The sequence below is a fragment of the Arvicola amphibius genome, chromosome 11 (genome assembly GCF_903992535.2).
Source record: "Arvicola amphibius chromosome 11, mArvAmp1.2, whole genome shotgun sequence".
In the NCBI taxonomy this organism is placed as follows: Eukaryota; Metazoa; Chordata; class Mammalia; order Rodentia; family Cricetidae; genus Arvicola; species Arvicola amphibius.
The window spans coordinates 16,555,772-16,677,667 of NC_052057.2; the positions used below are offsets into that span (position 1 = coordinate 16,555,772).

The 121,896-nt window shown below is 41.9% G+C and overlaps 3 protein-coding genes across 8 annotated transcripts; 2 read left to right on the forward strand and 1 right to left on the reverse strand.

The window, feature by feature from the left end:
• Nucleotides 1-16,751: 16,751 nt before the first annotated feature.
• Gmps (guanine monophosphate synthase) lies at nucleotides 16,752-73,379 on the reverse strand. 3 transcript variants are annotated; one of them, XM_038347707.1, is made up of 17 exons: nucleotides 73,260-73,379; nucleotides 69,267-69,468; nucleotides 48,532-48,713; nucleotides 42,782-42,896; nucleotides 38,618-38,715; nucleotides 36,290-36,393; nucleotides 32,567-32,760; nucleotides 32,157-32,322; nucleotides 30,410-30,561; nucleotides 29,673-29,846; nucleotides 28,065-28,170; nucleotides 25,789-25,904; nucleotides 24,037-24,162; nucleotides 20,965-21,080; nucleotides 19,504-19,634; nucleotides 17,898-18,070; nucleotides 16,752-16,874 (listed from the first exon to the last, which is right to left on the reverse strand). In XM_038347707.1, exons 1-17 carry the CDS (start codon nucleotides 73,343-73,345, stop codon nucleotides 16,773-16,775), a joined length of 2,343 nt encoding a protein of 780 aa, XP_038203635.1. In that variant the 5' UTR covers nucleotides 73,346-73,379; the 3' UTR covers nucleotides 16,752-16,772. The 3 variants fall into 3 exon arrangements, with proteins under 3 accessions (XP_038203635.1, XP_038203636.1, XP_038203637.1); XM_038347708.1 differs by lacking the exon at nucleotides 73,260-73,379 and adding an exon at nucleotides 73,070-73,223; XM_038347709.1 differs by lacking the exons at nucleotides 69,267-69,468; nucleotides 73,260-73,379 and adding an exon at nucleotides 58,796-59,026.
• Nucleotides 73,380-73,511: 132 nt separating this feature from the next.
• Slc33a1 (solute carrier family 33 member 1) lies at nucleotides 73,512-90,704 on the forward strand. 4 transcript variants are annotated; one of them, XM_038347285.1, is made up of 7 exons: nucleotides 73,512-74,718; nucleotides 81,475-81,665; nucleotides 86,465-86,649; nucleotides 87,050-87,167; nucleotides 89,024-89,239; nucleotides 89,717-89,911; nucleotides 90,590-90,704. In XM_038347285.1, exons 1-6 carry the CDS (start codon nucleotides 73,944-73,946, stop codon nucleotides 89,882-89,884), a joined length of 1,653 nt encoding a protein of 550 aa, XP_038203213.1. In that variant the 5' UTR covers nucleotides 73,512-73,943; the 3' UTR covers nucleotides 89,885-89,911; nucleotides 90,590-90,704. The 4 variants fall into 4 exon arrangements, with proteins under 4 accessions (XP_038203213.1, XP_038203212.1, XP_038203214.1 ...); XM_038347284.1 differs by having other exon boundaries at nucleotides 89,717-90,704; XM_038347287.1 differs by lacking the exon at nucleotides 81,475-81,665 and having other exon boundaries at nucleotides 74,578-74,718; nucleotides 89,717-90,704.
• Nucleotides 90,705-90,852: 148 nt separating this feature from the next.
• On the forward strand, nucleotides 90,853-105,626 carry C11H3orf33 (chromosome 11 C3orf33 homolog). Its single transcript, XM_038347288.2, has 5 exons — nucleotides 90,853-95,811; nucleotides 96,940-96,999; nucleotides 99,299-99,446; nucleotides 101,197-101,357; nucleotides 104,765-105,626. Exons 1-5 carry the CDS (start codon nucleotides 95,587-95,589, stop codon nucleotides 105,164-105,166), a joined length of 996 nt encoding a protein of 331 aa, XP_038203216.1. The 5' UTR covers nucleotides 90,853-95,586; the 3' UTR covers nucleotides 105,167-105,626.
• Nucleotides 105,627-121,896: the final 16,270 nt, after the last annotated feature.

Here is a 121,896-nt window from a genome sequence, read left to right on the forward strand (position 1 = left end):
TAATTTCAGACTAATGTGGTTTGATGGACCAAGAACCCCTGAAAGAATGTTGTAAACACCCCCCAAAAAATACTTCCTCCAACAAAAAGCAGGAAGCAGTTTGGAGAGAACTACACCCAATTTCCTTAGTGATTGTTTATAAATGTTTATTTATATTTAAAGGGGATATGATATAGATATGAATAACTTGCATTGGTATGGATCTTGGTCTATTAATGTAGGTTTTGGGTCATGTTTCTGCTCTTGATTAGGGTATTGTGATTGTGCAGTTCATTTGAAAATATAATGTATAATTAATAAATATAGGTTAATAGATAATCATCTATAAAAGTCAAGTGTGTAGTCATGTTACTTAGGTTTTCTAGATGCACAGAGATATATTTCAGTTAGATAGGTATTCTTCAAACCTTTCAGAGACCTTCAAAGTACAGCATTAAAATGTTTTAAGAATTTAGGACTTTTCATGACAGTGAGACACATCTGCTCCTAGCAGCACCAATTACCTCAAGAGGATGATGGGCACCAAAGAGGCTCCTTATGGAGTTTGTTAGCCATTTGGGAAAGAAACTGCTCTTGCCTGGATTTCTTGATGTTATCCTGTATGACCTGGACATGCAGGATCCACAGAAAATGACTGATAAATTTACCTAAAGGTGAGATGGTCCTTTGGGGTTCCTGCTTCATGAAAGAGTCTGTCAGACGTTCTACAGAACACAGAAAAAAGTAACTGACAACTGTTAATACAGGTAGATTTGTCTTTAAAATTTCCTGTTTCATGAAAAAGTCTGCTGGATACTATGGGCCTGTAGGCTAAAGATGAGTGTCCCAAAAATACAAAAAAAAAAAAAAAAAAAAAAAAAAAAAAAAAAAAAAAAAAAAAAAAACAACTTTGGGTGACTGTCCAGGTAGCAAAATGTCCCTGTCAATTATAGAGTTTTAAAAGTTGCTTACAATGCACTTCCTGCTTACTTAGGTAACATTATCTCCTTCTAAAGTCTTTGATGGGGTTAAAAATAAATAGTTATAAGTATAATTTTCCTTAGTTATAAAAAAGATAAAATAAATATAAATATTATAACTATAATTCTTACTTAATACCTGTTTTGTTATATGTGATTTTATTAAGTTAAAGTTAAAACCTTCCTTTTTATTTAAACAGAAAATGAGAAATGGTGTGGGACATTCTTCTCTCTATGTTTTGCTTTTTGGTTAATGAATGAAGCAGTTTTGGCCAGTGGCTTAGCAGAATAGGGCAAGGAATGGATTCCAAGCAAATAGAGGAGGAGAGAGTAGGTAGAGTCAGTGAGAAGCCATGGAGCTGCTGTCGGGGACAGATGCCAGCCACCAGCCAAAACCTTGCTGGTAGGCCACGAACCTCATGGTAATATAGAGAATAATGGAAATGGATTAATTCAAGATATGAGAGCTAGCTAGCAATACACTTAAGTGACTGTCCAGTGATTTAATTAATACAGTTCCTATGTGGTTATTCTGGGGCTGAGCAGTCAGGAACAAACAACAGGTTTTGATCAGTATTTTATCAGAGTACCAGAGGCCTTGAACTGGACCAACAACTCACTGCCCAGCAGCTCCCAGTGCCGTGAAGATGAATGAAGAGTTGATGGAGAGGCAGGAAAAGATGGAGGAACAAAACAGGGTTTTGCTTGCTTCTTTGTTTGTTTGCTTACTTCCTTTTGCATTTTTTGTTTCCATTTTCTGTGTTCGGGGATTTGGGGGGGGGGGGTTTGGGTTGTTTGCACTTTAATTAGTACTTTTATTTTTTTAAAATATTTATTTATTTATTATGTATACAATATTCTGTCTGCGTGTATGTCTGCAGGCCAGAAGAGGGCACCAGACCTCATTACAGATGGTTGTGAGCCACCATGTGGTTGCTGGGAATTGAACTCAGGACCTTTGGAAGAGCAGGCAGTGCTCTTAACCGCTGAGCCATCTCTCCAGCCCCAGTACTTTTATTTTTTTATGTTTTTATTTTTTATTGATTATTGTGGAATTTCACATCATGCACCCCGACTGAATCCATTTACCATTTCCTCCATATCTGCCCTTCACGCTGTACCGTTCTCTCCTCAAAGAAAAACTTAAGAAGAAATAATAAGAATAAAATAAAAATAAGAAATAAAAAATAAAAATACTATTAATTTTTAATAATATTAATTTTAACATAAAAAAGCAACACTTTGCTCCTCCATCTTTCCCACTTCTCCATCTCCTCTTCATTCATCTTAGAGGCACTGGGAGCCGCTATGTATCCTACAGTCTACCCTCTTGTCCAAACAGCTTTCCTTGCAAATGTTCAGTGTGTAATGTGTTGTTGGTCAAGTTTAAGGCCTCTGGCTTCTGATACTATGATAAAACATAGACCCAAACCAACTGGGGAGGGAAGGATTTATTTCATCAAACATCTCTCGGGTTACACTTAATAGATGAAGGAACCAAAGCAGGAACTCAAAGTTTGGAACTGGAGGCAGGAGCTGAAGGGCCAAAGCAGAGAGCAGAGAAGAATGCTGCTTACTGGCTTGTTCTCTGTGGCTTGTTCATCTTGTTTCCTTAAACAACACCTCAGGACAATGTGACCAGAGGTGCCACTGCCCACAGGGGACTGGGCCCTCCCACAAAAGCCATTAATCTAGAAAATGTTCCGTATAGATGTTTACAGGCAATATGATGGAGGCAATCCCTCAGTTGAGGCTTCCTCTTCCTATATGATTGTAGTATGTGACAAGTTGACAAAAACTAACCAGAACAAGGTGGTTAGCATTCATTCTCTCTCTCTCTCTCTCTCTCTCTCTCTCTCTCTCTCTCTCTCTCTCTCTCTCTCTCTCTCTCTCTCTCTCTCTCTCTCTGTGTGTGTGTGTGTGTGTGTATGACAGCGAGAAATTTGAGAAATAATTGGTTAAAACATTAGTTTGTGTTTAAGGGAATTTGTTATAGTGCAAAACTTCCATTTCAAATACTTCACTTTAAACATCAGAATTCAAAGAGCATTTTGTACCTTAACCTTATTTGGCTACGGCAATGAACATGAAGTATGAATCAAGATGGGACTGTAAAGACAGCTTAGTTGTTAAACAGAACATTTGCTTCTCTTTGCATGGATCCTTGTTTGGATCCCAACACTCACACATGTTGCCTAACAATGACCCTTAATTCCATTCTAAAAGCTCTGACACTCACCTCTGACCTCTAAGGACACTGCATGCATACAGCGCTCATACATGCCTACAAGCAAAGAAATCATGCCCATAAAGTAGAGTAAGTAGATAAATCTTTTACAAAGTATGAACCAAGTTATCCATAGAGCTCTTGAATTATTAACCCTCCTCCCAGAATATGTAACTGTTAGAATGAGCAACTCACAGACAGACTTGACAGATGTCACTGACTATCCAAATAACAGTTGTTTAATAAAATATTGCTTAAACCTGTTTGAAATATTTTATATTACACATGGTGAATTATCCAAAGAAAATGTCAAAAGGTGTAATATTTAGTGTGTTTCTAAAGCATTCCGTTTTCCCCACAATAATATTTATATTAATTATTGGGGAACTACATATAATGCACTTCTATTACACTTGTTCCCATGCCTCACAGGTTCACCCTCCCACCCTTGCACCCGCCTCTCAAAAAGAAAAATATATACCAAGTCCAGTTTGTGTTTCTCATATAACTCCCTGGAGCATGGTCAAACTCTAAGTGGTCATTTAAAGATAACTGAGTCCTTTCTCAAACCAGGAGGAGAAAAAGGGTCCCAAAAGCAGGTATAAGCATCAGAGATACCCCGACTCCCACTGATAGGAATCTCACAAAACCCCCAAACTGACCTAGTGCAGACCCATGCAGGCTCTGTGCTGGCTGCTTCAGTCTCCATGAGCCCCTGTGAGCCCCTGCTTAGTTGATTCTGTATTTTCCAGGCGTCCTGGACCCCTCCGACTGCTACAATCCCTCCTCCCTCTCTTCTGCAAGGTTACTTGAGCTGCTTTTACTTGGTTACTTGGCTGTGGTCTCTGTATCTGTTCCCATCAACTGTGCCAGCAGAAGCCTCTGTGATGACCACTGGGCTAGGCTCCGGCCTATGGGTATAGCAGAATATCATTAGGAATCATTTCATTGCCGTTTTTCCTTTTATCATCTGTTTGGTTCCACCCTAGAGCTTCGCAGGCTCCTGGCCAATCAGGCAGTGTAAGCACGGGCTCCCTCTCTCAAGTTGTGCCTCAGGTCAGACCAGTCATTGGTTGGTCACTCCCACAAGCTCTGAACCACCACTGCCCCCAGACCATCTTGCGGGAAGGACAGCTTGTGGGTGAAAGGTTTTGTGGCTGGGTTGGTGTCCCAGCGCCACCACTGGGAGCCTATGCTGGTTACAGAAGATGGACGGTTCATGCTCCACGTCCTCCATTACTAGGGAGTCCTCGCTAGGGTCGCCTCATAGGTTCCAGGAAGTTTTCACTGTACTAGGTTTCCACATCATGCCCTAAAGGCCCCATTCCAATTGTCTGTCCCTGTGCTCCCTCCTTCCCTCCCTCCCTCCCTCCCTCCTTCCCTCCCTCCCTCCCTCCTTCCTTTCCTCACCTGATCCTTCCCGCTCTCAAATTCGCCTGTCCCCTGTCCACCCACAAAATCTACTCTATATCCCCTTCCCAAGAAAATTCATTTGTCCTCTCTAAGACCTCTCCTCTCTGTCTAACCTCTCTGGGTCCTTGGACTGGAGTATCATTTAATAACAGTTAATTACTTCCCCTTGTGAGTGAGTATATATCATGTTTGTCTTTCTGGCTCTGGGTTGCCGCTTAGCCTGTTTTACTCGTCTGTGGGTTATTAGGCTCACTGCTGCTCTTTGCTCTTTCACAGAACGAGTGTTCAATTCCAAACACCCAGAGGGCAGCGCACAACTGTCTTTAACTCCAATTCCAGGGGATCCAACGTCCCCTTCCTACCTCCACAGGTACTGCATAGAGTATACAGCCATCCATAAATGTAAAACACACAGGGAAAAGGCCTATAAAAATATCTGTAGAAGGTACTAATCTAATTTTTGAAATAAGTGAGTCCATGAAGTTTAAATTATATGTAAGTGTATAAAAATGGTGAGTTGTAGCACAATTTCTAATTGGTCTTTATAACAACCCAGAGTCAGATATAGGGGTTAATGGTGAAAGATCCCAGAAGTAGAACAGTCAGCCATTAGTTCTTACCTCTACCGACTCCTCAGACCAAAGGGGCGATCCTGTCCCAAAGAATCCTCAGACTGGATGCTCTCTACGGAAGCTCAGACAGAATCCTGAGCTCCTGTATCCACCCTGCTTTATATTCCTCTTTGCCCAGCCATTTCACTTCCTGTCTCTGCCTCCCTAGTGCTGGGATTAAAGGCGTGAGCCAACACCGCTTGACTGTTTCTCTTTTAGACAGATTCAATTTTGTGTGGTCCAGGGTGGCCTTGAACTCACAGAGATCCATCGGCCTCTTTCTCCCGAGATCTGGGATTAGAGGTGTGCGCCATCACTGCCTGGCCTCTATGACTAACTAGTGTGGCTAGCTCCACACTCTGATCTTCAGGCAAGCTTTATTTGTTAAAGCACAAACAAATACCACCACAGTTAATGACAAACTTGCCCTAAACTCACTTACCAGAAGTAACCAGGGCCAATAGTTATCCTCCACATTGTTGTCTACATGAGAACTGGGTTCTGGACATCAGCATCTATGTTAAAAGCTGGATATGCCAGGACTTGTCTGGTACTCCCAGAACTTGGGAAACAGAGACAGGAGTATCGTTGGGGCTTGTTTGCAAGCACTATAGCTGAATCACCTAGGTCCAGGTTCAGTGAGTGTTCCTGTCTGAAAGACTGGTAGAGAGAAGAAATCTGATGTGCGTGCGTGCACATCACACACACACACACACAAACACACAACGATGTACATACATACATTACACATTTTTAAAAAGCATGTACAGAGAAGTCCTAGGAAGATAATCAGGGGCCTTCATGACCGAGAGCAACTCTGGTTACAGGATTTGAAGTCAGGAAATAGGGATTCTCTTCGCCCTCCATGGCCTCCAAGTGCAAACTCATGCACATGGGAAGAGCAGCACACAGCCTATAGAATGGCTACAGGCACACCATCCATTCCTACACCTTTCTTTGGAGATTCTATTCTTGTCTTGTTGTGTGTTTATGTTTGTGGTTTCCTATTTTGGCCGTGCATCTTAACTCTTGTTCTTTACAAAGTCGCTAAAACCCAGTTAGAGCCCTCTATCTATCCTAATGTTCTTTTCATGATTCCTTATTGCTTCCAGAAAATAGAATAAAGAAAGATACCTAAGACCAGATAAGAAAGTGTAACAGCCCTTAAGGCAGCCAAAGCCAGAGGTTCCCAAAGGAATCAAGCCATTCTCACAGAATAGAAACCACTGAAGGCTCATTCTACTCTGTGCCCTCATTTAGACAAAGACACAGGGGCAAGGATACTGCATGACCCAAGAACAATGAAATAGTCCTCTCTTCTGTCTAAGATGAGTGATTTCTGCTCAGTTATGTCACCAAAAAATCCTCTCTCTTACCAAGAGGGTTGAGATATACAAACACGGAGCCAGCACTTGCTTTCTGAAACAAACAATCTAATAATGGCTCCTCAAGTCCTTAGTGTCTAGCACTCACCCAAATTCTCAATTTCCTTGTGGAGCTGGAAAGGGGATTGGTCTCATTGGTAGAATACTTCTTTAATAGGCAGGCATGACTTGACTCTGGGTTGATCTCCAGCAACATAAGAATAAACAGATGAAAGAACGCAAGCATGAATAAAAATTTTCATCCAATTTTTTGGGTATCATTCGTTTTGCTGAAACAAGAAAAAGTCTAATATATTTTTGTGCTGCAGAGTGTTGCCAATGCTCTTCCCTGATGCATCCTGTTGATCAGCACGGGAAAACAAACTTACTTCCTAGGAAGGATATTAAATGTTACTCTGATCTTCCAGAAATCATTAAAAATGCTTGTCGTAGCCGGGCGGTGGTGGCGCATGCCTTTAATCCCAGCACTGGGGAGGCAGAGGCAGGCGGATCTCTGTGAGTTTGAGACCAGCCTGGTCTACAAGAGCTAGCACCAGGACAGGCTCTAAAGCTGCAGAGAAACCCTGTCTCGAAAAAAAAAAAAAAAAAAAAAAAAAAAAAAAAAAAAAAATGCTTGCTGTGACCTATGACTTGCTTTGTATTCTTCTATCCCCAATAAAGAATTTCACTGCGGTATATTTACTTCTGTATATCTTTTCTCACTTTATCATAAAATTTATAAAAACTAACATTTTTGCATCCAAGACTCGCTGAAGTTGAAACTTGTCTAAGCTTATTTTTTAAAAAAAATGTTTAAGGAGATGTACCGAGGTCTTCAATTTCACCCCAAGAACACCCTGCCACAGGGAAAATGACCAAGGAAAGGTCCAAAAGCTTACAGCTATAAATACTAGAGGACTTGGGAGCTCCAGGAAATGTACGTTACTTGAGCCGTGCATCCCCAGTCTGGCTCAATGGCTAAGGGTATCACTCTTCAGAAGGCCTGAGTCCAATTCCAAGTACCCATGACAGGTGGCTCACAAGCACCTGTAACTCCAGCTCCAAAGGGACCTAACAGCGCTGGACTCACACTGACACCCACACTCAAGTGCACCTATCACAAACATACACATAATTAACCCTGCATCAAGCGAAGGCCTACCCGAATCAGCTGTCTGTCTCTTTGTTAAAGCCCGTCCATACAGGTTCTCACCAGAGACGAGAGTGAGAGTGAGCAAAACCTGTGTTCAAGTCCCAACGCAGCTATTAATTTCTTAGTTGCTTCTCCACAGCAAAGGACTGCAGGTCCTCAGGCCCTGACTCTTAAACACACCATCAGTCCCCTTCTCCGGCTGTCACCACGCTTGAGTTCACCGTATTTACTATTCCATAATCCCTGGCTCAGTTGCACAACAAGATTCAAGTTTACGGCACCACCTCAAGGCTTAACAGCACCTGCATGTCCTAGAAGGCAGTCTCCCCAAACCTGCGGCTACCGAACTGGGAGATGGCCCAGTGGTTAAGAGCACCTGCTGCAGAGGAGCTCAGTTTAGTTCCCAGCACAGACATCAGGGAGCTCACACCGACTGAAACACCTCTATAAGTACTGCTAACCTGAGTGCAAAAACGTAAGCACACACGTGCGCATGCATAAACACACACACACATACACATAAAACATAAAACACCCAGAGCTACACTGCCCTGATGTGACTTTGATTTAAACACACACAAGAGGTCATTGTTAAACCCTACAGCATTATTTAACTCACCACCAAAGCATAAAGTTTAAGGTTCCAGCTAAGATTAAGTGTATTTCTATCAGATGTCCAGAGCCATCTCCTTCCCAAGATTACTAAGGCCTGGACCTGCAGTCCCAGCAACTGCCCCTTTCTTATGCTGCTCCTCCATTTGAGGATAATTTCTATCACCAGAGACAAGGGAGCTGGAATTGTTGCTGTTCCTTGTTTTGAGGGCAGGTTTCAGGTCACATTTGTGTAGTTTAAACTACAATGGCCTCAAATTCATGCTCCTACTCCTTCAGCCTCCATAGTTCAAGGATTACAGATGTGGACTACTACATCCAACTTCAAAGATACTCTAATAACACTTAACCCAAGAAGAAAAAGTTTTCAGACTCTTACCTCAGAGGATTCTGTATCCAATACTGTAAAGAACTTAGACATCGCTTAAAAACCATCCTGTGTAGCTTAGAAACCATTCAATGTGACTTGGAATAAGGTAATGAATGTGAGATGTCTGTTTGCCACCAGGCAGCTCTGATGTTTGCTAGGCCTCAGAAGCAAGCTGCTAGCAGGTCACCTGGCAGCTCAGATTGACTGGCCTTGATATGCTAATGAACCCCAGGGTGTTGCTGAAGTGTCAGAGAACCATTCATAACCTGAGAGCAAGCTACAGGCCCAAATGAAATACAAAAATTGAAAACTTGGGAATGGTCCCTTAGGTTTGATTGCATAGTTATTTTCTCAAGACACAGTTTCTCTGATCTCTGTGTTTATGCCCACCAGTGAGAGAACTAGAGACTTCATGCATGGGTGGCCCTGGCCTCAGAATATACTGTGACTGGACCCACACAGGTCTGCCTGTCATTGTCAGCCGCTGGCCTATGCTGTCAAGGATCTCCAGGTCCTCCCTCTACTAAGGAGGCCACAGCTGAAGGGCTTCACATCCGGCATGGATCCCACCTGCAGGCTTCAGAAGCGTCCTCACCAGAGAAAATCCTGCAGCGTAACCCTGCAGTAGCCTTTCTGCACAAACAGCTGTGCCCCACTTGGTGAGGAGCCTGTTTAACTTATATATTAACATGGTTTGTGTGAATACACAAGAGTATATTCAAACAACAAATCTTGTATGGATATCCTAATTGCTGAGTCTCTTATAACCCACAGGCCCTTGCTCCCTCTGAAACTTGCAAATGTCACCCACCACTACCTTGGTAAATTTTAAACAACTCATTCCAAGGTCTATGGATTAAAGCCTGTTACAGTAGCTCAGAGCCTTTGCTTTTTCCACTGAGCCTGCTCATGTAAAACAAACAAACAAACAAAAAATTTAAATGACTGCTTCAAAAAAGAGGCCACTACAAGAGACCATACATACAGGTTTTAACTGAGCACTATCAGGTGAGTTGCATAAACACAGTTACCAGTGTGTGTAAGCAAGGTTTTCAGTTCTTTTAATTCTGAATATTTGCTTTTTAGGGTATACTCATTATGAGTATCTTTAAGCAGATTTCCATTTGGGGCATCACTTGCAAACACTGTAATTAGTCCGTGCTATCAGCTGTCACTAGAAGGATCAAACATTTCCACAACTTCCAGAGGAAAGCATAAAGGGAGCCCCTCGGTCACTGGATGTGCCTATGCACTTGACCCTGACTTAAAGCTCACACATCTCATTTCCCCCAGGAGAAAGAAGGGTTCCTGGCCATAGAAAGTCTTCTGTACATTGAATGCAAACATGTTAACGCTGACCTATAATCAAGGTTTTTGCGTGGTGAAAAAAAGTCTATATCCCCACAATTGATGTGGGTATAGCTACTTGGCTGCTCAATGGCATCTTCTCTGTTTTTTTAGGCTGTTTCTTCTAAGTTCACTGTGTTCCTGATGACGATGCCAACGTCTTCATCATCTTAATACGGTTCTAACAAGGAGAGGCCATGCTTTAAGGAGCATCTATGTCCCAATTAACTTTGCTCAGCAGCTCCAAACACAAACATTCCAGGACTACAAAAGTCAGCATGAGATGGCAATGGCTTGATGAGCTGCGCACCCCATTAGTAATCAACCCTGGCTGAGAACACAAAGACGAACCCTCTTACTTTTTCTGTCCATGAAACCTTCTCCAAAGAGCTGCAGTGAGAATGCATACCCCAAGTTCACACAGGAACATCCAGGTCCTGGGGAAACCCAACACTGTTCTCTACTCCCCCACTCCGCCCCAAATGAGATAAAAACAGAAATGTCATTTAGTAAGCAGAATTCCTACCCATCTAGAGCTTGAGTATCTGGAAACCGCCCTACAACATATTGGCAGAGTAGGGAGAGCCTAATCAGAAAGGGGAAAGCCATGAAATCAGTCAAAATGTTTCACGTGTGAGGCGCACGGGCCTATAATTCCAGTACTGGGGAAATGCAGGCACAAAGAAGGATCAGGAACTCAAGGGTAGCCTGAGGCTTCAGAGCCAGTTCAAAGCCAGTCTAGGTTACAGGGAAACCTTGTCTCACAAGACATGTCTTACTCAATAATGAATTAATAGTTCATAGTTTTAAGTAGAAACTGGAGTGAAATTAGGTTAGGAAGCAGCAGAGCCATTGTTTAACACAAAACTACTCAACGCCACTGTGTCAACGTAAAACTCTGAGAGCTGACTGCCGACTCCGGGGAACAACGGGTTGTGCCTCCCATGGCTGCACAGAACTAGGAGACTGACCGGAACTGTGCTGCTGCATGTTTTCTGCCTACAAACTTCCAAATGTGTAAAGAAGCTTGAACACACACGCATGTGTGACTTCTGGCACTTCCCCAATAAGACGCTATAAAAATCTAGTTCAGTTCATTTGAATTCATCACTCACAACTAACCGAAGGTGCACTGGAAAGAATCACAAGATGGAACTTTCTTGCACTTAAAACTTTTTTATTCCATAAACACTCTTCTTAGAGTAAATGACAGCTGTTGTAATGTAATTGGGCAAAGACACTGACAAAGGGATCTTGTGTTTTCCAGCACTTCACAAAATCACTTGAGCTGGGAACTCGGTTTTCATGAACACTGTAAAGAAGTTGGCAGTGATGCGTGTCACACAGGCACAGTGCTCTGAAGATTTAACACAGTATCAAGGCTGGATTAGGATCCCTGGATTCTTTCCTTAGGACCTAATCTACAAAAACTCTTCAATATAAATCACAAGTAATTCACATAACGAACAAAAAAAAGAAAAAACAGCGCTGAAATACCACAGTATTTCTGAAATGGAGAGTGACGATTTTGACTTATAAAATCTTCACATTTAAACTCAGAAGCGATCTTCATTTTAAGCTGTGGTAAAATAGCAAAACTACTCAAAACAAATTTTCTGAGACAGCAGGAGCACTAACAAGGCAGAGTCCAGCGTCAGCACCACTAGTTCAACTGTGTTTCTGCCCATGGTTTCCTCTGATCTTCTCTAACAGGAGATGGGTGTGTGCCGCTCATAACAGTTCCAAGAGCGCAGCAGCGTTTGTGGTATAGCTATGAACAAACACAGTCCAAACACACTGGGTGTGACTCCCAGCATTACAAAACACAACACATTAGTAAGGGTAATCTATATTTAGAGAGACTAAATACTTACATAAGATGAATATTCAGAACATCGTGCTTGTGGCTAATTTTAGAAGCACACATGCATATACGCATCTTTAGCTGACCATTTAACTACAAAGCTACCCAGAGTTGTGTGCTGTTAACGGGACAAGATGTCGACATTCCTGCACATAAGGGAAGTTGATTACGATTATTGTCCAGAACCCTGAAATGCATGCAATTTCTTGACAACCTTAATATGTCCTGTCCTCTTTGCTCTTGTTTCTTTTTTATAAACACCAAGACTTAAAGACAAATTATGAAATCATTTCCTCCTTTATGAAGATTACAGAAGACAGAAGAGATGTCATTTCACATTAACTCAGCACACTGATTTTCAGTGAAACCATCGCAACAAAGACATGGCAGCAAGTCACTAACAATTACACAGGGACTACAAATGCTGTTTATTTCAGTTTACAAAATAGCACTTTATCAAAAACATGTTCAGGTGCTTACACTCATTTACATGTGAAGGTTGTAATGAAGTCACAGCTGATGTAAAGACAAAATAACAAGAGTATGCTATGTTCTTCAAAGGTGTGTGACTCCACTCGATACTTGGGGTTCGGGTTTCTCAACAACTCATACTTTGGTGCTTCTGAATGTGACATAACCAAAAAAAGAAAGAAAGAGAGAAAGAGAGAGAGAGAGAGAGAGAGAGAGAGAGAGAGAGAGAGAGAGAGAGAGAGAGAGAGAGAAAGAGAAAGAAAGAAAGAAAGAAAGAAATAACCAGCCTCCCTAAAGTCTTGTGAGGCTCAAGGCCCAAGGCTGCCACAAAGCTCAGAGGAAACAAGCGCCTTGCTAGGTAAGTTACAACCGTGCTGTTAAATGACTGACGTAAAGCAGTCTCTAGCTCTAACAGCTAAGGACCATTTGGCACAGCTCCTAAAACTTTTTCAGTTGGTACAGGAATAGCTTAGTTCAGGCAGGAGTCTCGGGACTCAGGATGGTTACAACACAGGGGTAGAGAAAAGTAAAAGGAGTAGGAAGAGGGTGACTAAGCCCGTGCGGGTATTCAGCTGGCATATGGGTAACTGCCGGTTGTCCGACAGATTCCCCACACAGGCTGGTATTTCTGAGTTCTGGAGCATGGATGCAATTAGATCCAAATGTGACCCCACAATCCAAACCTAGCTAATGAGGATCTCACAAGACTGTGCAGTCTTTATTCCTCACCAGTGTGCCTAGGACTTAAACTCTAACAGTTGAGCAGGTGTAGCCCTTAATAATGATTTCTTCCCGCTGAGAAACAACCTAGGGGTGGGCTCCACATCTGAGTTTTCATTTTTTTAATTCCTCAAGCAACAGCAATCAAGGTTGGGATCAGTTAAGGTTAAGGCTTCTATGGGATATGACTCTTCTGCATACATACGGCATGTCTACTGTTCAAAGGGTGCCATCTTGACTTTCTGGGGACTCCTTGTCTAGCTGTTAAATGTTCATCAAGCCACTACTGCAGTGAGAGTCTCATGTGGTAAGAGTTTTCCTCTGCCATCTGGTACAGCTACTTCAGTCAAGACAAGAGACAATTCCCAATCCGAACATATAACCTGTACTCAGTTTCCAGTTAACTCCAGACTGGGGCCAATTAAAGGAATTACCACTGAGGGAACTGTGAAGGCTTGCCTTCCAACAGCACTCTGAAGATCTTAGAGAAAGCAGGTAGGGGGACAGGCTCACGCGAGAGAGCAATGCCAAAGGCACCAGGTCAGAACACTGCAAGTGAGAAATGTCCAGAACTCCTAGAAGAGACAACACTGTGACCGTCATTTATCCCTGATTAGCTGTACAGAGATAAACTCACCAAGTCCGAATTCCAGCTCCTGCTCTGCCAACAGCTCAGAGTTACACACACTATTTGTTGTCAAAGCTGAGACATACTCTGGCAGCTCTTCCAAAACAGTGAAGAGATCGTCCTGCTAACACTGAGCATTCTCAAGAATCTGACGTGACCAAATGGTATGTTCTTTAGCTGGTGGTGGCAGGTGAATACTTGGGTTTTGTGTTTTATATTTTTAACAAATGTGGTAGAACTATATCCAGCTTCTCCACTGTCTCCTGTTATGTTTTTCTTGCTTATAAAACTAAGAATGCAACTAGCATGTGGTTCAGTTGGTACAGTGCTTGCCAAGCACACACATGGTTCTGGGTTCAATGACCGGAAAAGCATAAATTGGGTACAAGAGCACATTCCTCTAATTCCAGCACTAGGGAGGTGGTCAGATGGAAGTGGTGACCTTGAGGCTGAGCTACTTATATTCTGCCTCTGGGAGACAGAGAAAATGAGAATAAATATTCAGGGTTAGGCGTGTTGCTGGAACTTCGTAAGATGAGATAAATGGGTCCGCACGTCTAGTTAACAGCAGGGCAAGCAAACCAGACGGACACTGCTGTCTGCTCCACACGAACACCCTCATACTCTACTCTGTATGGAGAGTTCAATTATTCAGTGAGACTGGCCACCAGTAGCGAAATCCAAACAGAGCGAAGAAAGAACTCTTATGATTTATGTTTACATGTAGTTACACCAAGATAAAGAGAGAAAACAGTACAATACGGTCACTGAGATGCATCTAAAAACTTGTCCTCAAAAATTATGCCAGGTTATTATGTTTAACAGAATTGACCATCACTGATAGGCCCATTAAGACAGGAGTGGGATTTAGTTAGTTAGTTCTTGATATTTCCTGAAATAAATTACATGCTCTCACTTTCTGTAATAGTTACAAAAAACCAAAATACAATTATGTAGAGAAGTGTCCCAAGTAAGTAATGGAACAATGTCCAACAGCCCAGGCTACCAAGTGATAACTGAGACTGTGCACTAGGCCCGAGTACAAAGTGACCAACCTGTGAGTTTGGACCTGAGGGCTGGAACACACTTAATGCAAAGATGGCTACGTCCAAGAAAACCAGGCACTTGGTTCTTAAAGTCACTGGTAACCACCTCCCAGATGAGCTTGTCTCCTTGACTGTAACTATTTTCAGTAGCTCAGAGGAACTACTGTGACTTTAGCAAGTAAGCTACACAGTACAAGGCAAAAGTGACCACACTAAAAGATGGTAAACATGAAAACAATCTTTCAGTCCCAGAATTCTTCTGGATCATGTGCGGGTATGTTTTGGAGCGACTTATTTTTTTCCAGAGTAAGGACTGCATAAAGACATTGGAGCAACTGTGCGAGGAAAACATTACATACTTTAACTCCAGTCTGCCTGGGATCTGAGCATAGTATATTTCACCAATGTCTGGAAAGCAAAGATTACAAAGGAGCAGCACTTCTAAATGAACTGATCACCTGACCAGTTTTACACAGACCACAGCAGTAAGCCATGTGCCACAAAACAAAAGCTCAGGAAAAAAATATTCAGTTTTCCAAATTCCAACTGTTTCTACCACAAACAGTTTTCTACAACAGGAATATTTTTTATGTAACCAAACATGTATTGACACCTGGCTAAGCATTTTATACTGGTTAGTTCCCATTGAGAAATAACACAACTCTCAATCTGCTTAAACCTATGAAATCCACCAAAAGAGCTTCCTCACCAGGACCATGAACACTCGACCTTCTGTAAAGAAAAATGCTCTCTGTTCAGTCTGGGTGTCTGTTGTTACTGAGGGGCCTCTCCAGCAGCAGTTTCTGGCTATCCTCTGGACTAGCCAGGAAAGATAACCTCTGCTCTATCTCCTCTTAACACTGAATCCCAAATAGAAACTGGTACTTAGAAATAGGTACAGTAACCTGAGGTAAGCTAAGCAGGTGAGGAAAACATGGTAATATTCTAGAATTTAACTCTTTCTACTGCCTTTTTCGGGTTTGTATGACTGTTATAAAGAACCTGTAGGAACTGTTGGCAATGGCACCGAGTCCAGCACTGGCCTTGAACCCTCTCCACAAGTTAATAGGTAGAAAAGGGGCTGACAAATACCTTACACCAGTCACGACTCCTGAACAGGAAGTGGTAAGCCTGTGCACAATTCAGACCTACGTGTCTTCTGACAGCTCTTTCCTAAGAAATAGAAACATTTCCTCTCCCACTTGTGGGAGATGGGAGAAGGGGAATCGCGGCTTCTGTGACCTTGTCCTCTGACCAGGTAAACAAAAAGAACACGTTCTCATCTTAACCTTTTCTGAGACATCCTCTTTTGGGGAGAGAGTAGGAACTCTTTCTCACAGGAGCCAGTGACACAGGCTGGGAGGATGAAGCCCCTTGCTCATATTAATAAGACGACAGCCAAAGCACAGCGTCTGGATGAACATGATTTGGAACACTGACAGCACCCCCTTCCTACCTGCCACGCTGTGACCTCATTAAACTCTACGTACCTCTGATAAATTCCTGTTGCTCGACATCTGTGAAGCATCTAACATTTTACTTCCCTAATATCCTGCCTAAAAGTTTCTAAACAGCTTTCTTATACCTTTCTATGATACGTACAGCTCTTCCTCACACTTTGGAGAAATAAAATTACATACAAGAAAATTCAGATTCTCCAAAGGCATACCGTTACACTGGTAATTAAAGGGTGTTTCTAACAGCAAGTGGGCAGAAGCCACAGCCGCCTACCGTCATAGACAGACTTCACACATAAAAGTGAGGCAGCAGCAAGAGCATCTGTCCACATGTGGGCAATGGTGCCTTGATTACCTCCCCATACATGCAAACTCTTCACCCCCAGCTCCATGTTTAGACCATGTAGTGTTGCTATGAGAACTCAGATATGAAACAGCTGCTTCGGGAACATTTTCCACAGTACTGCGTCATTAACAAATGGTTTCTAATGAGCCTCAAGTGCACACAGTTCGTAACAACAATGTATTTATTACTCCCACTCAGTGGTTCCCGGGGGCTTTGATGTTAGGTCATACATAATCCTAGAAATTCCAGGAATCTTCTTTATCTCAGTGACCATCTTTAGCACGACCTGTTTACATAACAAAGATTACAAAAAAGAATGAGAATCCACCGCATATTCAACAATCCTTAAGGGCTTATACTTGCCCCTCAAAATTAAAACAGAACTATTTTGCTATTTTTCTTTACATAAGACAGATGGCTCTGATTAAACTTAGAAAATATTTCTCTGTGGGTACAGTGACTTAAAGTCAGCACTCCTCAAAGTGTTCGACACTGCAATAGCATCCAAACGTGTCACTTTATGTGTTAATACTTCATAAATTATGAGCTCAACTGTTCACCTGCTGTTGTGTAAATAACTCCTTTGGAACACTTTGGTGAAAACATGGAACTGTAGGGTTCGATTGCTACAGTGGTTTCCTAGCATGCACAAGACTCTGGGTTCAATGCCCAGCAAGGTGTTACATGCCTAGAATCCCAGTGCCTGGGAGGCCAAGGCAAGAGAATAAGAAGTTCAAGATCATCCTCAGCTGGAGGTTCAAGTACAGCCTAAGAAAAATAAGACTCTATCTCTAAATAAAAAATATAATTGTTAATAGTATCAAATCTCATTTTTATTTCTTAAAAAGTCCAACTTTTCTCCACTCCTGGATTGTGATCCTGAACAATTTTTAATTTTTTTAAATATTTATTTATTTATTATGTATACAACATTCCTTCCATGTATGCTTGCATGCCAGAAGAGGACACCAGATCTCATTATAGATGGCTGTGAGCCACCATGTGATTGCTGGGAATTGAACTCAGGACCTCTGGAAGAACAGTCAGTGCTCTTAACCTCTGAGCCATCTCTCCAGCCCATGAGAACACTTTTTACAGCAGTAAACTCAGCAGGACTAGGTTACTTTCTATGTAGCCATCAGAACAAGCAGACATCTGGAAGTTGTATTAAAGTCCCTTTCAGCTACACTGTACTAAATATTAGGTGGAGACAGGAAGAATGAGAGCATCTACCACAGCCTATTTGTGCCACTGTACTATGTAAGAAGTGAGGACTGACGTGTGCGTTAGAAAAGGGAACATAAATTACCTCTACGGGAATCTCATTGCCAGGTGTTGCAGGTACCCCAGTCATGAAGTCACTAGTAATAAAGGTCCGAATAACCACAGATCTCTGGCATGAGGGCTGCTTCTGAAGTGGATCTCGATCGAAATGTAATGGGGTCAAAATCACAGGCATCTGGCTGATTTTCCCAGCATACCCTAGAGAAAGAAACATGTAGTGCTTATCATCCTTACACTATGGAGAAATACTCTAACCTTACTCAAGGAAACCCTACAAAGCATCTCCAGCATCCCTCCGCCTTTCTCTTCCCTACAAAGCGTCTCCAGCATCCCTCCACCTTTCTCTTCCCTACAAAGCATCTCCAGCATCTCTCCGCCTTTCTCTTCCCTACAAAGCATCTCCAGCATCTCTCCGCCTTTCTCTTCCCTACAAAGCATCTCCAGCATCTCTCCGCCTTTCTCTTCCCTACAAAGCGTCTCCAGCATCTCTCTGCCTTTCTCTTTCCTACAAAGCATCTCCAGCATCCCTCTGCCTTTGTCTTCCCTACAAAGCGTCTCCAGCATCTGCCTTTCTCTTTCCTACAAAGCATCTCCAGCATCCCTCCGCCTTTGTCTTCCCTACAAAGCGTCTCCAGCATCTGCCTTTCTCTTTCCACCACTTCCACACACTGGGACACTCACCACACACTTATTCAAATACTCTACAGCACTGAAAGTGGATATAGCAGAATTTTATGTAGATGTGGTAGGTCACATATGTACTCTAAGCTCATGGGAGGTTGAGACACAAGACCTCCAATGTCAAACTATACTGAGAGCTCATCACAAAAAAAATAAATAAGAAGCCGGGCGGTGGTGGAGCATGCCTTTAATCACACTCAGGAGGAAGAGGCAGGTGGATCTCTGTGAGTTCAAGGCCAGCCTGGTCTAGAAGAGCTAGTTCCAGGACAGCCAGGACTATTACACAGAGAAACCCTGTCTCTGAAAAAAAAAAAAAAAAAAAAAAAGTGAGGACATACATTGAGGGAGAGTCCGTTTTTGTTATTTCAGGTAGTCCTGCATTCTATACTGCAAATGCCAATTTAGTTAACACTAGCCCAATCTTCCCAGGGGAAATATAAGGATCAGTTCCTATAAACCTCTGATCAAATTTTACTCTCTGTAAATCCAAGTTTTAAGTGCATTTCTGTTTAAAGACATCTAATTTAAGATGTGTAAAGACCATCAACACTGAACTGGCCCCTGCCTTGACTTCACCTTCAGATGAGGCACACCACAGCTTTCTTATGTTTGGGCCCAGCTAGCTCTTCGGTGCCACACTTTTGCTATTTTTCAACAGCAAAATCATCAACCACAAAAACCCTGAAAATGTTCAAAGCAGAGCAGCAAGCAGACAACGACAACAAACTGTTTGCAAGCTGAGACACGAAGACAGCTGTGTGGGCCACCTTAACACCTGCAACACAAGCATGGCGAGCACACCATTTGGCCACAAAGATAAATTCATTTTATTTGAAAGGCAATATTATAGAACCTCCCATAATTGAAAAGCAAGAGTTACATCCTACTGCTAGTAACATCTAAAAACCTTAAATTGCAGTGTACAGTGATAAACAGAAAGAGCTACTTACCAGACTCCCTGAGAATGTTATGAGCCTCAAAATCAGCTTGGCGTAAAGTACTGAGCACCCCCGTTGTCAAGAAAGTGGGAGTGACATCTGTAGGAGGTTCTTTAACTGGTGGGCCAAAGATATAGACAACTCTAGATGGAAACACACCAGAGAAAAGACACTACTGTCAGAGACTGTACTTGGGACTTTGGTTCACCTCAGAGCAGTTCAACGTGGCATGTTCCTGTGGATTTGGAAGTCTGGCTTTCCCAACTCTCTCCTTAACACACCCTTCCAGGTTAATACTAAAAGGAACGTTTCAAGTTTCTGTAGCAAACTGAAGAAGACAAAAGTCTCAAGCAACTCTTGTTGGTAAAGCAAATATGAAAAAAAAAACTGGAAAGAAAAAGCTATAAAATAATATTTAATCAGCACTTCTGGCTCTAAACTGAGGCTTTGGTAAGAAGTGGTAAATATCCTTTATTTGATATTATATACAAATCACACTTAACCGCCTTTCTGTAAGAGGAAGTACTTTGAATTCAGGGGATTCCAATTAAATTGACACAGTCAAGAGTAACACAGATGGATGATACCCCTTGTTTTAACCATTTTCTGTGATAGGCTAATGATCACAAATGAAGACACAGGAGAGTCCTGCTAGATTTGGAGACTTCCCTAGGGGTTAGGAAGCATATTGACATAACCCATGACATAATCTCTGTGGCTGCATCCTCTCTCTTTGTGTTAAGTCCAGTCTTATCTTGCAAAGATAAGCAATGACAGTATTTATGGAAATAGGATTGCTACTTTGAGAGATCACATTCACTTCGCTGTAAGTCAATTTTACTTCAGTCTGGACATCAATCACTAATTAAGAAAGATCTATACAAGCTTGCCTCCAGGTCAATCATATGGAGGCAAGTTCTCAGTTGAGGGTCACTCTTCCCAAATGACAATAGTTTGTGTCAAGTTGATATAAAACTATCCAGCACAGCTGTCTTTAAAAAGAATTATTGGTTTTTTTTTCAGATGCATATGTGCCATATCATGTGTGAAGTCAGAGGACAACCTGAGAAAGTTCTTCTCTCCTTTTACCATGAGGGTCCCAGGGATCAAACTCAGGGCAGCAGGCCTAGTGGCAAGTACCTTTTCCCATTGAGCCATCTAGTTAGTGCTCAAAATTGTTTATTCTTTAAATGTTTTTCTTAAAGAAGCAAAATAATTATATTGTGATGAAGGACCAAAATACAGAATAATAAATATTTCCCTAACTATAACCAAAGCATTAGAAAAAGACGAGTTATCCAAAGAACATAATTACAAACAGCTGTGACTACAGAATCATCTTCTTCTCATCTACTATCTCTTACATACAATTAAGCCTTTTAATCTCTCATTAACCAAAGACCTTAAGATATATATCTTCTCATTATACTTCATCCACACACACACATCTCCCCGGCCATCTGCAGAACGTACCTGTTAATGTTATGACACATTCGGGGTATAAGTTTGGCAAGGAAAATAAGGGATTCCCAGTCAGGTTCATCTTTACTGGAAATTCCACACACATAACTGTAGGAACGACAGTCACCCTGAAAAAAAGAAATGTAATCAATTTTCAGCAGTTAAGTCAAAAGATGGGTTGGAAAATATTTTTCTACAGTGGTACTATTAGTAGTAATTTCTCTTTTGTTTTTTTAAAACATACCTGAAAAAGTATATTCTAGATATTTGTCGAGTAATATAAGTAAGTTTCAAATTAAAACATCCTTTATTAAAACCCAAGTGGGTTGCAAACTCATCCTATGAAAGTGGCTACAGGCACAGGCAAGAGCTTTCTGAAAAAGACTCTAACTCGTGAGCAATAATCCCCAAGAACTGACAAATAGGGCTGCATTAAAATTAAAACAATAAGTGTGAATAAACAGCTTATGGAATGGGATAGATCCTTTTGGATGGAGGGGGATTCAAGACAGGGTTTCTCTGTGGCTTTGGAGCCTGTCCTGGAACTAGCTCTTATAGACCAGGCTGGCCCCAAACTCTCAGAGATCCGCCTGCCTCTGCTAGGATTAAAGGCGTGCACCACCACCACCACCAAGCCAAGAAGTTTTTTCTAATGTATTTATGTTTTCACAAGGACAGTTTATTTTGGCATTTAGGGAAAAATTAGGCCTATATCAGAATAATTATGACTTTTACCTGGGCCTGTAAGGTTATTTAAAACAATAAAACTGAACAGCTAACAGCTAAGGCAACTAAACTTTGTTAAGAACATTAGAGGTCCCTGAGTAAAGTTTATTTCTTTTTTCAGAGAGGGGGATGCTAAAATAATCTTACGTTGTAGCCCAAGCCAAGTTCAAATTCATGGCGATTTTCCCACCTCGGCTTCTCAGCTGCTAGAATGTCAGCTTTAGTCATCACGCCCAGTACGTTTCATTTCAAAAAGGAAGTAAGGACTGGAGAGATGATTCAGTGGTTGAAGAGCACTGGCTGCTACTGCACAGAACCCAAATTCAATTCCAACAGCCACATGTAGCTCCAGTTCCAGGGGGATCCACCTCCCTCTACTGGCCTTTGAGGATACTGCATTCATGTGGTACAAACATACATGCAAGCAAAACACCCATTCATACAAAGTAGCATTTTTTTAAAAAAAGAAATCAGTCATCAAGCAAATGCCACAAATGAATATTTATCTTTTTTGGGTTTTTTTTTTTTTTTTTTTTTGGTTTTTTTTGAGACAGGGTTTCTCTGTGGCTTTAGAGCCTGTCTTGGAACTAGCTCTTGTAGACCAGGCTGTCCTCAAACTCACAGAGATCTGCCTGCCTATGCCTCACAAGTGCTGGGATTAAGGGTGTGCGCCGCCGCCACCACCACCAGGCCAGATACAGCTCTTTAAAAGGAAAGAAAATTAGACAAGTGTTCACAACCAAAACCAGTTTATCAACTCTAATGTGTCAAGCTTTGTTTGAGTTTATCTGCATGTGACCATATGCTAAGGCACACTTTCCAGTTCAGAGGCAGCTTTCAGGAGTTGGTTGGTTCTCCTTTCCACCATCTAGGTTGCACAGTTTGAATTCAGGTCACCAGGCTTGGCAGCATGGCTTTACTACCTGTGCCACCTTGCTGGCCTGTTTTAGTTGAATTTAAAAATTATGAAGTGTCTTTTTAATATGAAAACAACTATATACATGATTTCAATAAAGGAAGGATGTAAAATTCAGTCTAATGCATTAAGATAAGGTATGCTTCAACATTAGACAAAAATAGTAAAATAATCTGTTCCTATAAATAATTCTACTATAAAAGGACACTACTAAATGCTTGGTCAGCATAATGACAACCATCTTTGATGCAACTGTAGCCACTGCTGTGACTCCTACTGATGAGGATGACCGGCTGCACACAATGGAAAACGAGAAGGGGGAAGTACCATTTTGAGCTACGGCTACTTTTCTAGTTTTTACTGAACAACAAAGTAACAGTAAAGACGGCTTCTTTAGCTTCTTATGACCAGAAACTCCCTGAAGGGTCACGATGTCAAACTAAATGTGGTCACTTCATGAACAGCATTCCAAAACCCAATGATTGCTATCCTCACGTGCTTTTATAACTAGAAAGGCAGAATAAGAACTTAAAAGATTATGTGTCACAGCTATGAAAAAAATAATATTGGGCCTATATAATCTTCAAGCACGGCCTTAGGACATTCAGGCATATCCAGCCTTTGACACTGTAGCACAATAGTGGTCATCGACAAAGTTAATGTTCAAATTACAATTAAATTACAACAAAAGCACAGGTAAAGCGGTTGGCCATGCAAACCTAACCATCTCAGTTCAATCCCCGGGATGCAAATTATATGAAGAAATTATAAATAAATACAGTGGTAGGCATGTGTGATCTAAGCACTCTTACAAGAAATGGGAGGCGGAGACAGGAGAACCACACAGTTCACAGCCCCGCTGTTCTGAAGCACAGAAGAATGTGGCAGAAACAAGAGACCTAGCTCCACATCATGAAAAGAGAAAAATGACGGCCAAAAGTTGATAATTTTAAAATTGATAGTAAAATCTCAGCATTTAAAGTAAGCTTACGTTTTCGTGTTGCGCTACATTCAATCCTCAGTCACATATGCCTGCAGACAACAAGCTAATCATGTACATATCCACCTGACGTCTTCTTGCAGCTAAAAAAGGCTTCAAGCCACAGTATAACTTGTAAGTGTACAAAGTGTACAGATAAATACGAACCTGACCTTTTCATCTTGTTTTTCAAGGAGAAATAAACTAGCCAACCGTCAAGTAAATGGTTCTCTGAAAGTTTCACTTTTGACTACAGGTAAACGAAACAACGACAAAAAAAAATCGTTCATTCAGAACTGAAAAGCTCGTCTACTCCATAACCACCAAAAAAAAAAAAAAGTTTTTATCTTTTTAAACTTGGAATATAATTTCACATTTGAATTCCCAAAGTAATTCCAAATTGAACTTTGTGAAAGCAAGCAGCAGGACATTCCATGGTGGGGAGCCCACTCCCTGAACTCACCTGCACACCCACAGTTTTAATTGGCAGCAGGAAAGCATTCAGTGAATGCTGACTTGTAATCTGCATGAGCTTCTCCTGGTCCTCTTCTGTCGTGCAGGCCTTGACTCTCTGTAATAGTGTATGGGGCTGGGAAACCAAACAGACATGTTTTTCATGTTGTAAGAAAGAAGGCCTCCATGATCTTATGTTCTTGTACCAATTAGTTTTGAACAGCAGATCATATACTATGTGCTATGTGCTACACAGTACACCAGGAATTTCTACACTGAAATTTTTACTTTTCTATCATCTATTTTTTCTCATTTTATATTTCTCCCTTTGCTCCCTTTTGAACTGGTGATTCTCCCAGTTCATTTATTTCTCCTTTATTGATTTGAATTAAACCCTTAATTTCTATTTATACAGTTCCTTTTAAGTATTAACATGAACACTGAAAAAGAATCAACCTTTCTAACCTTATGTTAATACAAGCATTGTTAATGTTTTATATTTTGTTAGTTTTTAAACACTAATAAATACACTGAAGTATTTAACTATTTTATGAAGCCCATGTTTGTGTCCATTTTACTCATTTATAGCTTTATTTGCTCGCCAACCCCTCTTGTACGTAGAAGATCTTCCATCACACTGCTTCGCCTACAGCCAGTGCCTCAGCCGTGTTCCTCAAGCTCAGCTACACATCCCAGACTAATGGCACGGGAAATTCTAGGGATGGCCAAGTACAGACTTCAAAGATCCCTTAGTCCTGGAGTCCTAGCACTCAGGAAAATCAGGTAGAGGAACACAACTAAGTCTGATAAAAACAAACCCAGCATTTATAGTTAGCCTTTCTTGTTCTCTGATCCTAGGAGATGAGGAAAGACTGGTGCAGGAAACGGACATGAGCAACGAAAGAAGAGAGGAAGTTAACTCTTTTTCCAGTTGTCGTGGACTTCACTTTTGATGTTGGGTCAGTGGATAAAATATATTCAATACTCAAAGTGTAAAATGCAATGTGAAGCTCCACAACCCTACAATGGCTGTTCTAATTACACAGTTAACTGACTAGGTGTACAGACATTGGGTTGACTAATTTCAGTGGGCGATGTTCATTATTTGCAAGGTTTTAAAATAAAATTTATTAGAAGAGAAGAAGAGGAGAAGGAGGAGGAGGAGAACGAGAACAACAACAACATCAACATCAACAACAAAAAAAATCTCATCTCCTTCAAATTACTTCAAAACATTAGGAAAAGCCACCGGCTTAAATGTCTCCAGTCAGGGGCTGTTGGTACTAAGTGCTCTTTCTATAAACGGCTTTATTTGCTCTAGTTCTTAAGGCAGCTAGGCATACAACATAGTTACCCTCTAAGCACTAAGCACCTGATTTTAGTTTTTATTCTTCTCGCACAGTACATCCCAACCAATGCTGCCTCCCTCCGCTTCTCCCTGTACCCCACCACCTTCCCCCTCCTCCCAGCGATAAACTGTAAAGAGCAGAACAGGTTCCAGTACACCCAGGCACAAACCCTCATATGAGGGCTGGACAAGCAGAAGGAAAGGGGTCCCAACAACTCTGAAGGACAGGAGATGCAGTCTTATTTGGTCAGACACATCTACCTAGCAGTCTCTGTGCCATGGCTTCTACAGTCACTGACTAAAAGTACGTACTGTTTTCAATTTTCAAACAAATAAATTATTTTAAAATAAAAATATGAACAGCCATCTACTTAGTTCTTTGTATTGACTAGCTATATCAAAATCAGTCATTACCTTCTTAACACTTGCAGAAAAATCAGCTACTATTTTCAAAATATTGTTGGTTTCAGGAAAGTCTTTACAAATATAAGGTTCTTCAGCACATATTACTCTGATTGCAAGGCCAGGACCTATAGAATAACAACAATTTGGAACATAAAATGTGTAATTACAATGTAACAGAAGACTGGCACTAATGCTAGAACATAAGACCCTTTACATAGACAAACACAAGGCATTTAGTTTTAACTGACTCCCAGCACTAAATTTCAAGACTCAGAGTGTAGTTCTTTGGTGGAGCCAATGTTTATCATGTACAAGGACTTAGGATTCAACCTCAAACTAAACCAAACAAAAAAAAAAAACACAAGGCATTTAGTTTTAAGTGTTGGTATTAATTTCCTAACCTATATATTCTCACAAAAAATTTCCCCGGGATATATTTTAATTAACACTATATATGCCAATTTACTAAAAAATCTCTTTATTAGGGGAATTTCCCATCATATACAAATGTAAACAAAAATAATGAACCACCTTAATTCACATGCTGTTTAAATTTTGAAGAAAAAAAGTGAAAATACTGCTAAATGCCAAGGTGTGAGCTACCACTTCTAGTTACAAATAAGCAAGCTGTTGAATGAATGAATGAATGAATGAATGAGTGGTAGGGAGGAGAGATTGTTTAGCAGTTAAGAGCACTGTTGCTCTTTAGCGGACCACGTTCAGTTCTCAGCATCACACATCCAGGGGCTCTGATGCCTTTTCTGACTTCTTTGGCACCTGGCACACCCATGGTACGCACATATACATGCAGACAAAACACATGAGAACAAAATAAACCTTACAAAAAACTAAAGAATAAATAAAACACACGCACAGATTCTGTTGCTTTGCTACAACATGAAGAAAAATCACTTGAGATGTCTATAAGCAAAATAAAAGCCATATTCCATTAGTGTCCTCAGCTTCATTCCTAGTTTTAGAATAAACATCAAGATTAGCTTTTAAAGCAACTAAAATGGTGGGGTTTTTTGTACAACTTCTGGAACTGCCCTCATTGGTAAGTTTTCTCATCTGTAAAACACAAAGCAAGATTATTTTCGTGTGTGATGTGTGTCACACCACAGAGTACTTCCAAAATGCTTGCCCTCATTTTTTTTTTTTTTTTTTTTTTTTTTTTTTGAGATGGGGTCTTTACTACATAGCCCTAGCTAGCCTACAACTTGGTATGTACCACCATGCTCGGGTATTAGTATGTTTTTAATTAACTGGGCCATTCCTCCATCACTTATTATAGAGAGCTAAACCAGGTTTGCATCTTAAACCATCTCAGCATAAAACAGATCAAGTGTCATGATTCTATCTTTAAATATCACTATTTTTTGTTGCAGCAAATAACTATTTAAAATTTCCTTGGTGCCTGTGAATTAGTTACATAAAACAAACACAGTGCAAAGGTGCTTTGCATGTGAATAATGAAGTAGTTCTTCCGTTCGAGCAAGATGCTGCCTAAAAAAACTTGAGAGAGGCTGGAGAGATGGCTCAGAGGTTAAGAGCATTGCCTGGTCTTCCAAAGGTCCTGAGTTCAATTCCCAGCAACAACATGGTGGCTCACAACCATCTGTAATGGGGTCTGGTGCCCTCCTCTGGCCTGCAGGCATACATGCAGACAGAATATTGTATACGTAATAAATAAATAAATATTTAAAAAAAAAGAAAAGAAAACTTAGGAGACAGGAATTGGCAGTGGCTACATGAGACGCTGAGGTAGGAAGTCCAAGGGAACCTGGAGAGGTGAGGGTGGTCTTTTTCTCTTTCTTTCTTTCTTTCTTTCTTTCTTTCTTTCTTTCTTTCTTTCTTTCTGCCTTTTTTCAAGACAGGGTTTCTCTGCAGCTTTTTTTAGACACCGTTTAACAAGAAAGAGAGGGACACAAGTTTTAATTCTCTCTTCTTTCCATGGAATACATAATATATGTACACACAGTATTTATGGTCTAAAAACCCTAGATCTACAACTAAGAATTATATAGAAATGTTATTAAATATCTCTATGCTCCATCTCCTTATCTGGCAGAGTTACATACCAGACTCTCAGGAATCATACGGCACCTACATACAAAGAGGAGAATGAGACATGTAATAGCATAAATACAGTAGGCACTTTGTAGAATTTGTTCCTTGCCGTCGCTTCCCCTTTGTCAGGTCATGGTCCCTAAAGACAAGTGGCTCAGACAGGTCTGGACTGAGCCAACAAGGTCTCCAGCAGACAAGACCTAATGTGTCTGTACCTGGAAAAGGATGCCTGGAAACCAACTCTTCTGGCAGGTCAAGCTCCCTGCCTAGAATCCTCACTTCATCTTTATGAAAATCTTTCAGAGGTTCTATCACTTTTCCCTGCAAGGAGAAAAAGGGACCAATTAGAAAACTAGACTTTATCATTTAAAGTAGTTTCTCCTATGAGGCTTAGAAGGAATTAGATGAGTATTTTAGTGGCATTCAAGCATAAGTGTTGAAAGTCTTATAAATAAAAACAGATTCAGAGGCTAGAGAGATGTCTCACTGATACACAGACATACATGCAGACAAAATACCCAAACACATAAAATAAAGAAAATCTTTAAAAAAAATAAAAAAGTCTGGGCAACCAAACCCACCAGCTCTCATATATTTCTCCTATGACACAAGACGACAACTGGGAAAGTTAATGTTAGTGCTTAGTTTTTCCAAATGAGCTGGGTATGGTGGTGCACGCCTAATCTGTGAGTTCTAGGCCAGCCTGATCTACAACAAAAAAATGTAGCTGAAGATGACCATGCAACTCTAGATCCTCCCGCTTAGACTTCCTGAGTAGTAGGTACAGGACTATACCACCACACTGTGCTATTCCAATAATTCTATACCTAGGTATCCATTAGAAAAAAATGCATGTTTATAAGAATTTATAATAATACTTATAACATCATTTCTAACACTCAAAATGGGCAATGTCCACCAACTAAAAAAGATAGACAAATAGACGCAATGGAATATTTGGTTATAAAAGGAATAAATTACATTACACCATAGATGACCTTCAAAATATATGTTGGGGCTGGAGAGATGGCTCAGTGGTTAAGAGCACTGCCTGCTCTTCCAAAGGTCCTGAGTTCAATTCCCGGCAACCACATGGTGGCTCACAACCATCTGTAATGAGGTCTGGTGCCCTCTTCTGGCCTTCAGGCATATACACAGACAAAATATTGTATATATAATAAAAATAAATAAAAAAACTAAAGAATCTTAAAAAAAAAAAAAGAAAAAGAAAATATATGTTAAAATACTATCTGGGCATGGTAGACAATGGCACTCGGGGTGGAGGACGGAGGGTCACCAAAGACAGCCTCAGCTATATAACAAATTAGAGGAAGGAGATACATGAGACCATCTTTTAAAAAACAAAGCAAGAAGCCAATCATAAAAGGCCACAAGGTGTCTAAAACGAGAAAAACTACAGAAGTAGAAATTAGTGGTTTGAGGGCATAATGGCCTTCAATCCCAGCATGTGGGAGGCAGAGGCAGGTAGATCTCTGAGATTCAGGCCCACCTGATCTACAAAGCAAGTTCCAGGCCAGCCAGGGCTACATACAGAAACTATATCTCCAAAAATAAATAAACAAAACAAAAACTAGTGGACACTGGTTGTCTGGCATCTACAGGAGGAGATGGGTGGGTACCATCAGACTGAAGCGTGACTGCTTATGAGCACAAGATGCACAGGGTTGCTTTTGAGGGAAAGGTAAATATTAGTGTGGTGATGTTTAGTCAACTTTGCAAGTACTGGGAACGAGAAAGAAAGGATGAAGGGAAGGGATATGCTCTGAGTATATATATTAGGAAAAGTTCTCACAAGCCTTTACCTCTTCCCTTAACTTTCTGATGAGTTCCGTGTCATTGTGGTGGGTTTTGATGAGCTCAGCTTTGCCACTAGCAACAAGGGATGCACTTTCGATTAGATCAGGTCGTAAGGTGCCTTGAGCAAGGAAAACCTCCTCTGGCTTCAAACTCATTTCTCCAATTACTTCATTAGCAATCTGTTACCAACAAAAGCAGAACAGAACAGTCTTCTAAGAAATGAATCTTTTCAAAGTTAATGACATTTGAGTCTTTGCAAACTAACTAGGAAATCAGAATCATTAAACTACAAAAAATAAATTTCTGAAAATATGTACATTATATGTGATTCAAAAATATATGTGAACATCCCCTTCAGCATTCCCTGAAATCTGGCCTCTGGTAAACCCAACAGAAGTGCAGTGCCAGCAGAAAGGTCCATTCTTAAATGCCTGAAACACCAGCCCAGCAATATGCATGCTTTTTAAACTAAAACAGTTTCTACCTATCAATAGGTATGGACATATGCATATACTACACACACACACATCTTAAACAAAATAAGCCAATTTTGTTGATATAATGATAATACATTAAAATCGACATTAAACAGTAAACATTGCACACACTAAAAGAAAAGTACCTTAACCAGGAGGGGTAGTACACTACTTTAACCCCAGTGGAGGCAGGAGGATCTCTGTGAGTTCAACTGAGGACATCCTGGTCTACAAGGCAAGTTAAAAGGAGAAGAAAAGAAAGGTACCTTAACAAAAGTATCACCAATGATTTTTCTTTTTTCCTCAGGACTTGTGGTCATATTTAACGTTTTGCTAATTCTTTTTCGTGGGGTCCTGTCTTCATCTGAGATTGGTAGAGTAGTCGTTCCATTGTAGAAAGAATGGGCAGCATTTATCACTGGGAGAGATGGGAGAATTATTTTAAACAATTATATTTCTTTCTTTTAAAAAATATTTATTTATTTATTTATTTGTTCATTCATTCATTCATTCATTCATTCATTCATTATGTATGCAGTATTCTGTCTGCATGTATGCCTGAAGACCAGAAGAGCTGGGAATTGAACTCAGGACCATCAGAAGAGCAGGCAATGCTCTTAACCACTGAGCCATCTCTTCAGCCCCACAATTATATTTCTTTACACCTTAAGTATGTCAAGGCTTAGAAAGAAAACAGAGATATCCCTTTAATATGCCTTACACTGCACATATACTCAAAAACCAGCAATAAACCAGCAGTTAGAGTTCCGGTCTGGGAATCCACTAAGAGAACTCTGTAGCATTGGACATGACATCACAGCACTGCTAATGGTGCTGGTTGCTTTGCCTCTGCTCAGTGTTCCACTGGAACAAGTCAATGCCATAGCAATACAGAGAGCCCCAAGATAGTCAAAAGCAGTAGCTCCTCCACAGCAAACAAGTCCTCAGAACAGCACACTAACCAGCTTCTTCAAAACTGCTATCTGTACATTTACAATTACCTGGATATCCCTTTATCTATTATTATATAAAAGCAAGAAATCTTGCTAGTTCGGTGGCAAAGTATTTGACTAATGTGTCCAAAGCCCTGGGTATAAATCCCAGCACTGTCAAATGGGAAACAGGTAAAGAATAAAAAACTATGAGCACTATCTGGCAGTAGAGAATAAGCAGCAATGAAGAAGCCAGCTGTTTGAATCAGGGTCCATCAAATACCTGTAGGTCCTTCTCTTAACCTAGCCCATTACCCTCGAGTTCCTGCCTATCAACACTGGCACGGGTAAACAGCACAGGATGGAAGGAGGGAATCACCCTGTTCCTACTGCAGAGTCGTACCTCTGACCTCAACTACGCCTGGTGCCAGTGGTGCAAGTCCAAGCTCGTGCTTAGTAAGCCCTCACCTTTCTTACGGTTAAGACAGCAGTAGCAAGCTCTGCATTAAGGAAAACTATCTGCTTCCCATGTTTTCAAATTGTTCCTGGTGTAGGCACACGCAGAGACCCATTCCTCCTACAATTCAACATTCCCTAAGCCTCCTCCAGAACTCTGCAGTCTAAGGCAGCTTGTTTCTTCTTGGCTTCCTTCCCACTTTAGCTCCAAGACTTTGAATTCTAGTGCAACAGTCAATATTACCTAAGTTTTATATTGGACACTTCTGCTTTTTTTTTTAAAGATTTATTTATTGTGTATACAGTATTCTGCCTTCAAGCCAGAAGAGGGCACCAGATTTCATTACAGATGGTTGTGAGCCACCATGTGGTTGCTGGGAATTGAACTCAGGACCTTTAGAAAAGCAGGCAGTGCTCTTAACCACTGAGCATCTCTCCAGCCTGGGATACTTCTTGATACTACACCTTATCTTAGACAGAAGGCCAAGAAGCAACTGGATGTTTCTTGAAACAGAGAAAATTACACATATGAAGTAAATGGTATTGTCAGCCTGAGTTTATAGGGGAAACTAGGCTTGAAGAAATAACTGCTGGTGTAAATTAACTTCTCATGATAAACTAATACCTTTGACCTGAATTCCAAGCTTTTTGAGGGCCTCTTCAACAGACTGGCTTTCTCGTTTTCTCATAAAGCCATTATCAATATGCACAGCAATAACTTGATCTTGGTTCAAAGCACGATTCAGCAAAGCTGTACAAACAGTAGAATCTACACCGCCACTAAGCAAAACCTGTAAATAAAATGAAGAGAAAAAATTCAAATCAGAAAAACAAACAAGAAATAAACACTATCACCTTATATAATTAAAATGCTATATACAGTAAAGATATGTACAATAACTAAAAAAGACTCTAAGGTGATACAACATACACATTATATATGTATCCTGTCAGTTGTCAAGGCAAAGCAATCCAGCCCTGGATTCCAACATTTCTGACCTAAGTTTGCAGACCACCGGGTGATCAACTGCTTACCAATACTTTTGATGTGCCTACTCTCTCTTTGATCTCTCGAATGCATTCAAGTTCTCGGTTCTGCACAGTAAAGGTCCCACTGCAGCCAGCAACTTCATATAGGAAATTCTTCAGTATTATTTTCCCATTCTCTGTAAGGCCAACTTCAGGGTGGAACTGCACACCATATAGCTTTTTAGATTCATTGGCTATACCTTCATGGAGAAAACAGTCACAGAACAATTTTATGTTGAAGATACAACAATAGTCACAATTCATTCAAAATCTTTTTCTTATGTTAAATGTATATGCCTTATTCAACTTTAAATTACAGAGAAAGAAAATGCCTAAGTAAAGTCATGCTGCTGTAATCTTTATAAAGCGGATTGGTGTGGGAGAATGGTCTGTATTCTGTCAATTATATTTTAAATAAACGTTGACTGGCCAGTAGCCAGGCAAGAAGTATAGGCGGGACAACCAGACAGGAAGTAGAGACGGGTCAATGAAAACAGGAGAATTCTGAAAAGAAGCGCAAGTTCTTCCCGCAGTCCTGAACCCATCCACAGAAGAAGTAAAGATGTGACTGCCTCGCTGAAAAAGGTACCGAGCCATGACATATACTAGAATAATGGGCTAATATAAGTTATAAGAGTTAATAAGAAGCCTGAGCTAATGGGCCAATCAGTTTATAGTTAATGTAGACCTCTGTGTGATTTCTTTGGGACTTAACAGCTACAGGAACAGGCCAGGACAGAAACATTGATCAACAGCAGATAGAAAAAAAAAAGAAGTGTAGGACAGGGCAGAGATTATTTTACTAGATTCTGCTTCTCTACAGTTACATCAGTTTTCTTGTTTATTAAATATAGAAAACAACTCATTTTGGTTCTCAGTCCTACGTGGCTTCCAAACACTCAGCAATCCCCAATTTCCAATATTAAAAAAAGAAAAAAATCTGGCCGGGCGGTGGTGGCGCACGCCTTTAATCCCAGCACTCGGAAGGCAGAGGTAGGTGGATCTCTGTGAGTTCGAGGCCAGCCTGGTCTACAAGAGCTAGTCCCAGGACAGGCTCCAAAGCCACAGAGAAACCCCGTCTCAAAAAACCAAAAAGAAAAAAAAAGAAAAGAAAAAAGAAAAAAATCTTTCATATAAACTTTTCAGTATTTTCCAATATTTCCTTTTTGAGTTCTATTAACTACAAATACAGAATGAATAAACCTACTTAGAAAAGTGTGGTTCAAGAGTGTTTAAGATGTCATGGTGTAACAGTTTCCAGGACTGAAACATTCCACCATGCAGGAAGATCCTTAGGCAGGAAGGTAAACAGCCCAAAACAGCTTCAGAAAGTCCCTGAAATTGTTCTTCAGATTCCTAAACCCACCAGAGAAAGCAAAGAAAAAAAAAAAAAAAAAGCAGTCCCTCCAGTATGATAGAAAATGAGCAGCAAAGAAGACTGCTACCAGACCAGACCAGCTCCCTGGAAAAAACAACACCAGACGAGCGGGCTAGACAGACGTTTAGAACAATTAAGGAGCTGCCCCCGCTGGGGCAGGGTGTGCTGGTGCGGCTGTCTAAGTCGGTTCTGTTCTGTGAGCAACCTCTCACTCCTGTTACTGCAGGAACCCCAGTGCAGTGAGACGCACGAGGTCACTAAACTGGGCACTGACGGTATCCAACTTCGGTCAGTCGTGGAGTCCCTATCTGGGGTGAGTAGAAGGGCCTGTTGTGTCTCCTCAGAAACAGGTTAGCTGCACACAAATATTCTGTTGTTTCCTTTCCTATGAGACCCAAGTAGAAACATAAAATTCACTGATATTAGACAAGCAGTCTAAAATTACACAGTATTTTAAGTGTGCTTGCATTTTGATTGCAACTTTACAATTTGTGGCACTCAAAAAACCTGCAACTTGTGAACTCAAGCTATCGAACAAATAGTTTTGGATTATGGACAATTTCAGATATTCAGATTGGGGATTTTTACTATATTGTTTCACTTTCTTGACTACAGTGCTTAACAAATCATCTGCCAAGCAACAGGTGCTGGGCTAGGGGCTTTACATGGGCATCATTATCCTCACTTAGGATTCATGTGTCAAGAAATTCCCCTCGTCTCTTAAGTATAACTCACCCACGCCTGGCAGCCTCAAGATCCAAAGCACTTTATACTTTATTTGGCATCAGAATACCACTCTTGGTTTATTTATCTCACTGTTTGCTGCTTCTTACTCTTCATGGCTGGCCCCTCTTCTCCTGTCCTCTCTCTCTCTACATACGAAACTTGTCAATAGTCAGACCTTAAATGTCTTTCTCCTAAACTCTTAAGTGATCCTAATCACTCTTAGGCTCATTTGTATCCTGCTAGCCGAGGTTTCCCTCTGAAATCAAGATGTCTAACTGCCTACTAGACGCCATCTTGAGTGTCATGTGCAAACTCAAACCCCTGAGTTCTTTGCCATTGGTTAATAGAAATTCTATTACATTCTACCCACCTATCACTCAGAAAAGAAGAAAATCCAATATTTAAAACTTGATAGTCGGGGCTGGAGAGATGGCTCAGAGGTTAAGAGCATTGCCTGCTCTTCCAAAGGTCCTGAGTTCAATTCCCAGCAACCACATGGTGGCTTACAACCATCTGTAATGGGGTCTGGCGCCCTCTTCTGGCCTGCAGGCATACACGCAGACAGAATATTGTATACATAATAAATAAATAAATAAATAAATATTTAAAAAAAAAAAAAACTTGATAGTCCATACTCAATCTAGTAAGAAATCTTTTGTCTGTCTGCTGAGAGGATTGTCACAATCCAGATGTTTTCTAGTTCACTTCTGCCTTCCTGCTGCAAACTTCACTTTCTCCCCTAATCACCAGCATACATGGCCTTCCTACTTCTACTCTACCAAGTCTATTTTCTACTCATGGTAACATAATCCTGAAATCAGATCATGCCTAGCCTGTATTCACAACACCGCCTACCTAGAAATAAAGTTTTACAATTACTCAAAGCCCCCACACCCTTGCTCTCACGCCTAACTTACTCTTGCCTAAATCTGTGTATTCTCCTTGCCTTTCTCACCACAGTCCCAGGACCTCTGTCTGCCATTACCTCTTCCCTCAACATCTGGATAAAACAGCAACATCAGTAACCACAGTAAGACTCACTACTTCTGCTTGCTTTTTCAATGTAAACAATATCTGACATCTAATATATATTATTGAACAGTGGGGGCTTCCTCCTAAACCCCGGATTACGCACAAACCACAGCCAAAGCTTGTTTCACCTTTAAGGTCAATGGCTGCTGTTTTTCTGCCTGACTCTCCCACTTTAACTCCTCTCTCCCACCATTCATTCCTTCTGGGGCACATACACACATACATTATATGAATAAATTGTTTTTCATTTAAGTATTTTAAAGCATTATGTGACTTCTGAATAATTCCCTTGGTTAATAATGGATCCTACCACACTGACAACAGCTATCAAAAAATAAGAAAGAGTCCACAAGCTGGCTCAATGGGTAAAGGCACTTGATGCCAGAGACCTGTCAACTAAGTTTGATCAAGGGGATCCAAATAGGAGCAGGAAAGAGCCCTTAAGTGGTCCTCTGACCCTAAGACACAATAAATGGAAAATAAACAAATAAATATACACTTTAAAAGAAGACTTATTTAAAAGTATCTCAAACAGACTCATGATTACTCTGAAATTTTTTAAAAGTGAAATCTGCAAAATTTAGAACTTTTACCTGCCACAATGTTCCCAGAACGTGCTACAACCTTGAATCCATCAGCTACTTTGTCTACACTGTCTCCATGTGTAAGTAAAACAATTTCTTCCTTCTGAAGGCCCCTAAACATAGGGAAAAAAAGAAAGATTTTTAAAATTAAACAATAGCTGGGCGGTGGTGGCACACGCCTTTAATACCATCACTTGTGAGTTCAAGGCCAGCCTGGTCTACAAGAGCTAGTTCCAGGACAGGCTCCAAAGCTACAGCAAAACTCTGCCTTGAAAAACCAGACAGACAGACAGACAGACAGACAGACAGACAGACAGACAGACAGACAGACAGAATGGAAATATCTTAGTAAGGACCAGATTAATACCCTGCATTAACATTAATACCAATGTTACATAAGTTAGAGTCATCAAAGAGGAGGGACCCTCAATTACAAAAATGCCTCCATAAGACTGTAGCTAATCTTGTAAGCCATTGTCTTAACTAGAAAGTAATAGGGGAGGGCCCAGACCATTGTGGATGGTGCCATCCCTGGGCTGTTTGTCCTGGGTTCTATAAGAAAGCAGGGTGCACAAGACATAAGGAGTAAGCCAGTACGTAGCACTCCTTCATGGCTTCAGCATCAGCTTCTGGCTCTAGGTCCCTGATCTGCTTGAGTTCCTGTATGATTTCCTGTATGATTTCCTTTGATCATGAACAGTGATGTGGGAGGCTAAGCTAAATAAACCCTTTTCTCCCCAAGTTTCTTTGCTCACATTTTCATCACAGCAATAGTAACCCTAAGATAGTCATTTTTCTTAGAAATATGTTTGCTATATGGTAGATTAGAATTAGTAAATATAAATATACATGATTATTTACATAATAATATTAAATTATAAATAAATAAAGGGTATTAAATCTCAAAAAGGGCAACTAAGAAAAATTAAAAACTAGAAACTGTACAGATGATTTGGTGGCTTAAAACAATTACGAGATTCCAAGTTCAAATCCCTAGTATCCATATAAAAAGTCAGTTGCAGCCACATGTGGGTCAGGAACCCCAACCCTGTGGGTTAATAAACAGGAAACGTCACGGGTATTTCCTGGCTACTAGTCCAGTTCCAAGTTCGGAGAACTTAAATCAAAGGAATGCAGCAGAGAGCATAAAACAGGGTATCTAACATTCTCCTGTGGCTTCTATGTATATGCACACGTGTACATGAACCCCCCTACACAACACCATAAACAGTGTGCTCGCGCGCGCACACAAACACACACACCTAAAAATGTAATCTTTAAACTTGAAAACTAAAACTAATAAATATATATATATGAAGCTGGTACTCAAATTAAACCAAAAAAATTAGAGTAATAAAACTGTGATTTCAACATTTAAATTCTGAGGTTTTATCTTTACAGCAGATATTTCAATGACTTAACAATTCACTGTCATATCAGTAATAATGATACCAATACTGTTACTCTGCAGCTATATGTGCAACAGAGATATATGTAAAATGCAGGTTATTATGAAACCAGTAGACCAGCTTTTCAGAGTAAGAGAGGGGGCTGGAGTGACAGGACTGTGGGCAGAGCACTTACTTCTCTCCCAGGACCCACATCACTTATTGCTCCAGCTCCAGCAGATCCAACACCCTCTTCTGGTCTCAACAATCAAACACATACAAGGAACACAGTCAAACAAACACACAAGTACACACACACACACACACACACACACACACACACTAAGTAAATAAATAAAGCTAAAGAGGCATTAAAATCAAAGAAGTTGGATAGTTGGATAAAAATTCTATAACCTCTTATATTCATTAAGAAATAATTATATATGACTGTATCTTTCTAAAAAATACACATTGCCTAACTGTTCACAAAACACTCAAACATAAGCGCAATTAAGATGGAGCTCTGGGCAAAAACAAAAACAATGGGTGAGGGGAAGTATTTGACCCCTGTGACCCACACAGTGGAAGCAGAAACCAACTCCCAGTTATCCTCTGACACACGTGCACACACATACACACACCCCAAATAAAAATAACAGAAAGTTTAATATATACAGATATAAATAAAATACATGCAATTGGCAAGATAGCTAGGCTGATAAAGGCATCTGCACCAAGCCTAATGAAGGTGAAAACCAATTCCCACAGGCTGTTCTCTAACACACAAACACGCACGCACGCACGCACACACACACACACACACACACACACACACACACACACACACACACACACGCACGCACGCACGCGCGCACACATGCACGCGTGCACCCTGGAATACATGTATGAGTGCACACAAAATTAAATAAATGTAAGTAAAAAGTAATACCTGAATAGTGAGCATGTATTGTCCATAGTAATACTGAAAACTCCATCTTCTCTTACACTTTTTTTATGCACAGTGCCTCCAAAAACCTTATTCATCATCTGTTGAAGAAAAGAGTGTTAATGAATCAAAAGAAATTTTTTTATGCTAAAAGTAATTATCTATATCCTTTGCTTTCAAAATTTCTTGTCTGTACCATAAATATATAAGTAAAGAAGTGTTTAATAAGTGTAGATAACTATAATTACTATATAAAATTATTAAGAGGCTGCCGGGCGGTGGTGGCGCACGCCTTTAATCCCAGCACTCGGGAGGCAGAGGCAGGCGGATCTCTGTGAGTTCGAGGCCAGCCTGGTCTACAAGAGCTAGTTCCAGGACAGGCTCTAAAAAAGCTGCAGAGAAACCCTGTCTCGAAAAACCAAAAAAAAGAAAAAAGAAAAAAAAAATTATTAAGAGGCATGAATTCGTAACAGAATTTGACCTGAGGCTAATCTCTATTAAACACTGACAGACCTTCCATCTGCTCTACTTTAATTCACATTAAAAAGAGGAATTTCAGCCAGGTGTAACAGCACATCTTCAATCCCAGTACTCAGGAGGCGGTGACAGGTGAAGCTTGTGGGCTCAACCCGTGCCTGGTCTACATAGTGAGACCCTGTCTCAGGAAGAAAAAAGACAAAGATCTCCCTTAAGTCACAATTAATGTAAAACCACCTGCAAAGGTACTTTGAGATTTAAAAGGTCATAACAGGTAAAAACTATAGCACCAACACAGGAGTTCTATAAAGACGCCAAACAAACATGAGGGAAAAATATGTGACCCATTTTGATAAAACAAGTTAGAACGGTTGAATTAGAGAATTACATATGAGAGGCAAAACCAGATAAGGGCAATGCAATGAAGTCTCATGTTTAAAGAGCCTTTAGGCATGGTGGAACACACCTTTAAAACCAGCACTCTGAAAACAGAGGCAGGCGAAGTTTGAGGCCACAACACAAGTTCCAGGAAGGCCAGGGCTGTTGTTATGCAGAGAAACCATGGGGGAGGGTGTGTGTGTGTGTGTGTGTGTGTGTGCGCGCGCGCGCACCAGGTAGTAGTAGTAGATTAATAATAATAATAATAATAATAATAATAATAATAATAATAATAATAATAATGGACATCATATTATATTACGTATTAATGTATCTATTACATTATATACATTATATACATATAATGTATATATTATATACATTATATTATCTGTAAACCACAAAACTGGCCAGCTATAATATGTATACTTAATTTATTTTAACTTCACCTATAATTAAAGTATAATTTTAACCCTTTCAATAGCTGGAAAAAAATAAATTCAAAAAAACCAAGAGTTCAAGAGCCTCTTGACCACAAAGAGTTTGAGGCCAGAATGACCTATTAATAACTATTTTGTGCCTTTGCTGTAAAAATATCTTTTCCTTCATTACAGTTAAAGGCAAAAGACAGCCAAAAGGGAAAATAATGTATAGCCAGGCAGTGGTGCAGCTTTTAACTTCAGCACTCAGGAGGCAGAAGCAGGCCGTTATCTGTGAGTTCAAGGCCAGCCTGGTCTACAGAGTGAGTTCTAGAACAGCAAGGACTGTTACACAGATAAACCCTGTCTCAAACAAACAAACAACAACAACAAAAAAAAAAACCCTGACATTTTATACGTAAACTGAACATGTTAATCGGTGGTCATATATATTAACTTGACTTTTTCAAAAACCTTTTCTTTAAAATGTATTAGTATTTTGCCTGCATGTGCATCCTTGTGTCCTGGAGGTCAGAAGAGGGAGTGGACCCCCTGGAACTGCAGTTACTGATGGTTGTAAACCATGCTGTGGGTGCTGGAAACCAAACCCAGGTGCTCTGCTTTTAACCACTGAACCATCTCTCCAGCCTCTTGGCTATTTTTAGGGGGAAAAACAAAACAAAACAAAACAACTAATGAACTTCTTGGTTTTAAAAAAAATTGCTTTTAAAAGCAAATGGAGGTATGGCAATTATTCTTGTCTGTCAACTTGACAACAACTAGAATGAACTGAAAACCAAGTTGCTGGGCATGCCTATGAGGACTTTTGAGTTAATTGAATCATTTGACATAGAAGACCCACCTTAAACCCAGGCCAACTGAGGTTGAAGAACCCTGCACACACACAGAAATTCTGGGCCCCACTTTCTCCAGGCAGCCCATATAAAGGACAAGGGAGAAAGAAACTTTTGACTTTCTGATCACCTCTGCTATTAGTTCACTGGCATTAGAGCCTACTCCTTTGGAATTCTGGTATATACTGATGTCCAGCTACAACATCCAGCCTCATGGACTGAACAACTACTGGATTCTCAGACTTTCCATTCGGAGACAGTCATTGTTGGATTAGCTGGACCATAGCCTATAAGCCACTCTAATAAATCCCTTTTCTTTCTTTCTAGACAGACAGACAGACAGAATATATATATACTCATTCTATCAGTTCTGTCCCTCTAGAGAACCCTAATATGGGAAAAGAGGGTGAGAGGATTATTTTTTTAAGTGAAAATATTACAGTACAGAGGCTTTGGCAGGAGGATTACCCATCTGTGAGTAGTTTGGACTACAAAGCAAAAAGTTCTGTACCCAGGCAAGATAAGAGAGAGGAAAAGGGAACAGAGTGGGGAAAAGGAAGAGGGGAGGGAGAAGGGCGGGAAAAAAGAGAGGAATGAGAGGGAGCTCCATAGGTAATACATTATTCAGGGACGCTTTCTAGCTGTTTCCAGGTGATCCAATCAAGGAAGACAATGTTTAAATGTTATAATGTGATCATCTTTTCACTTACAACCATAAAGGGGAACTTTTAAAATTTTATTGGCTTTATGTTTCTTTTCCCTTCAATTTTGATACGTAAAACTGCTTTTCTGATAAATAAGATCTCAGCAGCCGGGCGGTGGTGGCGCACGCCTTTAATCCCAGCACTCGGGAGGCAGAGGCAGGCGGATCTCTGTGAGTTCGAGGCCAGCCTGGTCTACAAGAGCTAGTTCCAGGACAGGCTCTAAAAAAAGCTGCAGAGAAACCCTGTCTCGAAAAACCAAAAAAAAAAAAAAAAAAAAAAAAAAAAAAAAAAAAAAAAAAAAAAAAAAATCTCATATTATCTGTTATCATATTCAGTGATGACAGTGTACTTCTCTGGCAAATGGCTGAAATGGCCACAATGGAGAACACAAGATCAAATGAAAGTGGCTAGGAGAAACAACAAAAAATCAACATGGTGATTTTTCAGATAATTAGGAAACAACCTTCCAAGACCCAGCAATACCACTTTTGGGTATATACCCAAAGGATGCTCAATCATAACACAAGAACATGTGCTCAACTATGTTCATAGCAGCTTTGTTTGTCATGGCCAGAACCTGAAAACAACCTAAAGCCCCTTGACCAAAGAATGTGTAAATGTGGTACATTTACACAATGGAGTACTGCATAGTGGAGAAAAATAATGCCATCTCAAAATTTGCAAAATGGATGGATCTAGAAAGCATTATATTGAGTAAGGTAACCCACACCCAGAAAGACAAATATAATCTGTACTTACTCATAAGTGGCTGGCTTTTAGACATAAACCAAAGAAAAACTAGCCTACAATTCACAACCCCAGAGAACCTAAACAATGAGAACTCTAAGAGAGATATACATGGATCTAATCTACATGGGAAGTAGAAAAAGACAAGATCTCCTGAGTAAATCGGGAGCGTGGGGATCATGGGAGATGGTAGAAGGGGAAGGGGGAGGAAGGGAGGGGAGCAGAGAAAAATACATAACTTAATAAAAACAGCAAAATGGACAGTGGTAGGACACTCGGGAAGACAGAGGCAGAGAGAGATATCTCTGAGGTCAGATTAACCCGGTTGACATAACATGTTCTAGGCCAGCCAGGACTACATTGTGAGACCCTGTCTCAGACAGACAGACAGACAGACATATGGATGGTGGTTTCTTAACTAATCTAGCTTCTTAAAAACAGATTTCCTTATAAGGTCAACTCCACCATAGTATAGTGATCAACAGAGAGCAGTAAATAATATGCCCTGATCATCTTAAAGAGACGAAGAGTGTTTAAGTCACAAGAATAAAACGTTTAGTCAACTTTTAAACTCAACTGCAACTGTACCTGCATGCCATAGCAAATTCCAAGAACGGGCTTGCCAATGGTAAATATTGCTGGATCAAACCAGGGAGCATCCTCTGCATAGACAGAATTAGGTCCTCCAGATATGATAATAGCCCTGTGGATTCAAAGAAGAGTCAGTACAGAATGTGACTGCCAGTCTTTAATTAACATCCTCAACATCTGTCCGATTTTGTCCCATATGCCCAGGTCTTAAAGGTTAGCTCAGTACTGTCATCTGATTTAGCTAAGTTACAATTTGCAACAAAGCACTGTGTCTATTGATTTAGGAGCAGTATTAGTAGTGAAAGCACACATCTCTCACTGACCAATGGCGTCCTGTCAGCCTTCAGTGTTCACTCTAAACATTTAAGAATGTTTCAGGCATGGGATTATCGTAAGAAATTCATGTTTACATGTCTTTCCTTGGGGGAAGAGTAAAAAACTAAATTTGACTTTTTAATTATTATTTGGTTTGTTTTGATTTGGATTTTTTTGGGACAGTTTCACTATGTTGCCAAGACTAGCATGAAATTCACCATCTCCCAGCTTCATGAGTGCTGGGATAATAGGCACACACTGCCACGAGTAGCTAGCCGTTAAGCATTTACTCCTGCAGGACTCTGAAAGGAAGGCTACAATCAGAGATAAGCAGGCACGGTGGTGCTCGTCTGTAATCTCGGCACCTGAGAAGCTAATGCAGGAAGGTCGTGGTTGGATGCCAAAGAGGCCTACACAGGAGTATCTATCTAACAAGAAGCAGGGGAAAACAAAACAAAATCTGTAAACTAGGGCATTAGGAAAGAAATATATAAAATAATCTTAGTAACTGAGTATATAATGATATTTGGTACTATAACATATAAAGATTGGAGGGGGAAAAAGGTTGGTATAGCACTAAAATCTATAACCTAATTCTATAATCCTCTAAGATACACCTACAGCCTAGAGCTATGCCTTAATGGTAGTGCTTGCTCAGTGGTAGAGCACTTGCCCAGCTTATAAAAGGTCCTGGCCCCGCCAGAGGAGAAGGGGCAGGGGAAGCAAGCTTACTTAATAATCAGGCACTCGAGGATCTCAACCATGTTTAGATTTTTGTTTTCTAGTTTTTGAATTTTGTGCATGTACATGATGGGTGGTAGTTGGAGATCCCACAGCGCTTGTGCAAATCAGAAGCTAACCCTACAGAGAAGTCAGGTCAACTCGACTGAAAAGCAAGCAAGGCACCTTTACCTGCTGAGTCATCTTGCCAGCCCCATATTTAGTTCTATTAGGTAATCACTAGAGCTGCAGAGCGAGACCTGTCAACAAAACAATAACCACGGTGCCCAAGATCCTTCATTAGTCTATTTTAGTCTATTAAGTAACTTCAGGCTGTAAGAATCTTAGTAGTTTTAAATAGAAAATAAATGAGGAAAAAAAACAGATTCAATAAAGGATAAAACCCCAGGAGTAGTTAAGCCAATTAATGAAAAGTCTCAGTAACTTTAGTTAACCACATTTTCTGAGTTTGATACTACCCTTGTTATTTTACTTGCTTGTTATGAGGTTCAACAAGTTACATGCATCATGCAAGTGAAGGTTATAAACAGAAAGCGGTCAACATGTTTCTCATGAGACAAAACTTAGAACAGTCAAGCTGAGTGTGGTGGCACAGGCCTTTAATCCCAGCAGTGAGAGGCAAGTGGATCCTTGTGATTCAAAATCATCGTGGTTTATATACTGAGTTCCAGGATAGGATAGTCATAGCTACGTAGTGATATAAGTCACAATGATAAAATAACTATGCTACAGAACAAAAGGAAAACAAGGAAGAAAAGAAATTCAGCTTTATTCTAAACTGGATGTCTCCATCAGATCCCTCCCCGGGCTCAGGGAGCTATGCAGAAAGATGCCAGTGAGGAAACAATACCTTCCAGACACAGGACCCACTCGAGCAGGGAGAAGTGAACCTTATCTCCCATCCCCGGTCAAGAAGTTGCCTCCAACAGACAACTGCTTACAAAGGAAAACTTAATGGAGTCTCATCAGGTATTCAAACCACACATAAGGACAGGCTCTGAGCCCAGCAGCATATGGCCAGCACAAATGAACTCAGTGGTAATTTTGGTGATTTTTTTTTAAAGTCTCATATTGCTTTGGTTGGGCTTTTTTAACCTTACTGTCTTTTGCTTATATATCATAGTTTCCACCTTTGTTTTTATGGGTTCTGAGCCTTTTTGTGTCTGTGTATCTCTGCACTTCTCATGCTTTTTCTTTCTTTTTTTTTAAATTGTTTTTGTTTGTTTTATTTTTCCTAAAAAGAGAGAAGAGGAAAGTATGAAGTTGGATGAATGGGGAGGATTTGGAAGAGCTGAAGAAGAGGAGGAACTGTGATCAGAATTTATTATGTGAAATAATTATTTTAAATACAAAAAAGAAAGCAGCTCTGAGGGTTGAGAGTTGGCTCAACAGTTAAAAAGCACTGGTTGCTCTTCTAGGGACCAGGGCACGGTTCCCAGCACCCACATTATGGCTCACAACCATCTGGAACTCCAGGTCCAAGGGATCATCTGATCCAGGAGCACCAGGAATGTACATGGGTGCACATATGTAGCGTAAACACCCATACATATAAAATAAATAAAAGGGTATTAACGGGTAAACAAAGATAAGATGGTATATACTTGAATCCCCAACACTTAAGAAAGAGGCAGGAGGGTCATGACTTAAAGGCCACTGGGTTAAAGTACTGAGTTTTCTCCTGTCAAAAATTTGATTACTGGGCTAGCCCAGTGGTGGTGGTGCACGCCTTTAATCCCAGCACTCAGGAGGCAGAGGCAGGCAGGATATCTAAGTTCAGGGTCAGCCTGGTCTACAAAGGGAGTTCCAGGACAACCAGGGCTTCATAGAGAAACCTGTATTGGTGGGGGGAGGCGGGAACTACTAGGAAAGCCTAAGAACTTGCCTGGTAACCTGAATTCCCTCGATGATAGCCTAGCCCAAGGAAAGAACCAACTACCTTTAAGACTTGTCCTGACCTCCACACACACTGTGGTAAGCATGTGCCAGAACTCACACACACAATAAATAATTGAGTACACAAATGAATAAGTAACTGACCTAGACTGGGAAACTGGGATAAGTAAACACCTACAGGTCAGGAAGCTTCAGTCTGACTTGCCACAAGCCCTGTCTGAGAGAAGACCCAGAGAGGCAATTGTCAGGAGCAGACTCCCTAACTGAGAGTAACTCTGAAGTTGAATAACTCTGCAGACACCTGTTATTCACCGCTGTTGAGTCCTAACAACGCCCTAGGTGTCTGGTACCCTCAGCAGCAGGCCTCCAGCAGGGCGATTAATATACAGGAGGTCTGGAAAGCACACGGATCCTTTGTCTCTACAGATCTCAATAGTGTAGTTGTTCACCACACTCAACACACTGGAAGACAGCCCTACATTGGCTACCCTGAAAATATGATGAAAGGAATCTGCCTCGAGCAAAGACCGAAAAGCCGAGTGTGCAGCAGAGGCCTCTGGTGTACAGAAGGAAAACCTGTATGGAGGAGAGAGAAGGGGCAGTGAAAGGGAAACGAAGTAAACAACTATAATGACACACACACACACGTTTGATGAGGATGCTCATCAGGACAGGTATAGTGGGGTACATGCCCACAGTCCTAGCACACGGAGGTCGAGACAGGCACATTTCCACATATCTGGAGACCAACCCAGCCTACAGAATGAGACTGTCTCAATGCACACAAACATGCATAGCTCTATGGAAGAGCAATTGCCTTACACGTATACATCCTGAATCAATGCCAGCACCATAAACAGGTCAACAAACTGCATTTCATCTGTACTATAAGACTAGAATGCAGTTAAATTTAAAGCTGCCTTTTGTAAGCAGCAATTTCCTCTACTTCAGAAAACAAGAACTCTCAAAATATACTAAATATGTCTAAGAAACCTTTAAGAATTCTTTTAACCATTTTTTAATTAAAAGAAAAAACTTTTTAAGAAAACTGAAACAGACTGCTGATATGGCTCAGTAGTTTAAAACACTTGATGTTCTTCCAGAAGACATGGATTCAGTTGCCAGCACCCACATTGTGGTTTACAACCATCTCTAACTCCAGTTTGAGGAGACCCATCTCCCTCTTCTGGCCTCTGCAAGTTATCAGGCATGCATGCAGTGCACTTACATACATGAAGTCAGAACACTCATGAAACATAAAATTAAAATAAGAAATAAAACAGTGTATTTTCAACTCAGAGAACAGCAAAGCTTCAACTAAAATTTTAGGGGAATAGAAAAGAAGAAAAGAGCTGGGCAGTAATGGCATATTTAATCCCAGCACTTGGGAGGTAGAGGCAGGTAGATCTCTGTGAGTTCGAGGCCAGCATGGTCTACAAGAGCTAGTTCCAGAACAGGCTCCAAATCTAAACAGCGAAGCCCTGTCTCAAAAAACAAACAAAAAAAAAAAACAAAAAACAAAACAATAAAAGGAAGCAAGGGGAAATACACTCAGTGGCCAGCAATATGCTCATTGAGCACAGGCACTTGCTACCAAGCCTGACCTGAGTTTGATCCCTCAGACTCATGGTGGAAGGGGACCCAGCTCCCACAAACTACCTTCCGAGTTCCCCAAGTGCACATTTACACACACACAAAATATAATTTTGAAAATAAAACATATTTGAAGAGAAATACAGCACATCTAATGTGAGGTTTCAAACCCCAGACAAATGGCTTGAGTGCCTACTTAACACCAAAGCAGACACTGGCGCCAGGTTCTCCCTGGACCCCTCCATCCCTACCTGTTACAGGATATGACTGGCATACCTGGCCCCCTACCCTAAACTCTTCCAGCTCTGTCCTTCCCTAGATAATCCAAGCCAGTTTGGTTATCTGCCCTCTGATCTATCCTTTACACTCTAGACCAGCCTCTTGGCCCAGGCTGCCCCTCTTGGTTGGAGGCTCCTCCTTTCTCTCCCTCCGCACTCTCCTCAATTGGCTCAGGCTCAAGTCCACTCTGGACTCTCCCAGAGTCCCTGTCTCTATGTCCTCCCTTTGGTCTATAACAGTTTCTCTTCCACTATATCGAGCAGCAGTCATGCCCTTCCTTTTATATTTGTTTTCATTCACCAGCTGAGAGACAAGTGATGGACACCGCAGTCACTTCTGGGAAAAATCTACCCAGCCACAGACAGCTGCTGAAACAAACAGTCTCACATGACTTGGCTGTTCAGACTGTTAGGGGTGTGAGCCACTAGAACTAGCCCTATCTGCCTTAGCAATATTTTTGTCCTTTAACAACTAGTTTTTCAGGGTTAGAAACAAAAGAGACTTCCTAAAGAAATACTTCCTCCCTTTCAGCTCCTCTATCCAACTACTTGTACATTTGTCTTTTGATTATGCTATAGGGACAATGAACAAATTGACCACTAGAATCACATCTAACTCTGACCCACAAATCATATAAAATATAAACTACTCAAACAGCACGGTTAGCTATATAATGAAAATCAAGGTAAACTCCCCAGCATCACTGAAACAAAAAATTAAGGCATCAAGGCAATCTTTTCAATCAAAAGTACAAGTTATTCCTTTCAAATTCCAAATCAAAGCTATAAGAAATTTCTTAAAAGACTATGTTGAGTTTTTATTTAAAAAGAAAGAAAGAAAGAAATCCACAACGTCCAAGTAAGCTAATCATAAAATACCAAAAATCTAAACTCAATCTTCTAGACACATTGGTCAAAGGCTACCGGAATCCTTGTTCCTTTATGGCGAAGGCTGGTGTTTCCAAGGGGAAGATTTCGGACTGCACAAAGAGCTCCCGCACTCTCCGGTCGATGACTTTCCCATACTGAGCCCCAGCATCCAGAATGACAACAGCTCCTTCATACTGGTGAGAGCCATCCTTAAGGTCTCCTCCAGCGTTCTCTGGCTACAAGTAAAACAAACAGAGACTCTTATTTACAGAAATTGTATTACTTAGAACTAGTAAGTTGCTCAGCAGGAAAAGAATTGCAGCTAAGCCTGAGGACCTGAATTTGATCCTGAGGCCTACACAGCAGCAGAGAAGTAATTCCTAAAAATTTTCCTCTGGGCTGGGAGGTGGTGGTGGTGTACACCCTTACTCCAAGCATTTGGGAGGCAGAGGCAGGAGGATCTCTATGAGTTCAAGGCCAGCCTGGTCTACAAAGTGAGTTCCAGGACAGCTAGAGCTGCTACACAGAGAAATCCTGTCTCAAAAAAAAAAAAAACCAAGTTGTTCTCTGACCCCTGACATGCACGCTGTGGCACGCTGTGACTTCACATATACAAAATAATTCTTTTTTAATTACACCATTTTACAAAATAGGGGGGTAGGGGGCTGGAGAGATGGCTCAGCGGTTAAGAGCACTGCCTGCTCTTCCAAAGGTCCTGAGTTCAATTCCCAGCAACCACATGGTGGCTCACAACCATCTGTAATGAGGTCTGGTGCCCTCTTCTGACCTGCAGGCACATACACAGACAGAATATTGTATACATAATAAATAAATATTTAAAAAAAAACAAAATAGGGGGGTCATTGTTAGTTCCAAAACCACACAGAAATGTTACCTTACGCTGCATTTTTAAGCTATGGATTCAGAAATTCTTTTTGGTGGAAGATGTTAATACGCAACCAGAGGTGGACACATGTTAGAGCTTACTCCTGCCAATGGCTTTATGTAGTGATGCAGACAGTCGTTTATGCACAGACAGGCAGACAGTCCTGTTCTGCTAGCAGTCCTGACCTCTGCCTCTTAAACCAGCATTCATACTTGTGCTTCCTCTGACAGTAAGCCATGATTGCCAACAGACACAGCATTGCTCTGAGAAACATATTAATAAGGTGGTTAAAGCCTTCTGCTACAGCGCAAGGATGGCCAATTTCCCTTTAATTAAAATCTTTTGTAATAGACATATCTAACTCAGAACACTAACTTTTTTCTGTTTTTCACTTTTATCCCTGTTAAGCATAAATTTTTAACACTTCTAGAAGGCAGTTTAGCAAAACAGAGATACTGTTTGGTTTTTACACCCAAGTTAGCATAAGCCTGAGTCCCTCCCCTGGGAAGAGAGACCCGCAACTGCCTATATGTGATGGCTGTCACTTCTCTATTGGAGTACCATCTGAGGACGAATTCATACAGGACGGCCCAGTCCACAATAAGGACACCATTCATAACTAGGCAGGAGGCTCTTGCCTTGGCAACACTCAAGGATAGACTACAACCTGGAATGTAAACCAAACAACCCCCTTTCCTTACCACATTGCCTGTCATCAGAATGTCTTATGACAGCAAGAGAAGGAAATAAATGTGCTATGAAATATCTACCTGGAAAATAATGCAAAAGTAGGTGGCGTAGACATGGATGCAACAAAATTTCCCACGTCCTAACTCCAAGCTGGATGATAATCCAGTGCACTATTTTAGTCTGGTCTTTTATCTTGGTTTCTCCTTCTTGCATGTGTTTCAAATTTACCTAAGGTCCTGCCTTAAAAATGCAAATGTCCTCTAGAAATCCACTTAGGGACTGCATTTAGTCTTTTTTTTTGGGGGGGGGGGGGTGTTTTGTTTTGTTTTTTGTCTTTTGTTTTTCGAGACAGGGTTTCACTGTACTTTTAGAGCCTGTCCTGGAACTAACTCTTGTGGACCAGGATGATCTTGAACTCACAGAGATCCACCTGCCTCTGCCTGGGAAAAAGGCATGCACCATCACCGCCCAGCTGCATTTACAGCCTGTCCCAATCAGCTGGGGCAGTGGCGGCACGTGCCTTTAATCCTAACACTTAGGAGGCTGAGACAGGCAGATTTCTGTGAGTCTGAAGCCAGCCTGGGCTACAGACCAAGTTTCAGGATAGCCAACTCTATCTTGGAAACAAACAAACAATATGAGCCCATCTTAATGCAGCCTGTGTAAAAGTTCAAAGAGTACATTTTCATCAAAAGCAAGGTATTAAGTGGATTTTGACATCCATGATGCACGTTCATCTCTTCTGGCTTATCACTGGGGACAAAGTGGTGACTAATCACCACTTAGAGCAGGCTCAGAAAGGAGAGCTGTAACTGGTTGTGGCATCAGAAACTGGAGATGGGGCAGCTTGTGAACTGACAGACTGAACTGCTGATGACCAACTTTCCTATCCAAGGTTTTCAACAATAAGGTAACCCAGAAGACAGGCGCCCAGAGCAGGAATCAAGTTCTTTCCTTTAAACTCTGTATCATTCACAGTCCCTTCAAAGCACTCAAGGTCGGTTTAGTAATCAGATTTTTAAACTTTTAACATATTGCAAAAACTATTCCAGTTAATTATTCATGGTAGCACAGGTCTTTAATTCCAGTACTCTGCAGATATACAGCAAATCTATGCAGGTACCTTGTAGCTGCAGATCATTAGTTCAAGGTCACCCTCAGCTACACAGTGAATTGAAGGCAGCCTGAGGATGGACTGGGACACATCCACACAAAACTCTGTCTAGACAAACCCTTCTGGATCTGCTTGAAGGGTTATAGTCTGCCCTCATGTGTTTTAGCTTATTCGTGTGATTCTAACTGTAGTCGATATCAACAGAGTCGTTCCTCTTACATAATGCACAAGAGCTTTAGGAAGTGATGCTGCTAAGAAAAAAAACGAGACAGCAGACATTCAGTACAACAACTAGTACACTACACAGGCTCTGGGATCGTTATCGTTACTCCTCTATCAGAGTACACTACGCATCTGCTTCTACTGCAATTATTTTAATAAATTACTAATTACATTTCTGTAGTTATTTTGTGTATGGGTGTACACACACATGCACATGCCACAGTACATGTGAGAGTCAGAGGATAACTTGGAGGAGTAGGTAGATTCTGGAGATCAGAACTCGGGTCCTCACACTTGTGTGGCAAGCATTTTTCCCACTGAGCCATCTCTCCAACCCTTAATATATTTTTGCTGTTATAAGAAAACATAGGAGGGGTTAGAGAGAGAGCTCAGTGGTCAAGAGTATTTGCTGCTCTGCCAGAAACCCCCGATGTCAGGAGTCCAAGGACTATCAGGTTCTTCACTTGTGCTTTTGTTGTTGTTTGTTTTGTTTTTCAATACAGGGTTTCCTTGTGTAATAGTCCTAGCTGTCCTGGAGCTAGCTCTTGTAGACCAGGCTGGCCTCGTCTCACAGGGATTCACCTGCCTCTGCCTCCCAAGAGCTGGGATTAAAGGCGTGCGCCACCACTGCCCGGCCTTCACTTGTGCTTTTGTTTATAATTGTACATTATTTTTCAGACTACACCACTGGTCCTCAATCTTCACTGTTCCCTATTATGTATGCCATCTGGCATTTGACTTCAGTCAGACGTCCTCTTGATATTTCCTTACCTTTGGCACTGAGCATGAGGTTTCTGCTGGCCAATGTCTTAAGAGCAGAAGCCATACTGTGCTGAGCACTAAGTAGGCATAATGTTTACAGTTGGCTCTTGTACTTTTGCCGCCATTAAGGAAACATCAAAAAATTACTAGCATCAGAACAGACAAGATACAGTGGGGATAGACATGAAAGGTGACCCACAAATTCCTGAACAAAGAACACAGTATTAAGTTCCTTATTTTTATGAATGTTAATTACCATCCCTGTGGCTATAGCTAACGGATATGTCATAGCAACATTAAAGAAAATCACTATATCGTGTAGTGCTATATACTTAGCCTTGTACACATGAAGCCCCTGGTTTGATCCATAGCATTGTTTAAAAAATACAAAGTATCAAATGCCTTTCTGAAAAAGATTTTCCTTCTGCTTTTCATAATTATATATACGAAAAATATACAATTTAGTCAAAACTACAGAGAATGTTTATAATTAACTCTGTGACCTTGTCTTTTTTAATAATTTATTTTTAAGAGGCTGGAGAGATGGTTCAGTGGTTAAGAGCACTGGCTGCTCTTCCAGAGGACCTGAATTCAATTCCCAGAACCCAACAGGCAGCTCACACTTGTGTATGTAACTCTAATTGCAAGGGATCCAACACCTTTACACTTACATGCAGGCAAAATATGAACACACATGAAATAAAAATAAAAAATAATTTATTTTTAAGATTATTTCATTTCCCACTTCCCTTCCAAATCCTCCCATGTATCCCCTTGCTCTCTTTCAAATTAACGGTCTTTTCTTGTTACGTGTGTGTGTGTGTGTGTGTGTGTGTGTGCGTGTCCCCCTAAATGCATTAATACAATCTGCTTAGTCCATGTAATGTAATTTGTATGTATTTGTATATATATATATATATTTTTTTTTTCAGGGCAAATTTGTGTGCTCTTTCTCCTAAGTAAGACTATTTCTCCTGCTTTCATAATTCCTTGGTTGCCTGTAGTTCTTTGTCTGAGGTTGAGGCATCAGGAGTTAGCATGTCTATTGATGTTTTCTTTGTCCATGCTCAGGTCTTGTTTAGTCAGTCCTGTTGGTGAGACTTTGGGTGTGGCTTGTTAACCTGGTCTTTTGGATATACATCACACTGAGTTCTTCTTTTTTTCCTTTTAATTTTTTAAAATATGTGTCAGAGTGTTGCCTGCATAGATAGACGTACGTGCACCATGTGCATGCCCGGTGCCTGAGGAGATCAGAAGAGGACAAGATTTTAGCCACTTGTGAGCTGTCATGTGGATACTAGGAATAGAACATGTGTCCTCTAGGAGAGCAGTCAGCGAAAGTTCTTTAGAGCTGAGCCATCTCTCCAGCCCCACCACACACTGATTCTTTAGCTTTGAACATCAAAATGTAATGCATACTTTAGTTTCTTTCTTTCTTACTTACTAAGAGGCTAACTAAGGAAAGAAAGACATCAGAAAGGAGGAATCACTTAGAGGGACTATAACTTCTAGAGGTAAGCCTAACAAATGCGGGAAATCCCATACTCAATAGGGTAATAAGCCCGACAGATAAGCTGAGAAAGTGTCATATTAAATAACTGAAAACAGCTTTTATTTCACTTAAAAATAAAACCAAACAAAACCAACCTAGGTGCTAGGGATGAAGCTTAGTTGGTAGAGCTCTTGCGTGGGATGCAAAAACCTTGGATTTAACCTCCAGTACAGCATATCCCCAGTATGGCATAAACAGAACTTTCTGATGCACAGGGTGATGGAAGCAAGTGGCTCGGTCCTTCAGGGTCATCCTCAGCTATATAGCAGGCTATCCAGGGCTATGTCAAACCTTGTTCCAAAAAAAAAAAAAAATGCCAACCTTATTAAATGTACAATGTATATGCTGAAACTATCTGCATGATCATCACCACACCTAGCTTCCAAGTTTTTTGTTTTGTTTTTAAATCTTGGTTTAGCCAGGTGTAGTAGCACACACCTGTAAATAATCCTAGCACTTGGGAGGTGTAGGCAAGACAAACAGGAGTTCAAAGCTATCCTCAACTACAAATGCAGTCCATGCTAATGGGACTCAGCCTAAAAAACAATCAACCAATGCTGTATTGCTATACATGCCAAGATGTGCATCTTTTAAGCACTGTAACCTCTACATCCAAATCTGGGAAATGGGAAGTATCAAAACCACTAAAAATTATCCTGAACAGTCCAACTCTGGGTATTAATCCAAAAGAAACATGAACGCCTATATTCTCAAAAACTAAGCAGAAAAATCAAATGGCTATCAAATTGTGAATAGACAAGACAAATTCTGAGATATATATACATTGGAAAAAAAACACAATCTCTCCACAGGACCTAGACTGTGAACATGGCAGTTCACAATCAATTGCATCTCTAGTTTCAGGGAATCAAGACCCTCTTCTGGCCTCCAAGACCACCAGGCACACGTGCGGTGCAGATATTCATGCAGACAACACCCACACATTAAAAACAAACCACTGGTATATACATCGCCACACTTAATGCTCTGCACTGAGTGAGGGTAGCGGCAACCACTCCATGGCTGATTCTATAGACAACACTACGATGGAAATATCATGTACAATGACTGGGGTGGTGGTGGTGACACAAACTGTCAAAATTCAGCTTATATACTTGCCAAGATCTGTACAGGTTACTACATGACACATCTCATCTTAATAAAAATTTCAATTAAAAAATTCCAAACTATCAACCACTTCACAAACCAAAAGATGCTAATCACAATGAGTAACTGCCACCCTCAGTTTTCAATGATCAATGACATTCAATAGGGAAACTCTATGCAGGAGTCATTAACAGAGCCAACCCAAATCTAAGAGCCAGTTTGCTTGATACAAAATCCCAATTCTGGGCTAAGGTTCTACCTCACTAACATGTGCAAGACCTGGGGTAAGAGAAGGGGTTGTGAGACAAGAAGAGAAGCAGGAGAAACGAGGAAGATGGAGCTCAGAAGATGGCACCTGCCTGGAATGTGAGAAGCTCTTTATTGGTCTAGCACAGGCACAAACAGTAAAAATCATCTCATCAACCATCTGCCGAGCACCTGTAGCCAGGCGCTGTTACCTGTGTAAAACCGGTAGCACTGCTGTATGTAAAAAACAAATTAACTCAGACATGTTTTCAATGACTATTTATTATAGTGGGGAAAGCATCTAGAGCTATAAACAAAGAAGTTAAAAAATCAGCAGATTGTAGCACAACATTCAGCAAGTGAAGGCAGGAGGAATTTAAGGACAACCTGAGACACACGAGGCCCTCGCCCTTCACAGCTCTCCAGCCCCTCCAAAGTAAAATGTCTACACAATTCATACCACAAGATATAAGAGAAACTGAACAAAAAAATGAAAAGGAGCCAGGTAGTAGCTCACACCTGTAATCCCAGCACTTGGGAGGCAGAGACAGGCGGATCTCTGTGTTCCTGGCCAGCCTGATTCACAGAGCTGAGTCCAGGACAGCCAGTGCTACAGAATGAAATGCTATCTCACACAAAACAAAACAGGAGGGAAGGTGAAAGAAAAGGGGGGAAAAGCTAGCGTAGTCACGGCTTTGACTTCCTCCCCCATCACGGTTTAAACTATGTACATGGATTAGGGAAAAAAAAAAACCCTACTGAATTATGATTGTATGGGCGCATACCTACAAAAGCCTCCCCCACCCCGTGAAAATTTGGCCCACTCCAAAGGCACTTTCACTTGGTTCATAGAGGGGTTTTTTGGAACCTAAGCCCATATTACCTTTTTTTTTTTTTTTTACCTGTACCAAGTAAACTAAAAAGTTATAAAAAAAAAAAAAAAAAAAAGGCTGGAGAGATGGCTTAGAGGTTAAGAGCACTGGCTGCTCTTGCAGAGGTCCTGAGTCAATTTCCAACAACCACATGGTGGCTCACAACCATCTACAGTGGGATCCAATGCCCTCTTCTGTCATAAAGGCGTGCATGCCGATAGCGCACTCATATACATAAAACAAATCATTTTTTAAGCTATAAAGGGTAAACTGAGTGCAGTGACTTACACTCTAATCCCAGTCCAGTATTCAAGAGACTGGGGCTGAAGGACTGCCATGATTTCCAAGCAAGTCTGGACTACAGTGCGAAACCCTGTCTCCAAAATCCAGTATGTTTAGGGCTGGAGAGATGTCTCCACCATTAAGAAAAGCACTGGCTGTTCTTCCAGAGATCCAGGTCAGTTTCCAAAATCCACATTGTGGCTCACAACCACCTGTAATTCCAGCTCGGAGGATACCATACCCTCCTCTAGTCTCCACTGGCACCAAACATCTAAGTAGTGGGAATGCAAACAAACCTACACGCAGGCAAAATACTAGTTTCTTAGCTTTCAATGCTGTGCATGATAAAATACTATGACCAAAAGCAACTAGGAAAGGAAAGGGTTTACTTCAGTTCACAGTGGTAGCCCATCATCAGAGAATCTGGGGAGGAACTCCGAGCGGAAGCTGGAACTGAAGCAGAACCACAAAGGGACACTGCTTGCTCCCCAAGCTGTTTTACACAATCAAGGACCACTGGTCCAGGGCTGAGTCTAAGGTGAATTAGCTATATTTTATTTCAAGGTCATGTTGGGATAAGCATCTCAACTTGTTGGTAACTCCAGTCCTCTTCTGGGTGGGGGGGGGGGCCTCCCACCCACATAAAAAAAATTGCCCCACAGACTTGCCTACAGGTAATCTGACCAGCATTTTCTCAGCTGAGTTCCATCTTCCCAGATAACAAAAAGCCAACCAGAATACCCATTTACATAAAATAACAGAATTTCTAAAAGTTTAAAAAATGGACTGGAGAGAGAGCTCAGCGATCTCATTGGCTGCTCTTTAAGAGAACGCAGGTTCAATTCTCGGCCTCCCCGTGGCAGCTCACAACTTAATTCCAGCCCAAGAGGATCCAATGTCCTTCTCTGGTCGTCCATGGACACACAGGCTCATAAATGCAGGCAGAACGCTCAAACATCTTTTTGAACAAAATTTAAAAGTTTGTGCATGTAGAGGAGGCTGGTCTTCAACTGATGCTCTTGTTCCTACCATGAAGGGACTGGGATACCATCTGTGACAGTTAATTCTAATTGCCCAGCTTAAAAATTAGTTTGTTTTTTAAAAATTTTTAAATTCTGTATAAGGGTTTATGTATTGCCTGCATGTAATATGTATGCCCAGTGTGTATGCAGTGTCCACAGGGAACAGGTGAGAGCATTCATCACCTGGGACTGTAGTTAGACAAGTTGTCAGCTGCTCACCCCTCAACATGACCTTGAAATACATCACAATGATCAGAATTCTCGTCTTAAAAAGTTGAAAAAATTATGCTCATACTGTTTAGATAAGTTGAAAACTGACATTTTAACTTTCCAGTGTGGCTTAATTTCATGAAAACACTCTTCTCGATCAAACCATGTATTTTTCAAAGCTTGTGAAGTAGCCCTGTGTTCTTCTAATACCTCTGCAGATTCATGCACCATAAAGACACACTCTTTCCCTGAGTTTTAAGGCTCAAAATTGAAAACAAATGTACCGTATACATATACATAAGTATATGATAAGATTAACTCTTCAGAGCATGACAGGTGCTACCTCACAACGTTTATTCGTTTGTTCAAGGCAAAAAACAAAAAGGTTTGTTGAATGGTTATTAAGTATTAAACAACCATCACAAAGTTAAGCTCCATCTTTGTAACAGTACTGAAATTATGCTTGATCCCCACTCCAAAGATTGGAATTTCATACACCCTAAGGGAAATGCAACCAGTTTCCTAAAGCTAGGCCACAACAACGCAGAGGATGATGTACACCAACTAAAGTAAATGGCATTTCAATAGTGTAGTTTCCCGCTGACAAAACTGGCTTTGTGAACGTTATAAATATCTCCAGGCCAAAGACGACTTTAAGTAAGAAGGAAAAGGGGGCCAAAAACGAGCTTAGGCGAGAAAGGGTCTAAAAAGGAGGCAACAAGAAATGCATCAATGTCCCAAAACTCCCGAGTTTTGGCTCAAGCAGTTAGTTAACTTTTCCAGCACCATGAAGACCTCGGCTGGCAGAAAGAGACCCCAGAAGCGGGAAAATGGGCCCCCCTAAAACTAGCACGTGAAACACGAGGCAGGGTGCGCAGGAACGGCCACACGGCCTCTCCCTCCGGGATGGCGGGAGAACAGGACGGCGGCAGAGCACACCTGGAACCAGGAACAGAGGCTGTGGTCGGCAGGGCTCGGTAGGGCCCCACGGCAGCGGGAAACACAGAGGCCCTCACCCAGGCGCGTTAGAAGACCACAGGCCAGCCCAGAGCGACAGCCGCACGCAAGGCCCCGATCCTGCCCTGCGGCTGAAGGGCCACGGCGTCCTCAAGAACCGGAGCCCAAGGCCAGGTCGCCACTAAACTGGAACTCGACGCCCACGGCCGCGGGGGCCGCTTCCGCCGCTGGGATCTCTACACTGGCAAAGTCAACGAGGCGCTCTGATATCGGGAAGCCGCGCAGGGCGGGCCGCGACACGGCGAGTGCCCCTGCCCCGGGCTGAGAAACGCGGACGATCCCCCAGGTCTCGCTCACGCTGCCGGAGGGCGGCAGGGACCCCAAGCACAGACTGACCTTGGAATCTCCGTTGCACAGGGCCATCGGGGCAGTTGTGGCGGGAGGGCGCCGGAAAAATTGGCGCCGCGGACGGAGACCGCTGGAGAGGCCTGGGCGCGAGCAGCAGCCACGGGACCAGCTAACCGCGGTAAGCGTGCAACACTGCAGCAGCCCGGAACGCGACGCGGTTCCGTAGCACAGTCAGTAGCGAGCTCGGCTCCCGCCTCCAGCTTCCGTCGGGCCGCCGCCAACCGGCCCGCCCTCGGAGGCGGGGTCACGCAAGCCCCGCCCTCGCCGTCGCCTAGGGAACGGAGCCGCCAGCCTACCAGAATGGAAAGGATTCGCCACGCGGAGGCGGCCTGGGTCGTCTACTGCTTGGAGGAGTCCACGGCGTTGAGTGGCTGGGCTTTGTCACGAAGGCCGCCACAAGAAAAACCGCAGTCCGGAGGCTCCTTGCGCTGGAGTGGCAGCTGAAGTCGGTGGCACAGGGTAGCAGGGCCTCCGCGGGTCTCTTGGGTAGCCGGGACCCAATTGCAGGACATAGGAGAGGGAAAGGGTTAGGTTCATCAGAAGGTCTGCAGCGCCTGCAGAATTTTCAGAAAGAAAGGAGTTTGAAAGCAGCACTGATTGGCAGCATCTGGCCCTGGAGCTCAGCAAACAGTGCTTTCATTTAGGATTGTTTTCGGGGAAGGAACTGTAGTTTCCCCAGCTAGCCCCTTGGCACCCATTAGGGCTAGTATTATTTTGAAGTGGTTATCTGAAAGCTTCAATCAGGGTTGAGGGAAAACACTAACAGAACCTGTAGCAAATTGTCCTGGCTCACTCCTGAATAACAACACCAGGAAAGCTGAGTGAGAAGAGAATCGCCACGAGTTTGTGCCCTCCCCTCCCCCCAACCTTGTCTCAAAACAACAAAACTTGGGATGATCACTTCTAGTAAATGTAAATCCTTTCAACAACTATCCTTTTTTGGGTTTTTTTTTTTTTGGGGGGGGGGGGTTTCAAGACAGGGTTTCTCTAGCTTTGGAGCCTGTCCTGGAACTAGCTCTTGTACACTAGGCTGGTCTCGAACTCATTAGTGAAGAAGGAGTGTTCTCGTCACATCTTTGTTTGATTTGTTTTTCAAGACCAGGTTTCTCTGTGTAACAGCCCTGGCTGTTCTGGAACTAGTTCCTGTAGACCAGGCTGGTCTCGAACTCACAGGGATCCGCCTGCCTCTGCCTCTGCCTGGGATTAGAGGCGTGCGCCACCACCGCCAGACATCTTGTCACATATCTTACAGATCAGAAAACTAAGGCGCTGTAAAATGATTTGCCACTCAAGTAGTCCTGTTTCACTTTTCTGTTTAGTTTTGTTTTGTTTGGAAAAATGAACAGTTGAATTTTCCAGTGCCATGATACTGGATTTTCTTGGTTGGTCTGTATGAACAATCCAGAGTGTAGTGAACGATAGAAGAGTTTCAACTTGTATAAATTGAAACCCACCACCACCACAATCCCCAGGCAGTGCAGCAGAACAGTGTGATAGCTGGCATTAAGGATCGACTACATACCATCTCAACCTCAAGTCTCTGGAAGCTGCAAGACACATTCAATAATGGATTCATGTTGTCACCAGGGGGGGCTCAGTTTGTTGTTGTGTTTTTATTTTTCTTTTAGTTTTGTTTTTTGTTTTATTATGTTTTTGAGACAGGGTTTCTCTGTGTAACTTTGGAGCCTGTCCTGGAACTCATTCTGTAGACCAAGCTGGCCTATCCCTGGCAGTCCTGGAACTCACTGACTCAATTTTTAACAATAAACTGTAGATTTCTCATAGAGCCAACCTTGTTGAAGAAATTATTTTCTATTTACTAGCTTGCCTGGTTGTTGTTTTTCAAGAATGGATGGTAGTTGGCCACTACTTTTGATCCCAGCATTCAGGAGGCTGAGTGAGACACATCTAAGTTCTAGGCCAGCCTGGTCTATAGAGTGAGTTCCCTGTCTTGGGGAGAGAAAGAAAGAAAAGGATGGATGATGTTTGGCTGGGGAGATGACCCAGCAGGTAAGAACTACCCAAACATAAGATCCCAAGTTCAAGTCCTAGCATCCACATAAAACCCAGGTGTGGCCACATTCACCTAGAAACCCTGAAATTCAGAGGACAGAGATAAGAGAATCACATGGGCCACCAGCCTAGCCCCAGGCTCAGTGAGAGAACCTGTCTCAAGAGGATAAGGTAGATATTGATAGAGAAGAACACCCAACATCCATGGCCTTTGTGCCAATAAAGACTTGTGCACATATACCAATACAGACACACACACAATGAAACAAGAACTTTTAAAACAAGAAGAAGAAAAGAATGGATGATTGCAGAAGTCATATGCTATGATGACTTGCTGAGACATCTCTGGGAGCTGGAGGTCCAGCCTAGGCTACACAGTGAGCTCCACGATAGCCTGGGCTACAAAAGGAATAAAAGCTCCAGAGGCTCTTGACATCTCTTCTGAGCTCTAGATTCCTCTTATGGGTGACAGTTAAGCTTGGCTGTCAATTTAACTGCATCTGGAATCAACTAATAGATAAGTCACTGGGCACAAATGTAATAGAGTTTCTTGATCGGGTTACATGAAAGGGGAAGACCCACTTTACATGTTAGCATCATGTTCTCATGATAACCAGATACAAAGCAAGTCCAAGGAGAAAAGTTGCGTTTTCATTATTTGACTTCTCATTGCAGTCCTGGCTTGCTGTGAGATCATCTACTTTGTCGCCACCGCTACCGTTCTTCTCTCCTGATAAACTCAGCTTTTTCAGCCTTCTAACGTGGACTGAAGACCAATGGCTCCCAGGGATCCTCTACGTCCTCAGTGTCAGACCAGCAGTACTGAGGTGTCTGAACAGCTACTAGGTTCCCGGCTCTCCAGGATGTAGACGGCCACTGCTCAACACCCAGACTATATCAGCTAAGCCAGGCTGATAAATTCCCTTGACTGCATATTCATTCTCAGTGCTAGTCTACCAGGGAGCCCTAATACACTATGTGGTACTGGGGATTGGATGTAGGGCCTCGCACACACTAGGCCAGCTCGACTGGCACTGAACCTACTTTGTACCTTGTGACCCTTCTGCCTCGGCTTCCTAAACAGCTTCAGTTTCAGTCCTCACCACCAGCTGCCATGAACCCCAAACTGCTAACTGTTAGGTCTGCGGGGGTCTGGCTAGCACTGCCTATCCGCATCACCTACACACCACTACTTCCTCCAGACGTGTCAACAGCCTCATCCCTTATATAAGGGATATTCTTTCTTGACTCGGGCCTTTCGCACAAGAATATCTTTCTCGGGGGCTGGAGAGATGGCTCAGAGGTTAAGAGCATTGCCTGCTCTTCCAAAGGTCCTGAGTTCAATTCCCAGCAACCACATGGTGGCTCACAACCATCTGTAATGAGGTCTGGTGCCCTCTTCTGGCCAGCAGGAATACACATAATAAACATACTAGAGAAAAAACAGCATCTTCCACAAATGCTGCTGGGAAAACCAGATGTTCATACGTAAGAAAAATGAAATTAGACCCCACTCTATCACCTTGCACAAAAACTAATTCCAAATGCGTGAAAGACCTAAGCTTGGAACCTGAAGCACTAAAACTGCTGGAAGAAAATGCAGGCTGCCAGGACCACACGTGATACAGAGAGGGATATATATCAGACTTCCTGATAGGACTCCATTTATTCAAGAGTTAAGGCCAACAGCTGACAAGTGGGACTTCTTGAAAAGAAAACGCTTCTGTACAGCTAAAGAAACAACCCACTGGGTGAGGAGAAAGCCCCCAGAATGAGAGGACTTCTGTCAGCTATGTGACAGGCTTAAATGCACAACTCACAGCGCTGCCTTGAAAGGAGCATTACGATCCCGCTTCCCCTAAGGACTGCTACTGGGCTGGATGCTGTTCCAAATGGAAATGCCATTCTTCCAAGCCTCCTTCCCCTTCATCTGAGATACCCTCAATAACTGATACTGCCGTGCTTAACTAAGTTTTAAAATTCCAAATAATATATTAAGATATAGTTCATATGATAGTGAACTGCTGAGAAATCCACCAACATAAAATTACAGGAAGGTGCCGGGCGGTGGTGGCGCATGCCTTTAATCCCAGCACTCGGGAGGCAGAGGCAGGCAGATCTCTGAGTTCGAGGCCAGCCTGGTCTACAAGAGTTAGTTCCAGGACAGGCTCTAGAAACTACAGGGAAACCCTGTCTCGAAAAAACCAAAACCAAAAAAAAAAAAAGAAAAAAAAAATTTACAGGAAAGTGCCACTAGATGGTGGAATTCATTTCTGAAATGGAGCCCAGGAAAAAGAAACCATAGGCCACAGCCTGGCAGTAAATCACTCTGTGCTTTTGAAAAATAGTCTGCAAACTACAGCTGCAACTTCTTTCTATTTAGAATTTGAATGACGTTGGCTTCTATGTTTTCTCTAAGCCAAGTGTCCTGGCCTTTCAGAAACCATAGGAAGCCACATCTATCCTTGTGGTAAAATTCTTCAATAAACTAAATGAAAGCTTATTGGGATTTCCAGTAGTTAATAAAGGGAAAAAACAAACATACTGTTTTAACATTTCCCCCTAGATTCAAGAAAGATTAGGAACTTCCTAAACTGAAACATAATCAGCCTGACTACAGGAAGAATAACAAAAGAAGTCGACAGATCCCAGTGCACTGGTTAAAAGAGCTGAGAACAACCCAGCTGCCTTTGGTTATTTATGGGCTGGGGAAGGAAGTCTGTATCATATCAAACATGTCAGTGATCAAGAAAAAAAAAGTGGAGTAATCAATATTTTGGTAAAAGTCATTAAATTGGCTGGGCGGTGGTGGCACATGCCTTTAATCCCAGCACTTGGGAGGCAGAGGCAGGCGGATCTCTGTGAGTTCGAGACCAGCCTGGTCTACAAGACCTAGTTCCAGGACAGGCTCCAAAGCTACAAAGAAACCCTGTCTCGAAAAACAAACCAAAAAAAAAGTTATTAAATTGACCAAACTGACCTTTGAGGTTTATTCTGGTTAGGTAAATGATGACTAGAAAATTAAATACAGGAGAACGTCCAGTGTCTGAGCATGGTGACTGGGAGACTGAGGCCAGGTTGCCATGAGTTCCAGATCAGCCTGGGCTACATAACGAGGTCGAAACCAACCTGGGCAATATGAGACCCTGCCTCAAAATAAACAGCAATAGTTTAAAAAAAAAGTTTATCAGCTGATGACTGAGCCAACCAAACAAAAAATCAGCAATGAGCTGGGTGATGGTAGATCTCTGTGAGTTCAAGGCCAGCCTGGTCTACAGAGCAAATTCCAGGACAGGCTCCAAAGCTACAGAGAAAACTTGTCTCAAAAAAAAAAGAAAGAGAGAGGGGGGGAGGGAGGGAGGGAAGGAGTGAAGAGAAGAAGAAAGAAATCAGCAGTGATATATGAATGAAAAGGCTGTACTGGGCTACTTCAGAAATTATTTATTATTTGTTTGTTTGTTTGTTTTCTCAAGACAGATTTTCTGTGTTACAGCCCTAACTGCCTGGAACTAGCTCTGTAGACCAGGCTGACCCTGAACTCACAGAGATCTACCTGCCTCTGCCTCCCGAGTGCTGGGATTACAAGCTTGTGCCACCACTACCCGGCTATACATACATTTTTAAAACCAAGCATACTGGTACATGCCTGAAATCCTGGTATTTAGAAAAAAGAGGCAGGGGGACAACTCAAGTTTCCAAATATCCTGGTCAATATAGTAATTTTCAGGCCAGCCAGGGCTAAATAGTGAGGCTGCATCTCAATGTCTCCTTCGCAGAGACTTCTGTTAAGATGGTAGACTCCAAGCTGCTTCTGTATTAGTTGGTGAAAGAGAGAATCAGAAAAAGAAAAAATATATATATTTTATACCAGAAAGGAAAAGCTTTAGAAATCCACAAAAGAAGTGAAAAAATACAGGGAAGAGTAGAAATAACATTGTACAAGTAGAGAAGTAAGCTAAACGCAGTCAAACAGCTCCCTGGCCAAAGACAGAAGGCTGGGGAGCTGCTGCTCAGAGCGGTCAAGAGGATGGCCAGGTGAAAGCCCTGCATCTCTTCCTCAGGAGAAGCCCACAGGGCCTCATAACATCTCAAAATCAGTTGTGGATCTGGTGAGACAGTTATCCCTCTTATAGACAGGGCAGCAGCAAAGAGAAATGGCATCTTCTCATATTATTTCACTTAAGATATGGTGCTGTTTGTTTGTTTTTGTTTTCTATTTTCAAGATAGGGTTTCTCTGTGTAACAGCTCTAGCTATCCTGGAACTAGCTCTTGTAGACCAGACCGGCCTCCAAATCAGAGAAATCTGCCTAGCTCCGCCTCCCGAGTCCTAGGATTAGAGGCACCCACCACAGCCACCCAGCAAGATATGTATTCTTTAAAAGCTGAGCTGTTACCAGGTGGTGGTGGGGTTCGCCTTTAATTCCAGCACTCAGGAGGCAGAGACAGGTAGATCTCTTGTGAGTTGGAAGCCAGCCTGGTCTACAGAGCGAGTTCCAGGACAGGCTAGATAGATAGATAGATAGATAGATAGATAGATAGATAGATAGATAGATAGATAGATAGATAGATAGATAGATGATACTGAGCTGTCTGAGGCCCTGAAATCAGGGAACATTCATATGTTTGGGAACGTCAGTTTGGCCTCTCCGTAAAGAAAGGCCTAGAGTGTCAGTTGTGGAGAGTTAAAGGCCAGACACTGACAAGACAAGTGGAGGCTCCAGGAGGCCGGCTCAGGCTGAGAAGCACACTCACAGAGGTGTCATCACTCTCCGTGGAAACAGGTCCCATCCACCAAGAATTCCCTGCAAACTCAGTCCTAAGTGAGAAGCCAGTGGACAGATCAAATTCTACAAGACAGCTGTCTATCTGTCACTCACAGATGGGCTGGAGAGACGGCCAAGCATAAGAGATAAGAGCATGGGCCGCCATAGAGAGGACCTGTTTTCACTCCCGCATTGGTTGAGTGGCCTGTAATTCCTCTTTCAGGGGATCTAACGCCACTTTCTGGCCTCTGAGGGCATCTGTACATATGTGGTACACACCAAGACAGGCAAACACACACAAACATACATGTAAATAAAAAATAATTTTAAAAAGAAAGAAAGAAAAGTTACAGAGAATGGGTCAGCCTTTCCACAGAATACTTCAGTAATTCTGAAGGAAATGCTTCTGTAAATATAGATAGCAAAGGGCATCCTGAGGAAGACTCAGATGGAGATGAAAACCTTACTACCCAGAAAAGGTAAACCTTACAATAAACTGGCAAAGAACCACTGGGTGTAGTGTTCTGCAGTGGGTGGAAACTGAACAGCCATAAAATTGAATATTTATGAGCCAGGCATGACGGTAAGCGCCTGTAACTCATGTACTCAGAAGGCAGAGGCATGAGAAGTGCTATAGTTTGAAGCCAGCCAGGTCTATACAGCAAGTTCCAGGCCAACCAGAATCTACAAATAAAACAAAAACACTATCATCACCACCAACAAAACAGGATATTTATGAATTAAGATCTTAGGAACATTTTGCTTTCACCTTTTAAGCCACCATACCTGGTTTATCTTTCTTTTAAAAGCCCTAATATGGCTGGGGCTATAGCCCAGTTAGTAAAATACTTGCTTAACATGAACAGAGCCCAGGAGTTTGATACCCAGCACTACCTAAATTAGGTGTGGTGGTGCATGCCTATAATCCTAGCCCACGGGACACAAGACAGGAGGATAAGAAGTTCAAGGTCATCCTCAGCTATATAGCAAAAGTATGGTGGAGGCCAGCCTGGACTACAAACAGCCTCTGCACAGAGCTGCAGGGGCCAGGTTGCCTGGCACAGACTGGGAGGAAGTTGGCTAGGTAGATCTGCAAGGACAGGATCTCCACCACAGACAATCTAAAAGCCAAGAGGAATGTGGCAGTTTGAATGATAATGGCCCCACAGGCTGACAGATTTGAATACTTGGTCACGAGGGTGTGGCACTATGTGAAAGGATTAGGTGGTGGGCCTTGTTGGAGGAAATATGTCACTGGGGGTGGGCTTTGAGATTTCAAAAGCCCATTCCAAGCCCAGAGTCTCTCTCTTCCTGCTGCTTGCATTTGGATGTAGAACACGAAGCGACTTTGCCAGCACCATGTCTGCCCACATGTTGCCATGCTTCATGCTAGGATAATGGACTGAACTGTAAACTAGCCTCAGTTAAATACTTTCTTTCGTAAGAGTTGTCATGATCATGGTGTCTCTTCACAGTTCTAGAACAGTGACTAAGACAAGGATTATTCTCAAGCCTTTAGATGTCCTATAATTTGCCTTGTAATTTGTAATTGCCATCTTTTTCTTTCCTTTTTCTATAGATATGAGATATGTCTCTTTTTTTTTTTTTTTTTTTTTTTTTTTTTTTGGTTTTTCAAGACAGGGTTTCTCTGTGTCACCCTGGCTGTCCTGGAACTCGCTTTGTAGACCAGGCTGGCTTTGAACTCACTGAGATCCACCTGCCTCTGCCTCTGCCTCATGAGTGTTGGGATTAAAGGCATGTGCCACCACTGCCAGCAGGTATGAGATATTTCTATAGATGTAGATATTCCTGCCATACAACTATACTTTTTTTTTTTTTTGAGACTGGATCTTACTCAGTTGTCAAGGCTTGCATAAAACGCAAGTTATGGGATGACAGGCATGAGCCACCATGCTAGACTTCATAACTGAGTTTTGGAAATCTATAACACATTTCACAGGTTCACAACTATAGAACAGTTCCCTCAAAATTATGTATATATATATATGAATTATTTTTATCACCTGTTGCTGTGATAAAACACCCTGACAGAAGCAACTTAAGAGACGGTGAAGCTGGGCGGTGATGGTGCACGCCTTTATTCCCAGCACTTGGGAGGCAGAGGCAGGTGGATATCTGTGAGTTCGAGGCCAGCCTGGTCTACAAGAGCTAGCTCCAGGACAGGCTCCAAAGCTACAGCGAAACCCTGTCTCGAAAAGCAAAAACAAAGAGGGGGGGTTGTTTTGGCTCACAGCTCAAGGGAGCTTGTAACAGGGGAGTCCTGGGGGCAGAAGCTTGAGACAGGTCTGTAGTCTCAGAGCTCACTATGTAGCTCAGGCTAGACTGCAACTTGTGAACCTCTTGCCTTAGCCTCTTCAGTGCTGTGCTTATAACATGGGTGTGACCGCATCTGGCTGAAGGCTTTTCTAGTTAGAAGGTTGTTTTAGTTTTTGTTTGCTTTGTATTATCACCATCCATTAAAAAACAAAATCATACACAAAATGTTATGCATACAAACACAGACCTGAATAAATACAAAACTCTTCCCTAAAATTTTGCACTAGTAATTCTCTCCTGTTGTATTTTTTAGTTGGCTACAGAAATTTAGCATTGAATAAGTGATAATTTAGCTGAAGTAGAACAAGGCAGGAAGACCAATCATCAGCACTGCTCACACAGCTCGTTTCCAAGCATGACTTCACTTTGGCACCTGGAACAGAACGGCCTAGAGAAATAGCAAGAACACAACAGATTGTTACCTTTAACAACCTGACCAGAAAAGCGTACCCCTGTCAACTGTAATATATGTCATTAGGAAACAAAAAGCTGAGTGCCGAGCAGGCTTCTGTGAGTCTCGATGGCGGCTTCCTCACTTCACTTTGTGGTCTTAATGTATAAAATAGGATGCAAACTGGGCCCCATACTAAGGGCTTTCAGCAACGTCCTGGCTTTGATGGCGTCTTTCTTCCACTCTCACTGGAGTCAGTGCGCATTCAAGAGAGTCCCCCAACATAGCCACTAAAGAGAAATCAGTGCTATAGCTTAGGAGTAATAGAACAAATTATTTAAAATACTGACAAAAGCCAGGCATAATGGCACATGCCTGTACTCCTAGCACTTGAAGTTCAAGGCCATCTTTGACTACATAGTAAGTATGAGGGCTATATGAGGCCCTTCCTAAAAATAAAATAGGGTCTTGTCTAAATAACCACAACAAATTCAATAAATAAATAAGTTAACCAGCTGCTTACTGAATAGATCTGCTGCCTGCGCCATAAAAGGAAACTCATGCCTCCTGTTGCAAGACTAGTCAGAAGGCCACCACTGGAGGGATCAGAGGTCCTGGGAGGGGAACTTAGGACTGCTGTTTTCTCAAATGAACATATCAAACTGCTATCTAAATATTATGATTATACCCACAGGTTCGTGCTGCTTTCAGCCTTTGTCACAGAACCCACTTTCTACAGTGGACAGCAGTCCATACAAAACCTCAACTGATCAAAGTGCTGAAAATAAGTGATAGTTGAGTGCTCAGCCCTAAGTGAGACATTTATATTAACCATTCCCTGCTACCACACCAAGACTCGGGGGTCCATGTGAGAGCTGGTGGATGATGTAGAAATGCTGTCTCCTGAACATGACATGGCTATTACACTCATGAGCTCACAGTAGCTATGATTACCTGAGCAGGATCGATCCACTCAACACTACAGCATGGCTGGGAGGGGGACTCAGCAGGTTCTACCCCTAACTTAAGAGCTGTTGACAACTGTCGGCTGCTGGGAGAAGAGTCATTTTTCTTCCAGAGTACCGTTGCTGGCAGATTGCCCATGCTCCAGTGGTTAGACCCAAAGATATGCAACACTCGTTGCACTTGGTGAGCTCTAAAAAAAAAAAAAAAAGATATAAATGTGGGAGGCGTTCAAGTGGGGAAAGTGGGAGGATTGTATATGATCAAGACACATGTATACATGTAAAGTATTACTAAAGAATAAAAATAATAGAGTAAATTCACTTGTTCTTTTGACCCTACCATTTGGGACGTCACTATGGACTACACAGGAAGACCCTGTCTGAAAACAAAATCAAACAAAAACTGCAATGACGCAGCATTCATAAAATGAATGACAATTACTCATTAAAAAAGAACAAATATCTGTGGACAATACTGATTTATAAACATCTTATTTAGATTTCAAGGATATGGGGGGGACCTGATCCCAAAGATCACATATTATATGATTCTACTCTACAGTTCTTCAAATGACATAAATATAGGGAGGGAAAGCATTAGGGACTGCAGGGAATGAGGAAGACAGAGGGTCCGTGCAACTGTAAGGTATGATATCAGATAGGAATAGCACTTAACACACACACACACACACACACACTAATGCATGTAAAAAAATGAGATCTAAATAAGACTAGCTGTTAACCTAGAAGCTACTTTATAGGCATCTATTTCCTATATTTGTAGTATTAAAGTTAATGTATTAGCTATACAACTTTATGAAATTGCTTGCCTACTTGGTGAGTAACAGGCCAATATGACTGTCTCAAAATGGGGGTAGGGGTAAGGCGTGGACAGCACCTGAGGAACAACACCCGAGGTTGTCCTCTAACCTTCATATGCACATATGTGCCCATTCACATACAAGTGTACCCCCAACACAGGACGCACACGTAAAAGGTCTGAGGTTGGCTCAGTGGTGGAACTCTTGCCTAGTCTGTGTGGGGCTCAGGGTTCAGTCTCAAAGTAATGGGCGGGGGGGGGGACAAATAGAAATGCAAACTCTGTATCTTCTCCTCAAACAAAGGAACCAAAAACCTGGCTGCCTGAGTCGCTTTTGTCTTAGTCAATGCTCTACTGCTGTAAAGAGACACTGTGTGTTTAGTTTCAGGCATTGTGCTGGCCCATCATCTGGCAGGATGAACCCAGGCAGTACTCTAGCCAGTCCAGTGCACGCCTTTAATCCCAGCACTCAGGAGACAGAGGCAGGCAGATCTCAGTGAGTTCGAGGCCAGCCTGGTCTACAAGTGCTAGTTCCAGGACAGGCTCCAAAGCTACAGAGAAACATGGTCTCGAAAAACCTAAAAAAATAAAACAAAATAAAAAGAGACAAGTCTTCCCTACTCCTTCTCTCCTCCTGTCTTTGCCTCTCCCTCCATCTCTCTCAACCTCCCCCAACTCCTCTCTCCCTCTGTCTGTCTCTGTCTCTCTGTCTCTGTGTCTCTGTGTCTCTCTCTCTTTCTCTCTCTGTTGCTCTTTTCCTCTTCCCTCCCCTTTATCCTTCTCTCAATAAACCCCTCACTTAAGTTCTGCCTGCATGGTGTATTTGTCTCCTGCCCACGGCCCTTACCTGCCAAGGTCCTAACTCGCGCGCTGCTGTAATCGTAACATCATAACCACAGCAACTCTCATAAAGGAAAGCATTTAACTGGGGTATGCATACAGTCTCAGAACATTAATCTATTATCATCATGGCAGGTAGCACGTGGCACACGGGAAGACAGCACACAGGTGATGGAAAAGGAGCTAAGTGTTCTACATCCAGATCCCTAGACTGCTGGAAGAGAGAGTGGCACTGGCCTGGCTTGGGCTTCTGAAGCCTCAGCGTTCACTCCCAGTGACACACATCCTCCAACAAGGCAACACCTACTCCAACAGGGCACACTCCCTAATCCTAAGCAGTACCGCTCATTGATGTCTAAGTATTCAAATAAATGAGCCTATGGTGGTCATTCTTATTCAAACCATCACAGTCTTGTAGGCTACTTCTTCAAACCCTTGCAACAGAAAAATGGATGTGATGAACCTTATTCTGTATTCCTTAAAACTGAGACTTTTACAGGAATGACAGCACATGCCTGTAATGCTAGCATTTGGGAAGTGGAAGCAGGAGCATCAGGAGTTCAAAAACATCCTAACAGGCTTATATCAAGCTCAATGCTGGCACATGCTACATAGGCTCCCTTCTCAAAAAAAAAGCAAAAACAAAAAAGAGGGCCAGGAAGGGTGATCCATGCCTTAATCCCAGCACTCAGGTCAGAGGCAGGTGGATCTCTGTGAGTTTAAGTCCAGCCTGGCCTATGAGGTAAGTTTCATGCCAGTTAGGACCACACAGTAAGACCCTGTTGCAAAAATAAATAAGAAAAAATAGAGACTTTTGGTCTTAGATAATGACACTCTAAACTTTTCTCTTTCAATTTTTTGTTTTTTTGAGATGGGGTTTCTCTGTGTAGCCCTGGTTGTCCTGGATCTCGCATTGGACACAAGGCTGGCCTTAAACTCATAGATCCAGTCTGCCTCTTCCTCCTGAGTGCTGGGATTAAAGGTATATGCCAAGGCCACCCAGCTTTTCCTACTCTTCCAGTTTTTGAGACAGGGTCTTCCTTGTATGACCAGGAACTTCATTTATAAATTAATCTGGATTACAAACATGCCACCACATCCAGCTCTATTCTTCTCTCTAATAAAGATCAGAAGACTTCATGGTTGCCATTTTCTGCTACTTAAATATATTAAACTAGGTGTGGTGGCTCATTTATACAAACCCATGACTTGGGAAATTAAGGCAGAAGGATGGCCATACATTTGGGAGTAGCCTGAGTGATATAGGCTAGTCTGAGCTACAGTGTGACTCAGGACCCAGTCTCTAAACAGAAAAATATTAAGAACAATAGTAATAATAATAATAATAGTCTCAAATTCCCGTGCAGGTACAAGGGCTGGAGAGATGACTCAGTAGTTGAGTGCTTATTGCATCTTTACCAACATAACTTCAGCCTCAAAGCACTTAACTTCTTAACTTCCTCTCTCTCTCTCTCTCTCTCTCTCTCTCTCTCTCTCTCTCTCTCTCACACACACACACACACACACACACACACACACACACACACAGAGGCAGGGCACACGGGGAAGGGGGAGGAGGGAGGAGAGGAGGGAGACAAGGAGAAAGAGAAGAGTATGACTGCTAAGTAGTTAGTAAGCTGTGGAAAGAAGAGAATGCAAAACCAGCAAAAGCGCAACCAAACTGAAAGCATTTTAAAATGAAGAAGGCATTGCCATTATGTTTGCAGTGGCGTTTGAAAACTGGCCAATTATAAATTCAATAAAAATTTTTTAGAAAAGCTTTCTTTGGCATCACTGAAATACTAAATCTATTATCTCAACCTTTTCAGCTCCATGAGCTTCCAACGATTCTTAAAGAAAGGAAGAAAGAAAGAAAGGAAAGAGAGAGAAAGAAAGGGAAGTTACTTAAAGTGCATAACTGGATGCCAAGGATGGTGGCTTCAAGTTTACATGGCATAAAAATATGATGCAGCAGATTGAAATTTATCTCATTCATTCACCCTGTGTCCCCTACACTTATTCCATCACATCGGGGCAATCGGACCGCCTCATTCGTTCAGTGGATAAGATAATCGTATTTCCATTTAGCCGGGCACGAAGCGGCCTGCATCCTGATACCAAAGAGTCCTAACCTTTCTGGCGGGCCCACAGGGCAGAGGAGTTACGGGAACCTCCAGCGGGAAGTTTTGTACTGAATTAAATAAACACAAAGTCTCCTAAACTCACTGCAGCCTCTGACCCTGCACAATATTACCAGGGAATGGGCCAGTCCCGCAAAAACAAAACAAAAAAAACAAACAAAAAAACCAAAACCTTGCTCACGTGGCGACTAGAGCCCAATGGCTTAGGCCCACGAGTTCCACGCGAGCGCATGCGCAGCCGGAATCCCGGCATTTGCGTCGCTTCATCCTAGACGCACGGTACGCAGGCGTTATTCCTCCCTTGGCGTCAGAATCGAGGGAATTAATGGTTCCTAGCAAACGTCGTTCGGTAACGCCACCACCGGAGCTGGCCCTGATTGGTTGGCTTGGACAGGGGGCGGGCGGGGGACTTATTTGGGAAAGGAACCACTTCCCGAAGCGCGAGGCAGGAAGTCATCCTGTACCACCGGTGTCGGCCGAGCAGGGCACAAGCTGCCGCGGGCAGTGGAGACCTCCTGGCAGCGGGCGGGCAGGCGGGCGTTCCGGTCCCGCCGCAGTTGCGAGCCCGCCACCATCGCAGCGCCACGGCCCGCTCCGCCAGCCTCGAGCCCGGCGCGGCTGCCGCGGGGGCTCCTGCAAACTCCCTGAAGCGGCTCCTCGGGGCAGCGACCCAGGCTTCGCCTGGGCCACCGGCGGGGGAATCTGGATCCGTGCTGCAGAACAGCGAGCAGTCTCCCCGCGTCCGCCCTCCTGGCGGTGAGCCCCCGAGACCCTGGTCCAGAGCGGCTGCCTTGGACCTGGGACTAGATTGATCCAAAACGCCAGCCTCAGGCCACCATAGACCGGTCTCTGAGTCGTCCCTGATATGTCACCGACCATCTCCCACAAGGACAGCAGTCGGCAGCGGCGGCCAGGCATGTTCAGCCACGCTCTGGATATGAAGACTGGCCCGCTGCCGCCGGGCGCCTGGGATGACAGTCACTCGGACTCTGTGGGCGGGGAAGGGGACCGAGAAGCTCTTCTTGGGGATGCCAGCCCCGGTGACTTCCCAAAAGCTCCGCGTAGCTACCGAGCCGAACTAAGTAGCATTTTGTTACTGCTTTTTCTTTACGTGCTTCAGGGCATTCCCTTAGGCCTGGCAGGAAGCATCCCTCTCATTTTGCAGAGCAAAAATGTTAGCTACACCGACCAGGCTTTCTTCAGTTTTGTCTTCTGGCCTTTCAGTCTTAAGTTGCTCTGGGCGCCCTTGGTTGATGCTGTCTACTTTAAGAACTTCGGTCGTCGGAAGTCCTGGCTTGTCCCTACTCAGTACATACTAGGACTCTTCATGATATATTTATCCACCCAAGTGGACCATTTGCTCGGAAATACTGATGGCAGAACACCCGATGTGGTTGCTCTCACTGTGGCATTCTTCTTGTTTGAATTCCTGGCCGCCACTCAGGACATCGCTGTGGACGGTTGGGCGTTAACTATGTTATCCCGGGAAAACGTGGGCTATGCTTCCACATGCAATTCTGTGGGCCAAACAGCAGGCTATTTTTTGGGCAATGTTTTGTTTTTGGCCCTTGAATCTGCTGACTTTTGTAACAAATATTTGCGGTTTCAGCCTCAGCCCAGGGGAATCGTTACCCTTTCAGGTAGTGTACCAAACTATTATACTGTCAGATTGATTTTATGCTTGTGAATGCTTTTGACGCGAAACTTTAGATAGGCTCTCTCTTTTGCTTGCATTTAATTTTTTAAATGACGCACAAAATATTTTACATCATTTCTCTTTAAAATGAACGTACACCACATTGACTTTCATTATGAGATTTTCATACATGTATATATGTACTTTGCTCATGCTCTTTTCCTTAACACACCCTTCACTCCTCCTCCCTCCTAGTCCTTTCCTCAAATAGTGCACACACAATTTTTTTCCCTTCTAGATTCGTTGTAGGAGAGAAATCATGTGACATTTTTCCTTTTGAGTTTGACTTATTTCTGAATTCTGTTTACTGGATTTTTTTAAGGGTCTGCATAATCAACCTCGAGTTCAGTCCAGCTTCAGCTTCCTGAGTGCTGAGGTTACAAGCATGTGCCCCTACACCTGGCTTTTTTTTTTTTAAGCTTACCAGGAATCTAGATGGTAGATGAGTTAAGTGTGTGTCCTGTTTTGTTAAAATGTGCTTCTTTCAAGTATTGCTAAAGCCAGATACTGATCAGTAAGTACTCTTCAGTGAATAGTGAAAGCAACTGATAAAATAATAAAATTCTGAGATAATGATCTATGGGCGTTTGCTTGATGCACAAGTAGATATTTTAAAAATATTCATTTAAACACGGTTCACATTTTCCTTGTGTTTTAGTGGATTGAGATGTCTGTTTCTCGCTTTCTGAACCTTTCCCACCTTTGCTGTTTCACAAGTCCTCTCTGCTGAATGGCGAAGGCAGTAAATAGAAGCTTTCTGCACTTGGCAAAGTGACAGGGTTCTAAGGGCTTCTGCAAATAAGAGTGCCTGCCAACTAAGAACAGTAGAGGTGGACATTGGAGAGGCCCAGAATAGCCAGCCATTGACTGTGGTAGAGATAACAGTTGACATTTCTCATGGTTGGATCTTTATTTAGGCTGATGCTGGGTTTTGGTTTTTTTGTTTTGTTTTGTTTTGTTTTGTTTTTTTTTTTGAATAGCTGTTTGAATTACTGGAGAACTTTGTTCTCCAGAAGATTCTAAAATAGCTCACTTTAAAATTTAACTTTTCTTTCTGTGGTGGACTTTTGATTTTGTTTATAACATTTCGAGTTAAAGAGTTAAAGCATTAATTTTAATGCTAACACATATCACATTACCAGTTATGAGGTATCTGTGACTTGGTAATAGCGAAACTAAATTCTGTGCATTCTGTTTCTGTTTGTGTGACCCTGGCGCTGGGAAATGAGCCCAGTATTGCTGCTCTGTGCTGAGTCCCCATCCCATCAACCAGTGGGAGTTTTTCCTTTTTTATCCCTCTCCGTGCTAGGGCTCTACTTGACCTTTGCCTAGTCCTGAGATTTTGAAAGGAGCCTAGACTGGTATCAAATGCCCATCCTTCTCAGGATCCACGTACTCAAGTTATGCACCACCACGCTCAGTTTAACCAGCGGGTGGTTTTGAGGAATTTAAAGACCCTGGAATACCATTGCCTAGGAATGTAAAGAGGAGAGAAACACACTCTCTAGAAAATCCGCATACTAGAATCCATAACTTAAAAGCAAACCAAACAGCCAAGGGCTTGAGTGTTAACTCTGGTAAGAGCTCTCATTGCTCTGCAGGGGTCCTGAGTTTGGCTCCCAGCACCCATATGGTGGTTTACAGCTCTCTGTAACTCCAGTTTTGGGGGACCCAGTACCCTCATCCGGCCTCCGTGGACACCAGGAACACAAAGTGTGCTTACATGCATAAAAACAAAACATTAATACACATGAAAGTAAACAAACCTTTAATTTTTTTTTTAATTCTGTAATTAATCACAGGTACTGTGTAAGGAATGAACTGAGAAAGAACAGTTTCGACTTTAGAAAGCAGTATTCTAGATGGCAAATTGAGAGCAGAGATGATGGGAAGAGAAAATCTCAAGAAATCAAAACCTTGATTCTACTGACTGGCTTTTTCATGGCTTCAGGACAGTCCCAAACACAGAAGGAGGCCTTTTCCTTCTTATACACTGTTTTCCAAGAACCTGAACCAGCAAAGAGAGACCCCTTAAGCAGGAAGGGATACAAAATCCACAATGACAAAAAAAAAAGACGTGTTTCTTTCTTCATTTTTATGATGAAGAAACTGCTGTCAAGCAACTAATTAGGGACATATAGTTGGATCTTAGGTGTTCGTGGCTTTTAATCTATTATTTTGCCTATAATTGGTAGGAAGTTAGAAAAACCTCATGGAAAACCTTTAGATCTAAATATGTGCTGATGGGGCTTTTGTCTTTTTGGTTTTCAGACAAATGCAGCTTTGTGGCTCCATGTATCTGAAAAGATCACCCACCTTTAGAATCCCTGGTTCTTAGAAGTGATAGGTTAAAGTGTTAATTTTTTAACTGACCTAGGCTGAGCCACCATGGGGTGCTGGGAGCCAAATGTGAGTCCTCTAGAAGAGCAACCAGTGCTCCTAATTGCTGAGCCACCTCTCCAGCCCCCACATGACTTTTAAGTTTGCTTTAAAATAAGTATGTATATATAGGACTCAGTCAGAGAAAAGGTGCTTGAACCGCAAGCCTAAGACAGGATTTCGAATCCTGGAACCCACAGTGGGAGGAGAGAACCAACTCCCAAAAGTTGCCCTCTGGCCTTCACATATACTCTGTGATGTGTGTGCCTGTGCACATGCACACAAAATAACTGCCTTTGATTCATTTGTGTGGGGAGAAGCTAGGTGACCTCCCCGGAAGTGGTAAGGGTTTTTGTACTACTAGGGATAACATTAAAATATTGTCTTATACTAAAATATCAAGACAAACAAGATGGCTCAGTGTCTAGGGGCCCTACTGCCAAGCCTAATGACCTGAGTTTCAATCCCTGTGATCCGCATGATGAAGAAAGACAACTATTTTCCACAAGTAGTCCGCTGACCTCCACCCCACACATACGTACATGTACACGCACATGACTAGCTAAATACCATGCCAAGAAGTCGGTGTAGGATATAAACTATTGACTTTGATTTCACTAATAAGCCATGTGGGAGAGGGTAGGTGGCTGTGTATATGCTTGTGTGTGTGTGTTTGCATGGAGTTTTACTCCTTTGTAACTAACACGACAGTCATGGCTGACAGATCAGTTGGCCTTAAGATTCCTTTCTGCTGTGACGCTCCTCTTATCCACAGCTGTTTTAACGGGAGAGCAGAGCTTCACTCTAACGCAGCTGTCCTGGCTGTCCTAGAGTCATTGACCGCCCTGCCTCAAATGCTAGGATTGCAAGTGTGTGCTGTCAGCGGGGCTTGCTTTAGGTCTTTATAGTTGTTACACGAGCAATGCTCCCTCTCTCCTCCACTAGCCTGTCAAATGCCGGGGTTACAGGTGTACATCACACTGGTAGGTAGGTCCTGCTTGTGCTGTTTGATTTTCCTTTTAGCCCCCAGTGAATAACTCATTTTCTCTCTGTGATTGCCAGCATTTGGTATTCTTGCTGTTTTCACTTTAGTTACTTTGATAGTTTCATAGTTTACTAGTTTTACAGAATAGTATGAATTATAAAGGAATATTGGAACCTGATGTGGTGTTTTGATTTTGATTTTTGAGACAGGGTCTTAGGCAGTCCTGGCTATTCTGGAAGTCACTATGTAGACCAGGTTGACCATAAATCCAGAAAAATCCACCTGCCTCTTCCTCTGCTTCCCCTGTGTTGGGATTAAAGGTGTGTGCTACCTTGCCTTGTCCTAATATTCCTTACTAAGCTATTTCCCTGGAAGATTGATGTTGGAGAATACCCATAGCTTGAACTACCAGCCACTGTAAAAATACACCATGAGCTCTATAATGACACTATATGTTAAGATGTGTAAGATGAATTCTTTTTAAAATTTTTAAGGTTGATATATTCTTTATTTATTTATGTGTGTATGTGCACACTTATGTATATGTGTTCGTGGAGGTTAGAGGACAGCTAAGTGGAGACAGTTCTCTTTTACCTTTATGTGGGCTCCAGAGATTCTACTCAAGTGGTCAGGTTTGTGCAGCAGGTATGGTTCCTGGCTGAACCCTTTTGCCAGGTCCCTAACCTTGAGCTTCAAATGAGTTGTACTGCTTTTCTCCTGAGCTTACAATGGACTGGTGTGCCAGAATTTATATTAAATGTGTGTGTGTGTGTGAAAAAAAATTTTTTTTCTTTTTTTTCCGAGACAGGGTTTCTCTGTGTAGCACTGGCTGTCTAGTCCTTGCTCTTTAGTCCAGGCTGACCTTGAACTCAGAGATAACCTGCTTTCTGCCTCCCTAGTGCTGGTCAGAGGCACACGCCCTCACTGCTTGGCCAACCTTTATACTTTTATTCGTCAGTGGTGAATTACTACCTGCTCTTAATGTCTGCATTCGTGGGTGTATTAGACAAGTTCTTGTAGGCACTTTTGAATGTCCAGTCAAATAGTGTGTTTGTGAAAGTTGGACATCAACTTTGTCATCTTGGTCATTTTGGAGAGCTGATGGTGTGCGTTCACCGTGACAGACCTGGCCAGTGTGGTCAGTGGTTATGCTCCAGCAGGGATTAGACCTTCCTTTCTGAGCTGTTGGCTCTTCCCTCTGCTGTACTTGTAAGGCGCAGAGACTGAGTTTTGGCCCTGTGAGTGTCCTGTTGTGATTACTTCCTGTTCTTCCTGCTGTTATTTCCCTCAAAGCTCAAGGAAATCAGAAATAGTCTTGCCTGTTCATACCATGTCCTTCTGTTGGCATTGGCATAAAGGAATTTAAATTCTAGTTGGAGATATTTTTCATTAGAATCGTTAAGATGTAGTAAGCAAATTTTCCTTGAGAAGTGAAGCTCCTGTAACCTAAAGTATAATGGAAGAATCTATACTTTTTGTTTCATTCTTTTTTGTTTATTTGTTTTTGTTTTTAAGACAGGGTTTCTCTGTATAGACCTGGTCTTTTTTTTTTTTTTTTTTTTTTTTTTTTTGGTTTTTCGAGACACGGTTTCTCTGCAGCTTTGGAGCCTGTCCTGGAACCAGCTCTTGTAGACTAGGCTGGCCTTGAACTCGCTGAGATTCGCCTGCCTCTGCCTCCTGAGTTCTGGGATTAAAGGTGTGCACCACCATGGTCCGGCTGATCATTTAATACTTTTTTTTTTTTAATTTATTTATTTATTATGTATACAATATTCTGTCTGCGTGCATGTCTGCAGGCCAGAAGAGGGCACCAGACCTCTTTACAGATGGTTGTGAGCCACCACGTGGTTGCTGGGAATTGAACTCAGGACCTTTGGAAGAGTAGGCAGTGCTCTTAACCACTGAGCCATCTCTCCAACCCCCTGATCATTTAATTCTTATCAAAACTTTTAATTGGCATTTCTGTTGGCAGCCCTTATTAAACCACCAAAAGAAGCTTTCTTAATGAAAATACTGCTGTAAGTTAAACTCTAAACAAATCTTCATTTGACTCACTTTATTATTTTTAATTGTGTTTATTGGGTTGGGTGAGTACAAGTGTATAGGCTCACGGAAGCCAGAGGCACCCTGGAGCTGGCCACTGGGTGTGAGTACTGGGGCACGTTGAGACAGATATGTTCATGTCTGAATCAAGGGGCAACTTCTATGCAGCTTCGTAGTGAGCTCGGGCAGCATTTGGTAGTTTATCATACAGTGTATATTACAGAGGGGCCTTGTGTAAACATGCTTTGCACATTCATATCTTGTGGTGTGTGCTCTATTACTGCTGTTCTTTCTGGCTGTTAGGAAGGCTCTTCTAGGCCATTATTCTCTCCCACCTATACACTTGTTCAAGCTCCTCCCATGAAACAATACAGACAGTACACCATGTCTTCATCTGCAGATACTGCAAAGAGGTTAATCTTGAAGAGATTAAACATGTAAAAAGTTTAGAAATAAAAAAAATTAAAATGTGAGCTGGTAAAGAGTTCAGTGGGTACTTGCTGTGCAAGCCTGACCGTCTGAATTCAATCTCTAGAACCCACAGTGGAGGCAGACTCCCCAGGGTTGTTTGACCTCCTCAGGAACCTGTGTCTGTACTCTGACACATATATTACACACACACAGCACACACACACACTTGTGGTGGGCATCTGAAGCAAATAATCATGTGTTTGGTTTGGAATGGAGTGTTTAGTTTTTCATTTAAAAACAGGTGTATATATACTCTAGGCTGGCAACTCATTGTCTAGTAAAGGATGATCTTAACTGTTGTTCCTTCTGGCTCAGCTTCCCAAGTGCTAGAATTATTGGGATGTTCCAGCCCACCTGGCTATTTCTTTTTTTGAGACCGTCTTGCTGTGTATCTCTGGCTGGCCTTGAATTAACTTTGTAGCCTAAGCTAGCCTCAAAAGCCTCCTGAGTGTTGGGATTACAGGTGTGCACCTCCGTGCTTGGTTCAATCCTGCATTCTTTATCATCTAAATTGTCATAATTTAATACAGGAAATGCTTGGGTGTGTAACTATAACCAATGAACCTTATGTGATGTGAAAATCTTTTCTTTCCCTTACCTAAAAAGGATTTAATTAGATCTGTAGCCCTCCCCTAAAGGTAAGTATCAGTCAGTTTTGTGTCTGTATGTTTATAAAGAGTCAGGACGAATTCATTCATCTGCTGTGCCTCAAAGTTTATAGCATAACATTAGGGTATTTTTAGCTAAGGAAAGTTGTTTATTTATTATCAATGAAGTTATATTTCAAAAATTAATTATAGACTAAAACATTCTTAATTTCAGATTTTCTTTTTTTCTGGGGAACTGTATTTTTAATAACAACGACATTAGTAGCCCTTCTGAAAAAAGAAAACAAGGAAGTGTCAGTAGTAAAAGAAGAAACCCAAGGGATCACAGATACTTACAAGCTGCTGTTTGCAATTATAAAAATGCCAGCAGTTCTGGCATTTTGCCTTCTGATTCTAACTTCAAAGGTAAGAGATTTTTAAACAAATTTATCATTATCACGGAATACTTTCAATGTCTTTTCATAAGTCCCCTTCTAATACCTTAGGATTTAAAACTGAAAAGCAATATTTCCTGCCTATTAAATATATTTTTAAGTGATTTCAAATATCACATCTAAGTAAGCTATACGTCTTGGAATCTTGAAGTTACGTCCATATGTAGATACTGTTGACAGTAGTAACGGTTGGAATGAGAGTGAACACCTTGAAGTGAATAGCTTTCTACTATTGTAAGGAACGCGTCCTTAATATCAGGGTGTAATGTAGTGTATAGGTATTTAAAAATCTATTGAATTATGTTTTTTTTTTTTCAAAATATTGAAAGGAAATCTACCTTGAAACAAATAGGATTACTGGTAATTTACATTCTTCATGAAGATGTCTTTGCTTAGGCTGGTGGTGGTGGCACACACCTTTAATCCCAGCACTTAGGAGGAAGAGGCAGGCGGATCTCTGTGAGTTCAAGAGCAGCCTGGTCTACAGAGTGAGTTCCAGGACAGCCAAGGCTACGTAAAGAAACCCAGCCTTGAACCTCCCCTGCCTCAAAGTCTTTGCTTAGCCAGATATTGTAACTAATGCCTGTAGTCCCAGTACAGGGAAGTTGAGGCAGGTAGACTTGTGACATCAAGGCCAAGCCAGGTTATAGTGTAAGGCCCTGTCGCAGAAAGCAAAACAAGGCTCAGTTTTGTAGCCCTAAAACTTAAAGCTCTTACGCTTGAAGCAAGGTAAGCAAGTGTATCTTGCCATAGTAGCCTGTAGCATAGTCCCACAGTCTAGACTTCTACAGCATTTTAAAAATCTGTCTACATGAACACTTTATAACAGGCCTAAAGTAAATGGTGTAGCTTCATTGTCTTCATCTTAATAATGAGTTACTCCTCCTTAATGATGGAGACATAGTTAGAAGATAACATTATATTCAGTCAGTCATTTAGAAATGAACACTTTTTGGCGTTTGTTTTCTATTGTTTTTACGATAGGGTCTCACTCTACATCCTTGCTTGCCTACTCAGTATGTAGGCCGGGTTGGCCTTGAACTCACAGAGATCTTTCTACCTCTGCCTTTGGAGTGCTGGTTTATTTGAGTTCCTTTTCTCTGTTATATGTGTGCATGTATCTGTGTATATACCTACTTCATATATATGTTTTTACAACATTTAAAAGAATTGAATCATTGTGTGTAATTTTATAGTTTTTGTCCTATTCCAGACATATCCTGGTATTATTTGTATTTTAATTATGTTTAAATAGCTACATTAATAGTCATAATATGTAAATTTGCTATTTTTTTCTAAATGAGACAGTATCATGTAGCCCAGGAGCTGGCTTCAGACAGTATATAGCTGATGATAATGTTGAATAGTTTTTTTTAAAAAAAGATTTCTTTATTTTTATTTTATGTATATGGGTAATTTGCTTGAATGTAAGTCTGTAACACATGTGTGCAGTGCCTGTAGAAGCCAGAAGAGGATGGTGGATCCCCTGGAACTAAAGTTACAGATGGCTGTGAGCTGCCATGTGGGTTTTGGGAACTGAACACACATCCTCTGGAAGAGCACCTAGGACTCTAACAGCAGCTTAGCCTTCTCCAAGCTCAGTGTTGAATGTTTAAGCTCCCTGCCTCTGTCTCCCAGGTGTGATGACTGTGGTGTGCATCACATCTAACGTATGTTATTTATAGCAATAGTTTGTTCATCTCATTCTCTAAATTCCATTTTATGAGTATGCCAGTATTTATTTTTTAAGATTTGTTTAGGTGGGTGTGGTTTATTATGAATAGTACTTGTGTAAATATTTATGTAGGTGTTTTGTGAACCTTTATGCTTATTACTCTTAGGTTAATACTGAGGAGTTAAATCACCAGGCTATAGAAATTATGTAGTATATACTGCTAGGCATTTATTTTTTTCAATAGTGGCTCTCTCCAGATGGTTAAGTGAGGTAAGGGCAGAGAGACCTCTCTCTGCTTCCACCTTTAGCAGCCTGAGGGGTTTCTTTTCAGAGGCCTGTCTACTCAGGTGAAGCTGGAAAAAAAATGTTTTTTTCAGGGTAAGTCAGTATAGAACAGAGTTGAAAAATTGGAGGAGTTAAGGGAAATGAGAATGTGTGCTCAGGTCGGGGCATAGGCTTCTCAGGGAGTCTGTAGAAACCATAGATGATTTTGCTTCTGAAGCTGCATCTGAGAGACCTGTAAAGGAACAAATGCCATCAGGGTGACCCCTGAGGTGCATTGGACAGGAGTAATGCTGATAAGGTAAGGACTTAGTCACAAGGTTTTCAGTGGGGAGCTCAGATATTTTTAGAGTAAACAAATCAGTAGTCTTGTGCGATTTCCAGCAAGCATCTGGGAAAGGAGCAGGGCTGTACTGGGAGGTATTATAGATCTGTCGTTGTGCATGGTTTGCTGTCTCTTGACATTCTTACTTTAAAATCATTGCATAAGGAGAATATTTTCTCTGTAAGGAGTCTTCACAGCACATGTTGTTAATTGCATAGCAATTCTTTTTTCCCCTCTTAGTTAATATTTTCTTTTGAGAACTTCAAAAGTAAGCACTGAATCTGCATCACCCCCGCCTCCCACGTTCCCATTCATGATTCTTCTTCTTCATCATCATCTTCTTCCTTCTTTTTAAGACAGGGTTTCACTGTGCTGTGTAGCCTAGGCTTTCCTAAAACTCACTCTGTAGACCAGGCTGTCCTCAAACTCAACAGAAATCAACCAAACCAAATAACCAAATAAACAACCCCTCCCCCAAAAGACCAGATTCTATAGAGTGGCCTTCTGTGTTGGAGTCGGGTTATGCATAGGTTTGTAGGAGCATCACAGAAGTGATTCCCAGGGAATCATGGGATCTATATCATGCTTTTATCCCCTGATGTTTTCTAGGTTTTGATTGCATTGTTGAGACTTTGTGAGGTTATAGTTTGTCCTTTTGTAACTAAACTGACTTCTTTTTTTGCTGTTGTTGTTTTGTTTTTCGAGACAGGGTTTCTCTGTGGCTTTGGAGCCCGTTCTGGAACTAGCTCTGGTAGACCAGGCTGGTCTCGAACTCACAGAGATCCACCTGCCTCTGCCTCCCGAGTGCTGGGATTAAAGGCGTGTGCCACCATCGCCCGGCCTAAACTGACTTCTAAGAAGATCCTCAGGACTAGCTTTCTTAGTTCAAACGTTGTCTCCACTTTTATTATCCTTACTCTTTATTGATGTCTTTAAGAATTAATCTAATTAAGCCGGGCGGTGGTGGCGCACACCTTTAATCCCAGCACTTGGGAGGCAGAGTCAGGTGGATCTCAGTGAATTTGAGGCCAGCTTGGTCTACAGAGCGAGTTCCAGGACAGCGAGGGTATACAGAGAAACCCTGTCTCAAAAACGGCAAAAACAAAACAAAACAAAAAAAATCTAATTAATTATACTTTTTCTGCTTTTTTTTTCTTTTTCTCTTTTTTTCCTAGACAGGCTTTCTCTTTATAGCCCTGGCTATCCTGGAAATGGCTTTGTAGACCAGGTTACCCTTGAACTCAGAGATCCACCTGCCTCTGCCTCCCGAGTGCTGGGACTAAAGGTGTGTGCCACCATGCCAGGCTGTTTTTCCATGTTTTATTTGACCTTTCCAGTATACTGTTTTCTTAAAATTGATTTTGAAATGTTAGATATGTTTTGAAATTTTTATTTTAATTTATGAAAAATTGTCAAAAAATATGTGTCAGTGATTCTTCATTTGGATCAAATTTATTTATGGTTAACCAGAAACTTTTCTTTTAAATTTATGATACACAAAACAATAGAATTTTTTTTTTTTTTTGGTTTTTCGAGACAGGGTTTCCCTGTAGTTTCTTTTTTTTTAATATTTATTTATTTATTATGTATACAATATTCTGTCTGTGCGTGTGCTTGCAGGCCAGAAGAGGGCACCAGACCCCATTACAGATGGTTGTGAGCCACCATGTGGTTGCTGGGAATTGAACTCAGGACCTTTGGAAGAGCAGGCAATGCTCTTAACCTCTGAGCCATCTCTCCAGCCCCTTCCCTGTAGTTTCTAGAGCCTGTCCTGGAACTAGCTCTTGTAGACCAGACTGGCCTCGAACTCAGAGATCCGCCTGCCTCTGCCTCCCGAGTGCTGGGATTAAAGGCGTACGCCACCACCGCCGTGCTAAAACAATAGAATTTTAAACTTAAAATAGATTGAACTGATATTTGGTTTTTTGGTTTTGTATGTTTTTGTGTTTTTGAGGAGGGGAAGGTCCCTCTACATTGCTCTGTCTGTCCTGGATCTCTATGTAGAGCGGAGTGGCTCGAATTTCCAGAGAACTGCCTACATCTGCCTCATGAGTGCTAGGCTTAAAAGCATGCCACTTCAACCAACTGATTTATGCTTTTTTGAGACAGAGTCTTACTACATAACCCAGGCTGTCCTGAAACTCACTATATAGACCAGGATGGCTTAGAACTCACAGCAGTTTGTCTGCTGCTGCTGCTGCTGCCTCCTAAAGGCTGGAATTAAAGGCCTGGATTGAACTTTTTTGAAGTGGAAATGTAGTTGTAATTAAAACTAACTACAGTTCTACCAGTATTGCATTTTCTATTGTTTTTCACTACATAATATTAGTAAACCAAAGTGCAAAATACACCTTCTATAACTTGATAACTTTGTGCTTGTGACTGGTGGGCTAAGTGATGAGACTGGTGGTTTTGTAGGACTTGCCTGTGTCTTGACATAGGCATCTGCTGTGTCGGACGCTAACCCACTTCTGTTTGTTTGTTGCAGATTGGCTTTTCAGCAGCAGATGCAGTGACAGGCCTGAAGCTGGTAGAAGAGGGGGTGCCGAAGGAGCATCTCGCCTTGCTGGCCGTGCCGATGGTCCCTCTGCAGATAGTACTGCCGCTGATCATCAGCAAGTACACCGCCGGTCCCCAGCCGCTGAACGTCTTCTACAGAGCCATGCCCTACAGGTGACAGCAGAGCCTGCTAAATAGCTGGTTATGTTCACTATTGTGCATATGACAATAGAGCGTATGGGTAGGATTGGGGAAGGAGGCATGATGGAACTTTAATGTCACTGTTATTTAGAGGAAGTTTTTCTCTTTTTAGTCTTCTGGAATGTCCTTTTGTTGTTTGGGGGACAGGTAATATTTTTGTTTCGTTACTGTTGTTTTGAAGGAGTATCTCCATGTAGCCCTGACTGTTCTGGAACTTACAGACCAGGCTGACTCAAACTCAGAGATCCGTTTGCCTCTGCCTCCTGGGTCTGAGATTAAAGGCATGTGCCACCATGCTGGGCTCTAGCCATTTTTAATACTGCTTATTCCTTAATGTAAAATGGATGTCAACTCAGTGTTTCTCTTTTTGTAGGTTATTGCTTGGATTAGAATATGCCCTGCTTGTTTGGTGGACTCCTAAAGCAGAGCATCAAGGAGGATTCCCCATGTATTACTATGTTATAGTGCTGCTGAGTTATGCGTTACATCAGGTAAGCTAGGAGACGAGCTGCTGATGAAATGAAGTGTGTGTGTGTGTGTGTGTGTGTGTGTGTACACGCACGTGTGTTATATGCATGACTGGGTAAGTGTGTGGGCTCTAGGGCACACGAAGGAAGGCCAGAACAGGATGCTGGGTGTCTTTTTCACTCTCTGTATTGTCTTGAGACAGGGTTCCTCACTAAACTGGAAGCTTGCCACATTGGCTAGGCTGGCTGGTCACTGCCTGTTTCTCCTTCAAAAGCTAGAGTTACAGGCACTCAGTCATTCACGGGTGAGCATGTGAACTCAAGCCCCATAGTTGTAGAAGTGCCACCTTCCAGTCCCTGAGGAAAAATTTTCCCAGCTACTTTAATGAAGTTGAGTTAATCTGACAATAAAGTAATTTGATGGTGAACTTAAGTCCAGTGTCTTTAAACTTGGTGAGTGATAGTCATGAAAAAGGAGTTTATCTATTTTTCTTTAAATTATTCCTTTATGGAGAATTTATTATATTTCAGAATTTTAACAATGTTTACTCTTACTAAGTAAGTATACCTTGATCTGTTCATAGATGTAGGGAAGATGTTTATGTTTATTTTTGGTTTTGAGAATGGTATAAGTTGTATAACCAAACCTAAGTTTGAACAGGTCTGAAACTGGCCCTATCAATCCAATCAGTCAATCAATAAAGAAATCCATAGTGGATCATAGCTAACAAACCGTAGACTTGTAAAATTATTGGGGCCAGTATGTCAAATGCATACTTCTGTTTTGCACAAAATTAATGCTAGGCACATGACAGACATTAAAAAGAAGCATTTGGTTCAGTTAGTGTCTCACTGTCTACCTAGGGAAAGAAATGTACAGATGATGCTGTTATAGTCTGAAGGCTTGTTTCTTTGGCTTTTGCTTTTCTTGGAGAATTTCTCAAAGCGTAGTCAGAGAACCTTAGGCAATCATACAGGTCTTAAAGGAAAGAAAAGATTCAAGGTCTCCGACATGAGGTATGGTGTATGGCAGCAATATCGTTGTTACTGATATGTTGTGTGACAGCAGCTGTCCTGAGTGCTGAATGTAACTGAGTCAATCAAGCCACAATCTTTGCCATTTGTGGAACTTATGAATTACGGCTATCAGACAGCTTCCCATGACAGGCACCTCCTCAGTTTCGTGGAATTTCGTGTCTGCAGTCTAATGTGACTTTGCTGCCCCCACTACCTGTGTACTCACTTTGGTATTCCATTTAAAAAAAAAAAAAAACACTTCATGGAGAGTTGCTCAGAGGAATATTGTTTTGGAAATAATTTATACTTTTTTAATGAAGGTAGAATTATTTTTAATTTCCTTATTTTTAATTTTCCTTCTGGTTATGTTTGAGACAGTATTTGTTCCAGACCAGCCTTAAACTTGAAATCCTCCTGCCTCTTCCTACAAGGTATTAGGATTAAAGATGTATGGCTCCATTCCTGTCTCTCGGTTTTTCCTCTCTAGTTTGTCTTATAAATTTTAAAATAGTATTCTTCAACGTTATTTATCATCATTTTTGGAGTATACTGCATATCCATGTTTTGTTGTTTACTTTTGTAATATAGATGCACGAGTGTATATGTGCATATGTCATATATCCATGTATAGTATACATAGGAACTTTGTGTGTCCCAGTGCCACCTTCCTGTCACTTTCCCTTCGGTCTCCTTTGACTGTCAATGGTATAAGTCTGACCAGAAAACAGGGCTCCATAGTTTATGCTTCCTGCTTGGTGCCCCAGGCTCAATCCCGAACACCCTGCACACCGAAAACAAAAGCCAAAAAAAGAAGAAAAAAGAAAACCTCCTTCCGCCATCCCAATGTTCCCTTCTTCTCACAGGTCACGCTGTACAGCATGTATGTGTCGATAATGGCTTTCAATGCCAAGGTCAGTGATCCTCTTATCGGAGGAACATACATGACCCTTTTAAATACTGTGTCCAATCTGGGAGGAAACTGGCCGTCTACAGTAGCTCTCTGGCTCGTGGATCCCCTCACAGTGAAGGAGTGTGTAGGAGCATCAAACCAGAATTGTCGAACTCCTGATGCTATTGAAGTAAGTGTGTTTTAGTTTCAGATAACAATGAACAAGTTTTGAAATATAGTTAGTGTCTAAAAATCATATATACTGTAGTTTCAGTATGGAAGTGTACATATTTTAGCTCTATTATGATGAGGAGTAATTGCGAATTTGTGTCAGTAAGACTAGCTTAGGTGAAGGTGCTTTTCAGGCAAAGAGAGCACACTGGGGTTGCTGAAATGCTCATAAATGAAACAATAATAGCTGGCTTTTACAGCGCAGTTGGTGTAGTGCTTGCCTAGCATACACAGAGTTCTGGGTTTACACATAAAACCAAGCTTAGTGATGTGTGCCTTTAATCCCAGCACTTGAGGGCTGTGAGGAAGAGATTCAGAAGACCAGGATATCCTCAGGTCCAGAATTGAAGCCAACCTAGGCTATCTGAGACCCTGCGTCTATAAAGCAAACCAGAAAAAAAGTTAAAGAATATTTATTATACTTTTATTTTTATAGCTTTGCAAAAAACTTGGCGGCTCATGTGTGACAGCTCTGGATGGTTATTATGTGGAATCCATTATCTGTGTTTTCATTGGATTTGGTTGGTGGTTCTTTCTTGGTCCAAAATTCAAAAAGTTACAGGATGAAGGACCATCTTCATGGAAGTGCAAAAGGAATAACTAATGCCAACATTACTGGACATTCTAGAAGGTAATTGTAGATTAGTTTTACTGAGAAAGCTATGATAATCAGTGTATAGGGATATAAAATACTGCTTAATTTTAATTTTAAATGTCACATAGTTGAAAATAAAAATTTCTTTGTGTGTTTGATCATATTTTTCCTTGCCTTATCAATGTATTTAATGTTTACTTAAGGCCAGGAAACAACTCTTTTGGTTGTATTACTTGATTTCTGTTAATTTACTGACCAAAGCATATTTTAAGCTGCAGTGGAACAGTCGTGGTGGTCACCATACTGCCAAGTATTGTTGTTGGTACCTGTTATTGCATTGTATGTAACATTTGGTACAGTGTATCAAGTGGGCAAAGCTTAATATTCAGGTACTAGCTAACTAGTTTGACCTTATTGGAAGTTAATTCTCACTTTAAACTGTAAATTTGTAAAAATTTATGTGGACTCTGATGCAAAGAAAATGTAGACTATTAAAACATTGACTTGTTTTTCTGATCATAATCGCATTGTATAAATGAATCTGTTAAAATAACTATTTTAACTGTAATTTTGCTTTTGTAAGCATGGAAGATTTATAAAAAGATTATTCAAACTATTTTTTTATAAATGAAAGCTATGGTTTTTAATTTATTGATTTTCCTATCTCTCCTTTTTGGGGATGCTATTTTGATTTCTTGTTAACTCTTGCCCTAGGTTTACGCTATGATTTTGTCACAGGTGAGTCATGGCACACAGACAGCTAATGAGGGGATCAAGTTTGTGGTGTGCGTGTTTATGGCTGAGTTGTAAAAATAAAAACTAAATGTCATTCTTGCTGTAGTTTTTTTAATTACTGTGAGAAAAAAATGTAAACTTACGATTAAATAAAAGTTCAGTGAGTTAACAACATAAATCTTAAAGCAACCATTTTAAAAGAGAGATTTTGTGCCTTTGATAGACCGCTCTGTGGGAGAGCATTTCTTAATCTTAGGTAAGCACTTTATTCATAAAAATATTAATAATTATTTCATGCCAAATCAGGAATAGTATTTGCTTCTTTTTATTTTTTCTTTCTTTTTTAAAATTTATTTATTTATTATGTATGCAACGTTCTGCCTACATATATGCCAACATACCCAAAGATGGCACCAGATATTATTATAGATGGTTGTGAGCTACCATGTGGTTGCTGGGAATTGAACTCGAAGAGCAATCATCTCTGAGCCATTTCTCCAGCCCCCAGGTATTTCTGTTTTTTAAAACACATGCTTTTGGGGGGAACTCATTTTGCAACTGTGTGGGTACCAAAGAAATAGTATTACTGTTGGATTAGTCCACAGTATCTGTACAAAATTTTAAATATGAACTGAATACGATCACTTTTGTTTTTGTTTTTTGAGCCAGGGTTTCTTTGTGTAGCCCTGGCTATCCTGGAACTTGATTTGTAGGCCAGGCTGACCTTGAACTCACAGATTCTCTAAAGGTGTGTGCCAACACTGCCCAGCCTAAATTAATAACTTTTGATGAGCAAAGGCCAGGGAATTTCCCTACCCTAAACTACAAGCCTAGCCTTTGGATTTTGAAGTAGGGTCTTCTTGTGTAGCCCAGGATGACCTCAGATTTGCCTTAGCCCTGCTGCTTTGATCTCTCAGGTACTGCGATTATAGGCGTGTGCCGCTACAAACTCTGAAAGGGAATGGCAGACAAGAGATAAACTAGAATGGTGGTTGTTGGAAGGCCGCTGGTCAGAGGTTACCGTCTATCATGGCCTGGCAGCTTTCCCCAAAGCTTGGCAGCATGGGGACCATCCCCAACCCCCAGCAAGACTTTCTGTTCTCTACCTGATTTCTGGAGAATATCCCTGGCCCAGGAAGACTGACTTTGTCTGAAAGCTGTCTTTAAGCCTTGATGCCTGATTTATCTTTAGTATGACCCTCGGCACAGTTCCCTGCTAGAAGCCTTACCCCTGCTGCACATATGGTGACTTAAGCTTGTATTAGGAGCTTTGCTATAGGACCCAGCTGCCACAATCAAAGCCTCATGGTAGGGGTGTGGTGTGCCACTTAGTGCAAAGTAGGGTTTGTCCCTATATATTCCCTGGAGTAAAGTTGGTAGGACTTACTGAAGTCATCTCCTAGAGGACTGTCTGAGTTGTACTCACAACCGTCTGAATCCTGTTCCCTGCTTCTGCTGCCTCCTCCCTCATGGATCAGTGCACCAACAATCTGGAGGAAAAAGTGGGATCACAGGTAGCATTGGGAAAGGAAAAGAAAAAATGGAGTCCAGAAATTGTGAAGATGATTGAAAGGAGTGTTGTCCTAGGAAGCAAAAATAATGACACTATGGGTGGGACCAGGGACTTGTTCCCAAACAAATGTTTTTCTAACGTTTTCATATTTTTAAGATTATTTTATTATTTTATGTATATAAAAGTGTTTTGCCTCCATATATGTATGGGCACAATAGGCATGCTTGGTACCCAGGAAGGCTATTGGATCTTCTTGAACTGGAATTAGAGACTTACGAGCTACCATGTTGGTTTGGGGGCTTGAACCCAGGTCCTCTATAAGAGCAGCAAGTGCTGCTAACCATTGAGCCAAATCTCCAACTCCAAGAAGATAATATATTTTAATATTTATTATTGTAAAAATTAATTGATCAACTTCATTATTTTGTCTTTTATGAAAACAAGAATTAAATGTTAATTCTTCAGGGTCGGTATCAAAGTAATTTTGCTAGTTGCTCCTCAATCTAGAGTTGAACAACAGCCCTCTGGCAGCTTCCTTTTTCTCAGCTCTTCTTCATCCATCTATAGTCTTCATTACATGTATATAGATTTCTTGTAAAGTGTAATCAGAAAATAAAACTTTCTCTAGGATAAATGGTATCTCCTGAGTGATGAATTTGTTCTTCTCCATTATCTAAGCCACATTCCAACAAATCCTGTCCATCATAGTCTGCCTACCACCTGCAGCCCAGGCTGTAGAAGTGCTGCGTGCTCAATTTAAACTAAAGATGTCCTATGGGCATTTCTCCTTTAAAATGAGCGGCGGGAGCTGAAGTGATGGCTCAGACTGCTGTTCCAGAGAAACCCGAGTTCAGTCCCATCACCCACACGGTGGTTCACAGCCCTCCATAACTCCAGTCCCAGAGCGTCTGGTGCTCTCCCGGCTCCTGTGTGCACTCGGTGCACATCCATATGCTCAGACAAAACAGCATACACATAAAGATAAACAACTCTATAAAAATTAACAGCTTCCAGTTACTGCCTTGGCCCAGCACTACAAAAAGTCAAATAGAAGAAAACAAAGAAAGGCTCTTCCCTGGAGCACTGCACCTGCCCACTGTGGTCATCATCATAGGTTCCAGACATGTGATTCACCATACTATTCAAAAACCCTCATATAAATTAATCAAGAGGACCCATGGTTTTAAAAGGTAGGTGTTTGGTAATTCCTGTTTTATACAAAAAGCAGAGGCACAGGACAAAGGTAAGTGATTTTCCTTTTTTTTACCCCCCTAGTTTTTCAAGACGGGATTTCTCTCTGTAACCCTGACTATTCTGAAACTTACTTTGTACACCAAGCCAGCCTCAAATGCACATAGTTCCACCTGCCTCTTCCTCCCAAATGCTGGGACTGAAGGCATGCATCATCACACCCAGCGGTAAATAAGGATTGATAGTGCAGGTAGTCCAGCTACCACCCCCACCACGAAACAGCTGAGCTGCTGGTGCTGCTCTCCCATCCCACTCAGCTGCTCCACATCACAGCCCCTTTGCATCATCTACATTAGCTCCCAAACAAGGACAAGCTTCAAATTGTGTCTCTCATTCTTAGGGCAGTATACCGATTGAGTATACTAGTTTATATCCTTTGGTTCATGACCTTATCCTGCACTTGAGATAGACCCTTAAAAGTAAACACCCACCTCTCATGTGCCAAGATTATAAGCACATACCTGATTGGTGTGTGCTGGAGGGTGAATCTAGCACTTTGGGTAAGCAAGCGCTCTACCGACTGAGCTACCTCTCCAGCCACAAGAGTGAACTTTATAACTAGGAGAGACATCATCTTTTAAACTTGGAAAACATGAGGAAAATTTAATAAAATGTTAATGGGGAGAAGAGGTTAAAACTGGGAGCTGAAGTAGTTAAGAACGCATACTGCACTTGTAGAGAACCTGAAATCAGTTCCCAATACCTATGTCAGATGGCTACCTGTAACTCTAGCTCCAAAGGAATTCCTAACCTCCACTGTGTCTGCTCAAGGGCACACAGACACAGAGACGACAATATAAAATTTTTACAGGTATTTTTAAAGGTCAAATTTTGAGGTTTTTATTTAGGTAAATTAAAAGAAAACGGGGATGTGTGGTAGAACCTTGCCTAGCTAGGCGTCCTGGGACACATCCCTGACACAGGAAGGAGAGGAAGGGTAGCAAGATTTAACTAAAAAGGCACAGCCTGAGGTCAGGATAGGCCACAGCGATTCCACCGGAAAGTAAAGCTGACGGGAGTGGCCAGTACTGTCTTTTTTGAGATAAGATTCACCAGCTTTGTTTCCTAACTTTCCGAGCAGTCCTTAGCACTCCAGAGGAATTTAACCAGGAATTTAACCATAATGAACTTGGTCCTGTGATAAGAAAGCATAATTAGATACTTCTTATCGCTAGAACTATTTTCCTGTTGTCCGTTTGCAACAATATAGGAATAGTAGCTTCCTACATTAAGAAAATTGTACTGTAACATTTTTTAAACATTTAAATAGAGGTGATAATATACTGAACCCATGTCTAATTGAATAACCTTACCAAGATTTCCAGTACTTCTAACATAACTGTCCCGTTTGGGAGTGTCCAGGGCACTCTCAGGTGTGGTGATTTCCTTAAAAACAAAATCTCCACCCATAAAGTCAGGAACAACACTGAAAGCCTCTCAGCGATCACGTGTGAAAAAGCAAGGAGCAGTGCAACCAGAAAAGCGCCCCCACATCTGTGTGCAGAGTTCTCACTGCACACGCGCAGATCGGAAAGTGCCCCCACATCTGTGCAGAGCTCTCCCTTCACGCTAGCAGATCTAGTCCCTCTGAAAGTCAAGCTGATGCCCAGAGACTCAAAGCCTCCACCATAAGTGGGATGTCAGAAATTACCAGGTGCAACGGGAAAGATCAGATCTTTCTTTGGGCCAAAGTTAAATTTATTAACACAATATGGATAGGTATATCTCCATCTCTCTTTCCTTTATTATTTTCGGCATTAAAAATGTTTAGAAAGCCAGGCACAGTGAAACACATCAGTAGCCTCTGCATAGAAGAAGCGGAGGGAGGAAGATTAGTGTCCGCAGTGGCCAGTTTCAACTACATAGAAGGGGTGTTTCAAAAAGGAGCGGAGCTCTGTGGTAGAGAGTCTGCCCCACATGTAGAAGATCCTGGGTTTGCTCTTCAGCACCATTAGATATGGCCGATGGATCTCTGAGTTCGAGTCCAGCTTGGTCGGCAGAGCTAGTTCCAGCACAGCCAGGACTACATAGAGAAACCCTGTCTTGAAAAGCAAAAAATAAAAATAAAAGCTTACAGACAAAACAGCAAGAATAAACGAATCGTGTATGTTTACCCAGATTTCCTAATTCTTAATACTTTATCCCATTTTTGTTGTTTTGAGTCAGTGTTCCGTTGTCCTGGCTGGCGTGGTACCCCCACAGCACACACTTCATGTACACAGCGGGTGCAGACGCCCAGGAGGGGAGGGGACCGTGGGACGCGCGGCGCAGCTCCCCCTGCCGCCCGCGGGAGGAACCAGCGCGGCTCGCTGGACGCGGGAACATGGCGCGGCCGCCGGCGAGCCCCGGGTCGCAGGCGCCCGACCCGGACCAACGGGAAGCCAACGTGGTGACGCGTGTGTCGCAGTGGGCGGACAGCCACCTGCGCCTTGTCCAGGTGCCGCGACCCGGCGGGGTGGGCTAGCCTGAGCGGGTGCTCGCGGCCGGCCTCGAGGAGGACCGGCAGGGACCGGCATGGCCGGGGAGGCGACATCGCCTCCTTTGCCGTCCGGGCCAGGCCTGCTTCGTTACGGCCGGGCTGACGCGGGGCCGGGGACGCCACGGGGGTCCAGGTAACTCCGGGTTCCGTTCGGCAGCCTGGAGACCCAGAGAGCAGGGAAGCCTCATAGGCCTTCTGGGAGCCTTTTCCCCCGCAGGGCTGGGATTCGAACTAACTTAAGCATTCTAGTGCTTACCACTGCACTATATCCCCAGTCTTGTTTTGTTTTTAAGTGAAATGAGAAGTCACCGAAATTCAATCAAAGAAGTAAAACTTTTATAACCAGACTAACACTAGAGACAGGACCGCTAATAAGGTCCTGGTGGTGATGTGGGCAAAGAGGGAAGCTGCCGATGTGTTGATGGGAGTCAAGGAGACAGAAGCAAAGGCTGACAGAGCATTAGGGAAGAAGGCAGCTAGAAGCCAGGAGGGGAATGGACTGGAAGAAAGAATTTTTCAAAAGTTCCGCTGAGAAGCTGAGGAAGTTGAGCTTTGCAAATGCGTTGCAGCTAGGCAGCCTGAGGTCCAAGGTTGTGCCTGCTGACATTCCTTTTGTGGCTTCATCCTTAGTCTACCTGTCATTTAGTAGAAACAAGTGCCAAAGAAATACACATATCATTATTAACTATGCTAATGTTAATATTCAATCATTTACATACATGTTTACCCAGCATGCTTGCCATGGTTTTCTACCAAATGCATAATTTACCATGGATGTAAAAGACAGAAATGTTAGGTCAGGGGTGCATTCAAGGACTTCATAGACCAGGTCAAAGCACTCAACACTCACATCCCTGTGCGTGCCCCATCGCCAAGGAAGAACTGGGGAGGAACACTAAAGGGGTAAGAAGACAGGACACTGCACGTGGGGACACAGCAGAGCGTTCTGAGCTACCACCTGAGGCAGCTGCATTATTTGAACTGGTCATGATCATGAGAGCCGTCTCCTTCCCCTTTTCTAAGTTAGTGTGTTCGCTGTTGCAAATAATAACTGACAGGAGTCAATCATGAAATCTCTTTCTGTAGAACATCAGCACGGGAATGGCCATAGCTGGGATCGTGTTACTAATGAGGAGTGTCCGTCTGGTGAGTCAAAACTGGCAGGGGCAACAGACAGTGGATTTATTGCCATTCCAGGCAGCTTGTATCCATACTGCGAGACTTTAAGTTCTATTTTAGAATAATAAGCATATTTTTAAGATCTTGGTTAATGTTTAGAGCAGTGACTATATTTTACAGTCACAAAATTATGTGAAATTTTATAGTTACTTAATTCTACAGACTATTTGCATAATCATATTTTTAGATTTAGAAAAATAGTTCCATAAAGGATTTAGTTTGTTAAAATAATATAGTCACTAAACTTGCATTTCAGATTCTGTGGATTGTCTTGTGTTTTTGGTTGACTTTTTGAATGTATTATGGATTGCTTATAAGAGACAATAACAATTGGATAGCATTCTAATTAGTTCAGAGTATTTTCCTGATGTCTGCTGAACCATTAACCTAAATGCTAAAATGATCATGCCTACATATACGGAATGAGTAAAGAAAAAGCAAGCAGCTTAATAACATATACATTTTTATTTATGCATTTATGCAGCCGGTCCTAAATTGTTGTTGCCTCTAATCACATGATTAGGACCCCATGAGCTGTTTCAGCTGCTCCACACACCATAACCTTCCAGTACACAGATCTCGGTTTTCTGTCAACAAAATGGAATTTAGTTGGGTATGGTGACTCATACCTGCCTTTCTGGCCGCTAGGGAAGCTGAGGCAGGATTACTACAAGCTCATAGCCAGCCTGGACTGCTGTTGTGTTCCAAGTCAGCCTGGAAAACAAAACCCAAACAAACTAGGATTTGTCTTATTTCCTTGTCTGGGTAGGGGATTGTTGGTACTGATGACATCTTGTCTTTTAGGCAAAACTATTTCTCATGTATTTTGCAAATAAACTATTATTTTTAGATAGAAATAAAATTCTGATTTTTAGTTATCGAACTTAAATGGTCAAGTGATAGAATCATTTATTTAATTTGAAAGGTTACAACTTGCCAGCTTAACCTGGAATGGTTTCTTAGGTAGCATAGGGGGACAGAACCTCAGTAATGCCGGTTACCATTTATGGCTTTCACACTGATAAATCTGAAAGCAAACTTACGTAAGTTCTTTACGTATGTCCACACAAACAAGAAATCCAGAGTGGTCCTTCTGAATCCAAGTTAAAAGTAAGTTCTGGGGCTTTGAGGTGGCTCGGTGGTTAGACACGCTCACACAAGCCTTGGAGACCTGAGTTTGATCCCCAGAACCTGTGTGAAGGTGGAAAGAGAGAACATAGCTCCACAAAGTTTTCCTCTAACATCCACATACACAATGTAGCGCGCGCGCACACACACACACACACACACACTAGAAATTTTAATTATCCCAGCATATAGATAAAGCTCTTCTCCCTTGCAGAGAAAATACGCCATAGCATCAAATATTCTTTTTTAAAATAGATTTCTTTCACTATAGTTCTTTTTTTTATTTTTTTAATTTATTTATTATGTACACAGTGTTCAGCCTCCGTGTATGCCTGCAGGCCAGAAGAGGGCACCAGATCTCATTAGAGATGGTTGTGAGCCACCATGTGGTTGCTGGGAATTGAACTCAGGACCTCAGGAAGAGCAGTCAGTGCTCTTAACCTCTGAGCCATCTCTCCAGCCCTCAAATATTCTTTCCTCTCAAAAGAAAGATGGACAGCGCAATGCAAGGTTCTGAGCTAGCCACGATGCTGCATGATGCTTATTGAATGATACAGTTACTAACCCTGGGTACCGAGTAGGTGATGGGTAAAAGGAAATTTCCAGTGTTGGCTTACCCTCTCCTTTTCTTTTTAAAGATTTGCTTTGTCTCCCAAATGATAAAAATAAAAAAGTCTTACCAGCCAGGAGTCTAATTTAATTCAACACAGCTTTGCTCAGGACTCCCATTTCACACCTCATATATGCAGTCTTGAAATAGACATGGATGAGTAGCAAGCCTTAACTCTCCGTAAACATTTTAAGCTATTTACAGTTTTCATATATGCGTGTGTGTGCATGTATTGAGTTTATGTGTACCAAATGCAAGAAGAGGGTGAGGGTGTCAGCTCCCTGGAACTGGGTGCTGGAAACTGAACTTACACCCACAGCGAGAGCATCAAGTGTCCTTAACTACTGAGCCATCTCTTCAGACATTAGAAACACTTTTGATTAAGTATTAAAGTGTTAATGCTAAAGCTTATTAAATATTGATGCGTTAAACTTTTCAATGGCTATGTCTTCTTGGTAAATGCTTAGATATCTTCACATGTTATTTTCATTTTAAGTGAGAATTATGTTTTTCTTTGTAAATCAACAGACATCAAAATTTACAGCCTCTTCAGATATTCCAGTTGAGTTTATAAGGAAGAAAGTGAAGCTCCGTGGCCGATTACACCGGATAACCGAGTGTGGTCTAGAAATTGAACATATTCCTATTACTTTACCTTTTATATCTTCGTGGAAAAGTAAGTAAGATGCAAGAATTGTAAAACTAATTGTTGTAATCATTATTATGGTATTTAATAACTAGATGCTCTTTATTTTTGTATTTTTAAAGATTTATTTATTAATTATGTATACAGTGTTCTCAGTATTCTGTCTGCATGTATGCCTGCAAACCAGAAGAGGGCACCAGATCTTATTACAGATGGTTGTGAGCCACCATGTGGTTGCTGGGAATTGAACTCAGGACCTTTGGAAGAGCAAGCAGTGCTCTTAACCACTGAGCCATCTCTTCAGCCCCCCTAGATGCTCTTTATAAAGGAACAGAAATATGCTAATTTCTGATCATTTTCATAATCTATGAAAGTCTGAATCATGGCCTTACTTACAAGAAATTGTTTAGTTTGGCTTTAGAGCTCTGGTCTTCCTTCTCTCTCTGGTTTTAGCCGACTGCCCAGTCTTTCACTTAGGCCTTTTGGTTGGTTGCTCATCCCACAAATGATGACAGCCTGTAGTGGCCTAGGACCTAAGATAACGGTACCATGCGGAATCAAACAAATATGGTCCTTCTAATGCTTACAGCTTACAGTCTTGGTGGAAGACAGAAGTGGACTGCCATGTGGGTGCTGGGAATTGAACCCAGATCCTCTGGAAGAGCAGCCAGTGCTCTTAACCTCCGAGCCGTGTCTCCAGCCCCCTGACATTTCACATTCAAACCACAGCATTCCACCACTGGCCCTCATAGGCTTGTGACTACTTCGTGATGTAACTAACAGTTTTTAATAGTCCCAACATTGTTCGGAAGTTTGAAGTGTTTTTTAAGACTTAAGTCATCTATCTCTTCAATGTGACCTGTAAAATCAAAAATCAAATTACAAGCTGGCTGGGCCTGGTAGCACATGTCTTTAATCTCAGCACTCAGAAGGCAAAACCAGGTTAAAGTTTATTTGTAAAAATGGCCTCCCTAGGTGAAGGGAGTGATATATTAGGAGGTGTGACCTTTTTGAGGTAGGTGTGGCTTAGTAAGAGGAAGTGTGTCACTAGGAAGTGGGCTTTGAGGGCTCAGTGTGTCTCAGTTCACTTCCTGCTGCCTACCAATCCAAATATAGAACTCTCAGCTACCTCTCCAGCACTGTCTGCCTGCATGCCTCCATGCTTCCCGATATGACAATAATGGAATAAACCTCTGAAACTCTGAGCCGGCCCCAATTAAATATTTTCTTTATAAGAGTTACCGTGGTCACGGTGTCTTTTTGCCACAATATATCCTCAAGACAATTTCTTTTTCTTTCTTTCTTGGTTTTAAGACAGGCAATCTTGGCTGGTCCTGAACTCCCTATGTAGACCAAGCTGGCCTCAAACTCACAGAGATTCACCTGGCTCTGCTTCCTGAGTGCTGGGATTAAAGGCCTATCTGGCATAAAATATAAACACCTGGTTTATACTTGTATTATTTTAAAAGAAAATTTAAGGGCTGGAGAGATGGCTCAGTGGTTAAGAGCATTGCCTGCCCTTCCAAAGGTTATGAGTTCAATTCCCAGCAACCACATGATGGCTCACAACCATCTGTAATGAGGTCTGCTGACCTCTTCTGGTCTGCAGACACACACAGACAGAATATTGTATACATAATAAATAAATATTTAAAAAAAGAAAATTTAATAATAAAACTAAGTGGTCTTAAATTTAGAGTTTGAGTATTTATAAATAATGTGTGTTAGGGGTTTAGAGGTTGGCCTTGAAGCTAAACTGCTTTCTACATTACTTTCTTAGAAGAGCCATGTGGGGTTTTGCTGGTTAAGCTGGCTGGAGTAGAACTCACTGAAACCGGTAAGGTCTGGTTACAGAAAGAGCTAAAACCTTCCCAGCTACTGTGGTTCCAGCTTCTTGGAAAGGAGAATTCAGCACTCGTTTGCTACATTCTAGTGAACAAGGTAAGCAGTGTGAAAAATACCTGACCATGTGTTATTCGTAACGTAAGTAAATACTTATTTAGTTGGCATTTTGAGTATATAATGAACTTTTCAAACTGCTAATCACGGTTATGCGGTGTAAAGAACAAGGTATTTTATATATAAATTTCTTCTTCCTTTTTTTGTTGTTTGCTTTGTTTTGTCTTGTTTTCAAGACAGGGTTTCTCTATGTAACACCCCTGGCTGTCCTGGGACTTGCTCTGTAGACCAGGCCATCCTTGAATTCACAGAGATCCACCTGCCTCTGCCTTCCAAGGCTGGAAATAAAGGTGTGCACCACCTTTATTTATAATTGGCACTATAAATTATAATATATATAATATATATAATTATTTATAATTGGCACTATATAAATTTCATTGTAAAATTTTGTGGATGTTTATATCAGTCAAATAGGAGTTCTAAAGGGGCTGGAGAGATGGCTCAAGCACCTAAGAGCTCTCGCTGCTCTTCCAGAGGACCTGGGTTCAATTCCCAGCTCCTGCTTTAGGCCATTCACAACCACCCATAACTCCAGTTCCAGGGGATCCAATGCCCTCTTCTAGCCTCCATGGGCACTGCACCAATGCACATAGACCCACAAATAGACCCATAATTTAAAATGTCAAAAACTAAGGCCTGGAGATGGCTGAAGAGATGGCTGAGTGATTAAGAGCTCACATTGCTCTTGCAAAGGACATGAGTTCGATTCCTAGCACCCCAATCAAGCTGATGACAAGCACCTGTAACTCCAACTCCAGGGGATCAGGATCCACAGGCACATGTACACATACACACAAATAAAAGTAATAAAACAAATATTTTTGAAAATTAAATAAATAAAAATAATGGGGCTAGAGGGGCGGCTTGGTGGTAAAGAACCCTTCCTGCTCTTGTAGAGGACGTGCGTTTGGTTTCCATCACCCACACGGCAACTTACAAAGATCTGTAACTGGAGTTCCAGGGATCCAATTTCTTCTTCTGGCCTATGAAGGCATCAGGCACATATGAGCCTCATGTACATACTTGCGAGGAAACATTTGTAGACATAAAATAAAAATAAATGTTGTAAAAGTAATCAAAATGAAGATATAAAATGAAAGTTATAAAGAAAGGAAAAAACTTTTAAATTATTAATGTTTGGCCATTGCTAAATAAAGGACTATCTACGTACATTTACATATGCATGAGTATATTATATCACATTGTTACTAGACATCATCTAGGGAGTAAGGCTTGACAACTGGAAGTTACAAGGAACAAGGATGTTTTCTAAAGATAAATATTGCTCCATCTGTTCCAATATCCTGTGTGCTCGCACTCAGAGGCTGTAAAAGTAAATGTCTTGGCCATGTTACTTCAAGCATGCAGAAGACCATCCTCTGGGGTTGCTGTTCTCATTTACAGGTGGGTCTCCAAAGGATGAGAGTCGCCTGGACCAAAGGGAGAGTTCTTCCTGGCTCAGAAACCCACCTGCATTCCTAGTCCTTACATTGTTTTCTAGGAGAACAAACGATGCTATGCACAGAACATGATTCAAGTGCTTCTCTGCTTGAATTCTATTAGTGTGTGAGACTTGTTTTGGCTTGGCTCAAGGAAGTGAGCTTATAAAATGTTCTAAACTGCGACAAATATAATAAACCTTTCATGGACCAAAATTTACAATTTACTGTACCTAGAAAAATGTTTTGTTTCAAAGTCTTTTTTTTTTTAAGATTATTTTATAGACTCTTAGAAAATATTTCATTTAAGTCTGGAATTTTGACTTTTACATTAATTTTATATTAATTATGATTGCCTTTTTGAAAATGTGGATGTGTGTGTGATGTGTGTTTGTGCGTATGTCGGCTTGAGTGTGTGTGTGTGTGTGTACACACTCACATGCACATGGAGGAGCCTGCCAGCAGAGGGCATTGAATCCTTCCATGCTGGAGACACCTGACTTGTTTCATGGGTGCTGGGATGAAACTCCAATTCAAATGATTGTGCAGCAAGCACTTGTTTTTTTTTTTTGCTTTTTAAAGATTTGTTTTTATTTATGTGCACCTATCTACCTGTGTGGGTGTCTACATGTGACCAGAAGAGGGTGTTGGATTTTTTTGGAGCTGGAGTTACAGACAGTTCTGAGCCGTCCTGTATGGGTGCTTGGAGCCAAACTCCAGTCCTCTGAATGAACAACAAGCATTCTTAACCTGCTGGGCCATTTCTCCAGCCCTGTAATTTACTTCAAAATGAAGCTATCAATACTTGATTTTAATTGATTTTTGTTAGGGTAAAACAGGATCTGCTTTATCCCTACGATTTACTATGGAAGTTTGCTTATTGATTTCATTACAAGTAGAATGATAGTGGCTTACAACTGCAACTCTAGTTCCAGAGGATCCGGTGCCCTCTTCTGTCCTTGGCAGGCACTAGGCATGAAGGTGATGCACAGGCGTACACATAAGGGCAAAACACCCAAACACGTTTAAAAGAAGAAAAACAAATTCTACCTGCCAGACCCCCCAAAACCTGTGACATTTAACTTTGCAATTTAATGCTGTTGAGTTCGTTGTCACTTATTTACTTATTAGTTAATAGTTCTCTTTGTTTTGTTGTGGGCTCTTATTGTACAAATCTTGTGCTCTGTTTCTCCTCTATACAGTCAAGAAATTGAGTGGCACATTCTATAGTTTACCGTTCCAATGTTTCTTTGGATTAAAGATCAATGAGAATCTTTGAGCAAGTTTTGCATGTGTATTATGTCAAAAAATAAAATCCTTCAATTTAGCAATAGCCGTTTGGGGCTCCTCTACCCTTTTGTTGTTTTGTTGATCTGTTTTCTTACTTATTTTATGTGTGAGGGTCATATGTTTATACAGGTGTTGACGTGTGTGTGTGTGTGTGTGTGTGTCTGCATACGTGTGTGTGTCTGCATACGTGGAGGCCAAAGGTTCATGTCAGGTGTCTTCCTCAGTTACCATATCTTCTCTTCCTGAACCCAGAGATCCCTTTCTCAACTAGGCGGGATGGCCGGTGAGCTCCAGGGATTGATTCCCCGGTCTCTGCTCCCCAGCCCTGGGGTTATGAACCTGACTGCTACACCTCGCTTTTTGTCCGGATGCTGGGTATCTCCAGGTCCCTGTTTTATTGTTGCCACTCTTTTGTTTGAGACAGGGTCTCATTTTGGAGTCTAGTCTGACCCTGAGTAAATAAGTAATCCTCCTGCCTCAGCCTCATAGATGCTAGGATTGCAAGCCTGTGCCCCCAAACTTGACCTGAAGAGCTTTGTGTTATACATTTTTTTTGCTTTTCTCTAAAATGATAAAATTGCTGAATTTTAAGGTAAATAAGATAACATGAGTATAGTAACGATTTATTAAATCGTTGGTTTCCTTCTTTTTATTCAGGGTGGATACTTTAACGTGAATCTGAATGAGGAAATTTTGAGAAGAGGCTTGGGCAAAACTGTTCTTGTTAAAGGGTTAAATTATGACTCAAAAACCCACTGGAAAATCCACAGAAACTTACTTAAGGCTGAACTGACAGCCGTAAAGAAAGGAGAAGGAATATGGAAGGAAGAGTCTGAAAAAGAAAGCTATTTGGGAAAATTCAAAGATTCCTGGAGAGAAATATGGAAAAACGACAATTGTTTAAAAACAAGCAGACCAGATTTCCACTTGACCAAAGACAGTTATTATAACAGGTTTTGGAGGGCTTATGGAAGCTGGAAGGACCACGTGGGCAACTTCTCTTTAGTTCTGAAACTCAGAGAACTCATGAGCCGACTGCACTTCAGGAGAAAAAGATGAAGCATCCTTGAGGCCTAGAGGTGACCTCTGATGAGTGCATGACTCCATGACCACTTTTTGTTGAGTCAAAATGAAAATTTCTTCAGGTGACCAAAATTCTAGTCTAGTGGTCCTTAAAGATTCAAAACACTGTTAACACCAAAATCAATTTGAAAGAATTATGATCAATGTAATATACTTTCAGGAAAAAAATGGCACACTATACAGTTACCTGGTAGAACTAGTGTTTTGCCTTTTTCTTCTCCTGCCCTGCCCCCTAGTGCTGTGGATTGAATGCAGGGCCTCATGCACTCTGGATTCACTAACATACCATGACTCAGTCTCATTGCCAGCCCCATACTGCTAATGTCTCAAGAGAAAGTTCAAGTATTGACTATTAAATTAGTTATTTGGTACAGTCAGATTTAATATTTGTTTTTCAATTTCATCAACTTTATAATAAAGGAAGTTTTGGAATGTTTTCTTTCTTTCTTTCTTTTTTTTTTTTTTGGTTTTTCAAGACAGGGTTTCTCTGTAGCTTTGGAGCCTGTCCTGGAACTAGCTCTTGTAGACCAGGCTGGTCTCGAACTCACAGAGATCCGCCTGCCTCTGCCTCCCGAGTGCTGGGATTAAAGGCGTGCACCACCGCTGCCTGGCTTGGAATGTTTTCTTTCTAAGCCACTTTTTCTCCCAGCGTCTTTCTAGCTGCTAGTGAGTTTGGGCCAGGGCCATTCTTGGGAATAAAGATAGCTAACCTCTCCTGTTGTTAGATGAGAGGCTTACTCTTATGACAGAGGACGAAGTTGGCTCCACAGAGTACAGAAAGGAAGGATCTTTAGGACACCACTGAACCCTGAACAAGCCAACTCCTTGTTAGGTGAGAGAGTCAGCTGCCTTGATAGCAAAGCCAGTTTGAGCTGAGCATGGTGGTACACACCTGCAATCCCAGCACTTGCTAAGTAGAGACTGGAAGATACAGAATTAGGGCTAAAGTATCTTTAGAAAACAACCAAAGAGAATTTAAAATCTTGATCTTGCAGTATAGGAGTGGTAGCACTCTGCCAGGGCGTGATTGATAGCTTATCAGAAGTTTATTGATTAATGTTAAGACTGTGAACAGCAGGGCAATGAGAGAGATCTGATAGCTTGCATTTGTACACCTTAGAACATTCCTATACTCTGAAACATTTTTATTCTCAGACCTTTATAACGTGCGTGTACACACCTTAGGTGACTTGCATGTGTATACCTTAAAACACCTTCTTGGCCCCTAAAACATTGCTATCCTCACATCTTGCGCTTTGCATCCCAAAACACCTTTTATGTCAACATGGTAAGAAGTTACACTGAAGTCTGTTTTGTGAGGTTGTCCCTTTCAAACTGGCAAAGCCTCCCAGCCATCAAACTGCACCAGAGTTCTTGAAAAGGATAAATTTTTACCTGAGTTATTGATTTAAAAACGGCAGAGAACTTACTTAGGAGGGAATAGGGTTGCTGCCAGGAGCCAACTTGTCTTTCTACTATGAAAACTCTTTTTGATTAAACATCGAAATGCTCCAGATCTCTGAGCATTTGATGGCTGGCTATTGATTATATATGTTATGACTACAGTGTAGGATCTGCCTGGAGAGCTGAGAGGTTGGGGAGGAATGTTTTATCCAGAGTCCTCCAGCTTGCTGGACTGGTTTTTAACTTAACAGGTGAGATTTATACTTGTGAAAGACAAAGAACAAAAAATTGTTTGCAATAGAAGCTTAACAAACCACTGTGAAGAACAGCTTACAGGAAAGGCTTTAGGTCAGCTTTTGCTAATCTGGAATAATCTTTATAACCTTAAATTTTTATCTTTGTATCAAATATATTTTAGAGCAGCGTTGAATCACATATACAGCATGTTGTAACAGATTTAACCATTTATTTATCATCATTTAAAATATTTGAGACTTATTGCTTCCTTTGTCTGGGAGGAGATACAATGAACAGAGATCATTACGACTGAGAAACCATTGTAGCTGTTTAATGCATTTTTAATGCAGTAAGTACATGTACACATACATGCAGTTGAGTTTGAGTTACAGGTAAAGTTAAATAAAAAGTGGGCGAGAGGAAGCTGGCTTTTTTATCTCGGACTCACAGTTTGTAACAATACAGATATGCACACATCTTTGAGAGTTGTGACCCCTTTGACAAACCTCTGTCTCCAAAAGTATTTACATTACAATTCATAACAGTAGCAAAATTGCCGTTATGAAGTAGCAACGAAAATAACTTTATGGTTGGGGGTCACCACAACATGAGGGACTGTATTAGAGGGTCATGGCATTAGGATGGGTGAGAACTGCCTTAGAGTCTGTTTTCTCCTGTCGTTTAAAATCCATGATAAAATGTGGAGTGATAAACTGCGCCTCGGAGAAGCCCAAGCTTGTGCCTTCCTGTGCTTCTATTCTTTTCTTGAGAGCATTTCTTCCTATCTTAAATAAACCCTCAACTCTGCCTCATACTGATCAGTCCTGAAATTCTTTTTCTGTTGTGGTTGTTTTGTTTTGTTAAGATAGGGTTTCTCTGTGTAACAGCTCTGGCTATCCTAGAACTTGATTTCTAGACCAGGCTGGCCTCGAACTCACAGCGATTCATCTGCCTCTGCCTCCCTAGTGCTGGTATTCCAGGCGTGCACCACCACCGCCCGGCCTGAAACTTTTTCTGTGTTGAAATCACGCGTACTGGCTCTGCCTGAGTCAGGACCCTGAAACCGTAAGGGTACTTACTCTCCGGAATGCTGGGATGACTACAGAGCTGTTCGTCTGTCCTCTAGCCCTGACACTGGTAGGTAGTCCAGGCTGGTCTTGAGTTCATATTCTGGTGTAAGAAGATACACTGCCAGGGGCTGGGCGGTGGTGGCGCACGCCTTTAATCCCAGCACTCGGGAGGCAGAGGCAGGTGGATCTCTGTGAGTTCGAGACCAACCTGGTCTACAAGAACTAGCTCCAGGACAGGCTCTAAAGCCACAGAGAAACCCTGTCTCGAAAAACCAAAAAAAAAAAAAAAAAAAAAAAAAAAGGAAGATACACTGCCTATAGCCAAGATGCACATTATTTTGTTTATTTTCTTGTTATAAATACATGTGATGTGTCTATAAGGCAAAAGCAACTCCTTCTCATTCTTCTTCCATCAGGATCTTGCTGTGTTATGGTTTGGTCTTGAGCTTCTAGAATTGGAGTAACAAGTGCTTGTGAGCCACTGGATATGGGTGCTGAGAACAAAACTTGGCTTCTCTGCTCCAGTGCTTGCTCTTAACTGCTGAGCCATGTCTGTAGCCTCACAGAACCTTTTTTTTCCCCTAATCTAAGCTTTCCTCCCCAAATGATGCTAAACTCTGAAGACTAGTTTTCCTAAAAGTTTGCTGAGTTTAAAATAACATTTACTTCAGAGCTTGGTAGCATGCTTACCCAGCATGTTTGGGGACTTCAGACAAGAAAATAACTTTTAAAATATCTAAGAGCCGGATGGCGGCAGCACATGCCTTTAATCCTAGAACTAGGGAGGCAGAGACAGACTTCAAGGACAGCCTGGTCTATAGAGTAAGTTCCAGGACAGCCAGTAATAGACAGAGAAACGCTGTCTTGAAAAACCAAAATAAAAAAAATACATACATTAAAAACTATCTAATGTAAAGAAATAAAGCTAAGACGATTATATGGTTTGTTTACTTGTCTTTTCTTTTTTTTTTTTTTGGTTTTTCGAGACAGGGTTTCTACTTGTCTTTTCTTTAAACTGCACTTTCTCCTTTATTATGTTTGTGTGGGAAAATCTAACCATTTGGGTTTATTGGGGGGGGGGTTAAGAAAACAAAGCAAACATGTGTTGGTAATAAAGAGTGCACCCTATCAGAATTCCGAATAGACGGGAAACAGCACTGGCTTCCTTGTGTTGTAAACCCTTTCCCTCAGTTTTTCAAAGCTTTAGATTTCCATTCTGTTTTACCACTTTGCTCACTTTCTTTCAACATCTATTTCCGCTTTTTTTTTTTTTTTTTTTTTTTTTTTTACTATCTGTAAGGATTAAGCAGAGAATTGACAGTGTAGTTTAAGATGGAAATAAGTGTATTTCTTGATGGGAATACATAGTCTCAAAGTTTCAATATTATTTCCTATTCTGAATAATGTACCTCCCTTAGACATCTTTTCTAGCCAGAGGAGAAGATACTGACTTTGTGGGAGGTCTTTCTGGAAACAAGAGTCCAGAGGGGGGTTCTGAAGCCCTTAGAGGAAAGGGGGCTCTGTTCTCAGCTCTGTTCTTTGCTTCCTGTAAGATACTTCAGCCCCTCCAGGAGGAGGATAAATGGTGGGGGAGGGAAAAGTTCACTTTTATTAGCACATTTTTTTTTTCCTTTTAAATGCTGTAATCTTATGAGAAGAATTGCTGGATTTAAGAAAAGCTAGAAGTTCGACTGATGAATTTACTTCCAGCAAAACCTACTATTTTCTCTTTATTTGGCAGTCACAGGATACAGTGCTTCACCAAGACACAAATGTGAAGCTAGAGAGCCATGCATGGGGGCACAAGCCTTTAATTCCATCACTAGAGAGGGGCTCTCTCTAAATTTGAGACCAGTCAAATCTACAGAGGGTGTTCTAGGCCGTCCGGAGCTACACAGTGAGACTCTGTGTAAGGACTCAGTAGAACCCACTCTGGAAAGAGGGAACAGACCTCTTAAAGTTGTCCACTGGCCTCTACATGCACATTGTGGTGTGCAGCAACACATACCAGAATACACACGCGTGCACACACACACCAGAATACACACACACACACACACACACACACACACACACACGCACGCACGCACACACAGACGGGGGATTAGGGAGGGAAAGAGTAGCAATAAATAAAATTTAAAAAATGAGGACTGAGCCGGGCGGTGATGGCACACGCCTTTAATCCCAGCACTCAGGAGGCAGAGGCAGGCGGATCTCTGTGAGTTCGAGACCAGCCTGCTCCAGAACAGGCTCTAAAGCTGCAGAGAAACCCTGTCTAGAAAAACCAAAAAAAAAAAAAAAATGATGAGGACTGGAGAGGCAGCTCAGGAGTTAGCTAATAACACTCTTTTAGCAAACACAGATCAGACACACACAATGGTGTGGAAAACTTGTGTTTTGTGTTTCTCAGTGTTCGTCAATGGAGTTTTCACACATTCACAAAAGCAAAACAGAATGAAGCCTGTGTCTTTTTTCCTCATCTATAATGGGAAATGTATATTTGCTTATGAATAACATAATAACTTAGACACCACCATATACAAAGGGGGAAAGAATTTTAATGGCTTGTTATAGGAAACATGAACATCCCGTTTAAAGAACAGATCCTTTAACGGTGTTACAAGTACAGGTAAGGAAAGAACAGCGAGACCTGAGCCTTGAAAACACCCTGCCCTTTACATAGCAAATGCATTTCTATGTCTGATAAGAGTAAAAGGAGTTGTTGGCACTTTTGAGAGCTTATTTTGTATCTAGCTGTGATGGAAGTTCCTGTTTGTCAACTTGACTACATCTGGAATAAACTAAAACGCCAAAGTGAAGGGAACATCAATGAGGGAGTTTGCTTAATTTGCGGTGGGAAGATCTACTTCTAATGTGGATCTTTGAGTCAGGATAACCCACCTGGGCTGCACCTTCTGCTGAAAGCCCCTATCAGTACCTGGAAGAGAAGCTTTTCTCTTTGCTTACCTACTGGCTTCAGGTCCCAGTTCTCCAGGATTCCAGTGTGTACTGAAGATCAGCAGAGACATCCAACCTCCTGGGCTGAACAACCACTGGATTCTTGAACCTTCTGTTGATAAGCAACCATTACTGAATTAACTGGACTGCAGCCTGTAAGTCATCCTAATAACCCCTTCTCTGTATCTATCTAGAGATTCATTCTATAAGTTCTGCTCCTCTAGAAAACACGGACTAATGCACTGACATTTTGCTAAGGTCTCAGACACATTGGCTTTACTTAGTTACTCTGAAGTCATACATTTTTGCCAATAAACAAGATCACAGTTCTGGAAAAGTGTGTAAATAATATGAATGTACACATTACATCGACTCCCCCAACCCAATTTCTGGGTAGATAAAATTGACTAAATCTAACACTTTATACTGAGGAACTAATGCGCAGGCTTCATTATACTATTTTATTTTTGCAAATGTGTTAAAATCCCTTCCATCGATAGCGAAAAGTACAACCCTCCCACAGGAAAGCTTTCCTACTCGTGCCCCCTTTCCCCCCATCTTCAGTATGACAGCTGGTCACATAAAAAATAACATGCCTCTCCTGCTTGGTGGTTTGATGTGAGATCTTATTACTTGTTCTTAAAAGTCTTGAGCAATACAGAAAGTCAGGCCGTAAGACCAGGTCCTGCTCGTTACTTCTCAAGTGCTATCTATACTTCAGCTAAGACTGATGACCTACGGCTGGTCTTGGCCTGGCCACCTCTTGAGAACTATGTTTTGAAAGGGTGACTCTTCCCAGATAAGCTCCTTAAGTCAGGTTCCTTGACTTCCTGATGCATTGATTAAAACAGAGGCTCTTGCTTCTGACTGCAACTCCGTATTATTGCAGTTAGATTGGAGTGCTTTCGGTAGGGTTCTTTTCTCCCCTCACATCCAAAAGTACTGGTTTTTGCGCAGGTGGGACAATCTCCTTCCAACACACACATATTTATTAGGAGCGCAGTTTTCTTTACACATCTTTCTCAATGTGCAGCCTAGCAGGCCCAACGTCGGGGTACCAGACACCGCTTGCAGGATTCTCTGGGATCCTGATTGTCAGTGCACGTTCAGTATCAAGCCAGCAGCGATATGTAGAAATCTGGTAGTTATTTAGAAGGGAGGCCCTGCCGGGATAATTAATGAGAGGCATCCCTTAGAATTTAAGGCTTAGATGGTGAAGAGGCGGAGGTGGGAAAGATGCCGTCCACCAAGCAGTTCAAGGCATTTAAGACAAATCATGTTCTCATAGTCCTTTTGCTGCATTGAAGACTTTAAATCTAGGGACCCTGTCCAGGGCTTTTGGTGACTTTTACAGGGGTGAGATCCTTGTGTCTGGGGAAGCAGGGAGATTCAAGCCTGGATTTCTTAGCAGACCTGGATTAAGATACCAGCAGGAGTCCCTTGATCTTGGGACCTTGGAAAAGCCTTAGAATAAAGGATTCTAACTTTTATGACAGGAGACCATCTAGGAAAGGTCCTAGACACACAGGATACATAGGTAAGAAGAATTTTACTGTAGATTCTGTTGCCTTGAATTCCCCTTTAGCCAGTCCTGGGGGTGGGGGCTGGGAAGGGATGATGGTGGTGGGTATTGGAGGTACTATTTGCTTTGTTTTTCTGTTGACTCCAGTACCATGGAGAAGGTTATGCAATCACAGGGGCTGGTAACTCGTAACCCACCATTTAATAATTTTGTTACTATTCTCTCCCTTTTTTCACAAGCAGGGAAAAAAATTCACTCCTACTTCCATAAAGTTACCAAAGTAGTGACAGTTCCTTGTTTGTAATCAGTGACATACCTGCTGTTTGTCACTCTGTGACCCCGCCTGTCCTGGATTTCACTATGTGTTCCAGGCTGGCCTTGAGCTCACTGTAACTCTCATGCCTCCTTAGTGCTAGGATCACAGGCATGAGCCACCATGTCTAGCAATTTAATTATCTTTCCTCAATAGTGTTTTTTAAAAAGCCATGTGAGAAAAGACAATCTGTGATCCCAGATGGAAGAAGGAGGATCAGAGTTTCAAGGATAGCCTCTGCTACACAATGAGTTCGAGGTTACCCTGGCCTGCAGGAGCCTTTGCTCAAACAACCAAAATGGAAACGCGCTAGCACATGCGAGTACACACACACACTCACACACATATTTCAAAACATGCACGCTTGTGTATGAGCTCATTAACTTTACAGTTAGTAATTAGAGGGGTGGGGGAGTAATAAGGGCCAGGAGCTAGGGTTTTAGCTTAAGGGTTTATTTTAGAGAGCAGGAAGAGGGGCTGGAGTGATGATGGCTCAGTGGCTAAGAGTACTGGTTGCTCTTCCAGAGGACCCCCATTCGATCCCTAGCACCCACAAACATCTGGAATTCCAGTCCCAGGGGGTACAACAACTTCTGGCCTCCATGGGCATCAGGCATGTACTTGCTACAAAGACATACATGCTGGTGTTGTGTGACACTATTTTTCCTGGGGAGACACAATACATACATCTATTCACCCCAGATAGCAAGCCCACGACAGTCCAGAGTACACAGAATACCAAAGTCCAAACAGGTGAGCCTTAAGTTTTATTTAGGTTACTTACAGGAATACAGGTCACTTGCAGGTTCAAAAATGACTCCAAGACAGTTGCATCACCAAAGCCCACCCCAGCTCACAAAAGCTGGAAATCTGGAACACTCTGTACAATCTGCAGGCAGATGGACAGGTTGGAGGATGTCCTTTCCAGATGTAAGAGTTGATCTAAATCTCTCCTCGCTTGCTAGGATGGCTTCTGCTTCTTCCAGACAGCTGGTCTGGTCTCAGAGTCTCCTTTGCATCCCACTTCATTTCCACCGACAAGGACGTTTAGCTTTTATTATTCACCAGGTAGGGAGAGGCCTAGTGAATCCCATCAGTTTCAGGAACTTCCTCAAGTCCGAAAGGTTGTTTATCTTCTTGTTTAAGGAACTTCCTAAGGATGGCGTATTTCAATCCCCGGGCGAAAACTGTTAAACAGCAGTAGGCAAAACACAAAACACGTAAGATAATACAGATAACTTTAAAATAAATTTATAAAATGTATTACAATAGTGCAAAAGATCTGAGCTCACTTCCAGGTTTGAAAACTCAGCAAAATCCGATTCCTGAGCTTGAAATCCCACCAATCCCCTCCCTTGAAAGCTACTACCCCAAGATGCTCTAATGTGTGTCTTCTGCTCAGTTCCCGTTGCTTCCTGCCTGAGCAGAAGCAGCCACCCTCTTGCGTTTTTTTTTCAAGAAATCTCTTAGGTGAGGTTTGTTGTGTGGTGTGACTTTGTGGTATTCCTTGGCTCCCGGCTGCCAGGATACCTTTCCTCTCATAACTGCAACACTTCCATTGGGGAAGCCTTTCTCTTCAGAACTGTAACACAACTTTTCATTCCTTGAAATGTGGCGTGATTTAAAATTTTTAAAGTTCACGAACTACAGAAATAAACAGTACCAAAATCGAGAATCCTTGGAATAAACACTCTTGTCAAGAAGTTTGTGTTTGAGTGTACTTTTTAACCTGTGCATCAGAGAGCTTTCAGTTCCAGAAGACAAACACAGGAGGCTGAGCGATGGATAACCATGACTGATGAGGAGTTTAATTATCTTGCCTTTTTTTTTTTCTGTTCGCCATGGTGATTGCCACCCAAACAAAACTCTAAACAACCCTTCTCTACACACACACAAAAAAAGCAATTTGGAGGCAGAAAATGACCTGCCAATTTTTTTTCCCCTTTTCTTGTTTGTTTACTATTTATTTATATATTTGGTGCTGGCAATTATATTTAGGGCCTCAAAGTGCATGATGCATTTACACCCTCAACCCTATTTAATTTCTTGTAAATTGGGTATTTGCGGTCTGGTTAAAGAAAAAAAAGGAGCAAAGAAAAACTTGGGATTTCTTTCTTTCTTTCTTTCTTTTTTTCTAAATTGAATTCTTCCTTGCACTGTGCTGCTATTCTGGTGGCTTTTTCCTTTTTCTTTTCTTTTCTTTTCTTTTCTTTTTTCCTTCCTTCCTTTCTTTTTTCTTTTTCTTTTTCTTTTTTCCCCCTGAGAGTCCAGGATAGCTTTTCAGGATAAAGTTTCTTTTTGCCCATGGTGCTTTGCTGTTGACATTGTAATTGCCTCTGTTCAACGGAATAATACAAATGGGTTGTTTCTATGGTATCGGCTGAGCGGGGATGAAAAGGTGAAATACTAGATCTTGTGCTGAGGGGTCACAGTGCGTCCCTCCTCCCACCCTCCAACCGTCTGTCAAAGAGGACTGTCGTCGATCCAGGCCGCTTCCAATCTCAGGCCCTCCTCGTTTATTGCTTTCTAAGCAGATTCACGCGTGACAAAAAAAAAAAGACTTTTGTTTACGTTGTTCCTATGTCTAGACAACCCTTGCCAACCCTATGCTGCCGTGCCAGCGCTCCTGACTTTTTTACTGGAGAAAAGTTGCTTTGAAAGGTGCGTGAGGAGCCCGTCCTCAGTTCCTCCTAGCCAGGCTTTGAACTAACTAACAATAGGGCAGGTTGAATGAAGATTGATAAACGCAAATCCTGGAAGTCCGAAGCCGGACCGCATTGCACCTCGCTGGTCCCTCGACACTGTTGGGCGCTCATCTTTCGTTATCTTTTCAACACTTGCTGGGTGCAAACGTCCCTCTGCCACCGGTGTGCTCTTTGACTGCGCATTAGCTTCTCCAACCCGCTAGCGGAGCGGTTGAGCCGAGGATTAACTGACTTGTTAATTAATGCCAAAAAGGGGCATTTGGAAGAGACTAGGAGGTAACAAAATAAGCTCCAGCTTACACTCCCTGTTCCTCTGTTTGACTTGTAGTTTACTCAAAATGGATCTCCGTGACTTACCTCTATTAAGAGACGCTACATTTATTGGAAAGGGGGTAAGGGGAAGAGGGAAATGGGTCGTTTGGAGATTTATTTCAGAAGCGCTTCAAACTTTTGTAAGTTTGGCCTCCCTTGGACTCTCCAACTTTGTTTCTGAAGCTCCTTTACCCACCACCTAAACTGAGACTCAACTGGGAGGTGACCCTGGGTTTGGGAGTCTTTGAAATTTGCTGCGGGGGAGAACATAAGATCTTTGTTCCCAGGGGCTCTGGCCTGTGCCTAGCAGGGAACCCATTCAGGAGGATGTCGGCCTAGGGGTCCAGGTCCAATTCTTCGCCCCCATTACTGTCCTGCTGGGGTAGCCGAGGCTGCAGGCGCTCCAGTCCACTCTCGCGCGCTCCAGTTCCGGATTTGCCCTGAGCTGCGGGCTAGAAGGGAGGGGGCTCCAGTGTGAGCCTGAGGATTTGAATGAGAAAGCAGGTTGTGGCGGCAGCGCAGGTCTCTGCCCGGAGCTCCTCTGTGGGTTCTGCCTCCTAGTGTGGAGTGGTGCCCATCCGTGGGGCCTGTTTTGTCTTTTGGCAGGAGCTTGAGATTGGAGTCACACCGGGCCACTAGCAGGTAGATCACGCCAGCTTTTGGGAGGTTGCGCCGGTGCCCAAAACTCCGAGGGTCCTTCAACCGCGGGATACTCAGCTGAGGAGGTCAGTACAGTGGGGGGTGGGGGTGAGGGGCAGGGAGTGGGACGCGAGCTGGGCGAGGAGACTGGACTGCCTCTCCAGCGTCGCGCGAGCAGGTGGCTGAGTTCTTTCTGGGCAGACCCAGCCCCGCGCGCTGGGGACTGAGCAGTGTGCCAGGATGCCCCGGGCAATGAATTGGACCACAGTAGCTCGTGGCCTCCTGAAGGAGAGCGTGGAATTGTGCGCCTGAGCGAGACCTAACCTCTCGCCTTCCCTGCTCTGGTTGCAGACGTCCAGCCTCTGGGAGGGTAGGGCATCGCTGCGGGGTGATCCCATGACGGCTCCCAGATCCTCAGGCCGCCGGGAGAGCAGCTCTGCGGTCTCGGGAGCGCGCTTTCAATTGCACGCTCGAGTCTCGCGGTTCAAAAAACTCCGGGCATTAGGCGCGAGGAGAATTTACTCCAATTGCCCTTTCCTGGATCAAATAGGAGGTTACCGGAGCGACGCCCGGGCTACGATGGCGCTTTGTGCGCCTGCGCGGGATCCCATGGCAACAACACCGGGTCGGAGACGCCACTTGACTAACAGACTTGCCTTGCTTTGCTTAACTGTGGAGTCCGCTCTTCTAGACTTTTTTGTTTGGAACTTGGAGTCAACTTACGATCTCATTTTTCCTTTAAGAATTTAGCACTGAAGTGATGACCAACTGCATGAAATAGGAAATGTAAAACTTTTTCTCCTGCGTTATCCTATTGATCATGCAAGGAAAACAATGCAGAGAAACTGCTTATTGGAGCATTCAGGTTTCCTCCTCTTAACTTATGGAAGAGGAGATGAATAAGATTTTACTTTCTGGTGAGGTTTTATTTATTTTTAAATTTAGTTAGTCTTGGGTCTTAGGAGGATAGGTCTGAACCTTCTTTCTGCAGCGTGCGGACAACCCCGTAGCGCCTGCGTTCTCTAAACCACACAGCGCGATTATAGTGCACAGAACCCGATGCTCTCCATATGAACTAGTGTAAAAATACTGGTGACTGGGAACAAAGGCTTTCTGTGGCAGCAGAGGCGTTGCTTTTCCAGATGCGCGCCACGTTTTGCTTACCGCTGGGGTTACGATCTTGTTCATAAAACGAATGTTTTAAGACGCCTTATTGCAGACTTGTCTTTCTCAGTTGTCTGTTGAGAGTCATTTTTTTTTTAAATTGCATCTTGAAAACCTCCCGCCCCGCCCTCCTTTTAAATTCCATTTGTTTATACTCAGGTGAGTTTTGGCAAGAGTACAAATCTTCAGGGTTCCTAGTGGGTGCTGTAACTTCTTGTTTCTATGCGTCCTTACACTGCATTTCTATTTTGCATCATGATTATGAGCTACTTCCTATTAAATAACTTTACATAACTGTTCATTAAAGTTTAAAATGGAGTTACTTTTCTTGGGACAAAGTTTGGCCTAAAATAACTTGAATTAAATAACATAAGGATTTTGCATTAAACACTATGCATTCCAGAATAGTGAGTGTTTAGTAGTACTCGGACTTTAAAGATGGGTTCATCTAGTGCCAACAGCAAACGGCAATGACACCAGCATACTGCTTTTCAAAACAATTGGTAAATAGCATTCAAGTAAAGTTTTCTCCTCCATCCTTTTTCTCATCAATATCTAGACATTGTGCAACTTATGTAGCTCTAATATTTTTTAAAAATATACTTAAAAATATATTTAAAAACTACTCTTCTAGCCGGGCGGTGGTGGCACACACCTTTAATCCCAGCACTTGGGAAGCAGAAGCAAGTGGATCTCTGTGAGTTCGAGGCCAGCCTGGCCTACAAGAGTTAGTTTCCAGGACAGGCTCCAAAACTACAGAGAAACCCTGTCTCGAAAAAAAAAAAAAAATAAAAAACGAAACAAAACAAAAAAGTCTTCTATTGAAATTTAGAAAAACTCAATTTTCAGGTTGAAGGACTTTGTGACCCTGTTTGGGGGCTCCGATTCCCTAATTCTCAGTGATGTGTGCTTCTGCCTGTTCCGGGAGGTAAACTGCTGCTTTAGCAGATCATGGGATAATGAGATTGGGAGTGCCTGGAGGAGGGCTGGGAAGGAGACAAAGGGAGGAGAGGTTGGTGGGCAGAGCCAGGCGTAGAGTGGCTTGCAATAAAATGCTTTAAAAATCCTGGCTTCTTTCTGTTTGACATATTCTCCCTGTCATTGCCGTCAAGTAGTTTTAATTTGAAAATCAGTCTTTTATGTAATTATATAGATAGAGTTATAAAAAAGACATGATAAATGTGTCTCATATTAGGAAATAAGTTGTGGAAGTAGCACAAAGTACTATGTGCATGTGTGCATTGCTGGGGATTGAACCCAAGACCTTACTTTTACATGTTAGGAAAGCTGTTTACTCTCAGGCTCTCTGCCTAGCCCTTGTGAAAATTCTTAGTAAAATGTTTTGTACTTAAATCATTCATTTAGCCAACAACTATTTATAGAGAATTTATATGTAAGCAAGATGAGTATATTCAGTTACTTGTCCTCAATGAATTAAGAGTTCCGAGTTTTGGAATAATTGTAATGCGGCTTCTGGTTTTCAGGGGGAGGGACACCCCACCTTTGATGGTTCTTTCTTTTGTCCAGCTTTGCTGGAGATCAGCTGCAGCTCCTCACATATGATATGCCAGCATCCTACATATCAGATGCATTCGCTGCATCTCCACGGAAACTTCCGGCATTCTTAATAGTAAAACCAAACCCAAATCAAAAAAACTTAACCAAAAAAAATTGTTCTTATTTAAAAATGAGTGTGCTTTTTAAAAAGCAATTTAGATAAGACTGTCGTGTGTGTGTGTGTGTGTGTGTGTGTGTGTGTGTGTGTACTTTGACACAGTCTTCAAACTTGTGGTCTGGGTAAGTACTGTGCTTAGTGTGGGAGAAACCAAGAAACCTTCAGCTCAGGTTTCCCAGGGAAGTTAGGTGAGTGCTTCAGCAGCTCTTTGTTCTGGTTCCCTGTCTCAGGACATAATGAACCTGCTGCCAGCTCCCTCTGAAGAACAGAGTGGGGCTCTGTGCTTGAAGGATTATGACTCCTGTTTCTCTGAAGGGGAGAAAGGGTAGATCCAAAAGTATGGACCGGTGAAAGGAAGGCAGAGTAACCATTTAACTTTCACGTCAGCGTAACTTTTAGCGACTACAGACTACTGCAATCGCTTATGTCCCCTGCAGGAGCTCTCTTGAAGTACTGGCCAGGGTCGGTAAACATTTGCTTTTGTCGTTCCTAGGACAGAAGGCTAGGGAAGATTCTGGCCTCCTTTCCTTCACCACTTCAGGAGTTTAATAAAGATTAGAAGGTCACAGACGAGCCGAGGAGCATCCTCCATTTGCTTATTGCTCTTTGTCTAGGAAAACCAGACTCAGCTGTGAATTGTGGACCAAGTGATGCAGAACTCATTACTTTGAACAATGCCTTCCCTGCCTGTGAAGTGTGTTCTCTCTTCTTGCTGGCAGGGGCTTATTCCAGGCTAGCTGTGGTCACAAGGAAAATCATTTAGACACAGTTCACCAGTCACTCACTCGCTTGCCTTTGACATCCGTGACCATTTTTGTTTAGGGAGAAATCCAGTATTGCTGTGATAGGGTGTGCCAAATTAAAAGGGCATTTTAGGAAGCCCGTGAAGAAGTTTACACAGCTTTTTGCTATTATCATAAAAGTCTCTGTCTTCTGTGCTTCAAAGTAGAAGAGGACAGGATGGATAATATAGAAGGGGCAACCCAAAAAAGGTCTCTGCTCAAGTTAAAAATGTTCTTTCCAGCCCTGCATTTTGGACATAGTAAGTGCTCAGGCCCTTGCAGTCATTACAGAGAAGGATGAGTCTACCATATGTGTTGGAGACACGAGGAAGCCAAGGATTAAGGCTACTAAGTGACCTTCTTAAATTCCCACAGCTAACAAATGGCAGACCTGGGGTGAAAATACAGACATGTTGATTTTTAATCTTGCTGTTTCAGGAGATCTAGGGACAGCAGACATCAAATCCTTACTTTCTGTTTAGAGTCATGTGAAGTCGGTTTAATTGTGGATGCAAAGTAGATGCAAAAGTAGTAGCCATTTCATAGGCTTTGTTTCTGGTAGTGAGCAGAACTGACCGCGTATATATGTTCTGACAATATATTTGGTTCCAAGGATGTGAATATTATGAAAACACGTTTTGTTTATATAAATACAAGAATCCTTTAGGAACTTAGGTATTTTGGCCTGATTGAGATTTAATTCAACTGGGGATTTTCTAATAGGTTTTCGTCTAGTAAATACTTTAAAGAGTTTTGGAAGAGAAGGAATAAATGAACACGTGACTAGACATGTACTATATGTCTTTTACAACACGTAATAATCCAAAGAGGTTGCAGTTACCCCATGGTGAGACTCAGTGAGGTAACTTTCTTGCCTATGATGTACATAAATTGGGAAGAGACTGGGAACTTGAGACTAGGTGTGCCCACCTCCATGTACCAGGAAAGCATGAACACATTTATGCAGCACTCAGTTGGTTTTATTTTCAAATTCCCCACTTCTTACAAAGCACAGACAGGTAGACGTGTTTCTGCTGTGCGCTGAGTAGAGAAGATCCATTCTGGAGGTCAGGGCACTATAAATTTAGGTCTGGTTCCAGAAAAACATTCAAGACTTTGTTTATAAACTGTGTTGGCTGTTTGTTTAGAAGTGAGTGTTGTTTGGGTGCTTTTCCTTCCACATCAAAGCGGCTCACTATCTCTTCTGCTCTGTGTCATCTTGGGTTCGATCTGAGAGGACCCCTTACCAACTTCATGCCTGTTTTCTGACATGTCAAGACAGAAATCTTGTTTTTATCTTAGATAATCTTTGCCTGTTTCTTTTTTCTTGAGGTAGTGCTGTGAAGCTTGCTTCAGGAATGGAGTAGATGAACTTTTACTAAAATCCTTACAAAAATCAGGATCACCTTGGATAGTTCCTGAAGATGCCTGAAGTCAGGCCAGAAGCTGGCGTGGTTTTTTTTTTTTTTTTTTTTTTTTTTTTTTTTTTTTTTTTTGGCAGTCCCAGAGCCTCCGCCCTGTAGGGATGGGAGCATGTGATGGGATTACATGGAGCAGAGTGCAGAGACACATTTTTTTTTTCCGATGCTTCTTTATCCCTGGAGAAACTGAGGCTCAGGAATGTCCCTGCCCACATAGCCCATTGGGGCTGGGTTGCAGCCGGGTTGGGACCAGTGCAGGACCAGCGTCCAAGTCAGTAGTAGTCTAGTATCCTTGACAGCACAGCGTATACCTCCTCCCCTGTCTTCTTCCTCCCCATTGTCTGGTTCCAGTTAGTTCCAAGTCCTTCTCCTTTTTAACAAGGGTCCCAAGTAGCCCAGGCTGATCTTCAGCTGAAGGTTTAGCTAAAGATGGCCTTAGACTCCTGATCTTCTATCTCTGGAATTCTGGGGTTACACCTGCGCACCTCCATGCCTACCTGGAGT

Coding starts and splice junctions, on each gene's coding strand:
- Gmps (XM_038347707.1), bottom strand. CDS start 73,345: ATGAAGCGACGCAAATGCCGGGATTCCGGCTGCGCATGCGCTCGCGTG. Junction 69,469..73,259: donor CATTGGGCTCTAGTCGCCAC/GTGAGCAAGGTT, acceptor TTTTTTTTTTAG/AGCTCACCAAGTGCAACGAG. Junction 48,714..69,266: donor AGTGGATCGATCCTGCTCAG/GTAATCATAGCT, acceptor TTTTACTTGTAG/CCAGAGAACGCTGGAGGAGA.
- C11H3orf33 (XM_038347288.2), top strand. CDS start 95,587: ATGTACACAGCGGGTGCAGACGCCCAGGAGGGGAGGGGACCGTGGGAC. Junction 97,000..99,298: donor TAATGAGGAGTGTCCGTCTG/GTGAGTCAAAAC, acceptor GTAAATCAACAG/ACATCAAAATTTACAGCCTC. Junction 99,447..101,196: donor TTTTATATCTTCGTGGAAAA/GTAAGTAAGATG, acceptor TTACTTTCTTAG/AAGAGCCATGTGGGGTTTTG.
- Slc33a1 (XM_038347284.1), top strand. CDS start 73,944: ATGTCACCGACCATCTCCCACAAGGACAGCAGTCGGCAGCGGCGGCCA. Junction 74,719..81,474: donor GGGAATCGTTACCCTTTCAG/GTAGTGTACCAA, acceptor TCTTAATTTCAG/ATTTTCTTTTTTTCTGGGGA. Junction 87,168..89,023: donor TGAGTTATGCGTTACATCAG/GTAAGCTAGGAG, acceptor TTCTTCTCACAG/GTCACGCTGTACAGCATGTA.